Consider the following 144179-nt stretch of genomic DNA (forward strand, 5'->3'; position numbering starts at 1 on the left):
TAAATTAAACACCACATTACATGCAGTACAACATGAGAATCACTTCCATTCCCTGAAATGACAGTGTTTACAAATAACTTTGCTAGAAACATCATCATGTCTTCTTCTTTTTTTTTTTTTTTTTTGTATTTTTTTTTTATTGGAGCTCAACTTGCCAGCATATAGAATAATCATGTCTTCTTAAACTTTTTATCACTGGTACCTTGACACACTGGATTTCTCCAGCTCCTTTCTTATGATTCAATCAGTACATGAAAGGAAGGGTTAGCCACAGTGGTGGGAGTAGGGTTTTCATGTGGGAATTTCTTCCCAGCATTTCTCAAAAACAATTATTTATTTTCAAACCCAAATTCTCAGAAAAGGTAGATGAGAAATTTGGAAAACTGGAAAAGGTATTATAACTCTCCTGCAAGAACTAAAGTATAGTAAGCAACACAGAGAGGCTACTGGTTTAGAGGAATCCACTCTAGTTGAGGGCAAAACAAGAGCAGGAAACATGACACTCAGAGTCAAAGGTTAAATTTATGTTTCAGCAATGAGGACAAGAAGCACTGGGTGAGAAAGAGTCATAACTAGATCAGTCTTGCTGGTAGCTGTTTCCATGTGTGAGTTCATGGCCCTGTCTGCTGCTAACAGTGAATCATCCTCGCAAATAAAATAAACATTCATAAGTGTATATGCCTAGGAAACTTTATACAAATCCTATGAGTGATTTTCCAAGAAATAACACATTTTGGAAGCAAATAAGTCCTTAGATCGGTGGTTTTGACATGTGATTCTGCACAGTACTGTTAAAGTTAAAGGGAGATCTGAATGTTTATTTATACAGATACCACCCAGTAATGTTCATGGGAATTTTCCAGATTTGAGTATTTTCTGCAGTCTGGAGTACTTGGTAAATACCAATACACCTAATATTTGTAATTATTAAAATTTAAATACCTATAATAATGAGTAAAGAGGAGAAAGAATGGCGAGAATCTTTTTACATGGCTTAATTTTTTGCATTCCTGAAAATCTCTAGGAATTCCAATTTCTCCTTCCCTCATGTTGAAGACCAAGGAAACCATATAAGGAGTGTATGTTTGTGCATGTGTGTATTGTCCAGTTACAGCTAATGACTGCAGATGGAGAGATGGCTACATAAGAGAAGGATGGAATGAAAGAGATGAAGCAACAACACATCTTGGGCAGATTGTTTGCTTTGTGGGTATTATATGCCAGAAATAAACTACAGTATCACTCCATCAAGCATTGCAACAGACATTTTCATAATGACGATCACATTCCCATTCCTCACCCCCTCTCTCCCTCTCCTTTTCCCTCTCCTAGTAGTTACTTTGAAAACCACATTATAAAATTATGGATTCTAATGAAAATAATTAGAAGCTTGAAATATGGTGGTATTGCCTGAGCCTCTTTTTGCCCACCAGCTCCAATCTGAGACTTGTTCTAGTTGCTTCTTCTTGATTTCAGTCCAGCTCTCATAAGCAGGAAAAAGCATGGTGATCATAGCACTGGGAAAAAGAAGCTACTCAACAGAGATGGTGTACAATGTTGTGTAACCATCCCCAGAGACCACAGATCATATACTTGGTGATCTTTATGAAACTATTTTAGAAAGACACTTTGATGCCATAATACAATTGCTTCAATAAATATTTATTGTGGGCATTCATTTACTCATTTTTAAACAAATATTTAGAGAGAATCTACTATTTGCCAAAGTTTCTGACTCCATGGATCTAATGTTCATGAGGGAGAAAAAAGACAATACATAAATAGACAAATGCTATGAAAATAAGGAGAAGAGGGCAGGGATTTGGGATAAAGAAGAAGAGTGTTGAAGGATGGTGACTTGGGAATGATAAAGAGCCTATATTATGTACCTGGTACTGGGCTATATGCTTGAATTCATAGACAAAACATAAGATACCTGCTTTCAAGGAGGCTACCAACTATGGGGAACAGAAACACACAATTATAAGTCAATCTTTTTTTTTCTAAAGTGGAGAAGAATAATATATGCAAGAAGCCCATGGTATAAGATATGCCCATGTCTTCCTCAATGTAAGTTTTGGTAAGTTTTTGCATGTGTTCTCAAAGGTTTATATCATTTTCCATGACCAAGGAGCTTTTAGAAACACTGACTCCAAAATGTCTAAGATTCCTTCCACTTGCACATATGAGACCACAAGCCTCCAGCAAATCCCTGTAAGTATATGTAAGTGTCCACTGGCTTGTTATATCTTGACCCTTCTTATTTCTGAGAAACTGCCACATATCTGGTCTCCTCTCTTGTCTAGTGTGGACTAACTTCCTATTAGACCATCTTGGAGGATGATAGCTTCTCTCTGGATGTTACTATAAGAGCATCCTTGGCTTCACACTGCCTCCTAGCTTCTGTTTCCAAAAATTCCACCCAAGATTTAATATCTCACCCTTTGCTTATCTGGGAGAAAAGACAAGGCAAAAAAAGATTTTTCCATGAACTCCAATGTGAACATAATTCAAATTTCACTTTAAGCAAAAAGGAAAATGTAGTGAGCTTACTTTGTTTTTATTATATTTTAATCAAAATGTAAATAACATACAATAAAATACATAGATTTCAAATGGTTCAGTTTGACGTATTTGGGCAATAGATTTCAAATGGTTCAGTTTGACGTATATGGGCAATTGTATTCAATAATAAAATCTTTCCATCACCCTGGAAATTTGCCTTGTTCCTCTTTCCAATCAATCCCTCTCCCTGCCGATCGACCACTATTCTGACTTCTATCCCCAAAGACAAGTGTGCCCATTCAGGAATTTCATATGAATGGAACTCATATAGTAAGTATTCTTTAGCATCTGGCTTCTGTCACTTAACATGATGTTTTTGAGACTTGTACAGGTGGCTGTGTATTTCAGCAATTTGTTCTATTTAATACCTGAATTGTATTCCATTGTATGAATATACCACAATTTGTTAATACAATTTCTTTACCCACTGTAAGCTTGATTCTAATGTCTCCTCTGCACTCCTGTTTCTGAATCTCTTATGCTTGACACATGAAATGGGCACTTATCATTGGATGGGTACTCTGACCCCCATAATCCAGATCTTCTGCATTCCCATGCTCCACAGGCCAGAGCCTAACACACGTGTCTCTACCAGACCTTTCTGGAGATATTTTGTTATCTGAGCTGTTGGTGCTTTTTATCAGTGTTTATCTCAGACCAGCTGAAAGAGGAGGCTGGGAGTGTGGAGCTCTTAAGATATACTCCCAAGGCTGCTGACACCTCAGAACAAACAAAAGAGAAGGGCCTAGTGTCTGTTGAGCTGCTAAGTAGGTTCCCGGGACCATAATCACCAGTTTTTTGGTATGCAAATAGGGGATCTTATAGGGTAAGTGACATGCCTAAAGTCACACACCCATTAGGTGGCAGAGCTAGAAGTCAAAGCCAGGTCTGTCTCACTTCAAAGTCCCTGCTGCTTCTACTACCTCTGCATCAAAGAGCATAACCAGAAAACACTGGATTAGAAACCACTTAATGTGGTTCTACTTTTGGTTCTAAGCCAAAACTAATCAACTGACGTTAACAAGTCATCCACCCCTCAATTTACTCATTTGTACAATGAGTGATGCCTTAGTTGAGCTTTGCAGTGCCCTCCAGCTCTAGATTCCATGACTGTTTGTGGAATAACTCCACACTGCAGAATTTATAAGTGACTAGAAATGATTAGTAAGGAAATGGTAAATGCAAAAGCAGCACCTTTCCCCGTCATTAAAAGCGTGCCAGGATCAGGTTCCAAGTTACAACATTTCAACTTTACTCTTCTTTTAAGAAGCCTCCATATTAGCAACATTGGTTCTTTACTGAACCCAGATCATGGCATACATGGTCCTACAGCCTGGCCTCTGCTCATACCATCCTCCAGCTTCAGACTCCCTCTCTGTGTCTTCCCACCTATATAAACCCTACCTATGTTAAAAGAATGCCTCTAGTTTATGTCCACCATGAAATATTTACTTATTACCCCAGTCTACAGATAGTTCTCTCTCTGAATTCCTGCAGCATTTTCCCTACCATGCTTGGTATCTGACAGCAAACACTGTATTTGTCTCCACCTGCCATTTGTAACTTTAAGATCTTACTTCTTGATCACATCTTCTATCTGCAAGTCCACTATAGACTCCTGGAAGGTAGAACCTGAGTGTTAGCCCTCAGACTTCCCCATAATACTTAGGCCAGAACAAGAACAGGATACGGAGAAAAGCTCAAGTAATGTTTTATTAATAAACTTTGAACAGATCAAATATAGTTGGAAGCTTAGGAGATTTTCCTAAGTCCTTTTTTGAGAGGGCTAACCCTTAGTTTCTACCTTCACAATTTCACAGCATGGCAGAGAAAAGGGACTCCCAGTTTCTGAAACCTTGAATCAGGGTAATTCTGAACTCTGGAGGAAAGACTGTAATGAACAATCACAACAACCAGAACCTGAAAGGTCAGGACAACTAAGTATTCATACCCCTCAGGGGAACAGAAGACAACAGAGATCAGCCAAAATGTGAGCCAAGAGCTAGGGAATCTAATGAAAGATGAAGAAGAGAGATGAAGAATCTCAGTCAGAGCCTTTAGGGCCAGCTACAGGCAGGAGGACTGTGACTTGTTTTGCTAACACTCTTGCTGCAATTTTCCAAGAGATCAAGACTCACCACCTCCTTGCAGGGATCTCCACAGGGACGTTATCACCCCCACGTGGGCAAAAATTAGTACTTGGAGCTGAAAAAAGAATCTTAGATTTTTTTTATTTTTATTTTTTATTTTTTTTAATGGGGGTTGAGAAGCAAAGGGAAAGAAAGAGAGAGAATCTTAAACAGGCTCCACGCCCAGTACAGAACCCAGTGCAGGACTAGATCTCATAACCCAGAGATCATGAAGTGAGTCAAAATCAAGAGTCAGACACTTAACCAACTGAGCTACCCAGGCACCCCAAAAATCTTAAATATTTTATCCATTTGTGGCTCTCCAAAGCTCATCCCTATCTGACAAAATCTTATTCTGTAGTATTTAATTTCATAGGAGCTGGACAGGATTGAAGATAAAAGATATAAAGGGTCTTTAAGAGAATACTAATGGAGGATAGTCAGAAGAAAGGCAGGATAGGGGCCCTATCCTAAGAGGAAACTACCCTTAAATGGAAAAAGATCCCATCTTGTTATTCCACACCACCCTGAAAGGAGTCGAGTAAACAACTACCTGATGGGTAGATGAGCATGTGAACAAAAACTTTATTGGGTGACAGGTGCATGGAGGGTTAATCAGATTAAAACAGCTCACCAACAATCTCATAAAATCCCTAGACTTAGAAACTCCAACAGCAACCCCTCAGGTGCTCTCCCTCTTTGGGAGCTTTGTACTATCGTCCAGTAAACTTTGCTTTGCTACCCACCACTCTTCATCTGCCTACCTCTTCCTCTCCAAGAACCCCATGCACTGAAGGAAAAGAAATCCTGAACCAGTACCTGGGCAATAATGAATACAAGATTGAGAAATGCTGCTCTTGACTGACAGAGCTTCTATTTCCCTTCTCGGAGTATTTTTACTCTCTTGGAAAAATGGAGGCCCCACAGTATGGTATGAAATGTAGAGATGAAAGCAGCATGAGTACATCTGAGTAGCACAGAGGTGGGTGAATTAGACACTAACCCTATAAATACTGTCTCATTTCTAAGGACACTGCTTGCCTCCCAAACTCTCTTTCCAAGGCCTCTGAGCCACCAGACATCCACAAGAACCGAAATACCAAACCTGCTAACACAAAGCTCCCCTCGTCTTCCGGACTCAGATTAATAGCCATGTTTCAGAACATGGTTGCTGACTTCCTGTGGGGCCTGTAGAAACAAATCCAGGCCAACAGCTTTTGGAGTCACTTGCCCCAAGACTTCATTGCAGTTTCAACATCTCCAGGAGTGGAATTTTAAACCAATCTTGGATTATCTGATCAGCAGCAATGAGGTCATCCGTGAGGTAGGTTCTGTTCCCCATGAGAAGATGAGGTGAACTATACAATAAGATCTCCAGCCCTTCCTCCTAAGGGAATATGGCCTTGCCTTGAAACAATCCTTTTCTTTTATTAAGAACTTCCTTGTCTATCCCCCTACTTTCTTTAAAAACCTTCCATTTTGTACAGCTCCTCAGAATTCTCCTCTACTTGCTAGTGCAATGGCACTCAATTCATGAATCCCTTAGTAAAGCAAATCAGATTTTCAAATGTACTTGGTTGAATTTTGTCTTTTAACACCATGAAGGGCCTAATTGGGTGACTAGAAGTTCAGAAGAGTCAAGTCCCCACGGTCAACAAGAAGCAAGAGATGACAAGGAACAAGGTTCAGGAGCATCTCTTCCTTTTCTCCTCCCTGAACTCCTGGCTGTGGTATCTCCTTGGAGTGGAGTCCCACATGCTGAGTGAACATGTCTGCTAACTGATTTTGGTCCCTTCATGCTTATGTGCAATCTCCCTGCAGTAAAGCATTTTGCCATGTTGTTTGCATCTAGCCTTGCCTCCTTCCCTCTGATGTCCTGCACCTCCCTATCTTCCAAACAGAATGTCAAGATCTAAATTCGTGCTCCCAGGTCTGCTTTCTAGAAGACCCATGCTGAGATAGTAGTTTTCTTAGTCATTTCAGGCTACTATAACAAACTATCATAAATGAGGTGGCTTATGACAACAGAGCTTTATTTCTCACACTTCTGAACGTCGGAAGTCTGAGATGAAGGTATGGGCAGATTCATTGTCTGGTGGGAGCTCACTTCTTAGCTCATAGATGGCTGTCTTCTCCATGGCAGAAAGGGAGAGGGGACTCTCTGGGGTCTCTGTTCTAAGGGCACTAATCTCATTCAAGAGAGATGACCTCATGACCTAATCACCTCCAAAAGACACCTCCCCAACCTCCTACTACCACCATTCCAGGGGTTAGGTCTCAACATATGAATCTAAGGGGGACACAAACATTCAGACCATAGCAGTAGTAGAAGAAGGAACTCATAATTATGTCTCATGGGCAAGGTGCAGAAATAAATGCTATGGTTCCACCCACATTTCCTACCTAGCTCTGACCAGATGGATAGACAATAGAATAATAGCTCGCCCTCTCTTTCTTCTCCATTACCCAGTTATTTTAAATATTACCAGTGAATAACTATACAGTTAGTCTATAGGTCAAATCATTTCCTGTTGAGGAGGGAGGGAGTGTTCCTGGTTTGGGCAAGAAATACCTGCACTATGTTAGGAGGCACATGTAAGCATTAAAAGGGATGTATTGATTTAAGCCCTATCTCTGGCTATACAGCATTCCTTGCTCCTGCCCATATCGGGGTTTGCCCATTTCAGTATATCTGTGAACCACCCCAAATCATGTCAGTATTTTTTTTTTAAGATTTTATTTATTTATTCATGAGAAACTCACAGAGAGAGGCAGAGACACAGTCGGAGGGAGAAGCAGGCTCCCAGGACCACAAGATCACAAACTGAGCCAAAGGCAGACCCAACCACTGAGCCACCCAGGTGCCTCCAGTATGTTTCTTTTCAATATTAAAACCCAGAGTTTATTTCATTCATTAGTCACAGCTAAGAGCCCTGACTGTTGAATTCCTGAATCCCGGGATTCCCTTCCAACACTACCATCCATTTAAGTGGTACAAAGGCATCTCCCCTTCCACTACAGATGGCATCTCTTTGGAGTCATAACCCCTACTGCAGGAATTTCACTCAATTCTTGAGGTATTTACTAAGTGCTCCTCCTCTACTAGGCATTACATAGGAAACAGAAGGAGTTCAAAATATTTACCATCTCTGAGAACACAAGATACACAGCAAACTATTCACTTGCTCCAAAGAGCAGCAACAAGGAAAGCACAAGTGGAAAAAGACACCTGAAAACAAAAAAAAAAAAAGCAGAGCTGCCCATCTATTCCCCATTTACATCACTGAGGCTGAGATTTGAAAACAACAGTCTGTTTGAGGAAAATGCTTCAGGGATATGATCCCCAGTGACATCGAAAGAGCTTAATGTCCCCTGAGAGCCCAGCACCAGGACTTGTACTTGGGCAAAGAGTTTGGTTCTGAAAAATACATAAGAGCAGCTCTCAGGCTCTCCCCTGCTACCCTGTCAACAGTCAGTTAAGCTAATGGGTCTAGATTCCAGTAACTTCCGGAGATCTTACCATCCTTCAGAGGTGGGCCTTTTTAGACATTACTGCTGCTCTTCACCAGATAGACAAGTGCCTCAGGGACTCAAAACAATTAGTGTGGGACTGGGGGGCAGTGGGAGAGACAGCAGAGGAAGGTGAAATTAGAGATTGTCACTCAAAACTACACATGTCGCCTTTTGCCATTTTAGTCAAGCCCAAACCCAGGGCTCGGTGAACACAGGATCCTCTAAAGCAGGTCTGTGTCTTGTCCTGAGATTTAGATATAGATGTATGTCAGTTCATCTCATTGTAGCTTTGGGTGGGAGTCTCCCCTCTGTAGGTAAGTTTCCTCTCTCGGATTTGTAAGCCAAGCTTCTCAGGGGCAAGGAGACCTGCTCAGATCTACTCTCGGTATCCACTGCCCTTTGGTTTTCCAGAATCCCAGAGGAGGAGGATTCCTGGGTTTTGGCTTCCTCATGGAAGGAAAAGCCATTTGGGGTTGTGGCTATCCCTAACTTTTCAGAGATTAGTGAAGAAACAGGAAGAGTGAGAGGAGGCAATACGAGGAGAGCAGAAAGATGGGAAGGAACCCAACACTCTGGCTCTGGGGCCACTGTTCTTTTCAATTGGCCACAGAGAAACCAGACTGGGTCCAGTCTCCCTTCCCTGGCTCTGGGCTACACCTTGGGTGATCGTTCTAGCTTCCTGGTCAATTTTAGTTTTAAAGATAACTTCTACTTTGGTACTAAAGACCCACTTCCAGGTATTCAAAAGCCTAGCCCAATTTCAAACTTCAATTTCACATGCTTCAAAGCATGGGTCCTACCCCCGGAGCTCAGGTAGCCTGAGTATGCGTAGTGGGAAGGAAGAATGGAGTGGGTACTAGGATTAAAGTCTTCAAGTCTGCTGCCATGGAAGACTGGCAGTGGGTGAGTTTAATGTGGCAGGCATGCTCTGTCATGACACTATTTGGGGTTCTCCAGAGGCCTCCTTTCCCAGACAACTGCTTCAGGGCAATGAATTTTCTCCCTGATTTTTTTATGATCCCCCTTTCATGAAAGAGCCATTCCATGACCTCACTGCTACAGCTTCCTCTCCTCTGTCAGGTACTTTTTTGGCTGGAGTTCCAACAGCAACCGACAGCACTTACTTGACCTGTGGGAAACTCACCTATTCATGCCATGTCGTGGTGAGGGTGCAGAATTGCCCCCACCCCTGCCACAAGGGCCTAATCCAGTGAGCCTCTCACCTTTAGAAGTGGGACACAAACACAAGTCTTCAGGTTCTTAAGAAGCCCCTTAAACTTTCTCCGTTCTTCACCTAACATCTAGCCATCAGTGAAGCAAATGTCTGGCTTCCCTTCCTGCACACATTGTCCAAGAGCAGCTCTTCTGGCGGCCTCCCCCTAACGAGAGTGTGCAGGAGCACCCACATGGCGGTGTATTTCAGTAAGCACTCCTAACCCCCACCTCATGTCTCCTTCCCAAAAGCTTCACTCAATGACTCTTCCCATTTGTGTCTTCTTAGATTTCAAGATGAAAGTGAATGCTGAGGAAGGGTATAGGGCCATTCTGTTCATTTTTAAGTAATTCCTTTCAGGGATATCTAGCATCTTTAGAATATGGAGTACATCTCGTCTGTTATCCTTGGTTTAAGACATTTAACTATATTTAACTACATTTAACATAACCATCACTCTCAGAGTCATGCTCAAATTTAAAATGTGTTCATGGGATCCCTGGGTGGCGCGGCGGTTTGGCGCCTGCCTTTGGCCCAGGGCGCGATCCTGGAGACCCGGGATCGAATCCCACATCGGGCTCCCGGTGCTTGGAGCCTGCTTCTCCCTCTGCCTGTGTCTCTGCCTCTCTCTCTCTCTCTCTGTGTGACTATCATGAATAAATAAATTTAAAAAAAAAAAATTTAAAATGTGTTCATGGAGAAGTGTCTATGGTGATGGCTGTCTTTCCTTTCTAAGGCATTTCCTGAGTGTCTGCACTGCTGACATAGTTCCTTATTAAGTAGTCTCTTAAAAGTTTGTTTTGCCAAAAACAAACTCCACCTCCTTGCAATGGCCATAGCCAAATGGTACCATACTGGTTTTTCTTTGGGGGCATGAAGACTTTGTGTTTCTTTCTCCAGATCAGCAGATATATGCATCAAGGAAATCGAACCACCATCTCTGGGTTCCTCCTTCTGGGACTCTCCAGCCAGGCTGAGCACCAAAAGCTTCTCTTTGTGCTTTTCCTAGGTATGTACCTGGTCACTGTGGTCGGGAATGGGCTCATCATTCTGGCCATTGGCTTGGATTCTTACCTTCACACTCCCATGTATCTTTTCCTTGCCAATCTGTCCTTTGCTGATATTTCCTCCATATCCACCTCAGTCCCCAAGATGCTGATGAATATTCAGACCAAAACTCAATCTATCTCCTATGAAAGTTGCATCACACAGATGTACTTTTCTATTGTGTTTGTTGTTATTGACAATTTCCTCTTGGGAGTCATGGCCTATGACCGCTTTGTGGCTATCTGCCACCCTCTGAACTATGTGACCCTCATGCAACCCAGAATCTGCGTTTTGCTCACAGTCATTCCGTGGGTCCTCAGTAACTGTGGTCGCCCTAACACACACCCTTCTGCTCATTCCATTGCTCTTCTGTGACAGCAACATTCTCCCACACTTCTTCTGTGACTTGGCTCCTCTGCTCAAACTGTCCTGCTCAGACACAAGTATCAATGAACTCATGTTGTTTATCGTGGGCTCATCAGTTGTCACCTTCCCCTTTGCCTTAATTCTCTTCTCCTACATCTGCATTGTCAAGGCTATCCTGAGAATCTCATCCATGGAGGGAAAACGGAAAGCCTTCACCACCTGTGGCTCTCATTTGACTGTTGTATTACTCTTCTATGGGACCATTATAGGGGTTTACTTCTTCCCCTCATCCACTCACCCTGATGACAGAGATAAGATTGGTGCAGTGCTCTTCACTGTGGTGACACCCATGATAAACCCCTTCATCTATAGCCTGAGGAACAAGGACATGAAAGTTGCCCTAAGAAAGCTCATTAATAGAAAACATTCCTGTCTTTGATGCCCTGGACATCTGAATTCTTTTTATCCTCATAACCATTTGAATGATTCTGCCCAGAGTTTGTGACACTGATGTGACAGTTCAGCTTTAGATCTGCCTCCTATTCTAACCCTTGAGGGGTTGGGGCTTTTCCACATAGCTCTGGTCTTGGAAACAAAGCCCTAACCCCCTTGGTAAGTCACAAGCATAATGCATATCTTGATTCGAATCTATGTTACTACAAATGGGTGAAAATTGTTTATACCTCAGACAATATCAACTGAAGGTAGTACATACAGTCTCTGTTTTACAGCTTTGAAAACAGTTGCTACTAATTCCTTTATTCAATATAGATTTTTCTAGGTCAATTTTTCTCAAAGTTTGTTTTGCCAAAACCACTATCCAGTAAGATGTTCATAGAAAGGTCCCACATCCAAATAATTTGGGGGCAACCCTGAGCTCAGTGAAGCAAAATGTCTTCTCAGAGACATTTGGTACTTCTCAGAGCCTTTGGTATAGTATACAGTTCCAGGAGGATAGTATGGCATGCAGCAATTCTAAAAACTAAACTTAATCATATATAATGTGATTCATCACAAAGTAGTTCATAGGACCAGTATGCAAAGCACATTTGGGAAAATGCATTCAATGAAAAATCAGAGAGCATACATATAGAAGGCATCAGGTCTAGTCCTGACTCTTCCCTGAGTAGTTATGAGATGTAAGGCATGTCAACTCACTTTTTTCAGCCTATTTTCTCATCTATAAAATAAGGCCATTGGTTCCAGTTGTTTCCCACTGAGGGTATATATTAGAATTACCTAGAGGAAATTTCCTAAAGGAATGCACATTCTCAGACCTTGCAGGTGCCTTCTCTGCTCAACCAGCTGCAGTGGTCTTGGGTTCAGTTTGGCAATTAAACTCACAATATATACCAATTGTCAAGCTTTGAGAAAACTGTAAGTAAGGGTACAGGACAGCCACATAACATACACAATGACATCACAGTAGAGGTCTCATGATTCCCAGGCACAGCTTCTAAATATCTTGGTCTTTCCATACTTGGAATGTTCATGGTCATGAGAGAGAGAGTACTCAGTGGGTGTGGACCACCTAGGTTCAGGAAAACTTCAGCTCTGGGGTTCCTTAGGCATTATGCCTTCTTTCTTGACAGTCCCCTTAAGGGTATATGACTACCCCTGTTCTGGTGCAGCTGCATCTCAGCAAACATAAGTTTCTCATCAAATACGGACTCTTCCACAACCAATTTTAACAAACAGATAAAAGTGGTCAAGCGCTTCAAAACCATTACAGCACAGCTGACCTGCCTCTTGGATCCAGCATACATGTAGACAGTTTTGGAACTTATTGCAAGAGGGATTAGACCAACAGTCAAACCTCAGACTTCTTTGAGGCTGAGAAAGGCTACAAACAAAGTTTTACTGTTTGCTTTCCAAAGTTCACCCTGCACCTACTAACCCAGACTCCAGCGAAGGAATCGGGCTCTTATATTCTGGAAACTTCCCTCAGGTGACCTAAAGCATTATTGAACCACATGAACTCTGAGTTCCACTCTTGCTCTGGGATTTCTGCGAATCTGGATGCCAACTGGTTGATGGAGATGTCTGCTGCAGATATCTCTACCTCAAATATACTCTAGAGCTTCCCAGAAGAGCGTGGTCTTTTTCTCTGTCCGATTCTTTTAAAAAATATTTTCAGCTTTGGAGCAAACTATTACTAGTTATTTAATCTAATTCCTCTAACAATTGCATTGTAGTATGAGGAGATTTGGTTCTAAATCCTGGTTTTTCAGGAAGTTGTGATTCAACTGCGTGATCCAAGGAAAATCATTTAATTTACTTAAGCTGTTTGTGGCTAAATGGACATGTATGTCAGACAACTACCATAGTTCTTAGTATATCATGGACACTCGGGGGGAAAAAAAAGTATTCCTCTTTTGTAACTGTCCCCTGGCTCCCAATCTCAATCCACTTGCCCTACCAAACTATGTTTATTTATCCCCAATCTAATAAGACTTCTCTTCTTCTCTAAACTTATAAAAATCTAACCTCTTTAAGAGGAAATATATAATCAGCCACCCACCTTTCTCTCTGGTATCTCAAACTTTTATGCTTAATTTGAGTCTTCATTATAAATTTAAAATCCACTTGCTTTTATATGAGTTACCAAACTAGCCTCTTAGTCCTTCCTCAAATACCTCAGAATCCACCCAGTTCCACCCACAGCTCCCACATGAACCCTGCCTTCACTACTACACAGAAAGCAGTAGAGAGTCTTATATTTGTAATCAAGAGACTTGGAGTCTGTAGCTAACTTACTGTGTGACAAGCCATGTTACCAACCTCAGTTTCTTTCTCTGTAATATAACAATTGGTCTAATATGAACAAAGAAGATACTACAATAGCATTATCATGAAAACCCATTTATGTAGAATAGCATATGCAGAAAGAGATGCCTAGGAAAAGAGTCAACAGAATATTGACAGTGGTTGTTTCAGATCGTGTTTTCCAATAATGGTCACAAGAATATTTCCATCCTTGAAGAACTTTGCCACATCCTCATCAAAAAATGGGAGTCTGTGTCTCTCTCCTTAAACCTGGAGGACTTTGGGGCTGTTTCGACTAATAGAGCACCCTACAAGTTGTCCTGCATGATTTCTAAAATTCTTAGAAAAGCCAGTACAGCCTCCATTTTCCAGCTTCTCAGGACAGCACCTCTGGAGTTCTGAGTTTCCCTGTAAAAAAGTCCCACTACTCTGAAGCCACCATGCTGGAGAGACCATGTGGAAAGGTCTCAGCGAGTCAGAGAGAGATGCCCAAGGAGCTCCAGCTGTTTCAGCCTTTGAGTCTCTGGGTGACTCCCATCAGTCTCCATCATGGGAGTGAGAGAACATTTAGCTGATCCAGTGTCCACATGGGCTGTCAGCACCAGAGACCCCAAGTGAAAACTGCCTAGCTGAGTCCTGTCAACTCCTAGAACTGTGAGAGGTAACAGTAAAATGACTGTCCTTGTTTTAAGTCCCTACATTTTGGGGTGGTTTGTTATACAACAGTATGTAACAAAAATAGTGGGTTTTGTCTCAAAAAATGCAGGGATTTACATAACACTGTTATTGCTTTAACATTTTACACTGACTGTCACTCTAGGAAGAAAAATAATTTTTTTTATTTTAAGAAAGATAAACTATCTTGCCTCTTACACCATCATGCTTAACATGGTTCCAGAATCTTCTCAGTTACAGAAACATCAATTGGGCAGATCTGTAATTTTCTCTCTTCCGGTTTCATCCAGCCCAGTATGTGATAGAATAACAACCAGCAGGGTTAGAACCAGGTAATATGGTTTGAATTGGTCATCATCCTTGTGGGCCAGCCCTCCATTTCCTCTAGCTCCTAGGCTCCAAACCTTATCCAATCTAAGACACAGCTCCATTCTCAGTGAGTAACAGGGAAGCTAATTTGGTAGGGATGGATTTGGATGCAAGTTGGAATTTTGCTTGAGGAAGTGAATTAGGATTAAGTTTAAGACACAAAAGACAAATGATTAAGAAAATAAAGAACCGCAAATTTTTATGAAAGCCTTGACAAGTTTTCACAGAAAAGAGGCATACATCTGGACCTAGATGCCCGAATTCCCCTAAAAGATTCTTGTATTTGTCATCCCAACAAACATCTATGATAAACCTTCTATTTGCCAGGCTCTGGCCCTGGGACTAAAAGGATGGGTAATTCACAGTCTGTGCCCTCGGTGCGTTCACAAACCAGAGAGAGAAACTGACACAAAAATAATTTTAAGTGATTTGTAAGACTGGATAAACAAAGACAATATTTAGCCAATAATTAATGTCATTAGATTTTAGAATACATAAAGATTTTGCGCAAAGCACAGTCAACTGAACTTTATACTATTCTTGTGCTTTTGTGTTAGCCGTACCTGAAAAAAGCCAATTTGTGGCCTTATGAATAAATTAACAGAAATCCCTGCCACCTAAATGGAGGTAACACAAATGCAAGAGAAATGTTTAGAAAAACAAACTGAAAAAAAATCCACACATGGTGGTAGGCATGACTTGTAAAACCTGATTCAGGGAGGAGGCTGGTGGGATGGCGTAACTGGGTGACGGGCACTAAGGAAGGCATTGATGGGATGAGCACTGAGTGTTATACTATATGTTGGCTAATTTAATTTAAATAAAACATTTTTAAAATAAAAATTAAAAAATAAAATAAAGATGCCTGGGCTTTTAAGAGACCTTTACCATAATTCATAAAGATGGAAATGTGGATAACTATCGACAATACGAAATAGAAAAATTAATTGCTCTAATAAACATAAGCACATACAAAAAAGCCTAATGCATAAAGAGTCAGCAGATATGCATTAATTTATTTACTAAACAAGTAAGTTCTGAGTACCTAGTGAGAGTCAAAAGCAAAACAGGACAGTATCATTGCTTTCCTGGCTTTTCCTTCACAGAGGAGGCGACAGACAGGGAATGTATGAATAAATAAATGATGGCCATACTATGATGTAGCAAGAAGGCCTGTGATAAAAAGTGAAGGAGGGTCAGAGGGTAGACAGTGACCCTGCATGGACTAGCTAGCTATTTGAGATGGAAAGGAGAGGAGTTGGGGGAGGCCTTTCTTAGGAATCTGAGTAGAGAACTGAAGAAAATAAGAGAGTGAGCCATGAGAAGATCTGGGTAAACACAGTCCAGGAAAAGGGAAGAGTAGGCGAGAAAGATCCTGCTGCAGGAACAGGGTGGCACCCTCACAGAACAGTGAGCCAGGTGGACTAGGGGGATGAGGGAGGTAAACAGTCATGGTGGTAGCTCGGGACCCAACTTGGCTGAACCGTTTCAGGCCATGGAGAAGATTTTGGGGTTTTTTTGTTTTTGTTTTTTAATTTAAATTCAATTTGCCAACATACAGTAGTATAACACTCAGTGCTCGTCCCATCAAGTGCCCTCCTTAGTGCCCATCACCCAGTCACCCCATCTCCCACCCAACTCCCCTTCTGCAACCATTTGTTTTGTTTCCCAGAGTTAGGAGTCTCCCATGGTTTGTCTTCCTCTCTGATTTTTCCCAACTCAGTTTCCCCTCCTTTCCTTATGGCCCCTTGCACTATTTCTTATATTCCATATATGAGTGGGACCATATGATGATTGTCTTTCTCTGCTTGAGTTATTTCACTCAGCATAATACCCTCCAGTTCCATCCACGTGGATGTAAATGATAGGTATTCATCCTTTCTGATGGTTGAGAAGACTTTGAATTTTATTTAAATATTCTCTGTATTTGATCCATGGAACTGGGTGAAATTACCTAGGGGCGACTACAGAGAGACAGAGAAAGACCTATGACCAAGCCCTGCATGACTCTAACATTTAGAAATATGGATCCAGCACAGAAGTCAGAGAAGCAGGAGCTGGGGAGGCAGGAAACTAGAATAAAGTCAAGTCAGGAAGACTGAGGAAGAAAGTGAAAATTCTTCCAAGAAAAAAGAGGGATCATCTGTTTCAAATATCACAGAAGCCAAACCATCAGCTATTTGATCTTCCTTTGTGATCTGCTCATCACCCCGGGGCAGCAGTCATCCCCAGCAACCTGTCTACCAGTCCCGCAACCTCAGAATCCAATCCACATGGACTCCTAACTCTGGGAAATGAACAAGGGGTAGTGGAAGGGGGAGGTGGGCAGGGGGATGGGTTGACCGGGTGACGGGCACTGAGGAGGGCACTTGACGGGATGAGCACTGGGTGTTATTGTTATACTATATGTTGGCAAATCAAACTCCAATAAAAAAAAAAAAAAGAAGAACAATCCACATGGAAACCACCGCCCGCACAACACTTTCCCAGAAGATGAAAACATCTCAAATTTCTTCTTTGTTCCCATTTTCCTTCCATTGCTTATGCCTTTCTCTCTTTATTCTCCTTTTAATAGAGGAATTTAGATGACTCAGAAGTACAATCTCCTTTTAAAACTGGCATATGGCTTTAGGCAATACCATCTGTGATCTTTTTAACCAACCAAGAATGCTCAGAACATCTTCTACTTTTTTTTTTATAATAAAAGCAATACTATATTGTAACCAAGTACAGTTGATCTTAAAAATACAAGAATCGCCTAACATTCCAAAAGCAATCAATGTAATCTACCTATTAATAAGCACAAAATAGGAGATCCTGGGTGGCTCAGTGGTTGAGCGTCTATCTTTGGCTCAGGTCATAATCCCAGGGTCCTCGCAGGGAGCCTGCTTCTCCCTCTGCCTGTGTCTCTGCCTATCTCTCTGTGTCTCTCATGAATAAGTAAATAAAAATCTTTTTTAAAAAAAGCACAAAATTAAACTATATGATCATCCTAGTGAATAAGAAAAATCTTCTGACAAAATTCAAAATCCATTAATAATTAAAAAAAAAAACTCTCACAAACTAGGAATCAAAGGGAACTCCCTTAAGCTGACAAAAAGTATCTATGAAAACCCTACATAGTGATTGGTGAAAGTTTCTCCTATAATCAACAATAGGAGAGGAACGTGCCATCTCATAATTTCTATTCAGCACTGTATTGGAAAGGAAATAAGTCAGGCAGAGAAAGACAAACACTGTATGATCTCACTTGTATGTGGAATCTAAGAAAACCAAACACAGAAGCAGAGATTGGATTTGATAGATGACAGATAGGTGATAGATGATAGATAAAAATAATTAAATACATATTAAATGGTAAAAAAATAACAATTGGTCAGTGTTTGGAAAGAAATATTGAATTCTTAAGCCATTACTGAAGATTGACAAGAAAGACATGAAGGCAAGGTCGGTGACTGCTTAGAGGCACCATACTGAGGAACTACGAACTACGTATTGGAAGCAACAGAAATCCAGATGCTTCTGAAATGATTTTCTCCAACCTGAGAATTGGAGCCTGGGAGGGACAGAAGGGGAAATTCCCAAAGAATATCATCTGGGAGCACACTCTTTGGAGTGAGACTTGAGATAAGGTACTCTCTGGTCAGCTGCTCCTTGCTGCAGAACTTGGGCAGGTTGTATCACCTGTTTGGCTTCTGTATCCTCCTTTTTGCTAAATGAGATCAATCAGAATGACTTTCCATTCAAGTTGTTAGGACTAAAGTAAATCATTCACATAAAGCTTTTAGCATAGTGCCCAGCATTAATTTGTGTATTTAAGTGTATGTTCCTTTAAGAGCCAAGTTAAAAAAAAAAATTAGTGAACTCCACTTCTGGAGGTGTCTGGACCCAAGGCTGATCTCAGCCCAGAAGAGAGGTTCCAGAGAGCTCTGAAATGAAGAGGCCCGCAGATGCCCACTGGGCTGTGAACCCTGGGACAATCACCATAATCACACTAATTAATGTTTACAGAACTTCACCCAGCACCTTCCTGTTGCCCACATGCACCGAGTTGCCATGAGAATAAATGTGATACACATAAAACCAGGCTCAGAGTAAATGCTCAATAAGTTTTATTTCACAGTTGAGAAAACAGACTGACAGGCCCTCACTAATCTGAAGTCATACAGCTGTGAAGTGACAGCCTGGACACTTTGGTGCCAAACCCTGAGATGTCCTACAACACGAACGCCTCTATCCCTTGCCACAGAAGCTGAGGTGTCAGAGGAACATTTGCATGGCAGTTAATGTTGGAAAAACAGCCCCCAAGAGGCACTCTGTGGGGTTGTTTTACCCATTCTGCAGCTTCTAAGTGATTTGTGCAAAAACACATATAAAGACTGGCGTGTAAACTCAAATCTCTTGGCTCCCAGGGCAATTTTTCCTCTATATCTTCTCCTAAACATGCCCAGCCAACTCTTTTCTAAAAGTTTTGTCCTGTAGGTCCTTAAAATGAAAATTCCTAAAGCTCAAGAAGCTGCCATTTATTTAACGTACACACGTCATTTGCTCATATACGACAACAGGCCCACGCACACACACACATACAGACACCTGCTCTCACATCATGCAATACTAGCACATCAGGGCTGCAAAATAAATATGTTGACTGCCTGATACCTTTACAGATTGGACCTGTATCTTTTCTTTTTATGATAAAAGAAAAAATAAATGTGCAATAACAATAAATTCCAGATTGAGTGACTGAAGATTGTAGAAGCAGACCGTATATGGCAAGTAAGAGCTCAGGCTCCACTGGGCTGGAAGCCCCATTCAACCACTTGCTTCCTGTCCTGGGGAAAATTACTCAGCCTCACTGAATCTCTGGTGCCTCCTCTCCCTACAAAACAGAGCTAAGCCTCCCCATGTCGTGGTGAGAGGTCAGAAAATTCCTGCAGCACACATCACAATTCCTAGAAGGTGGTAACTGTCTGAAAAATGTTAGTTACTATATATAATTTTTTATTATTAGTCAAAATCCACAGAAACATTAAGAAGGAAACAATGAAAGAATAAATGATGGGATTTGGAAAAATCCCTTTGGATCAAAACAGAGGTTGCCTTTGTAGACAGCTTTTGGATTTGCCAAATATTTTTACTTCACTCATTAAGTAAATGCTGTGTACAGCATTCAACAGATATTAGCAAATAAGACAGACATGGTCCATGCATTGGATCCTCAAGAATCTAGTCCTATAAAGTAGGTAAACACACTTGGCAGATAAAAACAAACAAACAAACTGAGAACTAAGGAGGTTGGACACAAAGGTTGACTCTGGAACCTGAGAGTCATGTATTTATTCAACACATATTTACTGGGTGCCTTTTACGTGCTTACTAAGTGCTGTCCTAGGTGCTGTGCTAGGTGCTTGGCTAGGCACTGCACACCACAGAAATGAATCTCACAGATAAAAATGCTTCGCCTCATGTAGTCTACTTTTTAATTGTTGAGACTGAGACAACATCGAATATGCAGCATATAGTATATCAGATGGTGGCAAGTATTTCATAGAATAAGAAGTCATGAAGTGGAGAGGGGAAGTTCGGGTGCAATTTTAAGTAGAGTTGCCTGGGAAAGTTTCCCCAAGTAGGTGCTACTTAAGGATAGGATGGAGAAACGAAGGAACGACATATTTGGCAAGAGTCCATCTAGGTCCTTCCAGAAGCCTTTGGCCTGTTCAGAGCTTTCCTAAACGCCTCCTTCACTTCCTTATTCCTCAGACTATAGATGAAGGGGTTCAGCAGAGGGGTCACCACTGTGTAGAGCACTGACACCACTCGGTCTCCCTCGGAGGGCTGGTCCTCGTTACCTCGCAGGTACATGAAGATGAGGGTGCCGAAGAAGAGGGACACAGCCGTGAGGTGAGAGGCGCAGGTAGAGAAGGTCTTGGCCCGGCCCCCCGCAGAGGGGATCCTCATGATGGCCACAACAATAAACAGGTAGGACACCAAGATCGCCACCACACAAATAGGCATGACAAAGATGGCAAACACAACAATGACCACCTCCTGGGTGTAGCTGTCCCCACAGGTCAGCTTTAACAGAGGGGGAAGGTCACAGAAAATAAAGTCAATCTCGTTGTCCCCGCAGAAGGAGAGGGAGAAGGCTGTGACTGTTCGAACAAGGCGCTGGAGAAACCAGCCCCATAAGCCCCAGCCACGAAGCCCCAGCGCGCCTTCTCGGTCATGATGGTGACATACAGCAGGGGCCGGCACACGGCCACGTAGCGGTCATAGGCCATGAGAGCCAGCAGGTAGCAGTCGATGGAAGCAAAGAAGGTGAAGAGGAAGAACTGAGCGGCGCAGCAGGTGTAGGACAGCGCTGCCCCCCGCTGCAGCAGCACCGCCAGCATCTGCGGCACGATGGTGGACGAGTAGCAGATGTCCACGAAGGACAGGTGGCCGAGGAGGAAGTACATCGGGGTGTGCAGCCGGCCATCCACTCGGATCAGAAGGACCATCCCCGCGTTCCCCAACAAGGTGATGACATAAAAACCCAAAAACAGCAGGAAGAGAGGAAGCCCCCACTCAGGATGCTCGCTGAATGCAGTGAGGAAGAACTCGGTCACGATGGTGTGGTTCCTCCTGGCCATGTGCCTGCGGAGGACTGACAGGAGAGGCAGGTGAGGGGGCTGGAGGCAAGTGCAAGTCATCACAAGTAAGAAAGCTTTAACCAGGGTATCTGAGGGGAGGCACCAGACTCGAACAAAGTTTGGGGTCTAACTGGAAATGGACAAAGCAGAGCTCACTATAAGGTAAGATAAAAAGTCGGGCACCTGGGTGGCTCAGTAGGTGAGGCATCCAACTCTTGGTTTTGGCTCAGGTCATGATTTCAGCTGCAAGAGCTCGGGCCCCACGTCCTCTGGGCTTGGTTCTGGTAGGTGGGGGGAGTGGAGTCTGCTTAAGATTCTCTCTCTCCCTCTGCTCCTCCCCCACTTCTCTTCCTCTCTAAAAAACAATAAAATAAAAAGTGATGAATGCTTCGATTACACTAAGAATGGACAGCAAGCGATTCCCTGACTTACAAGTCAGCTCTTGTATTTGCAACCCTGTCCCCAATTAGCTGTTTGATCTTAAACAAGGCACTTAACCTCTCTGAACCCCAATTTCCTCTTCTGCCAGAGGGGGATCATAATATCTGCCCTACTTACCAGATGAGGTTAATGCATAGATTAAAACAGATGCAAAAGTGCATTGTAAAGCTAAAAGCACTGCATACATATATGGTAGCTATTTAAAATTTTAAATGAATGTTTTAAGGAAGGAAAATTTATATTCTACGAACAAAGGAGCATGAACCAAAAAAAAAGTTTAAAAAGCCCATTAGCAATCAGCAATGGGCTCCGCTTGTAGGAATATTTCTATTCTCAGTCTAAAAGCAGGCATGTTTAACAAATAGCTATTATCCTAATTAGGGGTGGCTGGCTTATTAAGGGTTTTTCGCTTGTTGTTTTTTGTAAGTACTAGCAATAACCTTGGAAGCAAAACAACCACCATAAGCTCCTTTCAGCACCTAACAAAACACAGTAAGCACTATCTGGTTGCTCTCACCATCCTGGAAAACAGCAGTAGTGTGATAATAGCATCCAAATTTGAAAGCAGAAATATTTCTGCACTCTGGTGTCTTAGGCTTGTTAGAGGAGTCTCAGCTAATGGATGTGAGGTCCTTAGGGTTCTAGAACAGGGATGTAAAGGAGGACTTTGATTCTATTTGATTACCTGATGCACCAGCGGCCAGGCCAATATGGAGCAGAGCCATTAGCAAAAATAGCAAAGGAAAGAAGTTAGATCTGGAAGCTGAAGGCTGGGCACGGACCATCATCACCTGAATCTCTCTTTGTTAATGCCTTCCTCCTTCATGTAGCATTACCTCTGCCGGCAACCTACCGATCCAGAGGAAACCTGTGTTCTAGATCACCCACACAAGATGTGTGACCCTAAGCAAGTCACTTTTCCTTTCTGAACTTCATTTACCTTGTCTGTGTTCCCTTTCAATAAACAATGATACAGCATGAGTCCATAATCATAGCAACCAAGGTGAGGTGAGGTGGCTTCCAGACCTATCTGTCCTCACTTCATGGAGTCTCTCTCTTTCCTCTCACCTTTGGCAAAATAATAAATCCCTGACACTAGAGCTTCCTGGGACTTTGTCAGACTCAGATGACATAACAGGTCTAGAGGGGCTAGCCTTTCTTGCTGAGCTTCTGATCCAGGAGTAAACCTTGCTGGCGGTGCTTCCTATATTCACTGCCCCAGCATCATGCCTGAATTGGTCCCTGAGGGGAGTCTCCAGGGAAAGGCAATTTATCCTCATGTGACTTCTAGCGAGGTGTCTAAGATCTTTGAGGATGTCTCTCTAATTTCCAACTCCAAAACCCACATCCCACGTCCTACTGTCACTCAGCAGCATCCAATGGGGCTGGTTCCTGGTCTTGCCACATTTCTGCTTTGTGCCAAAAGGAATGTGCTTTTTTGAAGGTTTCCTATATCTCAGTTGGGAATTTTGTCAAGGGATTTGCCCACTGCCACTCTAGCCAGCTCTGACCTGATCCCAAAAGGAGACTGTTTTGTAAGTGTAAGCTTTTACTTTCCATCACCAAGAATTGGTGACTCTGAAAGTTCACTGTTTGGCAGAAACAGAATCATGCAAATGGGGAGTCACGAGAAAAATTGTTGGGGAGGCAGATGTGTGAGTGGTAAACAAACTTCTACCAGGCAAACAGCAAATTCTTTATGGTGATTGAGCTCTCCTCCATAGTACTGGTTCTCAAACTGGTCCTCCTGGTGCATAAGAATTGCCCAGGGAATTTATTTAAAACATGAATACTATCATCCCACCTCCAGAAATTCTGATAGAGTGCCTCTGCTGCCATGGGGAGCAGACTTCTACATTGTTAACAGGCATCCCAGGTGGTTCCAGGGAGGAAAATACTTTTACTGTTCTCACAGGTTTGAAAATCCCTGCAGACTGTATCGCCCATGTGGAAATTCATATAGCATAGCAGCATATTAAATGATCCATGAGGTCCTATAATTAAGAAACTTTGCCAATGCAGGGCACCTGGGGGGCTAGTCAGTTAAGCATCTGACTCTTGGTTTCAGCTCAGGTCATGTTCTTGTGGGTTGCGAGATTGGCCCCACCTTGTGCTCTGTGCTCAGTGCTCAGCAGGGAGTCTGCTTGGGGGTTCTCTCCTTCTGCTCCCCCCATGCACACATGTGCCCTCTCTCTCTGGAGTGAATAAATAAATCTTTATTTTAAAAAGGAGAAGAAACCTTGCCAACATTCTTAACCCACTGTTTCCCAAAAATATTTGACCACAGAACCTTGTTTTCACTGAGAGCAGATTAGCAACTTTGCAGAATTTGAGTTCCCAGGGATGGATGCGCCTTATGCATTACAGCTCTGAAAAAGTTCAGCAGTTGACCAAATGCCAAACAGCAAAGCCATAATCATTCCAAGAAAAGGCATCTCCTGATGACTCATCATCTCGAAATCTGGCTCCATTAAGTCTCTGCAGACTGGCTGCCCCAAGAGCAATGGCTCCTACTGTGAAAGACTTTGGGAGGGGGTCAGGCAGGCAGTAGCATCCTTCCAGACAGATTCCTCGGGAGCTTTTTAAAAAAGACTTATCTTTCAGTTCTGAAGAGGGTCCAATGGCTGATCTCCTGCAGCCACTTCTTCCCCAGGAGAAATAGGCTGCTGAGACCATCAGAACCCTACTTTCAGGAAGCTATGGTACAATTTTAAACTACCATCAGATAATTAGTAAGACTTTAGTCATCATGAGGCCAGCCTCAGGAAGCAGAATGGACCTCAAAGACTGTAGACCCAAATGTCACACTTGTGAATATTGGGGTCTATATAATACAGTAGGGGAAGTTTAGAGGTATGTTGCTGAGAACTACAGATATGACCAACTTGTCTCCTGATTTACAAATTCAGGGCTTGGTGGTAGCTGAACCAAAATGTGAAAGGGAAATCCAGTAGAATAATAATAGCCCAATAAAAGACCATGTAAGTGGCTTACTATAAGCCAGCTGACTCTTCTATGATGATAAATGATGATGATGATAGATAGATAGATAGATAGATAGATAGATAGATAGATAGATAATTAGGTAAAAAGAAAGATAGATGAATTAGCTGATTGAATCCATGCAACAACTCCATGAGTTAGGTACGGTTACAATCCTCATTTTAAGGGGATAAGAACCTGTAGGCAGACAGTTGAAGCAGATCATCAATACTGCCAAAGTGAGGGGCAGAGCCAGAGTTTGAATCCAAGCAGTCTGGCTCCAGAATGCCTACTCTTAACCTCTATACTCTATTGCAAACCCTCATGAGGATGTCTCTGAACCCCATATTTGGGGTCTTTATATTCTTTCTAGCCTTTTAGAAAAGAAGGACTGGCCCTAGAATGGGACCTATATTGCAGAGTAAGCAGATTATCATAGAAAATTCTGAGAGTACTTGGCCAGGCAGTATCACAGCCCCAGAGAAAGGATGGACTCAGCATTGCCCTCAACCCCATATGACCTCACCCTTCTAAGGGCAGATGATTGGATGAGGAGAAAACTTGACCTGAGCTCATCGCAGGAATAATCCTTTCTTCCTCCAAAAGGCTCTTTTCTTGAACTACTTTAAGTGGGTATCTGTTTCTTGTGGCTAAGGAGTCACATCTCACAATCTGCAGGAGGCGTTAAGAAGACAAGTTTGGGTGTAAGGAGGACATGTCTTCAGTATTTACCCTGGGATCCATCTCTGTTATCTTCCACCACCCATGGTGGATCTCATGCCAGTAATTCAAGGTTAAGGACTCCTGTGGGCCCATAAATTTACTTTGGAAGCACTTATCCTGATGTGACAGTTCATCATTGTTTTCCCCACCCTCGCTTTACATATTGTGGAACTGCCAGATTTTTAGAGGATCCCATAAGATCTAGAACTACAGGGGACATTAGAAGTTAAATGGCCTGAGCTTTCCAATTTATAGGCAAACAGGCTGCAGTCCCCAAATGGGAAGATAGTCAGTGGTTGGATTAGTTCATTTGATTTCCAACCATAACTTTTCAAGGCCGAACTGGATAATTGGCACCTTACCCAGTGCCTCCTTACTTCTCCCAAATACAGAAAAAGCCCCAAATAAAGATGACCAGATAATCAAGTGAGTTTTTCATGATTCAGTTCTAATTCTTAAAAATGCATTATCTGCCCTTCCTAAACCCTGGTACAAGTCTCTGCCACTGCTTCCTTGATAGTTGTCTCAAAGTTTTCTTGGAGCTTCTATATCTGAACTTCCCAAAATGGTGGAGTTAGAACTTTAGGGATCTAGTCAAGCTCCTCATAAATGTGGAGAATGAGATCCTAAAAGTCATTCTGGGCTTCTCGATGAAGTCTTTCTTCTCAGTGGTAAGCCACAGAAGCCCAGCACCTAACATGGCTGAAACACACAAATGAATTCACTTCAAGACTCTTAAAATCTTGGGAAGTGAAGAGGAGGGTGCAGCTAAACATTAGGAACAACTGGGACTGGTAACTCTCATGAAAACAAAAATTTCTCTAGTGTCCATAATGGTCTCTGACTATCAGCTTTAGTTTTTCCCAACCCAACTTCTTCCACAAAGTAGAAAAAAAATGGCCAATGGTTATGTCCACCCTTCACATGCCCCAGCTTTTCCACCACAGAAAAGATGAAAATCACTTTTTCTGGTGCCAAGTTAAAAAAAAAAATTCTAAGGAAGGCCTCAGACGTCATATGGCCAAGGGACAAGGTACCAGGATTGGCCTAATGTTGGTCAGGTGCCTACCTCAGGGCCAGTCAGTGGAATCCAGAAAGATGGGCTCTACAGAGAAGCAGAAGTGCTCATGTGAACTCAGGGTCAGATTCCCAGATAAGAGGGGATGCTAGTCTGCTTCTAAGCACCAACTTGGGGAAGCAAGAGGCATTAGAGCTGGAAGCAGATGTGTCGCTGTTGTTTAAACAGTTCATGTTTATATCCTCCCGACAGATCTAACTACCATCAACAGAGCATTGGAAAGACAATTGCTGTTTGATGATGTCTTTAAGCTTGACATCCTGACCACCTAAGGCCCATGCAAAGTGTGCAGAGTTCATCTCTGGCCACTCCACCTTCCTTGGTTTGAGGCCCAGTCCCACACTTCTCCATTACTTAGGTTCGGGTGCTCACTCATCCTAACCTTTGCTCAGGGAGGGCTCCCTATCAAACAAAGTGGGTGGTGATGCATTATGTGGGTCCTCTCCTCAAATACTTTATACTTTAATAGGGTTAAAGGCCAGATATATAGAATGTCAGACCACAGAGGGGCTCTTAGAATTCTCATATTCCAGCCTCTCCCCAATTTTTCAGGTGGAGAAATTGAGGTACAGAATTGGGAATTCCCTTATGGAAGGACACAGAGCTAGTTAGTGACAGTCACCACCCAGCATTCTTTCTATCAGGCTCTGGTCCCCAGAAAAGAAAGCCACACAAGCTGATTTTAAGCAAAGGAATGGAAAGCAAAGAAAGGGGATCAAGAGGGAATCATGCCCCTTCTTGATTTCTTGCAAATTATGCCTTATTGCTCATGTCTACTGCAATCAATGTATGGTAATATCTACTAATTGAGGCTGCCCCTAGAAGAGCTATGGTTTTTCTTTCTCCACCTCCTGGACCAAGCAGTGTGGTCCCCAGGACCTCTCTTTCAGGTCTGAAGCAAAAAAGGCTGGGAGAGTCTCCTGAAGCCACCAGAGAGCCCATGATACCAATAAGTCCCTTCTTTGAGAGCTCCTGGAGGACCCGGCTTCCTTCCTTCATGAAGGAAACCATGTTCTGGCAGGCACTTGAGGAGGGTTAGGGGAGGCATCCAGCTGAGTTCCAGGCAGGAGACCAGGAGAGTGTAGGTAGAGTATTATACTCACCATCCCCTTATTGAGCTGGATATCCAACATCTCTCCAGAAGACCTTTTTTTATTACCCTTTTAGGTATTACAGCCACATTCAGAACCTTCCCACAGATGGTATTTTCTGGTCTGAATAGCATAGTATGCTCTATGAAGATTTTTGAATGATTTAATCAACTATATATTTTTTATTAAAACAGGACTTTTAAAGTTAAAATATCTCAACAAAAAGAATCACAGTTTGTTTTATTTGAATGACTTCAACACAAGATGTAGCAAGATGTAAGAAAATACCAACACTTATTTACAACCAGGTAACCTTCATGTTATCAACTACTCTTTTTTTTTAATTTTTATTTATTTATGATAGTCACACAGAGAGAGAGAGAGGCAGAAACATAGGCAGAGGGAGAAGCAGGCTCCATGCACCGGGAGCCTGACATGGGATTCGATCCCGGGTCTCCAGGATTGTGCCCTGAGCCAAAGGCAGGCACTAAACCGCTGCGCCACCCAGGGATCCCCAACTACTCTTTTAAAATATCTAATGTAGGGGTGCCCGGGTGGCTCAGTTAGTGAACCATCTGACTCTTGATCTCAGCTCAGGTCTTGAGCTCAGGGTCAGGGGTTCAAGCCCCTCATTGGGCTCCACACTGGGAGGGGAGCCTGCTTTTAAAAAATAAGTAAACAAAATAAAAATACCTAGTTTAACTCTGTCTGTACTTCTTTTTTTTTTTTTAAAGAATTTGTTTATTTATTTATAGAGACACAGAGAGAGAATGAGAGGCAGAGACACAGGCAGAGGGAGAAGCAGGCCCCACGCAGAGAGCCCGACGCGGGACTCGATCCGGGGTCTCCAAGATCACGCCCCAGGCTGCAGGCGGCGCCAAACCGCTGCGCCACCGGGGCTGCCCTCTGTCTGTACTTCTATACATATGTGGATACCTCAAGATATTTTTTTTAATTTAAATTCAATTAGGCAACATATAGTACATCATTAGTTTCAGAGGTAGAGGTCAGTGATTCATTAGTTGCATATAACACCCAGTGCTCATCACATCACGTGTCATTCTTAATGCCCATCACCCAGTTACATTTTTCTTGACCGTCCCTGAGCTCTCCATATAGAGTAAAAAGTGTATGACATCCCCTATACAACACTGGGGCTTTATGGCCACTAGTTCCTACAGACAGTTCAGTTGGCCCCTTCCTCTTAAACAGCAGCCTTCAACTACCTGCTTAGAATTCCCCCTGCTTAGAAGGAGTTGTCTCCTTAGGCCTGGCAGCTCATTCTCTTAGCATTTACTTTCAATTCATGGTGTGCTCCATGCCTTCCAGAAGATTCCAAGAGAGCAGATAGCTATTTGGCATACTGCTCTTATTCATACAGATCCCATGTTGTCTCTTCAATCAGGAGGAAACTTCGCATAACTGATCTGAGCTTTCTAAGCCCTTCCTTAACCTTTGCCACCACCTATAACACAGTTGACATGGAAGCTATCTATCAACCATCCCTCTTGTGGAGCTGTAGATTTTCAACCTGGGCTTTCATAACCAGACAAACCACCATTAAATGGATCAAGTATTTCTTATGACAATTATAATATATATTTTAAATCATCCTGTCCTCTAGAAATACACATAACATCTTTGAAGATTTTAATGTGTTTTATTTTACTGCAGGTGATCTTAAATTGAGTATCCTTTGTACAAGTTCACCCTGGATCTTCAACTTTTCATTTAGCTGCTTCTTCCAATTTAAAATCCTGCTACTGGTATTCTCTGCTTTTCAAAAGTTCACGTTGCCCCCCTTTGCTTTTACAAAAGACCTGTTTTTGGCTAACTGAAAGAAATCCAAAGAGCATTTTCCCTTTTACAAAAAATGACAAAAGGCTAAAATAATGTTCAGCAGACACCCCGAAGAGCCAGAGCAGCCCCACTAAGCTTCCTCCCCAGGAACTATACTCAGCTGCTCAGCATCAAGCCACCATAACTCTGAACTGTGTCTGTGAGCATCTGTGCTTTATCTCAACTTATTCTGCATATCTATTAGCAAGATATGTCCTAAGGTATCAGAAAAGCCTAGGAGAGGTTATTTTGGTGATCTGGAAATGCTCAAAAAATTTTCCATATAAACTAGTGGTAATTGCTTCTTTGCTTTATGCCAATTTTGGCTTAAGAAAGGTTTCATAACAAAAAAAAAAAAAGAAAGAAAGAAAAGAAAGGTTTCATAGGAGGCCCTACTTTCAGATACCACGGCAGAGCTATACTGGAATCCCAGGTATGACACTGCATTTTTGGCTGGCTGAGTTTGGAATCATCCCTCGTTTGCAAGATACCGTCACCTCCCTTTTCTCTTCCATGATGGTTTACATCATTCATATGCCTGGGATCTTGTCTTTTGATATCCAAGGGACAGGGAGAAAAGGAGTTTGACTTCCAGGAATAAGGGTCAATATAATAACAGAAAATGAGATGTGAGTGGCCTGTTCCTCTTAGTGCCTTGATTGAGCACCTGTGAGTTAGAGAAGTGAAGATCAAGACCAACAGACTCTGAAAGCCTTCAGACACAGGTTGAGCTATTACAGACACAGGCATCCGATGCAGGATAACCCTCCAGCCCACCTGTGTGTGGAATGCAGCAGTGCTTTGCCTCCCTGAGATCAAAAACTGTAAGGACGTAAAGTCTATATTGATGATATACACACTGCAGATACTCTCGTGGGCAGTGGGAATGGTATCAATTCACAAAATGGATTCTCAGCAAATAATATGACATGTGGGGGCTGGAACAGGTGGGGAAGAAGGAAGAACAGGATATACTTCCAGTGGTAATCAGAGTTGACAGGCATGTCATCCTAGGCAATTTTTTGGTGATTCCTGTCAGGCACTCCTATAAACTACTGCAAGAGTCTGAAGAATACTTTGAGCAGGGTCAGCTTTATTAACTGGACCATCGAACTACTACTTTAATCATTAAACATGAATGCAATCTAAATGTTGAATCCTAATTGATGACATAATTCTGAAGTGTATCGGAGTGAAGAGTACTGATACTGATATCAGCAACTCACTGAGAAATGCATTTTTAAAATAAGATGAATTGGAGGACGAATTAGTGGATGGGTAAATGAATATCTGTGATAAAGCAAATATAACAATATACTGGCAATAGCAGAATCTAAGTATTTGGGTATAAACAGCTCACTATGCATTATTTTCAACATTTCTATATGATAGAGATCTTTCATAGGAAAGTCTGCAACAACTGCCATCTTGTTTTATAGTCACAGACCTGTCATGTGCCACATCTGGATTACCCAGGATTTAACTGCACATCCATTTGTCATTTGGCCTGGAAGTAAGAGCTCTTCTCCCAATCTTCTTGCAGGTAGCCTCTTCCTTTTCTTCTCTTTTCTCTCTGGAACTAAAAGTTCTGGTTCCTTTTTATACCTTGTACCATGACACATCTATTTAAACATTGAGCGTGCCATGAATAATGAACGTCCAGAACACTGGCACTGCAGAAGACATGATTCTCAGGATTTTCCAAGTTGGAAATGATCAGTACAACTCAGCTCTTTTGAGAACTTTCCTCAGGGCCTCCTTCACTTCCTTATTCCTCATGCTATAAATGAGGGGGTTCAACATGGGGATCACTGTTGTGTAGAACACAGACACCACCCGATCCTCCTGTGAAGAGTGGCCAGAGTTATCTCTGAGGTACATGAAGATGAGGGTGCCGAAGAAGAGGGACACAGTCGTGAGGTGAGAGGCGCAGGTAGAGAAGGTCTTGGCCCGGCCTCCAGCTGAGGGGATCCTCATGATGGCCACAACAATAAACAGGTAGGACACCAAGATCGCCACCATGCAGGCAGGGATGACAAAGATGGCAAACACAACAATGACCACCTCCTGGGTATAGCTGTCCCCACAGGTCAGCTTTAACAGAGGAGGAAGGTCACAGAAAATAAAGTCAATCTCGTTGTCCCCGCAGAAGGAGAGGGAGAAGGCTGTGATTGTTCGAACAAAGGCACTGGAGAAACCAGCCCCATAAGCCCCAGCCACGAACCCCCAGCGCGCCTTCTCGGTCATGATGGTGACATACAGCAGGGGCCGGCACACGGCCACGTAGCGGTCATAGGCCATGAGGGCCAGCAGGTAGCAGTCAATGGAGCCAAAGAAGGTGAAGAGGAAGAACTGAGCAGCGCAGCAGGTGTAGGACAACGCTGCCCCCCGCTGCAGCAGCACCGCCAGCATCTGCGGCACAATGGTGGACGAGTAGCAGATGTCCACGAAGGACAGGTGGCCGAGGAGGAAGTACATCGGGGTGTGCAGCCGGCCATCCACTCGGATCAGAAGGACCATCCCCGCGTTCCCCAGCAGGCTGATGACATAAATGGATAGAAACAGGAGGAAGAGAGGAAGTCCCCACTCAGGACAGTCGGTAAATGCAATAAGGAGGAATTCGCTCACCAAGGTGACATTCTTCTCTGCCATGGAGCTGGAGGTGCCTGATGCAGCTAAGGACGAGAAGCCAGGTCAGAAGCTATAAATAGGACTGACCTGATTTCTAGCTTATGTTCATTTAGCCAGTGTTATGGGCGAAATGTGCCACCTGCTGTGTGGGACTTCAGAGATGACTGGTCTTGGCTCCTGCCTTCAAGGGGATTCTGAGAGACAGAGTCATCATATATGTCAAGAAAGCCATGCATGTGAACATTTCAGAAGAGGATTGCACCTTTATTGCTAGTCAGCTGTGAGCTCCTGTGAGTCAAATGACCATTTAAAAAATCTTTTTAAATATTTTATTTAAATTCAATTTGCCAACATATAGTATAATACCCAGTGCTCATCTCATCAAGTGTCCGCCTTAGTACCCATCACCCAGTGACCCGCTCCCTCATCCACCTCCCCTTCTGCAACCCTTTATTTGTTTCCCAGAGTTAGGAGTCTCTCATGGTTTGTCGTCCTCTCTAATTTTTCCCCATTCAGTTTCCCTCCTTTCCCTTATGGTTGGTCCCTTTCACTATTTCTTATATTCCACATATGAGTGAAACCATATGATGATTGTCCTTCTCCGATTGACTTATTTCACTCAGCATAATACTGTCCTTAACCAAAATTTCCCAGTCACTCCAATAGGGGCTGATACATCCTGTCTACCAGGAGAGTATCTATCTCAGGGCTTTGTTGCTTTTTCTCTAAAACCACAGTTCTTCTCTTAGTTCAAACCCTCGTCATCTCTTGCCTGGATCAAAACCACAGCAGTGCAACTAACAGCTCTCTCTGCCTTCAGACACACTCCTTGCCAAATCTTGCTCTTCATTGCAGCCAGAGTAATCTTTCTAAGACTGTAATTAGATCACGCCTTACTCCCCTGTTAAAATCCAGCTCTGGTAGCCCATCACAGGTAGTACAGGATGTTCTGCAGACCCCTCAGCATGTCAGGGAAAACCCTCCACAGGGTCCTCCCTCCCTACTTCCCTGGGCCCCTTGCTTACCTCTTACAGATCACACCTGGGGCCACACCCCATCCTCTCACACGACTCTTCAGCCACACTGGATCATTTGCAGCTTCTCTAATCCCCATGTTCTCTCTCATCCCTGTGCCTTCTACAGGCCACCTCTTCTGGCAAAACACCTTATATTTCCCATCCCCAGGGTCAGATCATACATCTCACAAAAAAAAAGTCTCTCTTGAGTCTGTCTTCATTGGGTCTAATATGCCTTTGTAGAATAAATGAAGTTGTCAAATAAGATACAAAGTACCTTGCAAAGGGAAAGGCTCTATACAAATGTTCAAGTGATTATTTTCATTTTCTGAAAATGTTTAAAAGCAAAAAAAAAAAAAATGTCATGAAAACCAATCAACATTCACAGAGATCTTAAGCCATGCTTAGGCTTCATCTTCCATTCTCAACCTAACAAGGAGCTTCCTTAACAGAAAGCCACTGACTTAATCAGAGCCTCTTAGTTTGCCAAAAATTTATTTTATAAGAACTGATATTGTCCTTAATAATAGAAACACAGAGATAGAAACTATTCTAAATGGGGGCACCTGGATGGCTCAGTTGTTAAGCGTCTGACTCATGATTTTGGCTCGGGTCATGATTTCAGTCAGGGTCATGGGATCAAACCCCACATGGGATGCCCCACTCAGCAAGGATTCTGCTTGAGATTCTCTCTCCCTCTCCTTCTGCCCCTCCTCTCTCTCTCTCTCTCTCTCTCTCAAATAAAAAAAATACATATTTTTTTAAATGAAAGAATTATTCTAAATTATTTCAGTATTAACTCATCTAATCCCCATGACCACTTTCCAAAGTAGGAACTTTTATTATCCTCGTCTTACAGATGAATCTGGAAACAGATCGAAGGAGATGATGTCACATGCCCAACACTACACAGCCAGTAAATAAAACTGTCATTAAGAAGAACGCTGCACACAGAAGCACTATGTGTATCATTACTGGGCTTTGCACACATTACATGTCTGCTCCTCTGGCCCAACTGGACATGCAGTGATAGCTGCACAGCAGTCAACTCCTTTCCAAAAGCTGATGGGGACTTTTTGTGCTAACGGACAGAAAGTCCTTGGCAGAGTTGCAATGCAGCAAGATAAAGAAGATATTTGATCATCTTTAAAGCATTAGATCTTGGCAGCTAGTTGAACTGATGTACTGGGGCGGGGGGAGGGGAGCGGGGGGGTAGAATTATAAATAAAAGAAATTGGATCTGGGGATCTAAACTGAGCATGAACCAAGAAAACTGGATCTGTTCTCTCCCTTGAATCTCACTCCACCTTTACCTGGCCAGCCCTCTTCTCTCTACGTCCTAAGAGGTCATTAGTCTTCCACGGCTCAGAGCATCCTACAGGTATAGGGGAAAGACTACCACTCTGGCAGCAGGAGGCCTGAGTGGTTCCTGCCCTCCCATACCTGCTCAACTATGATGATGAGCAGGTGACTTAATCTCTTAGGGCCTCAGTGTCCTTTCCCCCCACACACACTCCACTCACACACAAAACAGTGAATCAACCTAGGAACAATCATGTCGTAGCTATCCCAATGTCAGTGCCTCGTCTTCAACCACCTTGCAAGTTTTGATCTGTCAAGAACTCTCTTCTCTCTGCCCTCAACCTGTTTTCTTAATCTGGGAAATCTGGTTAAAAGGAATATCTCACCCTGGTTTTTGTTCAGTTGTAGGCTGGAATAGAAGAAGCTGGAGACCAGCCTCTTTTTGTGGGCTCTTGGCTCTAACACAATGCCCTTTAGGAGAAGACACTAATAGTTGGTATAAAAGCTCTAAAGTCTCCATTCGGTGGCTAAAGTGGTATCTAAGGAAAGGCAATTATTGCTCACGTGGATTTTTAATGAGGCTCCTGGTCCCAGTCCCAGCCCCCAAAGCCCTGTGACATGCCCACTGCACGAGGGATAAAAGTCCTGCATCCTGGTTCTGCACAGTGCCCTGAGGAGTGAGACGCCTCTAGTCTAACTTCTCCAGTCAGAACCATGTCAGAAATCCTGCCCATTGCTACCCTTGTCATAGTGGCCGTATCCTACAAGAAGGGTGTTTTTAAACAGAAGGTTTTCATTTGCATAACCCAGAAGCACAAGCCCAGGAAGACCTCAGAAGACAAGTTGTATCTTCTAAATTTGCCCTCCCTAGGGGTGGAATGTTTCATTAAGTGTCAGGCTCTCACTCTCCCTCTTACTCACTCTCTCTCTTAAAAGCAAATAAAACCATGGGGAAAAACAACAGCCTAGTATATTGCCCAGAGGAGAAACTGGCAAGTTCTTTCTGTTGGCATGGCCAGCAATCTGCATCTTTGACACTGTAATATTGTTTAAACCCCAAATTCATAAGCATTTTGCCAAGTCACTGAATTTCAATACATTTTAGTTCAGAAAAAGAAATAAGAGTAGTGGGAGGGAGCAAAATAATTGTTCTCTTTGACAGGAGAAGAGAAAAAAAATCACCACATAGTTCATTAACCCATTACTGTGCTAAGAATTCTTTAAAAAGAGCATGAGATACAAAATGAAACAGACCTCTCCAAAAGAGAAAACACATGCCTCTCCACAAGGAATGTGCAATCTAACAGATAATCATCCATCTGACAAGGTTACAAGCACTAAACTCTTAATTAAGGGGATGTACACAAGGTGTCATGGGGATTCAGTGTAAATCAAGATTACTTATAGGGGGAACAGATCAGGGAGGACTTCCGAGGAGGCGATAGTTTGGACAGAGGTAGGGGGGCAGGGATGATGGGCAAAACTCTTCAGGAAAGGAGCCAATGTGAGGAAATTTCCAGGGTCAGAACAGCCTGGGATAATGGGGTGGTACAAGACAGGTCCAGGACTCAGGTGAGGTGAGTAAGGCACTCATCTTGTATGCAAAAGTTAAGGTGGTACTGAAAACAGTAAACAAGGTATACAATAATGTAAGATAATTAAAAAGTCAAAATTAACGCAAAAATAAAATCTAGGGGGAGCAAAATATCAAGCTTTCAAATAAAGACAGCAGTATCATTGATTGTCCTTCTGCCTCCATGTCTAATGGCTTAACCCAGCAATGGGACTAGGAGGTGAGCTTGAAAAAGAAGGGCAAGACCAAGAGCTTCCAGGAACAGGTTTAACAAGTGCTTTTTAATCATCTGGATGTATTCCACTTCTTTTCTCTCTGCCCTCCACTTAGGAAAAGAACATGAAGGGAGGTCAATTTAATTAAGATCTAATCCTTGCAGAGAGGATCCTCATTTCAAAGCCTTCTCTTTATCTCTCCTCACTAGAGCCCATGGATTGAGAGATAATTTCTCATTTGTATCAATGAGGAAAAAAGGACAAGAGGAGTCCAAGGTCATTAGTTAAGTGGCGAGTGGACTAGAAATTTGGTCTGGCCCATGCATACTGGTTGCTAATGGTCTCTGCCCAGACCACAGCCTGAACTGCCCAAGAGGACATTGTTTTATGACATTTCCCTGCCCAACACACACACATGCACATATACACCAAAGCTCATTGGGTGAAAAGGTGAATCCTCTGGGCTACGCTGTATTAACAAATTACCTTAAAATCACAATGGCTTTGCACACCATCTGTTCATGTTTGCCCATAGAAAATCCAGGTTAGATAAGTTGTCCTCCATCTGATAGCTATGATGTTTGAAAGAGGTAGGCACCTGGGGGGGGCTCTGTCAGTTAAGCATCTAGGACTCTTGATTTCAGCTCAGCTCATGATCCCAGGGTCGTGACATCAAGCACTCAGTTGGGCTCTCTGCTCAGTGTGGAGTCTGCTTGAGATCCTCTCCCTCTGCCCCATCCCCACTTGTGCTGTCTCTCCCAATCTGAAAAAAAAAAAAAGAAAAAGAAAGAAAGAAAGAAAGAAAGAAAGAAAGAAAGAAAGAAAGAAAGAAAGAAAGAAAGAAAGAAAGAAAGAAAAAAAGAATGTTAATGCAGGGGATGAGCAGGGAAATGTCATCATACAGTATATCACTAAAAACCAGGCCCCTGGAAGTGGTCTGCCTCACTCCCCTCCACATCCCCAGGGACCAGAATCCAGTCATCCAGTCACATGGCTTCTGCAGGGGATGCTAGAATATGTGCAGAAACACATAGATATTTGTGCAAACAAATGTATGGGTTAAAATCTCTGCCACGTCCTATGTTTTTTGTGCAGAACAAACTCTAGAACTAGCCTCCCCCCACCATGTTTCCAAGGACACTCAAGGGCTCACTATTGCCCTCTGTTTTCCTGCATCCACTAAAGCATTGTTGACATGCATGCTCACTTCAATGACTGTTCACCCTTCCCAGAGCCACATCACACCAAGCATAGAGCTTGGCCTTTTTCCGTATTCCTTCATTCTCTAAAGCAAAATTAACATGATGTTTATTTGGGCAACTGATTGACTTTTAATAAAGATGTTGTAGAAAATGTAAGAGGTTCCTGGTACTAGACAGAAGGGGGAGGGGGATTCCTCAGCTATTCCCATCACAGGGAATTTATCACTGGCTGCTCCTCACCGTTGCCTTAAGGCTACCTGTTCCCAAAAAGACCCAAAGATTTCTCTGCTCAGATAATCTATTATTTATATTTCTCTTCTCCTGTTCCCCAGTCTTCCAAATTCCTACGCAACCCAATCCACTGGAAGAAGACTCAAAATTGTTGAGCCCCACATCAGGGTCCCTGCGCAATGGGAAGCCTGCTTCTCCCTCTCCCACTTGAGCTCTCTGTCACTCTCTCATTCTCTCAAATAAATAATTGAAATCTTTTTTAAAAATTCCAGTTAGTTAACATATAGTGTGATATCAGTTTCAGGTGTACAGTGTAGTGATTCATCACTTACATACAACACCCAGTGCTTATAACAAGTCCCCTCCTTAATGCCCATCACCCACTTAACCCATCCCCCACCCACCACCTCTCCAATAATCCTCAGTGTGTTCTCTATAGTTAAGTGTCTTTTTTGTGGTTTGACTCTCCTTTCCCCCCTATGTTCATATGTTTTTGTTTTGTTTTTTAAATTCCACAAGAGTGAAATTATATGGTAGTTGTCTTTCTCTGATTTTTTTCACTTTACATAATACTCTCTAGCCTCATCCACATCATTGTAAATGGCAAGATTTCATTATGTTGATGGCTGAATAATATTCCGAGATTATATATATATATATATATATATATATATATATATATCCCATGTCTTCTTTATCCATTTATCAGACAATGGACATTTGGGCTCTTTCCATAGTTTAGCTATTGTTGATAAAGCCACTATAAACATTCAAGGTGCATGTGTCCCTTTGAATCAGTATTTTTGTATCTTTTGGGTAAATACCTAGTAGGACAATTGCTGGATTGTAGGAGAGCTCTATTTTTAACTTTCTGAGGAACTTCCACCCTGTTTTCCAGAGTGGCTGCACCAGTTTGCATTCCCACCAGCAGTGCAAGAGGGTTTCCCTCTCTCTGCATCCTCACCAACATCTGCTGTTTCCTGAGGTGTTAATTTTAGCCATTCTGACAGGTATAAGGTGGAATTTTATTGTAGTTTTGATTTGTTAATACCTTCAATTTCAATCATACATTAGAGATTCTTAAATTTCTTAATCAAAATGCTCTTTAGGTGTTTTTCTCAACAGAGAGAATTTCTCTTTTTAGGAAAAGAAAATTAGATCAAACCCCAGCTAACATTTAAATTTTTTTCTTTTAGCACACCAAAAAAAGGATTCGGGGCTCAAAGATGTCTGGAAAACTAGGTTATATGAAGCTAAACAATTGTCTTTACTAAAGGATTTCTCAGAGACCTCAGTTTAATAATACACTTTGCAAATCTCTGAAATGAAGTATATATTATGCAGCACTTCTCAAAAGTATTTGACCATGGAATATTTATTTGGCTACTGTGGTGTGACAAACAACCACAAATTCCGCCATACATGACAACAAGCATTTATTCTCACACTCTTTAGTCTATGGATCAGCCAGGATTTGGCTTTCTCAATTTGGCGTTCCTAGCTTGGCCAAGCTGGAGCTTGGCTCTCAATTTGTTTCACGTGTCTCTCATCATCTATGGGACAGCAAGCTACCCAGGACATGTTCTTCTTCCAACAACAGCAGAAGTGCAAGTGGGAAAAGCCATATTACCAGAGCACATTTCAAGTCTTTGCTTGCATCAGGGATGCTAATGTCCATCAACCAAGGAAAGTCACTCTTTCGAGCTCAGCATCCTAGAGCAGGGGAGTAAATTCTACTCACAGTGGAAGATGAATAAAGCAAATATTTTCTCAACAATAATCCAGTCTTCCCTATTGTCCATAAACATTCATGTTCTACCCATCAATCAAATGCCACATACACTTACCACCTCCCTGCAAGCTTCAAAAAATTACATGATTTGGATCAAAGTTTAGATTGTGTGATCTCTACCAGGTCCAGATGCAGCTCATCTTGGTCCAGAAAACTATGAACTAAAAAAACAAGTTTTCTACCTGCTCTACAAACACTCAACCTACATTGGTGAGCCAGACAGGATCACCACAGTAAACACACTCATTAGAAAAGGAAAGAATGGGAGGCACGTGGTAGTTACTGGTCCATAGCAATTCTGAAATCCTACTATGCAGAGATCACCATGTTCCCCTCACCCTGAGGTAAGAAATATGCCTCATGAGAATGTGAATCTCCTGCCTGGTGGTGGGTGGGGGAGTGGGAATTTCTCATGGATGTTAGAGCTTTTTCATATCCCAAAGTGCCTTAATCCTAAATGCAGATAGCCTTTCCTCCTTTTAAAAAAAAAAGATTTTTTATTTATTTATAAAAGTAAGAGTGAGAGCAAGAGGGAGAGAGCATGAATGGTGGGGAGGGGCAAAGGGAAAGGGAGAAGTGGAATCCATGATGAGCAGGGGCTCAATCCCAGGACCCTGAGATCACAACCTGAGCCAAAGGTAGCCACCTCACTGACTGAGACACCCAGGAGCTCACCTTTCCTTTTTCAGTTAGGATTCTCTAACCCATTAGAGTTTACAAGAAAAAAGACATTATAAATTTTGGTCAGGAATATAAATCCTAGTATCCAATGGCCTGGACTGGAATCCTGGTTCCATTATTTTCTAGCTGTTTAGTCTTGGAAAATATTCATAATCTCTCTGTATTTCCTGTATATTGGGAATTTTAGTACCAACATCATAAAGTTCTGGGGAAAAAATCAACAAAAAAGCAATGGATGAGAGAATATAAAGCTACTCTTCAGTAAGATACCTTGTACTTCACCATCAGCAGGCTCATTCCCAGACCACTTCCCAAATTCCACCTTTCTTATGATTTCCTATCTAAATCTCTATACATTCACTGATGTTGTAGAGTTCACACCAATTCATTAAGACAGCAGTAAACCTTTCTACACATTTTAATTAATATAGAACCAATTAATTATACTTGAATACTTCTGATAACCACAAAAATAGCTACTGGGTGTCCACTATGTGCTGCGCATCATACTAAGCACTTTACATGTAACTTATCACTTAAAAATTTTAAATGTATTTTTTAAGTTTTTATTTAAATTCCAGTTAGTTAACACAGTGTACTGTTAGTTTCAGCCATACAATATAGTGATTCAACACTTCCATACAACAGCTAGTGCTCCTCCCAACAAGTGTACTCCTTCATCCCCCCAAAATAAAATTTTAAATCACTTAAACAAAACATAGCATTCTCACTCCCACAAGGAAATATTCTCACAAGTGATAAGGCCCTCTTTCTTTGGATGATAGTTCTCACAAATCCATTATGCAATTCCATCCCATCATCTCCCGGACCCATTTTTGTCTTCTCTACATCAATATTAATGTTACTGCTGATATCAACCCTCCCTGTTGTTGTTATTACATAATTTAATTTAAAATACTTAGCAACATTTCTGCCCATTAAATATGGGATTTCTTTGTTGATATTCTGTCCCCATTTTCCATCACTTCCCCTGGAGGTAAGCTTCATGGGAAACTCCTTACTGGAAGATTCTCTACCTCTGAAGGCCTGGTTCCATGCTTTGTATGCTGTTAACACTTGCAAACAATAATGAAAGCCCAGATGGTTACTTAAACAGAAGACGCTTTTCATGAGCATTTTGCAGAGCTCTGATGATAATGAGTACAACTTGGCTTTATTAAGAACTTTCCTGGGATTCCTGGGTAGCTCGGTGGTTGAGCATCTGCCTTTGGCTCAGGGTGTGATCCAGCTCCGGGGATCGAATCCCACATCGGGCTCCCCGTGGAGATCCTGCTTCTCTCTCTGCCTGTGTCTCTGCTTCTCTCTCTGTGTCTCTCATGAATAAATAAATAAAAATTATTTTTTAAAAAAAGAACTTTCTTCAGGGCTTCCCTCACTTCCTCATTCCTCAAGCTATAAAATCAAAAGTTCAGCCTGGAGCTCACTACTCTGTAGAATGTGGTCACAGCCTTTTCCCCTTCCAGGAACTTGTCTAAATCATTGCATACATCAAGAAAAGCTCGAGTCACAAAGGTCGCCCCAACTGTGGTTATATATAAGGCAAAGGTAGAGCAGGATTTGGATGACAACCTAATTTGCAAATGTTTAGATATCCTGATTGATGAAAAGGTAAATGAACAGGATCAAGCTAGTCTGGTCAGAACTGTAGAGAGTAAATCACATATAGTAGCAGAAATCACATAAGGAGAAATCAAATATAGCAGCTCCCTGCCCCCAGGTCAGTGCCAGCAACAGTGGGAGGTCACAGAAAATGAAACCAATTGATGAGGGCGACAGAAGGAGAGGGATATGTGATATGCATAGATAGGATTACATTTGTCAAATGCTCTAAAATATGCAGCCAGACTTTGGCAGCTTCTGCCAGACATCTTGGGAGTCATGCCGGTGGCATAAAGCAAGGGTGACAATGGCTACAAAATAATCATAGACGCATCTGAAAATCCAACCAGTATTTCCAAAGATGAGACCCTAATTTCAGTCAAGTAATATTTGAGATTTTAAGCACTGGCTTTCCACCCCTGCCATCAATTCCCACTACCCAATGCCCTCAGTTCCTTATAGCCTTGTTTTACCTCTATGATTCAGGAAGCACCCATTACTTGTCATTCACTTTTCCTTCAAGAGCAGACCTGATATTTCCTGGACTAAAGGAAACAATTAAATATCTAAATAGATTTTTAAATGCATTTTTAAAAAATAGTCTTGACACTAAATCTTTTAATTGCAAAAGAAACGGTTTTGAAAAATAAGATTTTCCTTGATATTCCCTAAAAAGGATCTTTTAATTTAATCAGCAATCCTGGAAGACAGGAAGCAGACAGTTTATATCCTGAGTACTCATTTCTTACTGAAAAGGGGAAAGAAAAGATGTTATCAGCAGGTGGGAGAGGAGAAAATCAGAGTATCCTGATTAGATTACAGACATATGGCTAGATTATGTATAGATAGATTATAGATGTTAAGAAGGGGTTAATGCCCCAACACCCTCCAACCCAACATGATTCCCAAAGGAGGTCAGTAGGTGATGTAAACCCCCGTTTCATTTTGTAGAAGTCTGGAAGAGAGGATACCTGTGCTTTACTTTCTCAGGTGGTGGTAAGCCTACTAGGGAGACTCTGTATCCAACATGGCAGCAGAGCCACATACCAACAATGGTTGATGAATGTGTTTAGACAGAGGGACGAAGAACATTTTCACAGAATACTGATACCTCACTATAAAAAACTGATGAAAAAGATTAGAACACCAAAGGAGCATTACAGTCGTACAAAAAGAATGCAGGGTATAAGTTTTAAGAGAGAAGCCATGATGAGGACAGCAGCCCATATGATCATATGACAAGAGGAACCAGAAACAATTGGCTCCCTCTGAGGAGGATAGTGAGAACAGAGGAATTAATTGTACTAAAAGTCCTACTCCCAATGCCAAGATGATACATTAATCTTCTGGGAATTTAGATTACTACCAAGAGAAAGAAGGGAATAAAGGAGGAGAGAGAATTTTGAACTGGTTTTGAATCCTAAATAAGCCATGTTTAAAACTGAGTTTCCTTGGGGTGCCTGGCCAGTTCAGTCTATAGAGCATCTGATTCTTGATCTTGGGGTCATGAGTTCAAAGCCCCACATTGGATGTAGAGATTACTTTTTTAAAAAGGAATAGAAGGGGTGCCTGGGTGACTCAGTCAATTGAGCATCTGCCTTTGCCTCAAGTCATGATCTCAGGGCCCTGAGATCAAGCCCCACGTTGGGCTCCTTGCTCTGTGGGGAGTCTGCTTCTCCCTCTCCCTCTGCCCCTCCCCCTTGCTTGTTCTCTCTCTCTCTCTCTCTCTCTCTCTCAGGTAAATAAAGAAAATCTATAAATAAATAAATAGGGATAAAAAAACTTTTAAAAAGGACAGTAAACTATAACAAATTTTTTAAAGAAGTCTAAAAATATTTTTAAAGTAAAACAGAATTACTCTGGGTTGGGAAAGATTCTTTTTCTTTCTTTATTTCTTTTGCCTTCAGTGGGAAAAAGATTGAGTTCAGTTTAAATAAAATTTTAAGATGTTATTTTTGTTGCCCACCTATACTGCGACTATAAATTTTTTAACTATTATACCTATTGGAATATAGAGCAAAATGTCAGCAAGAGAAACAAGAATCATGAAAAAAATTACAAGGCACAAAAAAATACTTATCTGTTTAATTAAAGCTCAAGGAGAACATACAAAGAGAATGATAAAACTTAAGAAATAATTGAAGGAAGTTCCCTTGAGCTAAAAACAAAAAACAAAACAAAACAAAAAAACTTAAGCCTTCAGACCCAAAGAGCTCACCAAGATCCTGATACCAATATTGAAAATAGGCATACTTCTAGACTCAAGAATAGAACAAGTAGAGGGGCCTGGTTGGGTCAGTTGGTAGAGCATTTAACTCTTAACCTTGAGGCTATGAGTTCAATCCCCACATTGCAAGTAGTGTTTACTTAATAAAAAAAAAAGAATATTTTAAAGAATACAATGAATATACCATACATTTCTGTAAAAGAAAAAAATAAAACAAAACAAAGTGATCTATAAAGGAACAAGAAATAGACTACCATCAAATTTTTATCTACTATATCAAATGCTAGAAGTCAAATGAAAGAAAATGTCTATAAAGATTACGGAAACTGATTTTGATCTAGAATTTAATTCCCAACTATTCTCTCATCACAATGTAGGGCACAAAGAAATTACCAAAGGTCTAGCCAAAAAGAACACCAACTATTTTGACATATCAAAAGAGCCTGTTCAGTTACACTGGAGACAAAATGGAACTCATACTGAAATTTCAAACTTTTTAGAAATAACAGATTAGTATATATTAAAATCTGTGAACAATCAAAAGAGAGAAAGGCTAGACTTGTAAATGCATTCATTAGAAGATACGGAAAATGAAACAAACTAGGTGTGTTGCAAGTAAATACTAACACACATATAGACACACACACACTCATGAACAAAAGAAGCCAGAAGGAAGTAAAACAGGGAAAGAGAAGAGAAAAAGTAAAAGTTACAATATATAAGACAAATTGTTTAGTGCACTTGATAAATAAAACCAGGAGCTGGCTCTTTGAAATGATCAGTACAATAGAATACATATTGTCAGTCCACTCAAAAGAGACAAACAACAAAACAAGTGAACGCCATTAGGACTGAAGAATGAAAAAAATACAGTCCATAGAGGTCATTTTAAATTATGAGAAAGAATAGATCATATATATCAGATCCATAAAAAATTAAATATGACCCAGAGCCATGTGTATCAATAAGGACAAAAATGAAATCAGAGATGGATTCATAAAGGTTTCAAAAATATCATTATACTTCTATCTTTTTAAAGATTTTTTTATTTATTTATTCATGAGAATACACAGAGAGGAGAGAGAGAGGCAGAGATACATGCAGAGAGAGAAGCAGGCTCCATGCAGGGAACCCGACGCAAGGTTTGCCAACTATTAACATTTTACTATGTTTATCTAATATTTTAAAGTTAAAAGTGGGGCAGCCCGGGTGGCTCAGCGGTTTAGTGCCCCCTGTAGCCCAGGATGCAATCCTGGAGTCCCGGGATCGAGTCCCACGTCGGGTTTCCTGCATGGAGCCTGCTTCTCCCTCTGCCTGTATCTCTGCCTCTGTGTGTGTGTGTCTCTTATGAATAAATAAATAAGATAGTTTTTTTAAAATTCTTTATATTTTTCTGGATGATTAAGATATTACATAATAAAAATTAAAGTAGGATACCCTATATAATTTTTTAACATTACATTTGGAAATCTAAATGCCATCCTTTATTTCTCTGGAAAAAACAAATTATTAAATTAGTACAGAAGAAATAGAGAGCTAAGTACATCACCAAAGTCGAAAAGCAATTAACCCCACTTGCATCAAAGGCATCAGAATAAGATAGATTTTATGGTGATATTCTTGGAACCTGCAAAAAATAGTTCCTGACATATTTAAACACCAAGTATATAACAGATATAACAACACTAGTAGTAAAACCAGAAGCACTGAGGGGGGCATTTGATGGGATGAGCACAGGGTGTTATGCTATATGTTAGCAAATTGAACTCCAATTTTAAAAAATACCAAAAAAAGAATACACACACACACACACACACACACAAATAAAAGTGAACATTAATCTCACTTACTTAACTCAATTACAAAATTTTGGAATAAAAAGTTAGCAAAGTGAGTCAGTCTATTGGTGTAAAAAAATAAACCTTTAAGGATCCTTCTTCTGAAGAAGCAAGGATAGTCCAACATTAGAAAGTCTCTTAATGTTAAAAAAAAAAAAAAGTCTCTTGGGATCCCTGGGTGGCGCAGTGGTTTAGCGCCTGCCTTTAGCCCAGGGCGTGATCCTGGAGACCGGGAATCGAATCCCACGTCGGGCTCCCGGTGCATGGAGCCTGCTTCTCCCTCTGCCTGTCTCTCTCACTGTGTGCCTATCATAAATAAGTAAAAAAAATTTTTTTAAAGTCTCTTAATGTGATTTATTTTTAGCATATGCTAAAAGAAAATTTCAAATGGCCATAGTGATATATGCCCCCCCAAAAAAAGTGCTTGATAAAATTTAACACTTATTCTTTACTTCAAAATATAGACAACAAAAAAGAACAAGTTTTAAAATCAGGAATAGACTTATTTATGTTGATAAGGGAGGTTGTATTCCAGAAATCAGCAGTGGACACCATACTTAATGGTGACACACTAAAAGCATTTCCATTGGGATGCCTGGGTGGCTCAGCAGTTGAGTGTCTGCCTTAGGCTCAGGGCCTGATTACAGGATCAAGTCCCACAGCAGGCTCCCTGAAGGGAGTCTGCTTCTCCCTCTGCCTATGTCTCTGCCTTTCTCTCTGTGTCTCTCATGAATAAATAAATAAAATCTTTTAAATAAATAAATTAATTAAGTAAAAGCATTTCCACTGACATCATGTCTGGAGCAAAACAGCTGCCCTTCACAGTATTTATTTAACATGTCTTTAGAAGTTATAACCAATGCAACAGATTTTTTATATAAAATAAACTGTTAAAAATTCAAGTGGAAGTGGAAAATTGTTATAATTTATGTATTATATATATTGATATGGAGAAAACTGGAAAACAAACTGAAAATCATCATAAGTTCATAAGAGATTTCTGTGTGACATCTACATGCACGAAAAACATTTTTAAAAATTAATAGCTATAATTGCCATGCTGGTAGCAGCAGCCATATGTGACTATTAAGCTCTGGATATGAAGCTAGTCAGAATTAAGATGTATTCTCACATAAACACTGGATTTTAAGGATTTAATATGGAAAAATAAAGTAAAATATCTTATTAACAATGTTTATAAGTTATACATTGAAATGATAGTATTTTAGATACATTGTGTCAAATAAAATATGCTATGAAAAATTAATTTCACCTATTAATATTTAATGTGACTGTAAAAAAATCTTAACTGTATTTGTAATTCATACTATATTTCTATTGAACAGTGTTGGATTAGACAATGCAACAAAAGAGAGATTTTAATTCATACCATAACACAAAGAACAATCACTATTTAAGAAGCAACTTAATAAGTATCATTCTATATAAAGAAAATTATAAAATCCATAATTATAAAATCCATAAAGGACATAATTTTATAAAATTACAGAAAGACACAGGGCGCCTGGGTGGTGCAGTTGGTTTAGTGCCCAACTCTTGGTTTCAGCTCAGGTAGTGATCTCAGGGTCGTGAGATGAGTCCCACATCAGATCTGTGTTCAGCAGAGTCCACATGGGATTTTTTCTCCCTACCCCTCTTGCCCTTCCAGCTCCTGCTCTCTCTCTCTCTCTCTCTCTCTCATTCTCTTTCTCTCTGTCTCTCTCATTCTCTCTCTCTCTCTTTCAAATAAATACATGAGGGGCACCTTTGTGGCTAAGTGGTTGAGTTCTGCCTTTGGCTCAGGTCGTGATCCCAGGATCCTGGGATTGAGTCCTGCATTGGGCTCCCCACAGGCAGCCTGCTTCTCCCTCTGCCCATGTCTCTGCCTCTCTCTTTGTGAATAAATAAATAAAATCTTTAAAAAAAATAAGTAGGTGGATCTTTAAAAGAAAAAAAAACAGAAGATATGTATAAGTGGGAAGAGATTGCAATTTTGTTAGAAGGGAAGGCTCATTAATAATGTAAGAATGTCAGTTCTCATAGAATTAGATCTATTATTTCAATGCAAGTTCAATCCAATAAGCTTTTTGTTTATGCTGTTTGATTGCTCGTGAGGATTGTATCGATGACTCCTACAAAGGGCCACTCTTTCGCATGCCTTTTGCAGTGTGATTGAAGCTTTGAGAAAGAGTGTGGCCCTTGACTGGGGTCATAGAGAGTGAGTCAATTTCCCCACCCTTTGAATATTTGCCTGCCTGTTTTATGACTGTATTCAGCAGAATGCAGCCGAAGAGACGGCATTCTAAGTTCTGAGGCTCAGCCTTCACAGACCTTACACACGTCTGCTCTGATTCTGAGTCCCTGCCACTGCTGTGTGCACAAGCTTGAGCTAGCCTGTTGGAGGATGAGGCACCACTGGGAGGAGAGCCCAGTGGTCCCAGCCAAGGACTGCCTCCAGCCAGCTAAAACCCCAAATATGTGGGAGAACTAGCCAAGCTATGACCCAATCCAAAGTTGACCACAGATATATGAGCCTCCCCAGCTAAAATCAGAAACACTATCTAACTAACCCATAGACTCGTGAGCAATAACAAAAGCTTTTTCTTAAGCCAATGAGTTATTATGACAATGGGTAACTGACACATTGTTAAAGCATTGACAAGTTGATCTTAAAGTTTATCTAGAACTTTGGATGCATCACCAAAGACTGAAATATCTTGCTCTAACAGACAGCAAAATACATTCCAAACCTTCAAAAATTAAAGACACTACACTACTAAAATATATCTGGGAGTGGGGGGAGTAAATACTGAAAACAAACTCAAGAACATGTGGAATAAGATATGAAAATGAAGTGTCAGATTAATGGATAAAGAAACTAATAAATAGTATCCAATTAGCTTATCACATCAAAAAACAATTTATGAATCAAAATTATCCACAAAAATACAAGAGACTACTTTTATAAACTTTGGGTAGAGAAGGACAGCAGGGAAGCTGGCATCCTTTATCATGAAACTTAAACATTGCACCTTGCCCGGTGTTGGACAAGCTTTGGGGGGCACCTGGCAGGAGCTGATACGGCAGCAGTCTGAGCAGGGTGCCACAGCAACTAGGTGAACCAGAAAGAAAGAGACCAAATACCTAAAATCATAAATCACGGGAATAAATAAATAAATAAATAAATAAATAAATAAAACACTAACAAAAATATTTGAGAATCCCAGGCTCTGTACTCAATGCATTTAACCAGATATCATATATTAGGGTAAAGGAAGTTAGTAACTATTATTATTGTTGCTGTTATTATTATTATTATTATTATTATTATTACTATTACTATTATTATTTGGTTAGCTCAAGGAGGCTTTTTGGTGACACACCATTTCTGCCTCTTTCTTGCAAGTTGAAAGGCTTAAGAGAAGCAATTTTTAAATAAGAGGTCTGGGGAGTATGTTGTAATTTTCTTGCACTGAATAAACAGCAGAATTCCCATGTTCAACCCTGGAGCCCCGGGAGGTGCATAATCTTGTACAGGTTGGATCTTCCGATGGAATTTCCCTAAAGATGTGTGCACTGAGGTACCTGAGGGGAGGGGTTTCCCTAAAGCATTACTCACTGGGGTGCGTGAGGTCAAGGAACATATTTACTCTCTCTCTGCCACTGCTGACAATACCTGGCCCCCTCAGTCAACAAATACTCATCCACTGTCTACTAGGTGCCAGGCAGGGTCCTGGAAGTGTTGGGAACATCACCAGGGAGGCTCACATGTGCCCCCCCCCCCAAAGCCTGTTGGGGGAAAAAAAACCAGACATTATTAAGTGGTTTGTGTATTTCAAAAGCAAGCCCAAGGGTGCCACAGGAGCAAGCCACCAGTAAACTTAGTCTCTCTGGGGGATCAGGGAAAGCTCCATAATGTGGCAAAACTTAATTTGAGAGCCCAGAACATGGGAGATACCATTGGTAAAACAGTCCCTTCACAAAAGCAATCACGAAGTCATGAAGCCACGGGTGGTAAGAGCAAATGATCAGGAGAGTTTTAAATGAAACCCTTGGAAGAAACAAAGGTGGTCTTCTCTCATTCCATACACAGCCTGTGTTACGTGCTAGGAGCTATGATAAACGGGTCCAGCCTGGAGGAATGCATTCTCTTAGCCATCATTTGTTCCACAAATATTTACTGGGTGTTACTAAATGCCAGGAGCTGCTTTAGCCACTGAGGACACAGCAGAGAACCCTGCCCTTATGAACTTACATAGTTGTGAGGGGACAAAATAAAATACAAAAGGAAAACCCATAGTATCGTTAGAGGATTGCTGTCCCCCTAGGACCCATGGTTCCTGGTCATGCCACTCCAAAGAATGAAGAAGGAGACCAGACCAAGACCAGCAAAGCAAAGTTTATTGAGCAAGAGTGTAAAGCTCCGGGAGAGGGAGGGGACCTGAGAGGGTTGCTGTTTTGGCATTCAAATCTAGGGGCTTAAACTGTGGAAGGAGCCTTGGTGTCCAACGAAAGATGAATGGATAAAGAAGATGTGGTTTATGTATACAATGGAATATTACTCAGCCATTAGAAACGACAAATACCCACCATTTGCTTCAACATGGATGGAACTGGAGGGTATTATGCTGAGTGAAGTAAGTCAGTCGGAGAAGGACAAACATTATATGTTCTCATTCATTTGGGGAATATAAATAATAGTGAAAGGGAATATAAGGGAAGGGAGAAGAAATGTGTGGGAAATATCAGAAAGGGAGACAGAACGTAAAGACTGCTAACTCTGGGAAACGAACTAGGGGTGGTAGAAGGGGAGAAGGGTGGGGGGTGGGAGTGAATGGGTGACGGGCACTGGGGGTTATTCTGTATGTTAGTAAATTGAACACCAATAAAAAATAAATTAAAAAAAAAACAAAAAAAAACAAATCTAGGGGCTTTTTTTAAGATTTTATTTATTTATTTGTTTGTTTGTTTGTTTGTTTGTTTATGAGAGACACACAGAGGGAGGCAGACACAGGCAGAGGGAGAAGCAGGCTCCCTGCTGGAAGCCCGATACAGGACTCGATCCCAGGACCCCAGGATCACGACCTGAGCCGAAGGCAGATGCTCAACCTCCGTGCCACCCAGGTGTCCCTCTAGGGGCTTTTATAAGCTCTTTAGGGGGACAATCTTAAGCATCCTGAGTGTGGGCCCCCTGTGATTGGCTGCTAAGGTGTGCCAATAATGGCTTCGGTCATATACCTGTTTACCTATCGGGTTATTGTTCAAGTGTTGTTAGTCTTTTGGGCTGACATCTAGAGACTAGCTGCTTCCACTTGTGATAGCGACCAATGTTTTATGGTTACTTGTTTTGTTTCAGGATGTTTTGCAAAAGTCACTTTTGCAGAGACTGCTAGACAGGATGCTATTGTGGTCTTGTCTAAGCTGTAAAACAGGATGCTAGTGTAATTTTGTCTTAGCTGTCCAGGCTTTTTTGCTTTTTTGTTGGGGACCCTGGCCCTGACTACCTAAGTGTCCAATGAATTCCTAACAGTATGTCAGATGGGGTAAGTGCTATACAGAAAAATACAGCAGAAAAGCATGTCAGTGGGGTGCCTGGGTGGCTCTGTGCTGTTGAGCATGGAGCCTGCTTAAGATTCTCTCTCCCTAAAATAAATAAATAAATAAATAAGTAAATAAATTAATTAATTAATTAATTAAAAAAATTTCTCTCTCCCTCTCTTTCTGCCCCTCCCCCACCCCACCCCATCCCACCTCCCCTGCTCACATGTTCTCTTCTCTCTCAAAAAAAATAAATAAAAAAACAGGCCACCTGTATGGCTCAGTGGCTGAGTGTCTACCTTCTGCTCAGGTCGTGATCCTGGGGTTCTGGGATGGAGTCGCACATCAGGCTCCCCAGGGGGAGCCTGCTTCTCTCTCTGCCTATATCTCTGCCTTTCTCTGTGTGTCTCTCATAAATAAATAGGTAAAATCTGTTTTAAAAATTTTTAATTAAAAAATAAAAAAAGAAAGAGAAGGATGCTAGGGAGATTGTTTGCAATTTCAAATAGGGTGCTTGGAGGCTGCATGAGGTGATATTTGAGCAAAGATTCGAAGGAGTCAAGGAAGCAAATTATAATGGTATCTGGAGAAAACATTACAGCAGGGGGAATAGCAAATGCAAAGACCCTGAGGTGAGATCACTGCTGGTGTGTTCAAGGATCCACAAGGAGTTCAGAGGTTCAAAGTCTATCAGAAGAAACAGTAAGTATTACATAGCCGACAAGTAGATGAGAAAATGCTCTGCATCACTTGCCATCAGGGAAATACAAATCAAAACCACAATGAGATACCACCTCACACCAGAGAGAATGGGGAAAATTAACAAGGCAGGAAACAACGAATGTTGGAGAGGATGTGGAGAAAGGGGAACCCTCCTGCACTGTTGGTGGGAATAGGAACTGGTGCAGCCACTCTGAAAACTGTGTGGAGGTTCCTCAAAGAGTTAAAAATAGACCTGCCCTACGATGCAGCAATTGCACTGCTGGGGATTTACCCCAAAGATACAGATGCAATGAAACGCCGGGACACCTGCACCCCGATGTTTCTAGCAGCAATGTCCACAATAGCCAAACTGTGGAAGGAGCCTCGGTGTCCATCGAAAGATGAGTGGATAAAGAAGCTGTGGTCTATGTATACAATGGAATATTGCTCAGCCATTAGAAATGACGAATACCCACCATTTGCTTCGATGTGGATGGACCTGGAGGGTATTATGCTGAGTGAAATAAGTCAATTGGAAAAGGACAAACATTATATGGTCTCACTTATATGGGGAATATAAAAAATAGTGAAAGGGATCATAGGGGAAAGGAGGGGAACTGAGTGGGAAGTATCAGAGGAATACAAAGCATGAGAGTCTCCTAACTCTGAGAAACCAACAAGGGGTAGTGGAAGGGGAGGTGGGAGGGGGTATGGGGTGACTGGGTGACGGGCACTGAGGGGGGCACTTGACAGTATGAGCATCGGGTGCTATGCTATATGTTGGCAAATCAAACTTCAATAAATAAATAAATACACACACACACACACACACACATATATATATATGAAGGAAATATTTTAAAATTACCATGACAACGGATGATGCCATGTCGTTTTGCTAATGAATGAAGGGAGAACATGGTAGACTTCTGGTGCTGGGCAACAGAGAGAATGTTGGCTATTGCTAGAAGAACCTGGGCAGCAAGGTCAGTGTTACACTGAACCACTTTGCACATGACAGGTGGGAAGAAACTGATTTGGCAGCATGGGGATGGGTGCCGACAAGGCCAACCCTATCATTCTCACCTGAAACCCACCTCACCTTCCCCGAACAGTATTTTTCCACCTCTGTACATTGTTCTTTTTTGGCTCATGACCCGCTCTTCTGCAATTGTAATCTCAGTCTGAGGGTGTAGAAAACACTGCCGTGTGCCGCAGCAGGACCCCTGGGTCTTCCTCCCCGTCCCCTGCCCCTTCCCTGACTGGCTGTGTGATCCTGGGAAAGCCTCTCTATCTCTCTGCTTCCACTTCCTCAGTTGTTTTATTATCCCCCTTCCCCACCCCCAGTTGAGGACAAGAATCTGGACAAACTGTAATATCATGATTATCTCCTCTTTCTCTTTCCCACTCCACCAGTTCTTACATGTGGTTACAGGTAGGGTGGGACACGTCCTCTGTCTGTGGGCTCTGGCCTCCCACAACACTCGGCAAGTGTGCTCTGGCCCCGCACCGTTGTGGCCAATCAATGGCTGACCCGCGTCCCCAAGGAGAGGTCATTGCTGATCTTGGGGTTCCTTGCACCTTCTCTCCCATCTGCATTGGTAAAAGCATTTGCCCTGTTGGGCTATCTCTAACAATGGTTAAGGGAACCCCAGTTCTAGTTCTGACTTGTCCTGTGAGGAGTCACCAGTCTTCCAGAATCCAGTTTCCTCTGTCTGAATAATGAGGATCATAGGCCCTGCCCCCCTCACTAGATGTGACCTGGGAGAAAGTCATTTTGTAGGTACAGGGCTCACTCCACACTCTGCCCAGAGGTAATGGGAACCTATTCACCCAGGGAAAGACAGGGCCCATTGTAGCCACCAGTCTGTCCCCCTGGGGTCGGCTACTTCATCAACTTTCTCCCTTTAATCTTCAACACAAGAGAAACCTTAGGGGAAAGAAGTAGGACAGGCACAGTGCCTGGAGAAGCAATTGGCACAGTCTGCAGGTTGGCATGACCTTTGCCAGCTCTCAGTGGTTGAGAAATGGTGGCAATTATTCTTAGCATCTGATGCACAAGCATTTTATGAGTCTCAAAATGTCCAGGCAAAAAAAAAAAAAAAAAAAAGAAAAAGAAAGAAAAGAAAGGAAAAAAGAAAAGGAACAAGGTCAGGGAAATACTCCTGTGATAAAGGGGGTACCAGGGAGGGTCAGGTGAGAACCACCTGCAAATTCAGTCAGGGTCTCATTTTTCACTGTGGAAGGTACTCTAGATTCCCCAGGCTGAAACTCATACAAACACACACAGACACACTGTTTGTTAGCCTTAAAAATAGAACTGCCAGTTATTTCACCAGCAAACAATGGGCTTATTTGGGAATAGCAGAAATGTGCTATTGGGACAAACAAGCTGCAGCAAAAGGACAGGCAAGTCCAACAAGAGAGAGGAACATGCTTTTAGGGAGAAGGAGAAGGAGGGAGCTGGGAGGGATAATTTTAAACAAAACCTCATTGGAGAGAGGCAAGAGTTCAGGGTGATGCTCCTCTCCTTGGCTAGGTAGCAGGGGTAGCTGATTTCCTGTAGGAAACTCAATGTACACCTTTCCCTGTTGGGGCCTGTACTTGATTGTGTTTTCCTGCGGCAGTTGCTCAGCCAGGGGGTCTGTGACTGATCATTCCTCCTGCAGCTGACACTGAGTAGGAGCCTCCGCCTCCCCTTCTAGCATTCTGAGTCCACTTTCATGAGGTTTCCTTTTATTATAACTTCCCACAATACATACACCTATTTCCTGCCTTCAAGAATTACATAAGCTACCACGAGAGGTAGATCATATATGTAATCAATCATTTCCAAACCAGGATAGAAATCCAAGGGAGATAATATCTAAGGAAGTGGCATTTGAGCTAAAACCTGACACACAATTGCAAATTCCCTATTCACCTTGCCTTGCCTTATTTTTCTCTGTAGGAATTATCTAAAATAACATTTAATTCAGTTATTATATTTCTGGTCTATTGTCCTCACCCCTACGTATACTCTGACCACGGCTTCTCCTTCGCTTTTTTCCCACTGTATTCCTTCTAGTAGAGAAAAAAGCAAAGAGATAAAAACTGATGAGCTCTTATATTTGCCAAGTACCTTAGACCTTTCAGAATAACGTCCCCTTCATTTTATCCTCAGAAGAGCTCTATGAAGAACTGAGGTCCTTTGACTCTCCCCATTCTATTTAAGCAGTAACATAGGCAGAGGGTAGGGGAAGGGGATGGAGGGTTGCTCAAGGTCATTCACCTAACACCCGCCAACCGTACAGAGGTATCTTAGAATCTCTCCTGGCATTTAGGAGGCACTTGAACTACAGAAATTATGATTTCATTTTTCTTATACCATATTTTTCAAAAAAAAGTATTAAACTACTTTTTTAATGCTATCAGCTGGCTCTGTGAATATTTTTCTGACTCCTTTGACTTTCTTGCTTCCTTACAGTGCCAGAAAATAATTACCCTTCACTTTAGCACCCTTGTTTCACTGGGACCCGGGAAGGTGTTTTTCCCTCTACCAGAGGGTGGCATAGATAGTTTGGCTAATGCAAGGCTCCTGCCTGTCCCTTGCTGCTTAATAGCATGTGTTCACGAATCATATCATTAGTACAGTTGCAGGTTACAGAGTCTGAGTTCTACAACCCTGACAACCCATTATTACAATGATACTCCTTCTATGTATCATTATGAAAAACCCATTTAAACAAAATGCAATATTTCTAAAGGATGAAAAATTATTTTCTCCAAGATGTTGGGACATTTTTACTGATTATGACTTCTCATTACTGGTAACAGATGACACTAATGGCATGTGAGTGTGTTACACAGTTGCAAAGGGAGGTTAGAATAACTGTCAGGAGCTTTCCTGAAGGGCTTCTTCATTTTTTTGTTTCCCCAGGATTGAAATCAAAGCATTCCCTGTAAGAGCCCAAAGTCCACAAGGTTTTTCACGAATGCCCCCCAGCTGCTGCCTACAATACGATTTGTTGCAGGCTGAGTGGAAGATGGTGGGATCTGTAAAGATTCCTCAATTCCTCCAAGCTATCATCAATCTAACAATAAATCTTTTGATCTGGACTCTGGAATATCAGCTATGTGGGTTCTGTATATTTTCCTGGGGGACATCTGGGCAAGAATGTGCTTCTATTTTGTTGCTCTCTACCAAAGGCTGTGAGAAGCAACATATATTCTAGTATCCTGATATTTGGTCAACAAGGCCCCTGACATCCCCATTTCTGTGGGCCTGTAGTCTGAGTCCCAGGTGATGATAGGTGATAGTCCTTCCTTTGCCAGCATATACCAGGAAATGTCAATTACTCATCCTACAACAGGGAGGGAAGTCCCCACAGTGTCACACGTGATACCACATGTTTTCTCAGAGTCTGGTTTTACACATGTTACTCCTGATATCCCTTGATTTTTGTACTAGTTAAGATATTTAGAATCAAGTATCAGAAACCGACTCAAATGAACTGAAGATTTTTTAAAAAGGATTTATTGGGAGGGCTGAAGGGATCCTTACAGAACACGCAGGCAAGCACAAAGCCCTTAGAGAGCACATCTCCTGACAAGCTACCAGGAACAGGAGCTACCAAGCAGTGTAGCTCCTTGGTACCAGGATCTACCAAGCAGTGTGTCTTTCTCTCTTTTTTTTTTTTAATTCTTTTACGTTTTATTGAAGTATAGTTGACACACAAAGATACATTAGTTCAGTTGTATACATAGTGATTTGACAAGTCACAACCTTCTTAAAATTACAGTAGGAGCACATGTTGTAGTAGTAAAAACAAAACAAGAAAAACAATAACAAAAAGAGCATTGATGATTTGGTTGGGCATAAAAAGAAAGGTAAAAATCACCTTTTCCACCCCACTCAGAGTCATCATGCAGAGACAACCACAGGAACTAGGGTAACATCTGCTCTGAGGTCTGGCTTCTTCCTCTACCTAATTGCTGCATATTTTTGAGCCTTAGTTTACCTAACTGTAAAATGGGAAGAAGAATAAGAGTTGCTTTGTAGGGCTTTTGCAACAACTAAATGGGCAGCGTTTCTTCACCTCTCATCTCTATTTCTCTACACATCAACTTCCTCTTTCTCTTCCCCTGAAGAATTGCTTCCTTTGTAATTCAGTCCTCATGATAGCATTCGGCCAAGCACTGCTCCCAGTCACACATACCGCAGGTCCAACTCCCTAGAACAATTTGTCTTTCATGGTTGCAATTTCTAATTCCTGCAGAAGGGTCTTCCAATCGCCCACCTTGAGTCAGGTGGCCTCTCCTGTTCCAGTGAACTGTGGTCATGAAGGTTGGGCTACCTTGGTTATTGAGCACCCATTTCTGTCCTTTTGGCCATGGTGTCTCCAACGCTGGGAATGAGAGTAAAAGCATTCAATGGCTCTATTATGAGCCTTGGCAGTCTCCAAAGGCATGTGATACAGCGAGAACCTGGATTCTTAATGCAACTGTGTAATACTCATGACTCTGGACTGCTACCTCCAGACATAATCTACTCATTTCACTTAAAATGGTTACTAAGAAACCTATCTAAAGCACAGCAGACCTAGGAAGCCATGTTTCTATCATATGACCCAAACTGTGAATGTGAATGTCCAAGGGACAACCTACCCAATAGTGTGTGGACCAGTTGATCCATATTCTTTCCCTAGAGAATTCCAACCAAGAAATACAGATAGTGTGATCAGTTTCATTGTAAAACCTTGACCCAATTCATCATGTATATTTGAGGACTAGTGGCCATGTTGAGTCCTTTACAAACAGCGGAAGTTTATAAAAAGAAGGACACAGGTCAGGGTGAAGTAGAGAGAAATCAGACCACGCAACCCTGAGACACAAGAACATAGTTTTGGTTGCCAGTGCTTCTGGAGTCTATTTCCTATGAGGTCTGGCCACAGCGTGGCCTCATGTCCATGAAATTGCCTATTTTGTCTTTACAGTAAAATCTCCCACTTCTACTGAGCTAGCTTGGGTAGAGTTCCATTTGCCACAACCAACAATCCTACGAGAGCCCAGGAGCCCAGGTTGGGTGAGGAGTGAGCCCTGAAGGGTAGGAGATCATCTCCTTGGCCAGTTAGCCATAGAACTCCAAAGAGAATCAGGTCATACCCATACCTACTCACATCTGCCTCTTCTGTTTTCATAAAATAAAGTTCTCAGAGTTCTTTAAACACCACCAACCTGTTTTCCAAACCTTATTGGGACTTGCTGGTGAGAGGTTACTGGGCACTGAAACACCAATGCAGTTTTTCCTGGGCAAGATGTGCTATGCTCACCTGGTTGACAGGTGATGGTCAGTAGAACTTTCAAGTCTGACATAGGGCATGAAGCAGTTGCTCCTGCAACCATTTTATAATCTCCTTCCTTCTTTCCCTCCATCCCTCAATCCCTCCTTCCCCTTCTTTCTCTTCCTCTCTCTCTCCCTTCCTTCCTCTCAACCATTATCTTTGTTACTAGAGGAAAAGAATGCAGTGATGGGTGAAAGAGACACAGCCCCCACCCTGGAGGGGTTTATAATCCAGCCGGGAAAATAGACAGTGATTAAATATTAAAATACCACCCCAAAATGTAAAATCACACTTGTGTCAAGAACTACAAAGGAGATATATAAGCAGCTGTGAGAAAGGACCAGAAATTCATATGATTCCCATCAGAAGAGTCCTGGGAGGCCTCCTGCAAAAGTGAGCCGAGTTCTGAATGTCAATAGGAATAGGTAAGAAGTGTGTAGAAGAAGCACAGGGGATGACCTGGGCAGGTCCTGGACTGGAATTAGCCAAGGTCATATATTTGAGAGACTAGAAGGAGCCAGTGTGACCAAGGCTCAGCTAAGGGGAGCATGGTGCATAATAAGCAAAGGGGTTGGGGAAGGCCAAAGTATGTAGGGTCTTGCAAGCCATGTTCAGGGTTTGGTCTTCATCCTCAGAGCAACTGAAACCATATGTTTCAAAGAATCAGGTTGACTCACAGGTTATTGGAGGCAGTGCCTCTATCCCGTAGGGAGTTCAACCTTTCCTGTTCTCCCTCATCCACAGCCTTCCCCTAATCCTCACGATAGTCTCATAGGCTATTCTGTACCTGGAACCATCAGGCATTGACTTTACAACTACAGAGGGCTCTGTTATGCAGGTCATTAACTAAAAATTACCAAATGTACATTATATATACATAATATATATATATATACACTTTATATATACAGATACAGATATATGTACTTGATAGATACTACATACAGATTATGTGTATATATCTTTATATCTGTCTAAAAAACATATAGATAGGAAAATAGCTGGAATACTATTTGAGAGAAGGGTTTTAGCTTCTAACAAGTATCATCTAGGGTGAAATTTTCTTAGGTCATGGTTGATATTCTGGACTCAGCCCGCTCATACAGCCACTCTGCACTGAGCAAAATGACTAGAAAGAAGAACTCACCACAAAAGTAAGAATCAGAAACAGTATTCTCTGACACAGAGTTACAGAATTTGGATTACAATTCACTGTCAGAAAGCCAATTCAGAAGCACAAGTATAAAGCTCCTGATGGCTCTGGAAAAAAAGCATAAAGGATTCAAGAGACTTCAAGACTGCAGAATTTAGATCTAATCAGGCCAAAATTAAAAAGCAATTAAATGAGATGCAATCCAAACAGGAGGTCCTAATGATGATGGGTAATGAGGTGGAAGAAAGAGTGAGTGACATAGAAGACAAGTTGATGGCAAGGAAGGAAGCTGAGGAAAAAAGAGAAAAACAATTAAAAGACCAAGAGGAAAGGTTAAGGGAAATTAATGACAGCCTCAGAAGGAAAAAAATCTATGTATAATTGGGGTTCCAGAGAGCGCTGAGAGGAACAGAGGGCCAGAAAGCATATTTGAACAAATTATAGCTGATAACTTCCCTAATCTGGGGGGGGGGGCAGGAACAGGCACTCAGATCCAGGATATAGAGAGGTTCCCCCACTAAAATCAATAAAAACCATTCAACATCTCGACATTTAATAGTGAAACTTGCAAATTCCAAAGATAAAGAGAAAACCCTTAAGACAGTGAGAAACAAGAGATCCCTAACTTATATGAGGAGAAATATTAGATTAATAGCAGACCTCTCCACAGAGACCCCACAGACCAGAAAGGGCTTACAGGATATAGTCAGGGACTCAATGAGAAGAACGTGCAGCCAAGAATACTTCATCCAGCAAGGCTCTCATTCAGAAAAGGAGAGATAAAGAGCTTCCAAGATAGGCAGAAACTGAAAGAATATGTGACCACCAAACCAGCTCTGCAAGAAGTATTAAGGGAGATCCTGTAAAAGAAAGACAAAGCCCAAAGAAATAATCCACAAAAACAGGGACTGAATAGGTATTACGATGGCACTAAATTCATATCTTTCAATAGTAACACTGAACGTGAATGGGCTAAATGACCCCATCAAAAGATGCAGGGTTTCAGACTGGATAAAAAAGCAAGAATGAACAAGGGGTGATAGAAAGGGAGGTGGGCAGGAGGTGGGGGTGACTGGGTGACAGGCACTGAGTGGGGCACTTGATGGGATGAGCACTGGGTGTTATGCTATATGTTGGCAAATTGAACTCCAATAATAAATAAATAAACATAAATAATAAATAAATAAATAAATAAATAAATAAGCAAGACCCATCTATTTGTTGTTTACAAGAGACTCATTTGAGACCTAAGGACACTTCCAGCCTGAAAATGAAAGGTTGGAGAACCATATACCATTCCAATGGTCCTCAAAAGAAAGCTGAGGTAGCAATCCTCATACCAGATAAATTAAAATTTATCCCAAAGACTGTAGTAAGAAATGAAGAGGGACACTATATCATACTTAAAGGATCTATCCAACAAGAGGACCTAACAATCATGAATATTTATGCCCCTAATGTGGGAGCTGCTAAGTATATCAATCAATTAATAACCAAAGTAAAGACATACTTAGATAATACACTAATAGTAGGAGAACTTCAACACAGCACTTTCTGGAAATGACAGATATTCCAGGCACAACATCACCAAAGAAACAAGAGCTTTAAATGATACACTGGATCAGATAGATTTCACAGATATTTACAGAACTTTGCATCCGAACGCAACTGAATACATATTCTTCTCAAGTGCACATGGAACTTTCTCCAGAATAGACCACATACTGGGTCACAAATCAGGTCTCAACTGATACCAAAACATTGGGATTGTCCCCTGCATATTTTCAGACCACAATGCTTTGAAACTTGAACTCAATCACAAGAAATTTGGAAGAAATTGAAACACGTGGAGGTTAAAGAGCATCCTGCTAAAAGATGAATGGGTCAACCAGAAAATTAGAGAAGAATTAAAAAGATTCATGGAAATTAATGAAAATGAAGATACAATCATTCAAAATCTTTGGGATACAGCAAAAGCAGTCCTAAGAGGGAAATACATCGCAATATAAGCATCCCTCAAAAAATTGGAAAAAACTCAAATACACAAGCTAACCTCGAACCTTAAGGAACTGGATAAAGAACAGCAAATAAAACTTACACCCAGCAGAAGAGAGTTAATAAAGATTTGAGCAGAACTTAATGAAATAGAGACGAAAAGAACTGTAGAACAGATTAAAAAAAAAAAAACAGGAGTTGGTTCTTTGAAAGAATTAATAATATAGATAAAACATTAGCCAGCCTTATAAAAAAGAAAAGACAAAGGACTCAAATTAATAGAATCATGAATGAAAGAGGAGAGATCACAACCAATACCAAGGGAATACAAACGATCTTAAAAACGTATTATGAGCAGTTATACACCAATAAATTGGGCAATTTAGAAGAAATGGATGCATTTCCGAAAAACCACAAATTACCAAAACTGAAACAAGAGGAAATAGAAAACCTGAACAGGCCAATAACCAGGGAGGAAATTGAAGCAGTCATCAAAAACCTCCCAAGACACAAAAGTCCAGGGCCAGATGGCTACCCTGGGGAATTCCATCAAACATTTATTGAAGAAACCATACCTATTCTACTAAAGCTGTTCCAAAAGATAGAAAGGGATGGAATACTTCCAAACTCATTTTATGAGGCCAGCATCACCTTAATTCCAAAACCAGACAAAGACAGCACCAAAAAGGAGAATTATAAACCAATATCCCTGATGAACAGGGATGCAAAAATTCTCAACAAGATACTAGCCTGTAGGATCCAACAATACATTAAGAAGATTATTCACCATGATCAAGTGGGATTTATCCCTGGGATGCAAGGTTAGTTCAACACTCATAAAACAATCAATGTGATTGATCATATCAACAAGAGAAAAAACAAGAACCATATGATCCTCTCAATAGATTCAGAGAAAGCATTTGACAAAATACAGCATCCACTCCTGATCAAAACTCTTTGATTTGTAGGGATAGACGGAACATTCCTCAGCATCTTAAAAGCCATCTATGAAAAGCCCACAGCAAATATCATTCTCAATGGGGAAATATTGAGTGCCTTTCCCCTAAGATCAGGAACATGACAGGGATGTCCACTCTCACCACTGCTACTCAACATAATACTAGAAGTCCTAGCCTCAGCAATCAGACAACAAAAAGAAATAAAAGGCATTCAAATTGGCAAAGAAGAAGTCAAACTCTCCCTCTTTGCAGATGACATGATACTGTACCTAGAAAACCCAAAAGACTCCACCCCAAGATTGCTAGAACTCATACAGCAATTTGGCAGTGTGGCAGGATACAAAATCAATGCCCAGAAATCTGGCATTTCTATACCCTGACAATGAGACTGAAGAAAGAGAAATTAAGGAGTCAATCCCATTTACAATTGCACCCAAAAGCATAAGATACCTAGGATACACCTAACCAAAGAGGTAAAGGGTCTATACCCTAAAAACTACAGAACACTTCTGAAAGAAATTGAGGAAGACACAAAGAGATGGAAAAATATTCCATGCTCATGGATTGGAAGAATTAATATTGTGAAAATGCCAGTGCTACCCAGGGCAATTTACACATTCAATGCAATCTCTATCAAAATACCATGTACTTTCTTCAGAGAGCTGGAACAAATCATCTTAAGATTTGTGTGGAATCACAAAAGACGCTGAAGAGCCAGCAGAATATTGAAAAAGAATACCATAGCCGGGGTCATCACAATGCCAGATTTCAGGTTATACTACAAAGCTGTGATCATCAAGACAGTGTGGTACTGGCACAAAAACAGACACATAGATCAATGGAACAGAATAGAAAACCCAGAAGTGGACCCTGAACTTTATGGTCAACTAATATTCGACAAAGCAGGAAAGACTATCCACTGGAAAAAGGACAGTCTCTTCAATAAATGGTGCTGGGAAAATTGGACATCCACATGCAGAAGAATGAAACTAGACCATTCTCTTACACCAGACACAAAGATAAACTCAAAATGGATGAAAGATCTAAATGTGAGACAAGATTCCATCAAAATCCTAGAGGAGAACACAGGCAACACCCTTTTTGAATTTCGCCACAGCAACTTCTAGCAAGATACATCCATGAAGGCAAGGGAAACAAAAGCAAAAATGAACAATTGGAACTTCATCAAGTATGGTTTCACTTATATGGGAAATATAAAAAATAGTGAAAAGGAATAAAGGGGAAAGGGGAGGCAATGAGTGGGAAATATCAGAGAAGGTGACAGAACATGACTCCTAACTCTGGGAAATGAACAAGGGGTAGTGGAAGGGGAGGTGGGCAGGGGATGGCGTGACTGCGGGACGGGCACTGAGGGGGCACTTGACAGGATGAGCCCTGGGTGTTATGCTATATGTTGGCAAATCGAACTCCAATTAAAAAAAATATACAAAAAAAATATAGATAGATACATACAGAATAAGGGAAAGACAGAAAGACAGACATACAAAGAGAGAGGCAGACAGAGGGACTATGGATTGACACAGTGGAAATCTCAGAATTTTCCCTGTCTCCAAAATATTTGCTATCACGACATTATTACATTTGTTAAGCTCTTTATTTACTATTTAAACTAAAGTACATATTTAAGCCACATGGCTAATAGTAACATACCTTTAATATAGCAGAGACACTAGACATATTTTTTGTTAGTATCACAAGATGTCACTCACCAAGAAGACCAATTTGAATCAAAGAAAAGACTAAATTACAGCTTTATACTTGAGCTAATTGCTAACAAAGTCATTCTGAAGAATGTTTTAACGATTGAATGTTAAGACTGCTCTGCCCAATGTCACAGCTGATCACAACGGATCTCCAGACCCTACCTCATGGGTCTCCATCTCCTCCCCTCTGTGCAGGACTCAAGGCCATGATCATGACTATTCTGTGAAGTTTCCAAAATAGTGAATACAGAATAGGATGATGGTAAATGGTTATTTTAAGAATAAAGTGGAGGAGCACCTGGGTGGCTCAGTGGTTGAGCGTCTGCTTTCGGCTCAGGTCTTTACTCCAGGATCCTGGGATCGAGTCCCACATCAGGCTCGCTGCAGGGAGCCTGCTTCCCCCTCTGCCTTTGTCTCTGCATCTCTCTCTGTGTGTTTCATGAATAAATAAATAAAATATTTTTTAAAAAAGAATAAATTGGAATCTTTTTCAATAATCACAATTCCTTATAAAGAAAACAGGCTAATGCACTCATCAGGCTAAAAACTAATCAAAGGCTTTTCTTAAACTATCTTCTTGATGAGGCTATTAATTTGCAGCCGTCTATAATGCCAATATCATTTTTTTTCCCTTGGCAGTAGGGGCAATGTTGTTTTGAAACAGTCAGTCTAAATGAACAGACATCCCTGTATATTTCCTCCAGAACTTCACTTTGCCAAACCTGAGCACGCCCTGAAGGGAATTCCTCTTTATGCAGCGGTGCCACTGGCATCAAAATGAAATTTAAGATCACTCGTTCTGTTTTTCCAGTAAAGAATTCCGGTTCTATTTACAGAAGCCAAATGTTAACCATTTTTGTGAATACTCAGAAGTTTTCTTTGCCTCAAGCTCTGTGTCTAGATCAGTCTGCTGAGGCTGCCATAACAAAATACCACAGACTGGATGGATTCATTTTCTCACTTTTCTAGAAGCTGGAAGCCCAAGATCAGAGCGTCTGTGTGGTCAGATTCTGATGAGTGCTCTCTTCCTGATTTGCAGATGGCCACCTTCTTGCTGTGTCCTCACATGGTACAGACAGCAAGCTCTCTGGGGTCTCTTGTTACAAGGACACTGAGCCTATCAGATTAGGGCCCCATCCTTATGATTTCAGTTAATCTTAATTACTTTCTTACTTCAAATACTACCACACTGGGATTTAGGGCTTTAACATACAAATGGGGAAGGAGTGGAAAAAATTCAGTGCATTGCAGCAGTCGATAACCATAGGCAGACCCTACCTGCATGGAAAAATTGAAATCATAATATAGTAAAATTTGAATAATCCCGAGGATTTGGAGGGACTTACCCTTAGCAAGGCTTGAAATTAAGAAGCGTAAATAGAGGGACCTCTTAAAAAACCTTTTTTCCCTTGAATAAACATCATCCTCACCTTCATTTATGTTCTTGATTGCACAATTATGCCTGTATACACATGTGTTTGTGTATAACATATAATACACATCATGTTATACACATCATATTATACACATACAATACACATCACATAATAACCTATTATCAAGTTAACAAAGTCTTGGTTCAAGAAACCTTTCTAAAAGGAAGAACCACTGGAGATTACAGATGAGTGTTATATATTGATAACATATCATATACTGAGAACAAAAGCCTCTCCCTCAAGAAACCATCACTAAATGAATGTCAAAGGCTTCTGCCTTTACTCCTAACTGACCACTTCTGACACCCAGTAGAACTGTAACAAATGTTTAATTCAGGGGCTGAGTGGCTCAGTCAGTTGATTTCTACTCAGGTCATGATCTCAGGGTTACGAGATCAAGCCCGGAATCAGGCTCCACACTCAGCGGGGAACCTAATGGAGATTCTCTCTCCCTCTGCCTCTCCCCCCACATTATACATGCACGTACACATGCTGTCTCTCTTAAATAAATAAATAAATCTTTTTAAAATTTAAATTCAATTAACCAACACATAGTACATCATTCATTTCAGATGTAGTGTTCAATAATTCAACAGTTGTGTATAACACCTAGTAATAAATCTTTTTTTTTTTAAAGGGTTAATCAATTGAATCTTAAGAGTCTTGAACTACTGATCAAATACCACCATCAGGAAAGAGACCAGGATGTCACAAGGGCACAGAGGCTGGTGGAAGTTCCTACAGAAGTGTGGAAAAAGCAAAGTTAACTCCATTCAATTAATAAATATGTTAATCAAGTACTTACTACATGCAGAGATTGTGTTAAAAGAGGATCAGTCCAGCCAAGAAGACAGGCACGTTTTGAAAAATACTATGGGCCAAAATGGTGGAATGAATGGAGACCCACTGGGAACAGAGAAAGAAGGAAGAGGTCCTGCTGAGCCTTGGTGGAGACTGCGGTGGTTCAAGGAGGGAAGGGCAAGGAGCCCATGCACTGGGAAGACTGAATGGAATTTCCCGAGTTGGAAGAAAGGAAGCGGCAGGGGTGGATAACAGGCTGAGAGAGAAAGTGCTGGGAAAGCTTCCCTAGAGCAAGTGACAGCTGGGCTAGACATGATTGATAAGGAGAGTGCACTGAATAGAAAGCCAAAGTAATGACATTCCCAAACCCAGACCAGCTTGGACAAGGCCCCAGAAGGTATGAGAGTGTGGTTGCTTTGGGACCCAGCAGATAGACCCCTGTGCCTTTTTGCCATTTCCCCACATCCTGAATCTGAAGACCCAGATGTGACTCTCCCAAAGTATCCAGCAGTTGCCCACTGCACCGCCCCACCCTGCCTCCACAATCGCTGGTCTTCCCTTCTGGAAATATCTTGAGATCCATGTAATGATGTTCCCCAGCTGTCACCACCACCTTTTATCGAAACCTCCCTGTCCTTGTTTGGGTCAATAAAGGCTTTCTGTTCCCCTTAGGGACTATGTAAAGGTATTACTCTTGCCTGTAAAGACATCACTGGCTCAGAGTTTTATTCTCTCTTGAAAACAAATGAATGTCAGCCAAGGTCCTTGTGGCTTTGCTCAAAGGACTAAGTGGTTCTGTGAGAATTCCAGGCACCAAGACATAGCAAATGGGACAAATATTTGGAGATAGTACAGCTGTCCTCCAACCATACTGATCATAAAAATAGTTTCTCAAGGCTTATAATTATTTTACATTTCTCTGCTACTTATATGTAGTTAAGAGACCCAGTAGTTCTCCCTTCTGTTTGTTCTGGGGTGCTTAACTACACATAAATAGCTGAGAAATGTAAAATAATTATAAGCACCTTGAGAAACTGTTTTTACAGTCAGTATGGTTGGAGAGTTATAAGAAAAATAGTTTCTAAATTCTGGGCAGAGAGAAGAGAAACTAAGGAGTCTGGGTTGGAACTAAAATTGATCCTGTAGCAAAGACGAATGTCGGGCATAGCTGACAGCAGGAAAGGGGAGAGGTGACATAGGGAAGAATTTCTAGGGCTTACTCCTCAAGACTAGGCATCCAATGATGCAAAAATAAAGGTAAAACTTGTCTGTTTCATGTCCTCAAATTATAACAAATGCTTAAAAAAATAATTCCTCTGTTATAATAAAAAAAAGATCTTGCCATAACAAACGCTGTTCTTTTCCCTCCTTATGTCCGAGTCAATACGGTGTTCTCACTGTATCCCTGCAAAGCAAGTGTTGTTATTATCCCCATTCCACAGCTGAGGAAACAGGCTTGGAATGATGAAGGCAAGGTTCAAACCCTGGTCTGTCTGACTCCCCAACCACACTATTGTTAAAAAAAAACAAAAAAAAACAAAAAAAAAAGGCCCAGCTTTAAGACACAATCTTGACTCCTTCATGGACAGCAGGGCCAGGGCCCAGGTGAGGCCAGTGAGGTGCCCAGAGCACAAAATTTAAGGAAGGCTCATTCTCATGTTCAGGCACTGACCCTGCACTTGCATGACCCTGAGAGTGAACACCTACTTTAGAGTGGTTGCTGTGTCACACCATCTTCAAGGGACCTATAATGGTCAGTTTTAATTGTTAACTGGCTCGGCTATGGTGCCAGCAGCTTACTCAAACACCAGCCTAAATATTGCTGTGAAGGTATTTTTTTTTAAGTGTGATTAACATTTAAATCAGTAGACATTGAGTACAGCAGATGACCCTCCATAACGGGGGGAGGACCTTGTCTAATCAGTTGAAGGCCTGAAGAGAAAAAATAGTTTTCGCAAAAGAGAAGAAGCTCTGCCCCCAGACTTCCTTCAGACTGAGGACCCATCAGTTCGTCCCTGGGTCTCCAGCCTGCAGGCCTGCTTTGGAGACTCAGACACACTCCCCCACAATCATGTGAGCCAATTCCTTAAAAAAAAAAAAAAAGGCAGATAGATAGATGATAGATAGATAGATAGATAGATAGATAGATAGATAGATATGATAGATATGATAGATAAATCATGATGGATAGAGATTCTATTGTTTGTGTTTCTTTGGGGAACACTGACTAATACAAGACCTGAAAATCACCATCATCTAAGCAATTTAAAACAGGCACGTAACAGTTCACCTAATAGAAGAACTCAGTGTGGTGGGAAGTAAGCCTCATCACAGGTAAAAATGTGGATCCGAAGACAGACTGTCAATGTTCAATTCTAGCCTCACTACTGGCTATCTGTGTGGCTTTGAGCAACTTCCTTAACATCCCTGGGCTGCCACCTCCTCATCCATAAATGGGAAATAATATCAGTCTTTACCTCAAAGAGCTGCTGTGGAGATTCCGTGGGATGATGCATGTAGAATGCTCAGGATGACCCTTGGGCCAATAACTGGTCTCGAGAGAAGTCAATGTGCATCCGTTTGCTAGGGCTTCTGTAACCAAGTACCCCAAACTGAATGGCTTAAACAACAGGAGGTTATTGCCTCACAGCTCAGGAGGCTAGGAGTCCAAAAACAAGGCGTCAGTGGGTTGGTTCCTTCTGAGAGCTGTGAGGAAAGGGCTGTCCCAGGTCTCTGCCCCAGGGTCCTGGAGAGTCATCTTCTCTCTATCTCTCTTCCAATCACCTTCCCTCCTTTATGTGTGTCTTTGGGGCCAGATTTCCCCTTTTCACAAGGACATCAGCCATATTGGGCTAGAGCTCCCTCTAAGGACCTCATTTTAACTTGATTTCTTCTGTAAAGATCTGTCTTCAAATAAAGTCACACTCTGAGATCCTGGGAGTTTGGATTTCAGCAGATGAGTTTGGCAGCAGACAGAATTCAACAATTTACACCAGAATTATAATGCCATTGGATTCACCCAGACAACAAGTTCCTCGCTGCCTGTGGTAGATTGTGTTTCCCCTAAACCAGACCCTGAGACAGAGGTTTTTAGGCCAGTGGTTTATGTGGGAGGTGATTTAGGAACTATAGGTAGAGAAGTGGGGAGGAGAGACAGGGAAAAGGAGGAAGCCAGAGCAGGCCATGTCCATGAGCAGCTTCCTGACATTGTTCCCTGAGGCTCAGACCTGCTGGGACTTCTGGGAGGTAGCACGGAGCACACCTCAGAGCTGGCCTCCCCCAGGAACAAGAGGTCTGGGAATTTACCTATAAGAGTCCCGTCACTCCTTCACTGAGGACAGCTCCTAGGCCCTTAACCCCCTGGCCAGTGTTTACATGGGCCATGTGGCTGGGCCCATCAGGGCTGGGAGGGTAGGAGACGGTCCCTCACGTAGCCGAGGGTCACATCAGGATGTAGTCAGACTTCACACCACACGGAGGGTGTGTGGAAGGTCTCCCTTCTCTGCCAGAATGCTTTTTTCACAGGCTCCAGGAAGGAGGGTTAGGAGTTCCAGTGAGGAAATCCTCTCACCAGCCACAGGTGCCAGTTCTCCCTGGATGTGCATTTTCTGAGTATCACAATAATGGATAAAAAGGTGCATTTAAAAAAAAAAAAAAAAAAGGTGCATTGTAATCGTATTGGATTGGGAGGTAGTATCCATTCCCACTCCTTTTAGACTCTCTCAGTGTCATCACAGGACAACAACAAAAAAATCCATAGCATTGATTTTTATCACAAAGCCAAAACACTCTACCTTATTAGTGATTGATACAGCCTGCAGAAGACCTTCGGTGTTCAGGTCCCTGGGCTGAGTATGGAGACTTCAGATCTTACTTTCCCTTTGTGCACATGGGAGTTTTGTCCCAAGCTGCTTTCCATCCTCCATGCTCTCTGTCTTTCTGTCTCTCTCTCTATCTCTGCCTCTGTCTGTCTCTCTTCCTCTTTCTCCACTGCCTTGCCACTTCCAATAATTCTGGCTCTTTCGGTCCTTTTCAGACTTGCTTATGTAACTTCCTCATCCTCTATTATTACCAGCAATTAATATTTATTGCCATGAAATGATGAGAGGTTGTACATAACAGATTAATTCCAGAGACCCCCTTCTTTCCATCAAATCCTAATCCTTCCTTCATCCTATCTGCTCTTCTCAAATGCTGAGTCATATTCTAGTGATATAGTGGTACTATTAATAATCCTTCACATTTTTATAGCTCAGGAAGTCAACCAAGGTTAGAAAAGTTTTGAAATGGCCTTCTAGTGCAGAAGCTGTGCTACTAACTGTATGTAATCCCCCTTTTCTCTAGGACAGGAGTGGCGAATTGGTGGGCCTTAAGAGAAAGCCAACAGATGGGCTTTGTTTGCTACATGAAGGATTTCAAAAATGAAGGAATTTCCCATTTAAACCATCCAATTGCAAATTTCTTGAAAAAAAAAATGTTGCAACACAAGTAATGCTTGGTTAGAGCTGAGAGGAGGTTGCTCCTTTGACAGGACAGGGCCCCTGCCATTCACAAGTCCCCACTCCAATTCTCTTCAGTCCATAGCTCTCTGTTGCTTAGCTCTTGACAGCTGAATCTTCTACAACAATCCCCAAGAATCCCATAAGTGTATGGTTGAGCACCCCGAGGTAAAAAGATGCTCACCACCTGCAATCACAACCCACTTCTTCCCTGAACTGGTCACTCCAGAGCCTTTCCTCAAACTCTGGTAGCCAAAGCACCCACCCCTGACCCTAGCCCATCTCCTCAACACTAAACAAAGGAAGAGTTCTCCACTGAGTTTTCTCCAGAGTAGCCCTGGACTACTCCCCAGTTCCTGGTCTAACTTGGCTTCTAACTTGTTTGCCAACTAGATTTTTATTTTCTGGACACAATCTACTCTGTTTTTGTTCCCTTGAAAGTATAAAATCCAAAAATGAAGGTTTTCCCTCTTGATAGATTCAGCTTCAACACTTTATCTTTGAGAATTCCATCCATGCACTAATTAAAGAAGTGTTTACTAAAACACTTACCAGGTGCCAGGCACTGTGCCAGGCGCTGGTATCACATTGGCAAGCAGCGAAAGTTCAGTGCCTGCCTTCCTAAAGCTCACACTCCAGTGGGGAGACAGCATTACTCTGAAATCTCCCAAAGACACATAAACTTACACTGTGAGGTAGGCAAAAGAAATTCCAGATGATTCCAAGAACAGAGTCATAAAAATAAAATGAAATTTTAACAAATCTAGGGAAAAACATGGGTGAATAATGTGATTATCTTAAAGAGGCTTTTCTAATCACAACAGGAAACCTCAAGGCTACAAAGGAAAAATGGATAGATCCAACTACATCAAATTTTAACATTTTTGGAAGCTAAAAGCACCATAAACATACTCAAAAGACAGACTTGGGAAAATAATCGCAACACCAATGACAAACAAAGGACTGATTTCCCCAATATGCAAATTACTCTTACAAATCAATTGAGAAAGCACATAAAAAATTTACAAAAGAAATACCAATGAGTCAAACAAATGAGACAATTCTGAGCCTCATGAATAATGAAAGAAATACAAATTAAAATAATGAGATATTTTCTAAGTAAATATTGGCCATGATATTTTAGGAGTGATACTCCCTGGAGCTGTCAACGTGAAGGGAAGCTGGCATGCTTGTTCACTGCGCGTTGAAATGGCCCTTCTACAGGAAACTCAGTCATTGGCTCACTTTAAGTGTTCTGATTCTGTTATTTTAATTGTTCCTATTCTTTATTCTTTCATCCAACCTATCCCCTGTCACATCATGGCTTCCTGACCTAGCTTACATCTGCACCTTCTGGGACCCTCATACCAACCCTGTGGATTCTACTCAGTCTGTAATTTGGGGGACTCAGAACCCTGTGCTCCTGGCCTACAGGGTTTTCACACAGCCCATCCCCGTTGTCTTAGCTCTCCTAGGAAATTTGACAATGGCCTGGTTAACTCCACAGTGTCCCTGCCAAGGTTCCTGATAAAGAGAAAATCTGAACTGTCCAGGAGTGTCTTCCTACTCCAGCTCCCTCACCTATAGTAGATGATGATTCAAACTGAAAAAAACACATAAAGACCTGAAGATCCTGGTGAAACTGAGTAACATCAGAACCAGGATAGTGGAGGTGATGCTAGAGGCAGTTCCACACAATGTAAAGAAATGGAAACTAGGGGCACCTGGGTGGCTCAGTGGTTGAGTGTCTGCCTTTAGTTCGGGTCATGATGGGTCCCGGCATCAAGTGCCTTATCAGGCTTCCCACAGGGAGCCTGCTTCTCTGGCTATGTCTCTGCCTTTCTGTGTGTCTATCATGAATAAATAAATAAAATCTTTTAAAAAGAAAGAAAGGAATAAAGGAAAACTAAACGTTAATTCACTGACCTCATCATCTAGAAGCATCTGTTCCCAGCAGAGACTGGTTGTGTCTGCATGGTTTTCATGAGATAATAATACCCCTAGATCTCTGTTCCCCCAGCATGTGTGATTCACACCCCTTATGCAATGCTTGCACTCTAATGTCTGTGCAGCCCCACAAACCATAAACAGGAGAGATATACCTTATGCCATTTGTATTGTGAAAGCAATACTCATGCTGAAAACAGTTTTCCAAATTGTCTTTCACTCTCCTGCAGGTTTGGACCTTCTTTCCTTCCTTAAGGAACATCTCCTCCCCCAGATAAACTGTGAAAGTGAATAATGCAACACCACCCTCTCTGTGGCAACTTTAAAACACAGATGCTGTTTAACCAGGGTTCAATTAACCATTCCTGGCTTAATTTGCCAGGAGGAGCCAACAATATATAAGAAAGCAGAAGGGTGGATCTGAAGATGAATTGAAAACCCTTTTCTGTCAATCCTATGAATTTTTATACCATATCTTCTCTCATTATATTAAGGATTTCAGCAAATGATAGTTGAGTGCCTCTTTTTAGTAAATGGTGCTGGGGAAACTGGATATTCACATGCAAAAGAATGAAGTTAGACCCTTATCTTACACCATATACAAAAAATTAACTCAAGATGAATCAAAGATGCAAGCATAAGAGCTAAAACTACAAACTAAGAGAAGAAAACTTAGGGGGTCTTCATGACGTTGGATTTGGCAATGATTTCTTAGATGTGACACCAAGAAGATAGGTGACAAAGAAAAAAAAACAGGCAAATGGGACTTCATCACATTGAAAACTTTCAGATATGAAAGGACACAATCAAGAGTGAAGACGCAATCCTTAGGATGGGCAAAAATATTTGCAAATCATATATCTGATAAGAGATTAGTGTCCAGAATATATAAAGAACATGTGCAATTCAACAACAATTTTAAAATGAGCAAAGGACTCGAATGAACATTTCTCCAAAGAAAATACACAAGTGGCCTAAAAGATATTCAACATCATTAATCATAAGAGTCAGCCCTGGTGGCGCAGCGGTTTAGTGCCGCCTGCAGGCCAGGGTGTGATCCTGGAGACCCAGGATCAAGTCCCACATCGGGCTCCCTGCATGGGGCCTGCTTCTCCCTCTTCCTGTGTCTCTGCCTCTCTCTCCCTCTCTCTCGCTCTGTGTCTCAAATAAATAAATAAATAAATAAATAAAAATAAATTTTAAAAAATCATTAGAGTCATCCAAATCAAAACCACGATGAAATACCACTTCATACCCATTAGGATGGACATAAAAACATAAAAACAGAAGTGACAATAACAAGTGTTGGCATAGATGTGGAAAAAATGAAACCCTTCTGCATTATTGGTGAGGATGTAGACAGTGCAGCCACTGTGAAAAGCAAGAAGTGATTTCTCAAAAACTAAACATATATTTGCCATATGATCCCGCAATTTCACTCCTAGATGTATACCCAAAAGAGTTGAAACAGGGGCTTAAACGAATGTTCATACATCAATATTCATAACAGCATTGTTCACAACAGCCAAGATATGGAAACAATTTAAATGTCTATCCATAGATAAATGGATAGAGAAAATGTGGTATCTACATACAATAGAATATTATTCAGCCTTAAAAAAAAAAAAAACAAAAACGAAGTCCTGCCATCTGCAACAACATGGGTAAAACTAGAAGATATTATGCTGAGTGAAATAAGCCAGTTGTGGAAGGACAAATACTGCATAATTCCATGTATATGATGAGTATCTAACACTGTCAAACTCATAGCAGCAGAGATTACAATAGCAATTTCCAGAGGGGCTGGGGAGTAGGAGAAATGGGGAGCTATTTTTGGTGGATATATTTGAAATTATATTCATACTGGAAAGGAAACAATCACCTCTCAGCTTTCTGTCCAGTATCTCTGACACAGGGAATTATGTTATAAAAATCCATGTCTCCAGTGTTTTGCATAGCACTCAGTACATTTTAACATACCATTTTACATACTATATTATTTACTTACTTCTCATGTTTGAAATTTATTGTCTATCTCCTCAATTAGTATGTAAGCTCCACAAAAGGGAAGACTTTTTGCCTATCTCCTTCATGGATAGAGCTTCCAAACCACTAGAGCAGTGCCCAGCATACAATAGTCTCCCAATAAATAATTTATTGAATTAATGAAAAATATTTTAGATTATGTCTATAGTAAAAATATAAAGCAACAAGTGGGGGCACCTGGATAACTCAGTCAGTTAAGCGACTGGCTCCTGATTTCAACTCAGGTCATGATCTCAAGGTCGTGGGATTGACCATACTGAGCAGAGTCTGCTTAAAGTTCTCTTTTCCTCTCCCTCTGCCCTTCCCTCTTCTCTGTCTCTCTCTCTCTCTCTCTCAAATAAATAAATAAATAGATAAATAAATAAATAAACAAACAAACAAAAACAAAATCTTTTTAAAAAAACAGATTTAAACAGGTTATTTTTATAATACCCTTTTTGGGAGTTTTAAAATCCAAAAAACCAAATTTCCTAAAAGATTCAAATTAGGGGGATGCCTGAATGGCTCAGTGGTTGAGCACCTGCCTTTGGCCCAGGGCATAATCCTGGAGTCCCAGGATCGAGTCCCACATCGGGCTCCCTGCATGGAGCCTGCTTCTCCCTCTGCCTGTGTCTCTGCCTCTCTCTGTGTGTCTCTCATGAATAAATAAATAAAATCTTTTTAAAAAGTGAAAAAAAAAAGATTCAAATTAGGAAGAGTTCAAATATTCACCCCATTAGAAGGGGGAAAATGCACTTTTGTTATTGCTGTTGATGTCTTTTTTTTTTTTGTCTTTGTACTATTATGCTTTAAATAAGGATAAAGTTATGTTGAGAAAAAGAAAAATACACAATGTTCTTTTCCACAATTTCCAGTGTAGTTCATGGTTTTTGAAGAAGAGATGAGTGCAAACAGCTGAGACCGTCTTTCCCAACAGGATTAAACAGATGAATTGTACAGTGTCCATGAACCATCTTGGTCTCCACAAACCACCTGGCAGATGCACCACAGGGAAGCAGGCAGGCTACTTTCCTTTCAACTTCTATCAGCTTTCCCCAATTTCTCGGGTGATTTATCCTCCTCATCCTGTATCTAAGTAAGGTTCAGGAGAAAATATTCTTTGAGGTTTGAATTCAGCATCAGGAAAAATGAGATTCAGAGCCTAGAGCTGTCTTACCTTCTTTGAACTCTATTACCAATAAAACCTTTTAGCCAAAATGCTTCATCCTTTTTTTGCCCTCTACCCCTCTTGTTGCTAAAAAGAATGAGAGACCCATGGGGAGTGGCGATGTTGGGGCTCAAGCCACTCTGTTCTTGTGGTCACTTGCATATGGCTGTGTTGAAAGTATTTTTCCTTTCTTGAAGGTTAAACTAATAGGATGTGAGCATGGGGACAGAGAAAAAATCTGAAAAGTATTTTATCTGTCCTACTGATCTTCATGCCAAAAAAAAAATCTTTTTTTGCGGTTGTTGGTGATCTTATCTGAAGTGATGACATCCACACCCATACACAAAAGTAAACATATAAATGTACACTCAAACCAAAGGGTCAAGATTATGTGCTGTGTTGGTTATACTCCACAATTCTACCCTATACTCACACCCTTATGTGCTAACCTAGTTTATTTGGCTTTAGATCTACATTTCAAATTAATGGATGTGAAAAATGGAAATCATGATTAAAATATTGGTATTGTCTCTCCCCTAGGTTTTATGGAGAAATAATTGACATATAATGCTGGGTAAGTTTAACATGTGCAATGTGATGATTTCACGCACATATGTGCTGTGAAATGTTTACCACAATGAAGTTAACACATTCTTCACTTCACATAACCACCATTTTGTCATTGCTGTTGTTGTTGTTGTTGTTTTGGTACAAACATTTAAGATTTACTCTCATGGCAATTTTCATGCATATGATACAGTACTGTTAACTATAGTCACCATGTTGTTCATCAAACCCAGAGCTTATTCATCTTATGTTGGTAAGTTTGTACACTTTGACCAATATCTCCCTGTTTCCCCAATCCTCAGGCTCTGGTAACCATCAATCTACTCTCTGTTTCCATGAATTTGACTTTTTAGATTTCCCAAAAAAGTGAGGTCATACAGTATTTGTCTTTCCCTGTATGACTTCTTTCACTTAACCTAATACCCTCTAGGTCCATCCATCTCACTTTGTTACAAAAAGTGAGATTTTTCCCTTTTTATGACTGAATAATATTCCCATGTGTGTATGCCACATTTTCTTTATCCATAGACACTTAGGTTGCTTCCATGTTTTGGATATCATGAATAATTTTGCAAGAAACATAGGAATGTAGATATCTCTTAAATATCCCAAATTCATTTTATTTGGATAAAATACTCAGAAGTGGGATTGCTCGTTCACATGATAGTCCTATTTGTAATCTTTTGGGAACCTCCCTACTGTTTTCCATTGTGGTTACACCTATTTATATTCCCACCAACGGTGCACAAGAGTTCTCTTTTCTCCACATTCTTACCAATGTTTGTTAGTTCTTGCCTTTTTGAGAGTAGCCATTCTAACAAATGTGAAGCAGTGACTCATGATGGTTTTTATTTGCATTTCCCTATGATTAGCAATGCTGAGTATCACTATGTATCCGTTTTCATGTACCTGTTATCCGTTTGTATGTTTTCTTTGGGAAAATACCTATTCAGGTCCTCTACGCATTTTTAATTTGTTTGTTTTATTGCTATTGAGTTGTATGAGTTCTTTATATATTTTAGATACTAATCCCTTATCAGACACATAGTTTGCCCATATTTTCTCCCACTCATAGGTTGCCTTTTCATTTTACTGATCATTTCTTTTGTTGTGCAGAAGCTTTTTAGTCTGATGTAGGCTCACTTGTTGATTTTTGTTTGTTGCCTTTGCTGCTGGTGCCAAAAGGCCTTGGCTGTCATCATGCACCCTCAGGGCTACAGGGCTTTCCATAGACATATGCACAATAGTGAAGGCTGCTGACAAGAGTCAGGTTCTAAGCATGTCAGTGCACAGGTGGAAAGGCTAGCCTTGAGTGCACACAAGGCAGTGAAGTTCAGCTGTGGGAGTCTAAGCTGGAATTTTGCACTCACACAGCCACAGAGACCTGGGCTGGCCGCTGGTACAGAGGGGACAGTGGTAAAGAAGTGGGAGGGACTCAGGTGGCTGGCATCTGCACACACAGAAATCCATGGGGTGAAAACCAGTGAAATCTGGATGGGGTCCACAACTATGCTGGCTGTTGGTTTCTTCAGTGGTGAAAGCTTCTGTGTTCCTTTGCAGAGCAGGTCACTGGGAACCATGGTCATTTTCACTGTGTAACTGATACTGGCAGCTCCTGCTCTTCCTCCTTGTTCGTAGCCATGTCTTGGTGGAGAAAACTAAGTGAGTCCTCTGTACATTGCCCTGAAAGGTGAGAACCCTGGTCATTCACTGCAATCTCCCATTTCTTGGTGAAGGAAACTATTTCTAGGTGGGGAGTTCCCTCTCGGCACTAAGCAGTGCCAGCATGGGGAATGGAATTAATGCAGGCAAAAAGAAACTGTTTTTCCTTCCCTATTTGTAGGATTATTCTCCTTTTTTTTTTTTTTTTTTTTTTTGTTCCACTGTGTTGTTGAAATTTCTCAAGTGGATTGATGAGCTCTCCCAGGGCTGTTTTATTCATATATAGTTGCATAATTATGGGTCTTTGTGGGGTCTCCTACACTGGCATCTTAATGACACCATTTTTTGAGATACTAAGTGATGAGATGAATATAGCACTTTGTCTCTATATCACTATAGTTAAACAGATCCATTCAAAGTCTGAAGGTCTGCTTTCTTCATCTATTCTGTATCATTTTTCATAGATTAAGACCAAAGTATTACAGCTGAAAACTTATTCCAAAAACTAGTGCCTAAGGATACAAAATCAATGCCCCCCCCCAAAAAAAATCAATGTCCAGAAGTGAGTGGCATTTCTATACACTAACAATGAGACTGAAGAAAGAGAAATTAAGGAATCAATCCCATTTACAATTGTACCAAAAAGCATAAGATACCTAGGAATAAACCTAACCAGAGAGGTAAAGGATCTATACCCTAAAAACTACAAAACACTTCTGAAAGAAATTGAGAAAGACACAAAGAGATTGAAAAATATTCCATGCTCATGGACTGGAAGAATTAATATTGTGAAAATATTACTGCTACCCAGGGCAATCTACACATTCAATGCAATCTCTATCAAAATACCATGTACTTTCTTCAGAGAGCTGGAACAAATCATCTTAAGATTTGTGTGGAATCACAAAAGACCCCGAATAGTCAGGGGAATATTGCAAAAGAAAACCAGAGCCAGGGGCATCACAATGCTGGATTTCAAGTTATATTGCAAAGCTGTGATCATCAAGACAGTGTGGTGCTGGCACAAAAACAGACACATAGATCAATGGAACACAACAGAGAACCCAGAAGTGGGCCCTCAACTCTATGATCAACTAATATTTGACAAAGCAAGAAAGATCATCCAAAGAAAAAGGACAGTCTCTTCAATAAATGGTGTTGGGAAAATTGACAGCCACGTGCAGAATGAAACTGGACCATTCTCTTACACCATACACAAAGATAAACTCAAAATAGATGAAAGATCTAAATGTGAGAAAAAAATCCTAGAGGAGAACACAGGCAACACCCTTTTTGAATTTGGCCACAGCAACTTCTTGCAAGATACATCTATGAAGGAAAGGGAAACAAAAACAAAAATGAACTATTGAGACTTCATCAAGATAAAAAGCTTCTGCACAGCAAAAGAACAGTCAACAAAACTAAAAGACAACCTACAGAATGGGAGAAGATATTTGCAAATGACCTATCAGATAAAGGGCTAGTATCCAAGATCTATAAAGAACTTATTAAACTCAACAGCAAAGAAACAAACAATCCAATCATGAAATGGGCAAAAGACATGAAGAGAAATCTCACCGAGGAAGACATAGACAATAAGCACATGAGAAAATGTTCTGCATCATTTGTCATCAGGGAAATACAAATCAAAACCACAATGAGATACCACCTCACACCAGTGAGAATGGGGAAAATTAATAAGACAGGAAACAACAAATGTTAGAGAGGATGTGGAGAAGGGGAACCCTCTTGCACTGTTGGTGGGAATGGGAACTGGGGCAGCCACTCTGGAAAACTGTGTGAAGGTTCCTCAAAGAGTTAAAAATAGACCTGCCCTATGACCCAGCAATTGCACTGTTGGAGATTTACCCCAAAGATACAGATACAGTGAAAAGCTGAGACACCTGCACCCCAATGTTTATAGCAGCAATGTCCACAATAGCCAAACTGTGGAAGAAGCCTCAGTGTCCATTGAAAGATGAATGGATAAAGAAGATGTGATATGTATATATATATATATATATATATATATATATATATATATATATAAATGGAATATTGCTCAGCCATTAGAAATGACAAATACCCACCATTTGTTTCAACATGGATAGAACTGGAGGGTATATGCTAAGTGAAGTAAGTCATTTGGAGAAGGACAATCATTATATGGTTTCACTCATATGGGAAATATAAAAAAAAATAGTGAAAGGGATTATAGGGGAAAGGAGAGAAAATAAGTTGGAAAAATCAGAGAGGGTGACAAAATATGAGACATTCTTAACTCTGGGAAACAAACAAGGGGTAGTGGAAGGGGAGGTGGGCGGGGGTATGGGGTGACTGGGTGACGGGCACTGAGGGGGGCACTTGACGGGATGAGCACTGGGTGTTATACTATATGTTAGTAAATCGAACCCCAATTAAAAAATATACAAAAAGAATAGACATCACCTAAAAAGAAAAAAACAACAACAAAAACTAGTGCCTAAAAAAAAGAAATGCACACCTAGAAGTTGAAGGGGATAAAAAAGAAAAAGATGCCTATATTACCAACTGGATTTTCTTAGTCAGGGTTCTCTAGAGATCCCAACCAATAGGATATATATATATATATATATACACACACACATGTGGATATATATCATATATGGATATATATATATCATATATGGATATATATGGAGATTTTTCTTAAGCCACTTCATGGTGGTTTGTGGTGGTGAAACTATCACCACAATCTATATTGTATATTTTGAAATGTGTTAAAAGAGTTGATCTTATGTTAATTATTCTTATCACAAAATAATAATAAATAAGGAAGGTGATAGGCAACTTTTGGAGGTAGTCTGTTGACTACATAGGAAACTTATCATAAATAATTGGCTCACTCAGATCCTTATATGAAGGCTAAAACAATCCAAGAGACCCAGGAAAGCAGTGGTGTAATTCAGTCTGAAACCTGAGAACCAGCAAAGCCAAAGGTGTGAATCCCAGTCCAAGTACAGAAGAAAACTGATATCCAAGTTCAGACAATGAGGCAGAGAAGGGGGAATGAATTCTTCTGTCCTCTACCTATTGTTCTATTCAAGCCTTCAATGGATTGGATGATGCCCACCCATTTGGGGAGGGCAACCTGCTTTACAAAGTCCACAGATTCAAATGCAAGTATCTTCTGGAAGCATCCTCACAGATACACCAGAAATAATGTTTAGCCAAATATCCGGGCACCCTGTGACCAGTCAAAATTGACACATAAAATCAACCATCAGAAGATTCTATTTCCTAAAAGATTATGTGTAGAGTCCATTTCCAGAATGAAACCTTTCAAGAACAAGAAAAGGATGTTCATTCTGGCCACTTTTTTAAAAAATATTTTATTTATTTATTCATGAGAGACAGACAGAGAGAGGCAGAGACATAGGCAGAGGGAGAAGCGGGCTTCACGCAGGAAGCCCGATGTGAGACTCAATCCCGGGACTCCGGGATCACACCCTGAGCCAAAGGCAGACGCTCAGCCACTAAGCCACCCAGGCATCCCAATTCTGGCCACTTTTATTCAGCTTAGTACTGGAAGTCCTAGTCCAGACACGAAAAAGAAATAAAAGGCATCCAAAGTGGTCAAGCAGAAGTAACATGGTAACTATCTGTGCATGACATGATACTGTATAGAGAAAACTAAAGATTCCACACATACACATACACACACAAAAACAAATTAGAACCAATAAAGAAGTTCAGTAAAGTTGCAGAATACAAAATTAATATACAGATATCTGTTGTGTTTCTATACACTAATAACGAAGGAGCAGAAAGAGAAATTAAGAAAACAATCCCATTTATAATTGCAACAAATATAATAAAATACCTAGGAATAAATTTGGCCAAAACGAAAGACCTAGGCTCTGAAAATTATAAGACATTGCTGAAAGAGACTGAAGACAATACAAACAAATGGAAAGATATGCCGTGTTTGTGGATTGGAAGAATTAATATTATTAAAAAGTCCACACTACCCAAAGCAATTTACAGATTTAATGCAACCCCTATCAAAATACCAATAACATTTCTCACAGAAATAGAACAAATAATACTAAAATTTGAACCTCAAAAGACCCCAAATAGCCAAAGCAATCTTGAGAAAGAACACAGCTGAAGGTATCAAAAACCTAGATTTCAAGATAAATTACAAAGTTGCGGTAATCAAAACTGTATCGTGGTAGCACAGAAATAGATACATAATTAATTGGAAAGATAAAAAACCCAGAAGTAAACCTACACTTTATGGTTAGTCTATAATAAAGGAGGCAAGAATATACAATGGAGAAAATATATCTCTTAAACAAATAGTGTTGGGCAAACTGGCCAGCCTCGTGAAAAGAATGAAACTGGACCACTTTCTTAGACCATAAACAAAATGAGTTAAATGGATTAAAAACCTAAATGTGAGACCTGAAACCAAACGTGAGACTAGAAAAAAACATAGGCAGTAAATTACTTGACATCAGCCATGGAAAAAATTTTTTAGATATGTTTCCTCAAGCAAGGGAAACAAAAACAAAAAAAAACCTATTGGAAATACACCAAAATAAACAGCTTTTGCACAGCCAAGGAAACCATCAGCAAAACAAAAAGGCAACTACTAAATGGGGGAAGATATTTGCAAATGATATATCCAATAAGAGATTAATATCCAAAATATATGAAGAATTTATGCACTCAAAAAAAAAAAGAATTTATGCACTCAACACACATACACAAACAATCTGATTAAAATGGGCAGAGGACCTGAAAGACATTTTTCCAAATAAGACATACAGATGGTCAACAAACACATGAAAATATGCTCCACATCACTCATCATTATGGAAATGCAAATCAAAGACACAGATATCACCTCACACCTCACACCTATCCTAGTCAGAATAGCTAGATCAAAAAGAGAAGAAATAACAAGTGTTGACAGGGATATGGAGAAAAGGGAACCCTCATTCACTGTTGGCAGAAATGTAAATTGGTGCAGCCACTGTGAAAACAGTATGGAGGTTTCTTGAAAAATTAAAAATAGAAATACCATATGATCTAATAATTCCACTACTGGGTATTTACCCAGAGAAAATGAACACAGTAATTTGGAAAGATATTTGCACCCCTATGTTTATTGCAGAATTATTTACAATAGCCAAGATATGAAAGGAATCCAAGCATCCATCAGTAGATGAATGAATAAAAAAGTGGTATATATACACCATAGAATTTTAGTCATTCAACCATAAAAAAAATGAAATTTTGCCATTTGTGACAACGTGAGAGGACTTAGAGGGCATTATGCTAAATGAAATAAGTCGGGGAAAGACAAATGCCACATGACTTCACTTATATGTGGAATCTAAAAAACAAAACAAAAAAACAGATTCAAATACAGAGAACAAATTGGTGGTTATCAGAAGGGTAGGGGGGTGATATAGATAAAGGTGATTAAGAGGTACAAACTTCCAGTTATAAATTAAAGAAGTCACAGAGATGAAAAGTACACCATGGAGAATATAGTCAATAATATTGTAATAATGTCGTACTGTGATAGGAAGTGGCTATACTTATCACAGTGAGCACTGAGTAATGTATAGAATTGTCATATCACTGTGTCATTACACCTGAAAATAATATAACATTGTATGTCACCTATATTTCAATAATAAAAATAAAAAATAAAAAGAATGATATCTATGAGATAAGTAAAAACTCTTGGCACAGAACCCTGTATCCATTAGGTAATTTAATAAATGTTTTCACTCATTTATTCATATATGCAAGCAGAAATTGACCATAAATGGCCATTTCTTCCAGTGCCTTCTCACATTAATCAGAGAATTATCCACTAAAACACACTAAAACATCATTTTATTTGTACCCACTTGGTGCAGCCCTGAGGCAACTGTATTTACATCAGATACTGTACATGAACCAAAAGTCATTCATTTATGGACTATTTGTTGCCACTCACCAAGCAGAAGGTGGGAAGAATGTTGGCAGCTCCCACCACTACCAAAATAGCACACTCACTATCTTTTTCTCTATTTATGTATTTTTAAGTTGAAGGCTATTCCTGACTTTAAGCATGTAAGAAGCCCTGCAAGGGGCTATTTGATTTCTTCAACCTACTGGCACAATCTGGCATACAGCAGGAGTTAATGAAAATGTGTTGCCCAATTGAGAGGGAGAAGTTGATAGCCATTATGATGTATACCTAAGGGAGGTCACATGCAGGGAAAGAAAGGTATACCAATGAAAAAGCAGATGCCTCCAAAAATATATTTCCCCAATTTCACCATTTTGCTAAGAATCAGTCCTATACCAACATCATGGCCATACACTTGCAAGCTTTCTCTGACCTGATACGTATTTTAGAATGAAGCACACAGTCTTGTGTGGAAACCAACCCATGTCCTGGATGTACCATCTGTTGCTTCTTCTTTTTTTAAGATTTATTTATTTATTTATTCATGAGAGACAGAGAGAGAGAGGCAGAGACACAGGCAGAGGGAGAAGCAGTCTCCATGCAGGGAGCCTGACATGGGACTCGATCCCTGGTCCCCAGGATCAGGCCCTGGGCTGAAGGCAGCGCTAAACCGCTGAACCACCCGGGCTGCCCCCATCTGTTGCTTCTTAGATGAAATGAGCATGCATCCCTCCCTCTCAACCACCACAGGCCACAAGCCACCATTCCCACCCATCACACTGCAGCCAACGGGATCTTTTTCAAATTCAGATCTGATTATTTCATGCCTCCCTCTTGGAGTAAAGTCCACAAGTCCTTAAGTGAGCCCACAAGGCTCTCTGTGACCCAGTTGTTCCTGAATTCTCAGGCTGCCTCTAACACTCCACCCCTCTCCTTATGTTGCAGCCACTCTGGCTTCCCTCAGCTCCCTAACCCATGACTATGACATACTTACTCTTTAAGCTTCAGTATAAATGTTAGTTCCTCAGGGAAGTCTTTTCTTACCACACCAAACTAGGTCAGAATCCTACTATACAGTGTAACAATATCCTGTGCTGTTTTTTCTCACTTTCCAAAGTCATATGAAAAAAATCAATTAACTGCAATGGTTTGTATCTGTCTATGCCCCAAATTCTAATCCCCATGAAGGAGAAGCCATGTCTATCTTATTTATTTCCATATCCTGAACCTAGTATTATGTCCGATACATAGTAGATAGTCAGTAAACATTTGCTGGATTGATGAATAAGATTGTGTCATCTCCATGGAGACATCTTCCAAGTAATATTTCTAGCAGATGTGGAGATCATTAAAAGGTGGCAGTCAGGAATCCCTGGATGGCTCAGCGGGTTAGTGCCTGCCTTCAGCCCAGGGCGTGGTCCTGGAGTCCCGGTATTGAGTCCCACATCAGGCTCCCCGCATGGAGCCTGCTTCTCTCTCTGCCTGTGTCTCTGCCTCTCTCATAAATAAATAAATAAAATCTTAAAAAAAAAAAAGGTGGCAGTCAGATTCGTGGTCATCTGTCTTCTGACAATAAAGTAAATGTCCTACAGGAGATGGAAGTAGATAATGATTTTCATTATTGGAGAATAGAAAACAGCTGGAGATGGTCCTTGAAAAAATTCTTCAGAAATAAACTAGAACTTCTGCCCTTTGGTGATCAAGAAATATTTCAAAATTATATAGGGAATTCAGTTCAGCTCTTCATCAGAACAAATTATTTCCAGTAATTAATGCAAATCATTGCATCTTTCTTTTATTCTACAGGGTCTTGGTCCTTCATGCTCTCTTGGGAAATAAGCTACCATATTCTAGGTGAACGTATTCTAGGTGAACACTTCCCAGGTTACATCTCCTTTCTCTCCCCTCCATTTATCCTTTCCTCTTTTTAGCTACTTGTATTTTCTTTGACAAACACCTAAATTGGATATGATTGAATGTTGAGAAAAGGTTTCTTTGGTCAAGGCTAATTCCCACCCCACTACCTACAACCAAAGAATGTAATTGCCCTCACTATGTAAACAAGAAGTTATTGTTTTGAACTTCTTCAAGTGCAAAAGTTAGCGTAGTAGCTTGAATTTTTTGAATTCAAGTAGCTGAGAATACACTTAGCAATATTCAGGACAAGTAAGAAAGTCAATTTTACATTTTATAGCATGTTATTATTTATAAAGCCCTTTGGCATTCCATCTCTCTTGATCCTGGCTTTAATCATAGAAAGGCAGAAATTCTTACTGATGTGAAAACTGGGGCAGAGAATTTCTGACTGAAGGTCATAGAACTAATAAAGAAATTGCTGGAATCCAAAGCTATATTTCTTTTTGCTTCAATATGCCTTTGTAATTATGAAATCTGGTTTATGTGTTAAGGAGAGAAGCCAAACCTGACAGGTGACTTGCTGGAACTTTGAACTGATGGAGCTCAAGTCTTAGTCTGCTTGGGAAACCTTCATCCCATTGAAAGCTTTCTTCAGAGCCTCCTTCACTTCCTTGTTTCTCAAGCTATAGATCATTGGGTTCAACATAGGGATGACCACAGTGTAAAATACTGACACAATCTTGTCCTCCCCAAGGGACTTTCCCATGTTACCTTTCAGGTATATGAATATGAGTGTCCCAAAGAAAAGAGCTACTGCGGTCATGTGAGAAGCACAGGTGGAGAAAGTCTTGGCTTTGCCACCTGCTGTACGAATCTTCAGAATAGCCTGAATGATGAAAAAGTAGGATATAAGAATCACTGAAATACTGGTTGTAATGACCAAGAAAGCTAAGAGGTAAATGACCCGTTCCCGTAACTTGGTGTCACTACAGGCAAGCTTCAGCAGGGGTGGGAGGTCACAAAAGAAGAAGTCCACGTGGTTGGACTTACAGAAAGAGATAGAGAAGGTACACCCAGTGCGGATCACAGCATTGACCATGGCACCAGCATATGCCCCAGTCACCAGCCCCAGGCAAGTCTGTGGTGTCATGGCAGTGGCATAGAGGAGGGGGTTACACACCGCCACATAGCGGTCATAGGCCATCACAGCCAAAAGGAAACATTCAGTGCTAGCACAGAGGGTAAAGAAGAAGAACTGAGTGGCACAGCACTCATAGGTGATGGCCATCTTATCGGTACCCAAGGTTTCAAGAAACTGAGGGACAATGACAGAGGAATAGCAAATATCCAAGAAGGAAAGATGGCAGAGGAAGAAGTACATGGGGGTTTGGAGACGAGGGTCTCTCTGAATCAACACGATCATGCCCAGGTTGCCCACCAAGGTAATGAAATAAAGGACCAGAAACACAAGGAAGAGACCCATCTGCAGCTCTGCCGGCAGCTGGAACCCCAGCAGAATGAATTCCGTCACCATGGTGCCATTCTTCTCCATGAATCCTAGGTCATCCACTGAAATCAAAAAATAAAATCTCATTAAAGATAAACTAAGGTGATTGATTTGATCATTTCAGCAACGATAATCATCTTTTAGATGTGTCGAGCACTTCACATTTTTTACAAACTTTATATCAATTGATCCTTTGGAAATCCTTCAGAGCATATATTGTTAATTCCATTTTTGAGAGAAACATAGGAGGGTCAAAGAGGTGAAGTGACTAGTTTGTGATTTCGTAGCAGAGAGGCAAAGCTGGAGCTAGGACTCTGTTTCTTAGACATTTCCAAACTTCTAACAGGTGCCAAATTGGAAACCTTCATCAGCCTCACTATGGAGCCAGAAAACACTCCGTTGGAGAAACCCTAGTGGTATAGTTTTAAATACATGGGCTTTGAAATCAGATCTAGGTTCAAATCCCTTGAGACCTTGGACTAGTTAATTCATCTTTCTGGACCTCAGGCTCCTTGTTGGAGTAATAGGGATTTCAACTCCAAAGTCGCAGTACTGTTGTGAAGAACATAAGAGATATACTGTTCCCAGCACATGATCTGACTCACACACTTAGAATTTTTTTTCTAAATTCGGCAATAACAGAGTAACATGCTCCTAGGTTCATGTACATTTTGGAATCTTTTAATCTCCAAGTCTACTCCCCCCTGGAGTCTCAATATCAACTCTATCTTTCTTTATGGTTGTTTCTGATATGCATGTGAACACAATGGAGCTGGATGCAACACAGTGAGCCATGAAGAACAAGCTCTGTTAGATCCTCTACAACCTGTTGCCTGCCAAGTCACTTCTTCCTCTCTGCTCCTGCCAAGCAGCATGGCCTGGTTTCCAAATTCTCCTCTTATTCCAAAAGACCTGTCCCATTTTTTTCAATGCCAGATCATTATCAATCAATGAGATACATGAATTGAGCCACTCCAGAATTAGCCTGCACAGCTCATTAAAGGACAAAAGCAGCACACTGAGTTCAGAATTCTAATTCAGATAGAGTCCTTGCCAAGTATTTGGACAGTCTTGTCTCTGGACCTTTGGATGCTGATGATTTGGGATAATGGGAATACTGAAGGTGGACTTCAAAGGTGGTTATTTTTGTCCTCCTTCCATCTTTGAAATAAGAACTGAATTTAAGAAAGATCTCATAGGATTTCAGATAAATAAGAAAATGAAGCTTTGATCAATGTTTGACTAAAGCTGATCTATGGATGAAATAAAGGTCAGCATCTGGTGTTTTTCCCCTACTGAATTCCTGACAATGTGAATATTTAGAAGGTTTTTTTCCCCCCTAACAGCCTAATCTAATCTTGACCTTCAGCCAAAACAATGATTTGCTCTGTTCTAAAAGGAATTCACACAAATCATCCTGACCAAAGGGGAAAACAAAGAGAGGGAGGGAGGGAGAGAGAGAGAGAGAGAGAGAGAGGCTATATTCATTTATTTATTCAATAAGAAGCTACTGAGAACTTACCATGTGCCACACATTCTTCTGGTTGCTCAGTACAATGTAGACAAGAATCTTTGCTCTTGTAGAACAGCCATTCTAGCAGAAAGCCAGTCACATGCAATACATTTTTTCAAACAAGTATGTTTTTCTATCATGATATATAATGACAAGTGCTTTGAAAACACACACACACACACACGCACACACACACATGCACACACACCAAGGTGTGGAGAAATGAGAAAGCCAAAGTAAAGAAGGGTTATTAAAAAGGACCGGTAGAAGGTTCATTGAAAAGGTGACATTTTAGCAGAAATGCTGGGGATCAAGTAACTATTTACACTTATTTGCACGCTTCTATCCACAAACAGAGGTAGAATACTAAGACACAAATCATCACCATGGGACCACCCTACTCCCAGTATGAAATATATGGAGTTTTTCAGGTCCTTATGAGACATTTTCAAGGCAGCTTTGTTCAGAACTGTCAGCTTCCTAATATAGAGAGAAGCCCCTGAGGTATGACAGTCTCAATGATCAGCCTACAATCACTGTGTAGAGAAACAGTATGGAGAGTCTTCAAAAAATTAAAAATAGAATTACCATATGATCCACTAATTCCACTATTGGGTATTTACCCAAAGAAAAAGAAAACACTGATTCAAAAAAAGAGAGATGCGCTTCTATGTTTCTGGCAGCATTGTTGACAATAGCCAAGATATGGAAGCAATCCAAGTGTCCATCCATAGATGAATGGATAAAGAAGACTATATACCATACCGTGTCTTTATACACACACACACACACACACACACACACCATGGAATACTATTCAGCCATTTAAAAAATAAGATTTTGCCATTTTTAGCAATGTAGATGGACCTAGAGAGTATAATGCTAAGTAAAATAAGTCAGACAGAGAAAGACAAATACCATAAGATTTCACAAATACCGTGTGATTTTACTCCTAAATTCCAAATTTTGAACTTGATATAAAACAAATGATTCTATCTCTCTCTAAAATAAATGAATCTTTAAAAAAAAATAAATACAAAGAAGGGACCCTAGGTGGCTCAGTTGGTTAAGCGTCTGATTCTTGCTTTCAGTTCAGGTCATGACCTCAGAGTCATGAGACAGAGCCCCATGTTGGGTTCCAGGCTCATTGGGGAGTCTGCTTGAATTCTTTCTCTCTTGAAATTCTCTCTCTTTCTCTTCCTTTGCCTCTCCTCTCCATCTACCCTGCACACACACTCTCTCTCTAATAAATAAATCTTTAAAAAAATAAATAAAACATGAAAAAAAAAAAAACAAAGAAAAAAGAGACACAAAACAAAACAAAAAAAACCCAGACTTTTAAATACAGAGAACAAACTGGTGGTTACCAGAGGGAGGTAGGTGGAGGATGGGTAAACTAGAATAACTATACTTAACATGATAAGTCATGGATAGAAATGTTGAATCACTATATTGTACATCTGAAACTAACACAACACTGTACATTAATTTCAATTCAATGAAAAACAAAAAAAATGTTTTGAATATAAGGCTGGGCTCCCAACCATACAGCATTGTGGCTAAGAAAATGAACACAGACAGTGCTTATTTCAAACTTGGACTCATGTCGTTTTTATTTGTGAGAACTTGGGTGAGGTTCTTGACCTCTAGAGACTCAGTCTCCATATCTCTGCAAGAACAGCAGTGCTGGGGCAGTCGGGTGGCTCAGTGGTTGAGCGTCTGCCTTTGGCTCAGGTCATGATCCTGGGGTCCTGGGATCAAGTCCTACATCAGGCTCCCTGCAGGGAGCCTGCTTCTCCCTCTTCTTGTTTCTGTCTTTCTTTCTCTCTGTATCTCTCATGAATAAATAAATAAAATCTTTTAAAAAGAAAAAACAAAGAACAGCAGTGCTGTGCTGTAAGAAGTAAAAGATATACTTCGCGGATGCACTGTTTCCATGCACTGTTCCTAGTATGCAGGAAAGGGTCAATGCACTTAATTGTTACAAAAATGACTTTTCAGCCACGAGGTTGTTCTGCCGTTCAAAAATGTCATTGATCTCCATTTTATCACTGAGGCATGGGGTGGTTAGATCAACTTTCCCAAGGGCACACAGTTAAGAAATGGCACCAGGACTTCTGGCTCCAAATTTGTTTTATTTCCACTAACTTACCCCAGGGCTCATCGCTTTGGCCCAGGAGCTGAGATGCAGCGGTCAGGTTTCACAGCCCGAGCTGGGGAGGCATGGGTCAGGAGACCCACTTCATTCTAGACACTTTTAGGTCTCCTCTGGGGGACAGAAGCTATTTTCCTTGGAGGGAGAAGTGTCACACTAGGGGAGAGGCAGCTGAATAGGACAAACCCGGGAGAGTAGAGATAGTAGGAAGAGTGGAAACTGCATCTCCAGCATGAATTCAAGCCTGGTTTCTGCCCAGATGGACTGTGTAAACTGAAGTCACTATCTCCTGTCTCTGGGTCTGTGTCCTCACATGAAGAGGCTACACAGAAGCACCTCTATGCTGTAGCCTGTTCTGTAACATGAGGGTCTCATTTCTCCTCTTAAAAGTCCACTGAGAGCTGGAAAGAACACATCTTGATCATGTTAATGAAGAATGGCAGGGAGATAGCCCTCCCTGTGTGCTAGATACTGTTCTAGGTGCTTTACATCAACTGCCCCATTTACTTCTCACAACACCTCACCCCAAAATATATTGTCATTGTCTCTATTTTTGGCCCGAAAGACAAAGGCCTGCAAAGAGGAATTGATGTGGTTGAAATAAAACCATGAAACTAGGATTTGAACCACATCTGTTGGTCTCCCAGCCATGACCCCAGCCCCTATTCATTGACTCATGAGTATGGTCGTAATGAATTATCAGGTAAGGAGCAACATTTTTATGCCTGTAATTTTTTAGCAGCTTTACATAAATGACCCACTACATTTGGGCAAGGAGGGAAGGAACATGAGTTAAATAAAGATTTTGGGGAAACTGTTCTAATTTTGAGTTGGAAACACTGCATACATCTCCCCTTTTGCTGTATCACCTGTTTCTGTCATGTCTTATCTGCAGGGATGGGAGGGTAGAAAGATGCACAGGGCTCCCATCAGAATCAGACTCTGATGAAGAGTGTGCAGCCACCAAGGAGCCATCATCTCTAGCACAGCTCAAAGTAGCAGCAAGACAAAGGCCATGTGAACTAGCCTTGCTCCTGGCTCCTCCGCATCATCTACCACCTATCTGCACTTTGCCCAGATCTCATCCCTCATTTTTAATTTATTGTATCTTAGTACATGCCGTGCATTTTTATAAGCCACTTCAAGTCTCTTTTGGAAAGAAATATTTATGAATAAATAAATGCAAAATAAAATTGCCTCTTTGCCAGATGCCAGCACAATCTGAATAAGTAGCCCTATCATCATTAGACCAATAAGAGTGCCTCCAGAAGACTTTGCCAAATGGGTTCTGGAAAGACAGGGCACAAACGGTGATTCAACCCAAGTCAGACTGATCTATGGGTGATGAAGAAAGGCAGATGCTCAAGGGAGAAAATAGAAAGCTTAGGAAGGACTCCGGGTCTGTGCTACTGCAGCCGGCTCCTGAAATCCTCATAAATCCAGGTTCCTAAAATGGCCGAGGCCTCCATTTTGAGATGGTGAACTGCATGGAGGTTGCCTTAACTCAAAACACACCTCCATGTGATTTTTCTGAGTGTCAGGTAGTCCCATTTTGCCAAGGGCAGAGGACGATTTTAAAGAAAACCAAAGTTGCCGAGGTCTGTTGGTCTGCGGAGGAGCCAGAAAGTTTGGCTGCTCCAAAAACAGGCCTGCCTTGCCTCTGATATGCTGTCTAAATTCCTGAACCCATTCAAAATGATCAATAATTCTAGCTAGAACAGTCAGTTGGTTTCCTAATGATGGAGTCAGGGAAAACACATAGCACTCCACAAAATCTTCAGGCAGAGAGAAGACCCACAGGGGGCCTGCCTCAATGTGGCCTCCGAGGAAACTATTTCATCCCAGACAACCTAGATAGACTAAATTGCTGAGGAAATATGAATAGATCATTGAAGCAGCCGTTTCCTGTTTTTGAAGCTGGTAAAATAGTGGAAATTGCTCACTCGTAAGGATGCACAGGAAGAAAGTGCATCCTTAATGTCATCACGAACCCACCACGCTCCATGTTGAGCAACATCAGCATTTCACATTCTCAGCGATCTGTTATCTAATAGTTGATCCAACACAGAAATAGTTTATTTGCACACAGGCCTCCCTGGGCAGACCTCTGTAAGTCTAGGTTGTCTTTCCTCCCACCCCTTGTCACCTGTGCTCAAGACCCACAGCCCACCATAAACACACCTAAAATGTGTAATTCTTACAATCTCCAAAGCTAAAGGAGAAAGACCTCAGGATCGCCTGCTTTCTGAGATGAAGGATTCTCCCTCAAATTTCCACTGAACCTCAAAAAACTAACAGGGGTACCAGAAGAAAGAAAGCCCCATGGACTTTGGTGTTTATCTGTCATAGAGCAGAGGAAACACTGTCCTAGGAGCCGAGGGGCTGCCATGAATCAAACAATAAAAATACATGCAGAGATGATTTTAAAAGTAAAAAGTTAAAAAAAATAAAATAAAAGTAAAAAGTTTGCACTTGGAAGGGATTGTTCTAAGTGTCCAGACACCATCTTTGCAATAACGCATGCTGTGGAAAATATACTGCCATGGATCTGAGGAGTATTTATATAGCTCAGCAAAACTAATCCACTTAGATCTTCCAAGGCAGGTTTAAAGTCATTTAAAAATGGTGAGATACAAAGGTGGTATGATGAGCTTAAAGTTATGTAGCCACTGCTCTCAGCTGGAAGTACGCAACAAAGATTCATAAAAGATCTGCTTTTATACTCTGTGCCAGACAGGGTTCTGGATGCCGGGGATGTCGTGATGAATATATAGAACTAAAGAGACATGGATGACAGTTATTCCCCCTCTGCCACTATAATAGAACTGGGATCATCTGCCTGTGATGACCTGAAGAGGAAAAAGGAACAAAGAAATGAAGTACAAGATGCTTTGACTGCTACTCAAAGTGTTAGGGGGGACTTGGGTCCTCGGAAAGTTTCAATGGTGAAACACATAGCGGCTTCTTCCACCTACACTCTGCCTGTGTTCTGGTAACAAAGCGGCTCAACCTAGAGATCAAAATAGAGTCCTCAAAAACTTGTTTGGAAAAAAAAAAAAAGAACTTCAGTTGGTCATTTTCTAGTTTGATTTAAACTCATAAAGACATAGGAAAAGATTTTCCAGCAAGCCTCCCTGCAAATAGCAGAAAGGCAGAGCCAGCATGCTGTCACCAAGGGAGGCTACTTTTCTGTTCTGGCACAGTGGGGTCAGACCCCAGCCAGCTGCCTACAGCCTCTGGGCCTCAGCTCGTTCTTCTAGAAGATGGACATGCAGCTCCCTAAGTCACAGGAGTGTTGCAGGATGAAATGAGATGGCATATCGTGTGTTCAGTAAGCATTGATTCTGGGCACCTGGGGCACCTGGAAGACGCAATTGAGCATCTACCTTCGGCTCAGGTCATGATCCCAGAGTCCTGGGATCGAGTCCCACATCGGGCTCCCTGCAAGGAGCCTGCTTCTCCTTCTGCCTATGTCTCTGCCTCTCTCTGTGTGTCTCTCACGAATAAATAAATAAAATTGTAAATAAATAAATAAACATTGATTCTGTTGCACACCAGGGAAGGTGTGAGCTTCCCCTTCCCCAAATTACAAATGACTCTTAGGACCCCCCATTATCAGCACACCCATTATCACATCTGATCCTCACACAACCCACTTTCAGATGAGGGAAGTGGGACTCAGAAGGAGCAACAGACTTGCCCAAAAGTCACACCGCTAGAAAGAAAAGACAGAACTGGGACCCAGAACACTTCCCACCACACTGCCCAGCCCTTCCCCACGGTGGTGATATAGATGGGAGGTATGGGGGAAAGATCTGAAAAATGGAAATGGTTCTTCTTCACTTTGTGGTCCAACAACCAACTTCTAAAACAGCATATGAAGTCTATCCAAATGCTGACTCCAAATCCCTCCACTTCTCCTTCACCAGGGCCTGCTCTGACCCATCTGCTACCTGGGCTGAGTGCACAGTAGCATCTTGGAATGTAAAGGAGGCTCTAAAGGTCATGGTTTTGCCCTTCTGCCTTCAGATAGGGTACGCAAAGATGACAAGGGAGAGGCACCGAGATGAGGTGGGTCTTGCCTAGAAGCAAACTGCCAGTGGAAGAGGCTAGGAGTGATTAGAGCCCAGATTCACTCTCAGCCTCACAAGACACTCTCCTGCCAAGATAGCTCCTCCTTTTCTGAGCTGTAGTATTGCTTTTCTGATGCCCACAACTACTTGAGATCTCCACTTCTGAGAGAGAGGTGAGGACAGATGGATCACCTTCATTTAAAAGAGGATTGGGAGAAGAAAGGATGTGGTGATGGGGACACCTAGACAGAGCCAGCCTTTAAAGCATGAGTATCAGGTCTCTTTTGCTCTGGATGGGGCTCCTTCAACCCCTGACCTCCTCAGAGCCTCTCCCAAAGTCAGTGCCCAGCTGACCACTCCTAAATGAGAGACTTCAGTTCTCTTGCCTTAGGGGCAGCTCAGCCCAGTACCTAGCACAAGTAGCTTCATGGATCCTAGCTGTAAGAATCTAGATTTATCTCTCACCCACAACAGAAACCCTCTCTGCAGCATCGCTGATGACTGGTCTTTGAGCTACTAGTGACCCTTCCTGACAAATCATAGTGATGAAGACCTTAGATCTCCCACCAAGGAAGGCACCTGGGAGGCTCAGTGGTTTAGAATCTGCCTTTGGTCAGAGCGTGATCCCGGGGTCCTGGGATGGAGTCCCACATCAGGCTCCCCGTGGGGAACCTGCTTTTCCCTCTGCCTATATCTCTGTCTCTCTTTCTGTGTCTCTCATGAATAAACAAATAAGTAAATCTTTAAAATAAATTAATAAATAAATCTCCCACCAAGGGGATCACTCTGTTTTAGAGCCCACTTACAGCTAACAGCTCTTGCTGTAATGCCAGTACTATCACATTCCACATGCGTGCCAGAGAGTTCCAAGCTTCTCAAAGATTCAATAAGGTAGCTGTTTGCTCTTGATACTTACTTTGTTGTCTTCATTTTCCATGGGGTCTCACCTACCTTGTATATTCTTATTCTGAAAACAATCCTCTGAAGCAGGTGTGAGAGGCATCATCATAAGTCCCATGTTATAGATGAAGAAACTAAAACCCCAAAGGCTAAGTGTCATGGGTCACTGCAAGGGGGAAGCGACTAGTAACTCCGAGCACACTGGGCTCCCCAGTGAGTACTAGCTTTGGCTCTATTCTCTTAAGAAGAAAAAGAGATACACTTGTTTTACGTGAGAGGAAACCAAGATTCATATTGTCAAGTTCACTTTGCATCTGGACTGCAGTTCCTTTTCTCTGGGATCTGCCATTGTTCACACTCACCTCCAGTGGGACCAATCCAGAAAACGGGGCCAGGGGTGAGGTGAGGGGCAGAGCAGAATGTGGTGTCTAAGTGGGGCTTTGGGGGGCCAGAGGAATAAGCATGTTCAGCACCTGTCACTTTCAAGCCCCAGCATCCACAAGTACACCTATTAATAGGTGCCTGCATCTCTGCCCTGTCCTGGGCATTCCAGGAAGGCAATTAGACCGGGGCAGGGGCGCTTTTCACTGATGGGGCTTCTCTAATCAGGCCCTGAGCTGCTAATTAGGCTTCTCTGATCTCCAGAGATGAGAAACCTTCAGAAAAGAGTTCCTGCAAAGTTAGCTGTCTCAATTCCTCCCCATTCACACTTTGTCCTGTCTGACAGCTCCTGCCATAATTAAATCTCATTTAGGGGTTGGGGGAACAGAGAGATCCCACTGCATTCCATTCTCTGAGGGGTTGTCCTCAGCATGACTCCTTCAGGCCAATCTCATTGTGAGGGCTCAGCGATGAAATAAGTGATTACGTGGAGTCCCATCAGCCTGCGGACCCCTTTACTCAACTAAGATTAGTGGTCAATACATACAGGCCTTTGGGCCATGCCCAGCACACCACACCAGTTTTATCTAAGGTAACTCATGGTGGGCTCCCGAAAATGACCCCCTGAGGTAGACATCACCTCTCCTAGTGAGGATGCAGAGGCTCAGAGAGGTGCGATGACCACCCGTGATCACACAGGTGGGATCAGAACCAGGGGAGGGCTGACTCCACGCACCTCGTTCTTAACCACTATCCTGTACTCCCTGGTATCAGCTGGCTGATTATAAATACAACTGTTCAGGACAGAAACTTTGGCCAAGGTCAAAAAAAGTATAAATGAAGAAATGTAATCCTTATCACCAAACTACTCTAATAGGCACTGTTAACAGTTAGAGGGAAAGATCCTAGAACATAGTTATTTAGCTCATAAGCTCTGGCAGTAGCCTGGGTAGTTTCAAATCCTCCTCTGTGCTGGGGATTTAAGTGAGTTGAGTCCTGAGATGGACCCAGAGATTACAGGTGATACACAGAAGACACACAGGACAGAGTCTGGTACTAGGAATATCCTTCCAGAAATTTTTTCTAGAGAAATTTACACATATTTTACACTATTTCTATATATACTGTTCCACTGAGAGGAGTTAAGGAGAGAAAATGTAACTGTACTAAAGCTACTCAGGTGGGAGGGATCTGTGGTGTGGACACCAACCCCGTGGGAAGTGGTGGGGCCTTTCAATGGGCTGCTCATGATGTTGGCACCATTGAACATGAAGCCCCGAGACTCTATACCCTAAATGTCTGAACAATCACAGGAAGAAAAAAACTAACTCCCAAACTTGCCACAGGGGTAGCGAGATGGTCCATGTCTGATGTACCACATGCACTTGAACAATCTCAAAGGTAGCCATGATAACCTGAAGGCAAAAGATGTCCCCAAATTTTATTGTATGTGGAAATCCTCAAAACCCTTGGGTAGAGGAGAGACCCATGAGGAATGGAAGTATATTATATATATATATATATCATTTGAATAGCATTAATCTTGACCAAAAGGGAATTGAGACACTTTGATACAATTTAGTAGCATTAATTTAATAAAGCTGTGTGGTATTTCTTGTTGCTGTACATAGGACACACGCACTTGCAACGCTAAGCCTGTACCACCCAGGAGACATAACACCTCCCTTCTAGTCACTCCGTTCCTCCCTCAGGCCTTTCGGTTCCCCTTGCATTGTTGTATCGATCACTGCTCACGTAGAGAAGTCTGTTGATAATCATTTATGCAGGTCCTGTCACTTAGAAACCTTGCTGAACTCCAATAGTTGTCGGTTCATTATTTTGGACTTCCAATATAAATAAAAGTTTCTGTGCATATTTAAAAAAATATATACGGTATTTGTTATCTTCACGTGGGGAAAATTTTAAAAATTTAAACATTCCTCCAACACTGGTGTCCACTCAGCATTATACCCTGAGTGCTTTCCACCCTGGTGGTCGCATGAGGTCACATTTGATTCATACTCCCCCCAACTCGATATTTCCCAGAACCTCTCCCGTTCCACAGAGACACCCTCGTGCTGAACCATCGTGTTGCAGTCCAAGCCTGGCCACAGTACATGTGGTACCACAGTGTGTCAGCTTCTGCCCCGAAGTGCTACATCTTGAAATATTCCACCTTCCAGCCTCATGCACCAACAGAACTGGATGAGTACATCTCCCGCATCAGCTACTTGTACACCCACCACCAACAATGTGGCCCCGCCCACCAGGAAGACCCACACACACACCCTCATTCCTTTAGGGCTAATTCTGCACAAGACCACCCCAACCCAGGCCCCCAAGGATACTTTACATTCCTAAACCTCCATGGGGATTGCCATGTTCATCTGTGGCCCTTCTCAGCTTCACCCCATGCACCGCATCCAAGCAAACATGTACTGGGAGATGTTCGTGTTTGAGCCCCAGCTCCTCACATCCAAAATATCCTATTACACCTAAATGATTTGGTCGCTTTGATATTTTCAAATTTTTATTATAAAATAACAGTAATGACTACAGACCTGAGTAGATATTAAGGAATATTTCTGTGAGGTAACTTCCTAGAAGCAGAATGATGGGAAGAAAGGCATTTTCATTTGTGAGGGTCTTTATACAAATTAATAAAACTGATTGTAAGATGCTTTCCAGAACTCCACAGTGTCTGAGGAGCCTGTTGCCCAGCACCTCGCTGGGTATGACCTTGATCTTGGTCTTCTTTATCTATTTGGTGATTATGAAAGCAAAAGGGTAGCTCTGGGCTACATAAAGTGTAATTTTTTTTTAATTTATTGTGATGTTAAACATTTTTCAAATGTTTAGATATTTATTTCTTCTTTTGCAAATTTAGCATTCGTATACGTTGCTCATTCTTCCAATGAAGCGTTTGACTTTTCTGACTGAATAATAGAAACATTAAGGATGTCTCCTTTTATTTGACAAATATTTGAGCACCTAATGTGTACCCAGAAGTGTTCTAGGTACTGGTCATATAGCTGTGAACAAAATAGATTAAATTCTTCTGCCTTCCTGGGGCTTACATTCTAATAGGCAGAGACAGAAAATAGGGTTATCAACAAACACAAGATGATGTGATAGGCTGGGATAGTGGCAGAGAAGGGGGACTCGAAGTCAGAAATGGTCTCTGACATGGCATTGACACTAGGACCAGCATGAAAAGAACACACAAGAGCATCTTTTTGTTTGAAGAGCATTTCAGACAGAGGGAACAGCAAGTGCAAAGAGCCTGGGGCAGAGATAAGTTGGGATTTCAAGTATTAGACAGAGGGCAGTAGGCGATGAAGAAGGGAGGTACACAGAGGGTAGATTACATAAGATCTCACAGGCCAGGGATGCCTGGGTGACTCAGCAGTTGAGTTTCTTGCCTTCCACTCAAGGCATGATCCCTGGGTCCTGGAATCAAGTCCCACATTGGCTCCCTATGGGGAGCCTGCTTCTCCCTCTGCCTATGACTCTGCCTCTTTCTGTGTCTCTCATGAATAAATAAACAAATCTTTAAAAAAAAAAAAAAAGATCTCACAGGCCAGAATAGGAAATTAGGGTTTTTTTTTAAGTGCAATGAGACATCAGTGAATGATTTTAATATAGGGAAATTATAGAATTGATGTAGGTTTTAAACAGTTGCTCCAAATTCTGAGAAATATGGATTAGAGACAGGCCAAAAAAAAATGCTATATACACAATGGAACATTACTTGGCCATAATAAGGAAGGAAATCCTGCTATTTGTGACAACACGGATGGAGGTTGAGGGCATTATCCTAAGTAAGATAAGTCAGGTGGAGAAAGACAAATACTGTGTGACACCCTTACATGTGGAATCTTAAGAGGCCTTGCTTGTATAGCATAGAGAATGTAATCTGTCATGGTGCAACAACACTGTATGGTGACAGCTGGTATTTATGATTGCGGGTGAGCATAGCGTGAAGTATAGACTCATCCCATCACTGTGTCGTACCCCTGAAACTAATGTCACATTGTGTGTCAACTATATTTTGAAAAATAAATAAATAATCCTGGGACCTCTGGGTGGCTCAGAAGTTGAGCATCTGCCTTTGGCTTAGAGCATGATCCCAGTTCAGGGATCGAGTCCCACATCAGGCTCCCTGTAAGGAGCCTTCCTCTCCCTCTGCCTATGTCTCTGCCTCTCTCTGCGCTCTCATGAATAAATAAAATCTGAAAATAAAAGTAAATAAATAAGTGTTACTTTCTAGTCTATTCCATTGCTTTATATAATGAAATTTTGTGCCAGTACTATCTTGTCTTGATTACGATAGCTCTGTAGTAGAGTCCGAAACCAGGGAGTGTGTTGCAGCCAGCTTCTGTTCTTTCTCAGGATTGCTTTGGCTATTCAGAGCCTTTGGCGGTTCCAGGTGAATTTTAGGATTGTCTATTTTGTTTCTATGAAAAAAATACCACTGGAGGGGCACCTGGGTGGGTCCGTCAGTTAAGCATCTACCTTTGGCTCAGGTCATGATCTCAGGGTCCTGGGATCCAGCCCGACATCCGGCTGCCTGCTCAGTGGGGAGTCTGCTTCTCCCTCTCCCTCTGTCCCTCCCCCTGCTTGTTCTCTCTCTCTCCCTCTCTCTCTCTATCTCTCTCCCTCCCTCTCAGATAAAATAAAATCTTTTTTTAAAATACCACTGAAATTGTGATAGGGATTGCACTGAAGCATCTTTCTTATTGCCCGCCTTGAGCTGTCTCTACTTCACATGGTAAAGAGAAAAGTCTATCAGGAACAGAGAGCATCCCTGAGTATCCCAGTTTCCAGATCAGCACGGCCACCTGCAGCTCCTGTGAGTGTTGGCAGCTAAGAGCTCACAGCTATAGCCTTCTCTGGAGCAGTGCCCTCAGCCAAGGGATCCACCTCCCCAAAGGGGGTCACACTTCCACTCTGTGGGGCAGCCCATGGTCCGTGAGCAGTCAGGATGGACTCCAAAAGACCAAATCCCTTGCCTTGAGGCAGAACTGAGTCAGGGTGTAATTCACACTCCAGAGTGGCCCTAAGGATCAGGCTAGACTCCAACTAAAACTCTATCTCTGCTCTGCTAGTTTCTGCTTCCTTCACTCCTTTACAGATCTCTTCTATGATTGCTCCCTCAGTGACGCACTGGCCCCCAAACTCTTATCTCACATCTTTCTTTTTTTTAAGGAAACAAACCTAAGAGACATCTCTTCCAAGTCAAAGCAAAAGTCCTAGGCTTGATATGAACAAGAACAACAACAAAAATAATTGTATAATACATCAAAGCACTCCAGATCTTTCCAACCTGTCGCCAGGAGAAGAAGGTGATAAATACTGTGGAATCACCCACCTCTCCAAGTTCCTCAGGGCATGTTTAGTGGAATGTTATCATTACTGGCATATTCTCCCTCCTTTTTCTCTATCTTGTCCCAATGGCCACTCTGTTGTCTACAGGAAACACAATATGAGGCACATCCTCTTACCACGCAGATATTTCAATAGGTATTTAATTACAGGAAATGATAATAAATATTGTCCAAAAATGCACTGGAAGATGGAATTCCCTGCACTGCCAGAAGTCCTGGTCTGTGGCTGCCTTCCTTCTCTGTAATATATTCTTGCTCCATCTGTCATCTGCAATGACAAGAACCACCCTGGCTCAGCTGAACGCTTGCTAATTATCAAGGGCTTTTATCCCTGCCATGTTACTTGGAGTGAATGGAGCACATGGCCTCTCTCAGACCCTGCTGATAGAGTTCCGATCCTATATTAATGAGTGGACAAATGTATACAGGGCATGGGAGTGATTTTCCTGAAGCAGAACACACATTAATGGGAGGAACAAGATGGATTCTACAGTCGAGCTAGGCAATAAGACTAACCACCAAGTAATAGCCATTAACAATGTAACACAACTAGAATCAAATGCCAAAGCCTTCAGTTCTAACACACGGAGAATGGGAGTCAGTGACCAGGGAGAGCTGGAATAGCCAGAGAATGTTTCCCACAGAAACTCCAGAAATGGATGTTTAAGGAAGGCGAACAAACAAGCTACTCATGGTATAGATTCAAATGAAGCATGTTTAGACTTCATTAGCCTCATTGAGGCATTAGCCTCATGCCTCCCTGAATCAGTAATCCACCCTTCCTAATGAAATCCTGAGTGGACAGTGCAGCTCACTTCCAGCCCCTGAGATGAGACTTGACATAAGGTCTAAGGGTGGGCACAGTGTAAAGAGGACTTCACCAGGAGTCCTCAGAATTCCAGTCCTGGCACCACCACTAACTGACTGGGACAGCAGGACACTGAGGGAAGAGCAAAGAGAAACCAGTTTCATTCCCTACAGCATCTGCAAATGAGCTTTGAGACTAACATGAGCGCGGAGTCTCAATGAAATCCCACAAGATTTGTTTTTAATGTGTGGGGAGATGAGATAATGAGCTCAAGTGTGTTCTCCCTGACAAGGCTAGCTGTTCCTGGGAGCCCCGAGGCTGTCCCAGGTGCTGACACATGATTCAGGACAACCTTTGTGTGCACTGCGTCCTTCCCCCAAAACCATCCCCAAAGCATTTTAAATATCTCGCTGGTTTGCTTAGTAAGAAGAAACCTAGAATCTGTCAGCTACATTCATCTATCTGAGCAATCTCAGCTGCCTACTACAGAATGCTTAAGTGAACTAGATTAGTTCAATTCCAAATCAAAGATGATTCCAACTGGAGTATCCCACCAGGTAATTAAGGTGTAATTATGACCTTGGTAATGTTGAAGATACTATCTCTGAAGTAAGTAAGCTTGCACACAAGCTAAGGAAGGTAAAACTGGACAGAGAATCTGGCCATTGTCATGGGAACCTGTCATCTGATGGGACTATGTTCAGACTGGGATTTCAGCTCTTGTATGAAATACAAAAGATTGGGTTTTTTTTGGTTTTTGGTTTTTGGTGGTTTTTGTTGTTGTTGTTTTAGAAACCTATAGCTATAATCTCTTTGGGTTTATGTATCACTAGATAAATTTTAGAAAATATATTCCACATATGAGTAAAATCATATGGTATTTGTCTTTCTCTGACTGACTTATTTCACTTAGCATAATACACTCTAGCTCCATCCATGTCATTGCAAATGGCAAGATTTCATACTTTTTTATGGCTGAGTAGTATTCCATTGCATATGTGTACCGCATCTTCTTTATCATAGAGGAAGAAAAGAAAGAGGGGAAACCAAGAAACAGACTCTCAACTATGGAGAACAGACTAGGGGTAACCAGAGGGGAGGTGGATGCGGGAATGGGTTAAATAGGTGATGGAGATTTAGGAGAGCACTTATGGTGAGGAGCATCAGGCATTTTGTGAAAGTGTGAAATGACTGTTGTCCATCTGAAAATAATATTACATTGTATGCTAACCAACTGGAACTTAAATAAAAACTTTTTTAGAAAGACAATATAAACAGTTTCATGGGGCGGGGGCGGGATACTAGACCGCAAAGCTTAGATCCAAGACTTCACTATAAATTACTGTACTACCTGTGATTATGTTGATGGTGGGATTAATCATACATACTAGAGCTTTGGTTTTGGAATAAGACAGACCTGGATTAGAATCTGGGCTTTCTCAGGGTGCCTGGTGAGCTTAATCATAGAATGTGTGACTCAGATTTTGGTGTTGTGAGTTTAAGCCCATGTTGGGTGTAGATTACTTTAAAAAACAAAAAGAATCTGGGTTCTTCCACTGACTAGTCATGTGACCTTGGACAAGTTACTTAACTCTTCAAGTTTTAGTTTCCTTCGGAACAAAATAATACCTCTATCACAGATCATTGTGAGAATTATATGACATAATGTATGCAGGATGTTTAACATTCTGATTGGCATGGAGAAGATGCTCAAAAATGGCTACCAAGATTAGGAAAAGAAGGGTACTACAGTGGTACAGCACCCCAATTTGGTGCTCAGGGAGACCAGGGTTAAGATCTAAACCTCTGGGGCACCTCCAGTGGTTGAGGGTCTGCCTTCAGCTCAGGTCATGATCCTGGGGTCCTGGGATCAAGTCCCACATTGGGTTCACCGCTGGGAGTCTGCTTCTCCCCCTGCCTATGTCTCCGCCTCTCTCTGTGCCTCTCATGAATAAATAAAATCTTTTTTAAAAATCTAAACATCTTCTTTTTCTAGCTGTGAAACCACCAGCAAAATACTTAATGTTTGGAAACTTCAGTTTCCTCTACTGTAAAATAAAGATAAATATTCTCTTCTAATGAGATCAGGTTGGAATGAAATAAAGCCTTTACAGTGCTTAGCATGCTATCTGACTCAGGGCAAGAGCTCAGTAAATATTGACAATAATATTTTTAGACCAATCCTTGTAAGGTGAGGAAAGTTAACTTGTGTAGCACCTTCATTGTCCCCAAAGGATGCAACCTTTGCAAGAAAGAGAAAGAATAATTCTGGAGAAGATTCCAAGTGAAACTAAGCAAAGATTTAGTAGCCATCTCTTCTCTGAAGTCTTCCTCCTAGGTAAGACCATCTCTCTTTCCTCATTCCCTCCAGAGATCTCATATTTGTCTACCCTACATATTTTAATCAAAGCATATTATAAGTATATATATATATATATATATATATATATATATATAACAAGTTATAATGTCAATAAGTGTCCCTAAGCCTTCCTCAAATGTCTGCTGGCCAAAAACCTTGGTTTTCTCTCTTAGAAGCCATTCTGGGTTCAAGAAGTCAGTAGCCACCCTCTACGCTGGCCCAATCCAAGATGCTTGGATTCTCCTTCCCACATAAGATCATACAAAACTGGGTGGAACCAGCTGGTCCTGAAATTCTTCTTCCTGGAAAGTATACTGGAAATTGCCTCTCTGGAAAAAAAGTAGACTCTACATTAGGGGAAAATCCATTCTAACTTTTCAAAAACTCATTATTATAGTCCCATTTTGTTACTAAGCAAATTGGGATTGGTTAAGCAGTTTCTTCAAGAACATACTAAAGGAGAGATTGGGTCCAACTAAGCCTATCTTAACCCAAAAGGAAAGAAGAAGAAGAAAAGACATGGACCACCAAAAAACTCCAAAATCAAACTTAATCTTCTTTCTCTATGGGAGTTGAGTATTTATCCAATAGTCTTAGAAGTACCATGATTTTAAAAGTTGATACTTGAATCTGCAGAAAAAGTAATTTCCTTCCCCTAAGAGGACAGCATAATATGAAGCAAAGACCACAGAATTTGAAGTTAGAAGGTCTCAGATTCATATGTTGCTTCCTAGATGTCTGGTAAGTTAGGCAACCTCCTTAACATCTCTGAACCTCACTTTACTTATCCATACAATAGTCATGGCTATACCCAACTTTTGGAGCTGCTGGAAAGATTAGAGTCAAAGTATGAGATGGGCTTAGCATGCATGTGGCACAAAGCCGGCATGGCTGCATCTTTACTCCAGTGATCTGGGCCACCTACTTCCTGGTCATGCGCATTGAACAGTCTTGTCTCAGAGGAAACTCCAGGATCTTCCCATGAGATAGACAAAATGGTCTATGACAGCTTCAGAATTAGAGGGTGAGAAAGATGTTGAAATCGGGCAAGCTTTTTCATGATCTGAAAACAGGAAGGATCTGATTACCCAAAGAAATGCAGGAAGATTCCTTTAATTTCAGTAATCATAGAGATGCGATTAAATGTAGAAAGGCAGCAAAACAAATTCATCGCAAAAAGCACAGAATTTGCCATCAAACCATTATCGTTCAGAACCCAGCTCTTTCATTTATTAAACTGGGTCACCTTAAACAAATTCATCTCCCAGTAGTTCAAATTCCTTACCAGTTTTAAAAAAAAACATTAAAAAATAAATAGAAAAAAAATAGATAACAGCCCTCAAAGGGCTGTTTCTAGGATACTGTAAGATAATTTTTGCCAAGCCTCAACATCTTTGGTGGAATGGATAAGTAAATGTGCTGTAAGCATACCAAGGAAGACCATAGCAAAACCAGAAAGAACAAATTAGATTTACCTACATGACATGGACAAATCACAAAAATGTAGTGCATGTGGGGGGAAAAAGGATTTGTATCACAAGACCAGGTATGTAAATTTTAAACCACATCAAAATCACTGTATTTTTTAAAGGCACACATATTTTTAAATCAACATGAAAGGATAAACACGGGAGGATATATATTTTGCATACACTAGATTGGTTACCTATGAGAAGCAAGGGAAGGATTGGGTATGGAGAGAGAAGGAAGGAAAATTAATAAAGTAAAAAAGAGCCTTGCCTTGATCAGTAATGATGACTTATCTGGAACTGGCAAGTATGATGAACTCAATTTCAGACCTAAGATCCATAAGTAACAAATCACTTAAAATAGTGCCTACATATTTTATTTACTCAGTAATTTTTAGCTAAAGAGTATGTATGTTCTAGCATAGATATTAGGAAAGTCCTTTCAAAAGCCTCATTTAACCCATATACCTAGACTACAAATCATGGTTTGTGAGAGACAAAAGAATTTTAATGATCATACAACCTAGCCCTACCATTTTGTCGAACAGAAAATAAAGCCCAAGGAGGGGAAGTGAATTTTAAAGGAGACTCAGCTACTTGGTGTCTGCCCTAGAGGTGACAACCATGGAACTTGACTCATCCCCAGTCCTAGCTGCTGGAGTCAGGTTGGGGAAACAACTTCCAGAAACCATGTTTTATATGATACATTAGTGTTTCTCCTTTATTAGTGACCTCTTATTTGAGCTGGAGGAAGCTCCCAAGATTCAAATGGTAAAGATTAAAGGTTCCTGGCTGGCTCAGTCAGAAGAGCATGAGACTCTTGATCTCAAGGTCATGAGTTCAAGCCCCACACTGGGTGTAGAGATTACTTAAAATAAAAATAAATAAGTAAACTTTAAAGACATAATAAGTAAAATGGTAAAAATTAAAGTGGAAAGAAAGATTTTAGCTATTTTTCATTATTATTACTGAGCTATAACTGATTTATAATATTATGTAAGTTTAAGCTTACAATGTCAGTTTGAAACATTTATACATTGCAATATATATATAGTGTTAACTAGCACCTCTATCACCTCCCAGAGTTATTGAGTCCTCTTTGTGGTGAGGATAATTAAGAACTAGTCTTTTAGCAACAACAGTGTTGTTGACTATGATACAATATTTATAATACAATATTGTTGACTATAATCACTATGCTGCCCATTTGATCTCCAGAACTCTTATCTGCCAGTTACAAGTTTTTACTCTTAAACTGCATCTTTTTAATGCCATCTAAAAGGCTTTTGACCACATACTAATTATATAATTTTATTTTTTTAATAATAAATTTATTTTTTATTGGTGTTCAATTTGCCAACATACAGAATAACACCCAGTGCTCATCCCGTCAAGTGCCCCCACTCAGTGCCCGCCAACCAGTCACCCCCATCCCTCACCCTCCTCCCCTTCCACCACCCCTAGTTCGTTTCCCAGAGTTAGGAGTCTTCCACGTTCTGTCTCCCTTTCTGATATTTCCTACCCATTTCTTCTCCCTTCCCCTCTATTCCCTTTCACTATTATTTATATTCCCCAAATGAATGAGACCATATAATGTTTGTCCTTCTCCGATAATTTTAAAAACCACATCAGTGGGTAATATGAGGGACCTGTCAACATAAAGAGCAGATTCATCATCTTCCAACTTCTGAAAGCCTTTCATGAGAGGAAGAATTAAATTTGCTGTGAGGGTCTGGAAGGAGTAGAACTGAAACCCATGTGTGGAAGATAAAGAGAGAGAGAGAGATTACAGATCCAAAACAAGAATTAGCAGCTAGAACTGTCCACAGATGGAGGCTGATACGCTATCCAGATCATCAGGCAGACGGTATGCAGTAGAGGACACTTCAGCATCCCATGGGGACTAGAACACATGCTGATCAGTTTCTTTCCAAATCTGAGTCTGTATACCTCTCGTCTTCACAGAAATTTCCAAATACAAACCAGAATTAATTGGAATCAGAAACACCAGCTCAGGGCTCGGTTCCGAAAAATGTGGAAGAACATTGATGCCCAAGGAGAATCAGCCAGGTACAGAATTTCTCAAAAGCAAGCTCTATAAATTGGCCCAGGAATATAAAGCTAATTTCCACCATAGGGAGAAAGAATCTGTCCTTCACTTCTGGGATTTTGTTGTTCCTGTTGTTACTTCTCATCTTCAGATCAATTGTACAAATTGAATTCATGGCCAAGAATAATCTCACCACAGTAGCAGAGTTCATTCTCATGGGCTTTACGGACTACCACATGTGGGAGATTACCCTCTTCCTGATGTTTCTCATTTTTTATATTGTCACCCTTCTGGGGAACGTGGGAATGATCATTCTGATCCAAGTGGATGTCCAACTCCACACCCCCATGTACTTCTTCCTGAGCCATCTCGCCCTGCTGGATGCCTGCTATGCCTCAGTGATCACCCCTCAGATCCTGGGCACACTGGCCACAGGCAAGACAGTCATCTCCTTTGGCCAGTGTGCTACACAGTTCTTTTTCTTCACCATCTGTGCAGGCACAGAGTGTTTCCTGCTGTCAGTGATGGCCTATGACCGCTGTGTCGCTATTAGCAACCCACTGCTCTACACTGTGGTCATGAATCCCAGAATCTGCTGGGGTTTGGTGGTTGGAGCTTACGTCTGTGGGGTGTCAGGAGCCATCTTGCGTACCACATGCACCTTCACCCTCTCCTTCTGTGACTACAATCAAATCAACTTCTTCTTCTGTGATGTCCCACCCCTGTTGAAGCTAGCCTGCAGTGACACAACAAGCACGGAGATTGTCATTGTCTTCTTTGGCAACTTTGTGATCTTGGCCAATGCCTTGGTCATTCTGATATCCTATCTGCTCATCATCAAGGCCATTCTGAAGGTGAAGTCTCCAGGTGGCAAGGTCAAGACTTTCTCCACATGTGCCTCCCACCTCACTGCTGTGGCCCTTTTCTTTGGGACTCTCATCTTCATGTATCTGCGGAGTAGCTCCAACACGTCCCTGGAGGAAGACAAGGTCGTGTCTGTCTTCTACACTGTGTTCATTCCCATGCTAAACCCTCTGATCTATAGCCTAAGAAACAAAGATGTGAAAGCAGCCTTCAGAAAGGTCACTGGTAGATTCCAGGTGTCCCAGAGTGTGTAGATATGAGTGACAGGACCTCTCCTCTTGGTCCATTTTCTTCCCATATCAATAGATCCTAATAGGTCCCAACATTATATGCAAATTAGATCCACAAATAGAGAGAAGGTAGATTGGTATCAGCAGGCACACAAGAAAAACTGCAAATATGGTAAAATTCATTTCCAGCAGTCCCATGATGCTTTTTTCTCCTCTCCTTCTCCCACCTCCAGTCCATTCCTTACCACACAACAATCTTATGATACTCTTTGATATCGTAACTTACAGAATTTCAGAGGCCCCGGGGGTCTTGAGTTTATCTCATCCCACCCTGCATCTTTGAAGCCATGCTTAGGCTTCCATTTTTCCTTCTCATTTTTTGCTTCCATTAATATTTGTATTTTTCTGTGTCAAAGATTCCATGTAGGGATTCTAGTGATCAATGCTAAAGAGTCTTTTTTTTCTTTTAATACACGAATAACTGATAACCTCAGTAAGCAAGGAGTGCTGTATAAGACAAAACCAAGTCTCCAAATGGCCAAGGGAAGGGAGTGTTTGAGAACAGGCCTTCCTCTTCACCATTCTAGTCTTGAGACACCCTCTAGGGCAGCTTTCCTTCTTACTCATGCCACAACGATGAAATTTGCAAACTGCCTTACCACTTGATGGCTCCCTGGCTCTGTTATTCCTTCTCATACCTCCAAGATGAACTAAGCCACCTTACCTCTGGCTCCTCAGCTGAAAACTCCCTGGTTCCTGATGGACAAAATGCATTGCATTTTTCCCTTGTCACATTGCCTGCTTTGTGAACAATCCCTAACTATCAAGTATCCCATTCCCAGGAACAGCAAAGTCAGAAAACAAAGACCTCCCAGCAGAAAGTCTGAGGAGAGGAGAAAGTAACTAACTCCTGCATGACACAGCAAACACTTCAGGGCAGAGTCTTCTTTGCTCATTGCAGAACACACTCCAAGTTCAGATCTGGAACAGATAAGCTCTTGAGAATTGCTTTTGAACAGATTTTTATGGCACATGCCTGGACTCATTTGAGCCTCATGCAAACTCTGTAAGGCAAATAAGGAAGACAGGGTTGAATAGAAGATTTCCATTTTGCAGTTAAGAAAATGCTTTTTCATAATCCTTTTGCTCAGAGTACCTTTGTTCAGAGCAGGCAGTGGTAGGGCATGGCTTTCAGACTCAAGTTTATATCCAAATATTAATTCTACCACTAATTTGCTGTGAAATCTATGGTAAATGGCTTCATTCCTCAGATTCTAATTTTTGTCAGGTCTAAAATAAATACAACAACTCCTAATTCAAGAGCATATTATAAAAAAATAAATAAATAAGATGAGGGGCACATGGCTATTTTGGTCAGAAGAACATGCAACTCTTGACCTGAGGGTTGTAAGTTCCAGCCAACGTTGGGCTTGAAATAAGTAAATGAGGCAATGAATAAGAAATCTCCTAGCACAAGGGTGTCTGATGGCTCAGTAAGTTAAGTGCCCAACTCTTGATTTCAGCTCAGGTCATGGTCTAAGTGCCATGAGCTTGAGCCCTGGGTGGGGCTTTATGCTTATCAGGGAGTCTGCTGGAGATTGCCCCACTCCCTCTCCCTCTGCCCTTCATCACTTTCCCAACCCTACTCTCTCACTCTAAATAAATAAAACTTTAAAAAAATAAACTTTTTTTTAAAAAATAAAACTTTTTTTAATCTCCTAGCACAAATCCATTGCTCAATATGGATTGACATATTGACTCATTGCCCTAGCTCCTAATAATGAAATAATAATAATGATGAAAGCTCCTATTATATGCCAGATACCATTCTAAGAAGTTTTATATGCATTTAAACAACACTATGATGCTTTAGCAACCCTATGATAGGTGCAATTACTATCCTCACTTAGACATGAGTAAACTAGGATACAGAGAAGTTAAAATAAGTTCCCCAAGGTCACAGATTGTTCTCTTCCTTCCCCTCTCCCTCACTTTCACCTTAGACCTTGCTACAATTCCATTGCCATTAATAAAAATGAAACAGATCTTGAACAAGTGATAGTGAAAGTCAGTGAACTGCAGAAGATGAATAACTCAAACCTTTTCATCCAAGAAATAAAACAAACATGGGTGTCTAGCTGAGGTGGGGGTACATTTATCTGCATCCCACATGGTCAAGAATAACCAAGAGATGTCTTTGTATTGAATATATTGTCATGTGCCTTCTCTTGGACCTTGATGTTAATGAGAAGTTGGTCTTCCATGACCCCCCATATGGGAACCATTGTATTATAATGGCCCACCACCCCACCTACAGTTGATTGGTTCAGAAATGAGCACCTGGGGCACCTGGGTGGCTCAGTGGTTGAATGTCTGCTTTTGGCTTAGGTTGTGATCCTGGGGTCTTGGGATTGAGTCCCACATCAGGCTCCCTGTAGAGAGCCTGCTTCTGTCTCAGCCTATGTCTCTGCCTCTTTGTGTGTCTTTCATGAATAAATAAATAAAATCTTTTTTAAAAAGGGGAAAAAATGAGCACCTGACCCAGTGTAGGTTTAATAAAAATTTTTCCCTGGGCATTATGAAACTGAACATGTGAAAGAGATTCAGAACAAGAGTCCAGGCTGACCAAGGTGGAGAAGTCAAGATAGATTTTTTAAATGAAGCAGTTATTCAAAGAGAATGGCAATAATAGACCAAAAAAAGAGTCCTGACAAGTTCCATTCCCTGCTTCCCAGTGCACTGAGGGGCAGCCATAGTAGTTTTCTTGCTTCCTTAAGACATACTGTGTTTGATGTTTAGGCTCCAAGACTAAAATCCCCTTTGGGAACTAATTCAAGCTTAGTCATTAGGTTCAAAAAATTCCATACTTGTAGAACTCTAATGAAGAGGAGTTCTTCAGCATGTTATAGCAGATCTGTATTCATGCACACTGATTATATTCACCCCTTAAAGAAAGAAAAGACTGGGTCTCAGTATCCTGTGTACTTCTATCATATTCTCATTATAGAAGAAACTTCCTCACCTAGAGCTCTTTGTTTAGGTAACCACTGTTCTAGCATTTGCCCTTGCCCTTCAAGTGATAGACTAGAATAAGCCTCTGACCCCACTTTCATCAACACATGAACAGAATAGAGAGCCATGACGTGCTCTAGAGTTATATAATGGTTATTAAGCAAAACCAATAAAGTTATCTCCCTCTTAAGGGTCTAAACGGAAAAATAAGGGGAAAGATTAAGTTATTTGAGAAACGAAACTCACAAATTATAATTAGAAGTGGAAAAAATGGCTGTGTCATGTTAATGGCAGACCAGAGAGAAAATGAGCAAAGTCAGATGCTGAGGAGGCAGCAATATAACCCAGTCCCTTGTGCTGCATTAGATCTTCCAGGTCTTGAATTATGTTCCAGACTGAGTTCTAGGGCTCTCCATAGATCTCTGAGAAATCCCTGCCTCCCTTCTGAAGCATAAGAATCTTAGCCATAGACCCACATTCTGTTAGACAATCTGAGTGGGTCTCTGTCTAAAATATCTAGCAACTCATTGCCCTAGTTCCTAATAATGAAATAATAATAATGATGATAGCTCCTATTATATGCCAGACCTTATTCTAAGAAGTTTTATATGCATTTAAACAATACTATGATGCTTTAGCAACCCTATAATAGGTGCAATTACTATCCCTACTTAGACATGAGTAAACTAGGATACAGAGAAGTTAAAATAACTTTCCCAAGGTCACAGAAGCCACAAAAACCATAGATTTGAGCTCAGGAAATCTAGTTCCAGAAATTCCATTCTTATCTATTGTATTATATCACCTTTGAATGCCATTTTATACACAACTGTCCCTTCTTTGATACAGAATCATTTAAGGCAAAATAGCCTTGCTCATTAGGCTCTTTCTCCAGGAATCAGAAAAAAATGGTTTTCCTCCTTCAGAACTGGAAGTCATGTGAAAAAAAAACATTCAAAGTTGGATGGAGAGGTCTGCAAAAGATGAAATATGAAAGAACACTTTAACAAAGAGAGGATCTTACTTTTCGCAAATGCCTATGCACCTGCAGGTTCTTGGCTAAGCCACTAAAACAAAAACTGGAAGAAATTCCACATAAAGGGTGTTCCATGAAGATTCATTCAGAATCCACACGAAGCTGGGGTGAAGAGACCCTATTCTCTGAGACTGCTAAGATGCCACCAGGGCATTTAGGTCAGCGTCAGCCATATAATGCTTGTCCCAGACAAGGCAGCTCTGTTGACACTTGAGAGAATGAGAGCAACACTGATTCTCGGATCTACCTACCAAGCACTAAATCCAAGTTCACTTGACAGAATGAAAGCAACACTGATTCTCAGATCTACCAACCAGGCAGTAAGTCCAAGTTCTTTACATTCAACTTCTCTTAATAAAAGGAAGGAGGTCAGGAGAGACTCATGCCTTCTTCCCAACATCTTCTGCAGGCCTACAAAATAGAAACTGCACAAATCATTCTTCCTCCATAATCAACCTACAAGACCTACTCCTTTACTTTATTCGGGTCCCTCCTGAAGTGTGGCCTCATTTTGGAGAAACCTTTCCTGACCATCATATCTGAAATAATAACTCCCCTATTGCCTATTACTTTCTATTCCCCTCTACTCTGCTATTTATTCTTCAAGACACTTAACAATACTTGATATCTGTTTGTTTTTATCACTGCCCCTAGTAGAATGTTCTTTATTGTTGCCCCCATAAAAGCAAAGACTGTCTGCCCTTTTTCGTGCACCTTCTGGCTCATAGTAGGTGTTAAATAAATATCTAATGAAAAGCATTAAGAACATAGACATGAATAGGACTTTCATTTCTGGCAATACAGTGGACTGGGGTTTTTCTAACCAACCTCACTCCTAAAGAACATGAAAAGAATAAATAAAAAGGTGAAAAGACACAAAAAAATCAAAGGCTGAACATCCATGGGAAAATAAGAACTCTAAGAAGTAAGCAAAGTATTGAAACTATGTTTGCCTTCAAAAGCATCACTCATGAGGCTATCTTAGTTGTCTATTGCTGTTAATTGGTACCTTAGGGGCTCCTGGCTGGCTCAGTCAGTACAGCATGCAATCCTTAATCTCAGGGCCATGAGTGCAAGCCCCACATTGGATGTGGAGCCTACTTTAAAAAATAATGAATAAATAAACAAACAAACAAATAGCTAGCTTGAAACAGCAAACTATTGCACCGTTTCTGTGGGTGAGGAATCCAGGCACAGGTTAGTTGGATTAGTTGGTAGCTGGCTTACGGTCTCACAAAACTAATTAAGATGTTGGCCAGGGCTCTCATTATGTTGATAAGACTTGAGTCCACCCCTCTGTTGGCTGAGTATGCCCATTCCTTGGTACATGGTCCTCTCCATAGAGAAACTCACACATGACTCTCATGGGAGCAGGTGCCCAAGGCAGACACCATAGTCCTTTTGAAACCTAATCTCAGAGGTAACATCCCATCACATCCCTAAATGTGTCAGTACTCATTAAAGAGGTTCTGTTGATCAAAAATATGATTAAGAAGATGAAAATCAGGGTGCTTGGCTGGTTCAGTCAGTAGAGCATGCAACTCTTGGTTTCTTGGTTGTGAGTTCAAGCCCCTCCCCCCCCCCGTTGGACATGAAGTATACTCTAAAAATATAAATAAATAAAAAGAGAGAGAAACTTCAGCTTATTAAAAAAAAAAAGAAGATGAAAAATCAGGACACAAAATGTGAGAAAATATTTTTAAGATTTGCAATCACATCTACTATCGTGTGTGTGTGTGTGTGTGTGTGTGTGTGTAAAAGTGATTAAGAGGGGAAGGGTTGGGCAGCCCTGGTAGCTCAGCAGTTAAGCGCCACCTTCAGCCCAGAGCCTGATCCTGGAGACCTGGGATCGAGTCCCACATCGGACTCCCTGCATGGAGCCTGCTTCTCGGACTACCTGTGTCTCAAGAATAACCAAGAGTTGTCTTTGTATTGAATATATTGTCGTGTGCCTTCTATTGGACCTTGATGTTATGAGAAGTTGGTCATAAGGAAACGAACTAGGGGTGGTGGAAGGGGAGAAGGGCGGGGGGTGGGAGTGAATGGGTGACGGGCACGGGGGGGTTATTCTGTATGTTAGTAAATTGAACACCAATAAAAAATAAATTAAAAAAAAAAGAAGTTGATCATAAGGGATGGACTGAGACATAAGCCCCCCCCCGTCTCTCTCTCTCTCATGAAATAAATAAATAAATAAATAAATAAATAAATAAATAAATAAATAAATGGGTTAAAAGAAAAAGAAAAGGTAGTACAAATGCTCAAACAGGCAATTCACAAGGAGACTGTCGCAATAACCAATATATCTATGAAGAGATGCTTATTCTCTTTAGTAATCAGGAAAATCAAATTAAAAACTCAATATGCTCACTATATAAGCAAAAATTTTTAAGTATGACACCTCTCTATTGACAAATATGTAAAAAATTAGTATAAACTAGTTTAATTTAGTAGGAGTATTATCAAATTAAATTTTGTAAAATATTTTGGAATTAACCTTTAAAAGTCAAAGATACACATAACCACTAACCCAGATATTTCAGTGACCTAGGTATACACAATGAAGAAATTCTTGCCCATGCCCACCAGGATATAGGTTCATACATGTTCATAAAGCATTGTAATAGCGTAAAACCCAAAACACTTACCTTTAGTTTTTTATTCTTCCAATCCAGAGTGTGTATGTGATGGCTGGAGCCTGATAGCCATTATGGACCATAAAGTAAACTTGAAACTGGAAGCCACACTCAGAAAGCAGCAGAGCAGAAAGACAGAGAAGCCTAAGCCCCTGATGACATTTTTAAGCCACCATACCAGCCATAAGCTGCCTTCTCTCCAGGCTTCTTCCATATAGGATAGAAATAAGCATTTATCTTATTAAAGAAAACAACTAGAAAATAAATACATGTATATATGTGTGCATGTCTATATACACACAGTCCAAAAATATGCTTAACTAAGCCATATTGTTAGTATACATGAATGGATGAAATGGCCCTCCCCTTCTCCTTGGCAACAACAAAATAGGATTCAAGGCACCCTGCTTTGTTGTTGTTACCGATTTTCCACCAGTACAGTGGTCTTCTTCCATTTCAAAGTTACATACACTGTAAGACTGCACACTATCCCCACAGAATACTCTGGAAGGCAGATGCTTACACTTGATGCTTAAGACCTTGCCACAAGATAAAATGGAAGTAGTGTGTGGCCCACTGAGGGCTAAGGAACTTGTATTTATGGTCCAGTCAGGCTTCCCAGGAATGGTGAATCTTGAACTGGGTCTGGAAGGAGACAAAAGTGGACAAACCAGACTTATAGGAAAGCCAGCCTGATGGAATGTGCTACCATAGTCCCAGTCTCCTCCCCACTGTAGCCACCTTCTCCCATCACTTCTCACCACCCCGCACAACCTCCAGCTGGCAGCTGAGAAGCTACATGAGCTCTGGAGAGCCATGCAACCCTTCTGGGCCTGTTCCTTCATCTGTGATGTGTCAATGTAAGTCTGGATTCTCTCTCAGTTTTTTTTCCCCAGCCCTGGAAGAAATGACATGAAGGTGACAATGTTCACTCCCTGAGGAACATGGGAAATGGTGTTATTCAGGTTTTCTACTTATCGCCCTGAGCCTTTTAATCCCCAGACTCATTGTTTTCTTCCCTAGATGGAGAGACAGGGGCCGCAGTGTTAGCTCTTACTGAAGGGGGCTGCCTCCTCCCAGAAGCCCTCGCCCTTCATTTGGTGATCTTCAGGTAAGTCTGGGCTCACACAGTCCCCACTGTAAGGTAAACCATGACAGTGAATCATGTGGAAAAGCATCTGTCTTCTGTTTATCATTATCACCTTCACACACAAGCATCCTCCTAGGTGATGTCTATAAATAGATGTTAAAACCACCAAAGGATTCAATTAGATCAGAAAATTCAGTGATTCGGAAACAAGATGATTTTAATTGGGTTGTTTGAGCAAGAAGGCAAAACAGTTAGCCACCTGGAGGACCTGTAGGTTGCAGACTCTGGATTCCATCCAGTGACACTGGGTAAACTGGGTAAACAGTCTGGCCCTACTACCCACTGGAAGCATATTTGAAGGGGGGGGGGGGTTCAACATACATGTACAGCCAACCTGGGGACAATGAGATAATTGCATTTTCTATAATTTTCAGATCACCACAGCAGCAATCTCCTGGGATCTGCAAAGAAAACAGAAAATGTCAATAATGCTTCACAGAATTCTTTCACAACAACAAAAGGAACAGCTCTTTTCCTGGGCGGTAATGTAAACCTTATAACTATGCTGGGAGAGCAAATATATTCCAGACACTTAAATGCGCTTTCCAAGTTTTTTAACATAATTTAAATTTTTTTCTGTGCAGTCTTTAGGACGAGTTACCTTCCTGAAGCTTCAATTCTGTCTTCTATAAAACAAGCATAGGAATGTATATACCTTGCCAAGGGTTGCAATAACACATATGCCAAGTGCAGGGAATGAATAATAGTCGGCATTCGGATATTATTACTCCCCTGACAACCACACTGTTGAATAACCAAGTATTTACAGCATGAACCAAGGATGGGCCTGGACCCCTCTGAGGAGGCTGTCTCAGCTGGTGAGGTCAGAAAGAAAGATACTTGTAATGAGCAGCTTTCGAGAAGATGATGTGGAAATGGATATCACAGGAGGGAAGTGCAGTGAGGGGGAAGGTGATAAGTCAGGAGCCCCTGGCCTCTGAGTTTCCCAACAACCTTCTCATCCCTGTGGCCCCACCCTGGCTTGTAAGTTCTGGTTTGTTCTTTAATGACTCCATGGCCTCTCCTGAGGCTCCAAATAAGACACTAAGTGTAGAGCCCCCACCAGGATAAATTGGGGAGGGAATGTTTTCTGACACACTGGGTAAAGTTGCTTCTTCTCTGGGCTTCAATTTTCCCATCTGCCAAAAGAAGAGAACATAGTAGACCAGGTACGGTCAAGTCTCTTTTTAACATTGGAACCCCCTTTCCAAACAAAATAAAATGAAGCACCTGGCTGTTTACAAGAGTTCAAGGAATTGCTGCGTTGCTTGAAGCTGAGTTGGTAGCTCTGCAAAAGCTGGGACGTCTGAGGAGCAGAGCTGGAAAATCACAGAACCACATCACCACATCATTCTTTCCAGTTCCGGGTTCTGTGTGTCTGTCAGGTCCGGGGTCTCTGAAGGCTTGTGGGTGCCTTCAACAGGTGTGGAGAGGAGGATGTGAGCTGCCATTTCAATGTCTCAGGTTCACTGAGCCCATCCTGAGAGCCATGTGTGCAGTGACCCCCAAACACTGGAGAGAAAGAGAACCCGGTCACCCAGATGCTCACCTGACATAATGCCACGTTCAGATGGACACAGAAACAGTACAACAGCTAAAAGTTGTTCGAAGTTTCAAGGAACATTCTCATCATTTTCCCTTTAAGACAACCAATGGCTTGAATAGATGCTAGTTGTAGTGATCACTGTGCAGGAGAGAGCTGCCTGGTGAATGTGACCCTCTAGGTGAAAAAGATCAGTTAGGGCAGGATGCGTGTCTGTTGCCAGGCTGTGTGAGCTGCTACACCAGTGTTATGGGGCATGTCAAAGGGATGGACTGAAAGGTTATGGACCATTCTGGGAACAAAGGTGCTGTGATTGGCCAATCATGACAGTCCACATCCTACTAAGCAGTGGGATATAGCTATAAGTCTGCAAAGCATAAGATTGTTCAGAAATCTGAATTCATTGGCTATTTAGTTCAAATTATTGAAACATTCATTTTTTTCTGAAGCATTCAGAGTAATATATTAAGACCCTCAGAGAAACTCATATTTGTAATCTTAGGATCCAGAGATAGGAGCAGCAAGAAAAGAGTCCTCGGAGAATGTCTAGTTAAGCATGGCACACTTAAAGCAGGAGTTCCTTAGCTCTAAATTTGCACATCTGTGGAAAGAAGGAAAAAAGAAAGCCTTTGTGGCTAAATAAAGATGGAAAATACTTCCATGAAAGAAGGAGCTCCTAAGTCATAGACCAAAATAATAGATTTGGGTGCAAATGCAGGATGTCTGTGATAAAAAGTTCCAAGCTGAGTTAAGGAAAGGTCTCAAAGAGATGTCACAATACCAGCCCCATTCACAGCCCAGCTGAAGGTGTGAAAGCTGTTGTGTACCTTTGGATACAACAGACAGTTAATATGGGGACTGGCTATATCCTTTCAACTTTTTGACTTTTGGACTGTCACCCCTCCCTGCCCCCCCCACCAAAAAAAAGGACAACTGGGTAAATAAAACTCTCTTTTTAAAGTATTTCTGCCAGGAAATCCTGAAATAATGTTCCTCATAGTACTAACAGCAATGAAACGCTAAGGGGTGATAAGCCATGACTATGTTCAGGTCAGCTAAAGGAAGCAAGGAATATAGAAATGATAGGAAACTCCTTTGAGAAAGGGACAGAAATAAGCAGATGGTTGGAGCACAGAAAAAAATATCACAGTAATAACAATGTTCTGGAGGGAAGATGCTTAAACTAGTCTTAGAATCCCAAGAATTCCCTTTAGTTCAGCAATCTAGGACTTCCTTTCATCTTCAGTGTCCACTAGACCCAGGTTAGAAAGCACAGGCCAAAAAAGATGTAAGCAATGGAAAGAACGAGGGTCGTCCATACTCAGGCTACTGCCAAGCAATAGATCTGCTATATATCAATTTCCACACCTTGTTGAAGGTGTTAATTATTAGAAACTTGGTGGACCTCGTATTTTGTGTCTGAAACCCTGGGACCACTTTTTGCCTTATGAGCCATGGAATCCCAAAGGATCAAAATTGACAGATTACCCCAAAATGTTCTGTGGAAGTTCTATGGCCAGTGAGAACTCCATAGTTCACAAACAAGTCTTCTTTAACCCTAACCAATCAGCCTCTCAGTGAAGTCTTAGAATCCCTGACAGAGTAGCCTCCATCCTGATCCCCAAAAGGCTTTATCCCAGAGAGTTGAGCCCAGAGCAATAAGTAGCTGACAAAATAATTCATTCTACTGACAGAAAGTGAAGAATCAGTCTTATTTCTATAGAAAATTGGTTCTACCAAACACTATAAACCCCATACCTCTAGCCTATGAAAGCTAAAAATTAAAGGAAAAGGTGAAGGACCATTGTAGGGTGGGAAAACAAGCAATGTCCTGGAGTTAGGACATCATGGTTTAAATCCTGGCTTCACCACTTGCAACTTATTCTTTGACAAGCCACTTTAACTTTCTGAACCTTAGCTAATAACACATTTCAAAAGTGAAACCCATAATGATTATTCTAGGACTATTGGGATGACCGCTAAGTTAATGTGGAAAGGAAATATCTGACACAGAATAAGGTCTCCATAAATGTAAAGGTTTCCACAGAGTCGCTTTCTTTCTCAGACCCTAGGGAAAGAAATCCGAGACAGATGATGACCTGGTTCACAGGAGAACAGAAGCAGATGATGAAAACACTCAAAAGGAATTGCTGAAGTAACTAGAAACGTTTGACTTGGAGATGAGATTAGATAAAAGTGATCATTAACACTGTCTTGGGAGAGAGGGATTCTACTCAACATAACATCAGTATGTAGAATATGTCAACATGTAGGAGATATGGAAGAAGCCATGTGGCTTCCCCAACAGGGAGACCTTTCCAAAGATAGAGTGCCCCCAAAGTCCCCATCACAGAAAGCATTAGCCCAAGGCCCTGTATCTGACAACTCTGGAGGCACCACTCACTACAGGCCAATGAGCTGCCCCACATGGAGTAGTGCAGAGCACAGCCTAAGAGGCCATCTGAGGTAGCCCTGGTGTACCCGAGGGCTATGCAACAATTTGTCAGGGGTATTCTAGAATAGAGAGATGCTACAATGGTCCCTTCCAGTCTTGACAGTCTAAGATTCTCTGGTCTTAAAGATGACAAGCAAGCAAGCACACTTGAAGAAATACTGACCCACTGATTTCAGGAGGGACAGAGAGATAGGTAAAAGCCCTCCATTGTAACTGCTAGTTGTAGATTCTCGAGATGGCAAACATTTTCTTCTCTCTCTCTAAACAGAGAATATCTGAGATTGTCATCTAATATCTGACACTGAAGAAAGCAAAGGCCTTCAGTTCTGGAATCTCTGATGCCATCTGCCTCTTCCAACCATCTAGCTATATCAAGTCTATGGCCCAAAAAAAAAAAAAATAATAATCTCACTGCTGTGATGGAGTTCATCCTTGTGGGCTTCACAGATCACCCTGAACTGATGATTCCCCTCTTCCTGATGTTTCTCATTTTCTATATCATCACCCTTCTGGAGAATGTGGGAATTATCATTCTGATCCAAGTGGATGTCCAACTCCACACCCCCCCATGTACTTCTTCCTGAGCCATCTCGCCCTGCTGGATGCCTGCTATGCCTCAGTGATCACCCCTCAGATCCTGGACAGACACACTGGCCACAGGCAAGATAGTCATCTCCTTTGGTCAATGTGCTATGCGGTCTTTTCTTCACCATCTTTGCAGGCACAGAGTGTTTCCTGCTGGCAGTGATGGTCTATGACCACTTTGTTGCCATCAGCAACTCATTGCATATAACCTGGCCATGACTCCAGGCACCTGCAGGGGATCCTTGGCTGCAGCCTATGTCTATGGGGTATCAGGGGACATCCTGCATACCACATGCACCTTCACCCTCTCCTTCTGTGACCACAATCAGTTCAACTTCTTCTGTGACTTCCCATCCCTGCTGAAGCTTGCCTGGAACAGCATGACATAAAATGTGATTGTCATCCTCTTTTTGCCAAGTTCATGTTCCTTGCCAATGTCATGATCATCATGGCGTCCTATATGCTCATAATCAGAGCCATCCTGAGGGTGAGGTCTGCTGGTGGGAGAGCCAAGATCATCTCCACATATGCCTCCCACCTCACCACTGTTGTCCTCTTCTTCGGGACACTTGCCTTCATGTACCAGAGAAGTAACTCAGACCAATTCCCAGAGGAGAAGATTGTGTCTGTCTTTTACCCCATGGTCATCCCCCTGTTGAACCCCTTGATCTACAGCCTGAGGAACAAAGATGTAAAAGCTACATTCAGGAAAGTCATTGATAAAATCTAGTTCCCAAAGAATGCCCATGAGAGTCATTCATCCTAACCTGTTTTCTTCCCATATTTTCTTGCTCTGATAAGTTTCAACACCATGTGGTGCTTGCCCTCATAATCATGGCTTTCAAAATGTGGAAGGAGCCAAGACGTCCTCCAACAGAGGAATGAATAAAGAAGATGTGGTCTATATGTACAATGGAAAAGATGAATACTTGCCATGTACGTGAACGTGGATAGAACTGGAGGGTATTACGCAGTTAAATAAGCCAATCAGAGAAAGACAATTATCATATTGTTTCACTCATATGCAGAATACAAGAATAGTGCAGAGGACCATAACAGAAGAAGGGAAAACTGAAAGGAAAAAATCAGAGAGAGAAAGAAAAACCATAAGAGACTCTTAACTCTGGAAAACAAATTGAGGGTTGCTGAAGGGGTGATGGGTAGGAGGATGCAGTAAATGAGTAACAGGCATTAAGAAGGGCACGTGATGGGATGAGCACGGGGTGTTATATGCAACTGATGAATTATTAAAAATTACATCTGAAACTAATGTTGTACTATATATTAGAAAATTGAATTTAAATTTTTAAAAAAAGAGTCGTAGCTTTCAGTAGCATATAAGAAGTGGTGAGAAGAACTACCAGCTTGTTTTTAGTTTAGTAGTTTAGTTTAGTTTAGTTTAGTTTAGTTTAGTTTAGTTAGTTAGTTTAGTGAAAACCACAAGGTTGGTGAAGTTTGCTTAGAGGACTCCCTCTACCCCCCTTATGTTGCCTTCTCCCTCTTTACCTCACCTCCAAATTCCTAGGGTTCTGGGGCTACTCTCTGATAGCACAGAGCTACAAATTAACATAATCTAAGTGAACTGACTGCTATATCCGAGTCCCCAACCCCAAATCAACCACACTTAAATTCCCCAATTGCTCCTTCTTTATCCTGTCATCTCTGTGCTCACTGATATCAACTTATATTCTCTGTGGAAGATGATAACTTGGAATCATACTAATGCGAAGGCAGTCAGGATTTTTTTTCTTTTATGGTATGAATAACATGCCAACTCATTATGAGGAAGTTAATGAAAAAATCATGAACCCAGTGAAATTTCCCATTAGTAGAGATTAGATTAGTAGAAAGAGGGATGCTTCCTTTGACTACTCCCCTACTTATGTCTTCCCAAATGGTTTCCAGTATCTCCAGGACTCTACTACCTACTGTCCAAATGACAATTCTCTACCTTCTGAATTTCCAATCCTTTTGTAACTCATGGCAGTCACTGCTCTCAATAAACTCATTCCTGGGGGCTGCAAAATCAACAATGGTAGACCTATAGCAAACAGTCATAAATAGAATTGCCTTCTCAAGTAATGCCTTACCATTTTGGAACATCAGTTTTCTCTAATTAAAAAAAGATTGATGCTTCCTATTTGGAAGAATTGTTGAAAGGAAGATTAAGAAAGATAATGAAAATCAATGTGCAGGTTCAGTTTAGTCAGAAAAGACCAGATTTCAAAAAATATGAACAGACATTTCTCCAAAGAAGACCTACACATGGCCAACAAGCACATGAAAAAATGTTCCACATCACTTGTCATCAGGGAAATACAAATCAAAACCTCAATGAGATACCACCTCACACCAGTGAGAATGGGGAAAATTAATAAGACAGGAAACAACAAATGTTGGAGAGGATGTGGAAAAAGGAGAACCGTCTTGCAGTGTTGGTAGGAATGTGAACTGGTGCAGCCACTCTGGAAAACTGTGTGGAGGTTCCTCAAAAAGTTAAAAATATGGCTACCATACAACCCAGCAATTGCACTACTGAGTATTTACCCCAGATACTGATGTGAAACGATGGGATACCTGCATCCCAATGGTTCATAGCAGCAGTGTCCACAATAGCCAAACTGTGGAAGGAGCCATGATGTCCTTCAACAGGTGAATGGATAAAGAAAATGTGATACACACACACACACACACACACAATGGAATATTATTCAGCCATCAGAAAAGACAAATATCCACCATTTGCTTCCACATGGATGGAACTGGAGGGTATTATGTTGAGTGAAATAAGTCAATTGGAGAAGGACAATCATAATTTGATTTCACTCATACGTGGAATACAAGAAATAGTGAAGGGGATTATAAGGGAAAGGAAAGGAACTGAGTGGGAAAAATTAGAGAGGGAGACAAACCACAAGAGACTCCTAACTCTGGAAACAAAGGGTTGCAGAAGGGGAGATGGGTGGGGGGTTGGGGTGACTGAGTGACGGGCACTAAGTAGGGCACATAATAAGATGAGCACTGGGTGTTATACTATGTTAGCAAATTTAATCTTAATTTTAAAAATAAAAATAAAAAATAAAAGAAGAGGCCAGGTTTACTATGGCAACACTCAGCTCCCAAACTGTTCACAATACTTTCTCCATGCAAATTGGCAGGGGCCTGTGCTGCATGTAGTCACTCAGATACCCACAAAGAGGCTCTGCCATTTTGTAGCTGCACTTTTGACAAGGCAAACTGCAGAGCCACCACAGCAGGGGATAAGAGGCTACAGAATCATGATGGACTTTTGCTGCTGCAGTCCACTGGTTAGAAGGAAAGCCACACAGTCCTGCCTTGTTTGAAGGGGGCCACTAAAGGTAAAAGAGCAAAAGGAATATTTGCTAAGCAATATGTACTCCTGCCAGAGGGATTATATGCAGTTGTGATAATCAGAATTCTATAAAATAATGAATAATCAGAAAAATTTTTAGTATTTCTGATTATTTTCTACAAAGCACTTCTCCAGTATTTAGGGAAATGGTCCATTCCTTCATCTGCCACCTGGCCAAGCATCATTGGAACACATGTGGAGCACTTTTCAACCAAAGATCAGAGTCCTCTAGGAATATTACTAGTGAAATGAGAAGTAGTCTAAAATACTCTACTAAATGAAATATATATATATTATATATATATTATATATGTATATTTATAATATTATATTATATATTTTATATATATATAAAATAGTGTCTACAGAGTAAAACTAAAAGATATGAAACTCATATTTTGGGTTTTTTTTAAAAGATTTTATTTATTTATTTATTTGAAAAAGAGAGAAAGAGAACACAAGCAGGGGGAGTGGCAGAGGGAGAAGCAGACTCCCCACTGATCAGGGAGCCCGACATGTGGCTGGATTCCAGGACCCTTAGATCCTGGCAGATGCTTAACTGACTGAGCCACCCAGGCATCCCTGAAACTTGCATTTTGTAGAAGGCATGACTCCAGTCACATGAACTAGAGGAGTAGAAGACAGAAAAGGAAGCCCATTTGTAAAGAGGAGGAATGATGAGAGAGGGAGAGACCTAATCCCAGTTGACTAGTGCATTTATCAAGCATAACACACCCAAAATAGGAGTCTGGATTCCTCACCCCTAAAACTACCCCTCCCAAATCTTCTCCAGTACCACCTGGAGAACTCAGTTGGCCAGGCATCTTTATTTTCTTATTCCTCTCATTCTGTCACCTCCAACCCAACAGTAAATTCTAACAGTTCTAACTTAAAAAGAAACCCCATCTAGTTTATGCAAGTGGCAGTGACCAGTGTGTCAGAGTAAGTATTCTTCTCCCTCTGCCTGTGTCTCTGTCTTTCTCTCTGTGTCTCTCATGAATAAATAAATAAAATACTTTTTAATTATTATTCTTTTAAAAAAATACCTTACTCTCTGGAAACCTGGGTTCAATCAGTTGAGTGTCCAACTCTTGATTTCAGCTCAGGTCATGAGCTCAGAGTTGTGAGATTGAACCCCATGTCAGGCTTTGTGCTGACTGAGGAGCCTGCTTCGTATTCTCTCTCTCTCTCTCCCTCTCCCTCTGCCCCTCTCCCCACCTCCCTCTCTCAAAAAAAATCTTTTAATTAAAAATAAATAAAAGAAAATTAACCTCAAATGAGGTAACTTATGTAAAATATTTTTTAAATAAAAAATAAAAACATCTTACTTTTTAGGCATTAGGGCTGATAATTAAAAAAAAAAAAAAAGCTTAACATTTGAACTGTGTGATGCCAAATTATATAGCCAGTTGAATTACTGTCCAGAACTGAGTTTCTTATCCACTTAGGCTTAAAGCTGTGGCAGTAATCAAAAAGAATGTGAAAGAAGAGATACTGGCAAACCCAGCAGCCCACAGGAATGACCTCGAAAGGGAAGATCTGAGTGCTTCTGAGTCCCTCACAACTCAACCCCACTGAGCCTCCCTTGCTAGCTCAGGTGCCATCACTTTCTCTGCCTGATGGAGCTTCCTGCCTGCATGAAAACCTGGTCACAGCCTTGCTGCTACCTTACCCTGGAAGGTGAAGCTCATTCCATTCCTGCTCCAGTGCTACCAACCCTCATTTTCTCCAGACCTATTAGTGGAGTTTTATTAGAGTTGTAGATACAAATATGCTAAGAGAGGACAACTTCAAATTCAAACCAAGAGATTTCTTATACATGAAATAATTTAAAAGGCTCTATAAAGTTATAACAGAAAATACTTTAAGTTTCTAAATGAAAGACTAAAGAACTTCACTTTAAATTAAGCTAAATTGGGGGCACCTGGGTGGCTCAGTTAAGCATCTACCTTTGTCTCAAGTAGTGATCTTAGGGTCCCAGAACTGAGCCCTGGGTCAGATTCCCTGCTCAGCTGGAAGTCTGCTTTTCCCTCTTCCTCTGTCCTTTCCCCACTGCTTATACACACACTATGTCTCTCACTCTGTCTTTCAAATTATTAAATAAAATCTTTTTTAAAAAATTTTTATTGGAGTTCGATTTGCCAACATACAGCATATCACCCAGTGCTCATCCTGTCAAGTGCCCCCCTCAGTCCTGTCACCAAGTCACCCCATTTCAGTGCCCACCTCCTTTCTACTACCCCTTGTTCGTTTCCCAGAGTTAGGAGTCTCTCATGTGCTGTCACCCTCTCTGATATTTCTCACTCATTTTCTCTCCTTTATTCCCTTTATTCCCTTTCACTATTTTTTATATTCCCCAAATGAATGAGACCATATACTGTTTGTCCTTTTCCGATTGGCTTATTTCACTCAGCATAATACCATCCAGTTCCATCCACGTTGAAGCAAATGGTGGGTATTTGTCGTTTCTAATGGCTGAGTAATATTCCATTGTATATATAGACCACATTTTCTCTATCCATTCATCTTTCAATGGACACTGAGGCTTCTTCCACAGTTTGGCTATCGTGGACATTGTTGCTATAAACATTGGGGTGCAAGTGTTCTGGCTTTCACTGCATTTGTATCTTTGGGGTAAATCCCCAGCAGTGCAATTGCTGAGTCATAGGGCAGTTCTATTGTTAACTCTTTGAGGAACCTCCACACAGTTTTCCAGAGAGTTGGAACAAATCATCTTGAGATTTGTGTGGAATCAGGAAAAACCTTGAATAGCCAGGGGAATATTAAAAAGGTAAACCAGGGATCCCTGGGTGGCGCAGCGGTTTAGCACCTGCCTTTGGCCCAGGGCGCGATCCTGGAGACCCAGGATCGAATCCCACATCGGGCTCCCGGTGCATGGAGCCTGCTTCTCCTTCTGCCTATGTCTCTGCCTCTCTCTCTCTCTCTCTCTCTCTCTCTCTCTCTCTCTCTCTCTGTGATTATCATAAATAAATAAAAATTTTTTTAAAAAAAAGGTAAACCAGAGCTGGGAGCATCACAATGCTGGATTTCAGGTTGTACTACAAGGCTGTGGTCATCAAGACAGTGTGGTGCTGGCACAAAAACAGACACATAGATCAATGGAACAGAATAGAGAATCCAGAAGTGGACCCTCAACTCTATGGTCAACTAATATTCAACAAAGCAGGAAAGACTATCCAATGGGAAAAAAATAGTCTTTTCAATAAATGGTGCTGGGAAAATTGGACAGTCACATGCAGAAGGATGAAACTAAACCATTATCTTACACCATACACAAAGATAAACTCAAAATAGATGAAAGATCTAAATGTGAGACAAGAATCCATCAAAATCCTAGAGGAGAACACAGGCAACACCCTTTTGGAACTTGGCCACAACAACTTCTTGCAAGATACATCCATGAAGGAAAGGGAAACAAAAGCAAAAATGAACTATTGGGGGATCCCTGGGTGGCGCAGCGGTTTGGCGCCTTCCTTTGGCCCAGGGCGCGATCCTGGAGACCCGGGATCGAATCCCACATCGGGCTCCCAGTGCATGGAGCCTGCTTCTCCCTCTGCCTGTGTCTCTGCCTCTCTCTCTCTCTCTGTGAGACTATCATAAATAAATAAAAAAATTTAAAAAAAAATGAACTATTGGGACTTCATCAAGATAAAAATCTTCTGCACAGCAAAAGAAACAGTCAACAAAACTAAAAGACAACCTACAGAATGGGAGAAGATATTTGCAAATGACATATCAGATAAAGGGCTAGTATCCAAGATCTATAAAGAACTTATTAAATTCAACAACAAAGAAACAAACAATCCAGTCATGAAATGGGCAAAAGACATGAATATAAATTTCGCCAAAGAGGACATAGACATGGCCAACAAGCACATAAGAAAATGTTCCGCATCACTTGCCATCAGGGAAATACAAATCAAAACCACAATGAGATACTACGTCACACCAATGAGAATGGTGGAAATCAACAAGACAGGAAACAACAAATGTTGGAGAGGATGTGGAGAAAGGGGAACCCTTTTGCACTCTTGGTGGAAATGTGAAATGGTAAAATTTTTTTAAATAAATTAAGCTAATTTCATTAGTCAAGGCCTTCATAGCAAGAACCTTTTTTGAATCAGCAGAAAAGAATAGCAAATAATTATGGTTCTTTTTGTAATTTACCTTACAAAACACAACAACATGGCACCCTCAAAGTCCAGCACACAATAAAAAAGTTACTACATATGAAAAAGGCAAAAAAAAAAAAAAAAAGGCAGTAACTAGGACTCAAAATCAAAAGAAAAATTGACACAGAAGCACAATGATCCAGATGTTGGAATTAAAGGACTTTACAATAACTGCTGGAAATATGTTAAAGAATTTAAAAGAAAAGGATTAAATGGGTGAATAGATGGGGAATTAAGGCAAAGAAATAAAAAAGATCTAACAGAATACAAGTTATAGGACTATATAGCACAGTACCTGAAATGGAGTAATTTGGATACAGAAAAATAAAAAATCAGTAATCATGAATACGAGTCAACAGAAATGATTCAAGTTGAAGCAGAAATGGGAAAAAATATATTCAAAAAACAAAAACAGTTGGGAAAAAAGAAAATGGTCCAACATACATGTAAGTGGAGTAACACAAAAAGGCACAGAGAAAAAGGAAAAAGGAAATTTTGGAATGGAATGTTAGCTTCCAAGTGAAAAGAAAAAAAACACCAAATAATAACCCAGAATTCTATATTCAGTGAAAGTAGCATTCAACAGTGAACAGCTGTCCAACTAAATAGACATTTTCAGATAAATTAAAGCTGAGAGAAAAAGTTGCCAGCAGGCCCAAACTACATAAATATGGTATAAAATATAAGTATAAACATAAATAACAAATATAAATATAAAAAAGTATATAAAAGAAATAGCACATAGGAAGAAAAAAACACCATAAAGAGTGAATATATGTGAACATAAAGGACTGCTTTTTCCAAATTTTTTAGAAACTATTGACTGTTTAGAATAATAGCAATCTATAGTACAGTTCATAACACAAAGACAAAATAGGTGATAGTAATAATGCAAAGGTCAAAGGGAAGGAAAAAATATAATTACACTATTATAAGGACTTTACATTGAAAGCTAAATGATATAAAATTAACTCAAGGTAGCTTGTAATAAATTAAGGATATATATTATCATTCTTAGATTCTTAAAGCAACAACTGTGTGATGGAATAAATAGTTACAAATTATCTTTCCATCGAGAGGTGGTTCGCTGCTCCTTGAATCAGGGCTAGCCTTGTGACCCACTTTGGCCAACAGAATAAGAGTGATGTTGCATGAATTCCAAACCACTGTGAATATGCGAGGTTTATTTTACATCAAACCTCAATAAGGATAGCTTTAAAAAAAACAAAAAATAAATCTAGAGTTGTTCCTTCCTTTCATATTTTCTGGAGAAGTATGTGTAGAATTGGTATTTCCTCCATATATACACATATACTATTACCACTATATACCATCAATATAAAGAACATATACATTCACTACCCTGAAAAGTTTCTTCATGCACTTGTGCTTCATGCCTCCCACCCTCCATCCCCATACAAATACTGATCTGCTTTGTGTCATCATAGTGTGTTTGCATTTTCTAGAACTTCACATACATGATTTAAAAGCATTTACCCTTTCTCATCTGGCTTGAGTCACCATAATTATTTTGAGATGCATCCATGTTGTTGCTTTGGTTATTAGTTCCTTTTTTATTGCTGAGTAGCATCCCAGTAAATGGATACACCAGAAATTGTTTATTCACCTGTGGATAGGCATTAAATTATTGCCAATGTCTGCCTAATACAAATAAAGCTGCTCTGGATATTTGTGCACAAGTCTTTGTGTAGACATATTTATTTCATTTCTCTTGAGCAAATACTTGGGAGTGGAAAGGCTGGGTTTTATGATAGGTGAATGTTTAAAGTTTTAAGCAACTGCCAAACCATTTTACAAAATGGTTTTCCATCTGACAGTCCCTCCTTAACGAATGACAGTTTCCGTTTCTCCATATTCTTTGACAGTTGTCATAGTAGTCAGTATAAAATTGTAGGACTTTGAAAAACCATTTGTCATTTTCTTATGCGGTTAAATATGCACCTACCCTTCGTCTCAGCAATTCCTTCTCCTTTAGTATGAATGAGAAATGAATGTGTATGTTCACCCAAAGCAACTTTGACATGAATGTTCACAGCAGCTTTATTCATGATAGCTCAACACTGAAACAACCCAAATCTGCATAGACAGAGAAAAGGATAAATAAATTGTGCTACATTCACATTGAGCAATTTAAAAAAGCATGAAGTCATGATACAACAACATGGACAAATATCAAAAAATATTATGTGGAATGAAAGAAGCCAGACCAAACAGTTTCACTTGTATAAAATTCAAATAGAAAAACTAACCTCTAATAGCTGAGTAATATTCCATTGTATACATAAACCACATCTTCTTTATCCATTCATCTTTCGTTGGACACCGAGGCTCCTTCCACAGTTTGGCTATACCCACCATTTGCTTCAACGTGGATGGAACTGGAGGGTATTATGCTGAGTGAAGTAAGCCAGTCAGAGAAGGACAAACATTATATGTTCTCATTCATTTGGGGAATATAAATAATAGTGAAAAGGAATATAAGGGAAGGGGGAAGAAATGTGTGGGAAAGATCAGAAAGGGAGACAGAACGTAAAGACTGCTAACTCTGGGAAACGAACTAGGGGTGGTAGAAGGGGAGGAGGGCGGGGGTGGGAGTGAATGGGTGACGGGCACTGGGGGTTATTCTGTATGTTAGTAAATTGAACACCAATAAAAAATAAATTAAAAAAAAAAAAGAAAAACTAACCTCTGGGAATAGAAATCAGAATAGTGATTGCCTCTGGAGGGTAGGGGAAGAATGATGGTGTAGACAGGGACAGGAGGGGGTTTTCTGGGGTATAAATGTTGACCTGTGTGATGTTATATGTATACATAAGCATACACATATATTGCCAAAGTTAATTGAGTTATGCAAATAAGATTAATGTATTTTGCTGTTTTAAATTGTACTCAATAAAGTGCTATTAGCATAAAATAAAAAAACCCCTCCATATTTGGTAATCAGTTCTTCTCAAGAGAGGAAAGGCTTTAATGTTACAAAAATAAGGAGATAGTGATCCAGAAAGAAAGGAAAGAAGAAGGAGGGAGAAAAGGGAGATAAAGAAATGAAAGAAAAGAACTTTTACAACTTCAAGGTTTTCCCAGGAAAGCCTCTACTTAACACCTGTTGCCCTGGCACCCTAGTCAATGTAAGCATTTGTCCCAGATCTCTCACATTTTTAGTTAATACTTTGGTAGACTTCCAACTCATGCTTCCTGCTTCTGCCACACTCAGACCTAGGAGTATGTGGAGTACATATATAGTGAATGAAGTGGTCACTTTGACATGTATTTAAATCTGAAAGACAAATCAGCCATATCTCATCTCTCTTTTCCTGATTCTTTCCAGACTGAAATCTCCTGTCCAAGAACATCATACATGGTGCCCCATGCTTTAGAAAAAAAAAATCACTTAGGCACAAGGATCTAAATTGGGCTTATTTCTCTGGTCTAGGGTGGTTGGTAAGAGAAACATTTCACACTGCATCCCCTGGCAGCCACTGCTGTACCAGCCAGGTGTACAGCGGCCCATGCCACAGCACGGGAAGCCAACAGGTTGTCCACCAGCAGGCACTTTGGTATAAATGTACAATGTGCAAAAAACAGAGATAAAGCTGAGTGAAGTAAGTCAATCGGAGAAGGACAAACATTATATGTTCTCATTCATTTGGGGAATATAAATAATAGTGAAAGGGAATATAAGGGAAGGGAGAAGAAATGTGTGGGAAATATCAGAAAGGGAGACAGAACATAAAGACTCCTAACTCTGGGAAACGAACTAGGGGTGGTAGAAGGGGAGGAGGGCGGGGGGTGGGAGTGAATGGGTGACGGGCACTGGGGGTTATTCTGTATGTTGGTAAGTTGAACACCAATAAAAAATAAATTTAAAAAAAGAGATAAAAAAAAAACAGAGATGAAGAAGCGCTGCTGTAAAGCATATGCAGAGTAGTCTGCAAGCTTTTGTTACCATGGTTTGGCCCATTTTTCCCATGTTAAAAAGCCACAGAGATATATTTTATTGTTTGGAATCATTTTTATATTTTACAATAAGCATTTGCCATAGCAACAAAGTAAAAAACAAAAACAAACAAACAAGAAAACCAGAATTGCATGTTACACAAGAAAGTTGATGACGAACACGTATTTTGCACAAGATGTTTGTCAGCGTTTATCACCCTCTGTGGAAGTCATGGTAATGTCTGTGGGGTCTTGCAAAGTAGAAGACACAAATCTGCTGACGAGGCATCAATATTTGCTTCCAAAGACTGTGCCAGACAATAAAAATTGAAAATCACAGGTGCATTTACATTTCACTCTGTGAAGTGAGACTTTTCATTCACATGGAAGGTCACTTAGCTCATTTATTGAATTCCAATTTTTGTGCATACACATACACACAAAAAGCAATACTTGTTAATATATTGGCTCTGATAGAAAAGAACAACTTTACACATAGTGAAATGTTGACAGTTTTATATCAGTGTCATTAAGTGCTTCAAACAGAAAATCATTTGTTATCCTTAATTATTTCTTCCAGCCAATTCATCAAAATAAAGCTGTTGAAAGTTTATTTTGTCAAAGATGAAATATCTGACATTATTATAACATTGTGGTAAATAAATTCAGCATAAAATATCAAACTGGAAGACCACAGTTCTGGTTTTGGTTATAATAAAAACACAAAATTTTTAAAGATTTTTTATTTGTTTATTTGAGAGACAGAGCATGATCAGGGGGAGGAGCAGAGGGAGAGGGAGGAGCAGACTCTCCACTGAGCAGGTAGCCTGACATGGGGCTCAATCCCAAGACCCCAGGATCCTGACCTGAACTAAAGGCAGATGCTTAACTGACTAAGCCAGTCAGGAGCCCTAAAAATACAAATTTTAGTGAAACACGGTATCATGATAAAAGTAATATTCTTATTGAATCATGGAATTTATGGGACAGAAATATACTTGGAATCAGTTGTGATACACATAATTTAGAACTGCATCCAAACAAGTTATGATAGTTTTTCCATCAAAATAGAAACTATATTTGTTAAGATTTACACATATTTTTATATAAATACAAATAAAGAAATGAAGTTACAAAATTTTTTGACCAAGATGGGATCAGATACCAAAAGCTAACAAAAACCCTTCTACATGGAAGTTCCTTTCCTTCCTGCTTCTTCTTATATGTAAGATTGTAGAAACACGTAAGCCTTTGAAAGACCACTTTTTAATCAGCCTAAAGGATCTACATAATATTGAACTCATTTGTTACAATGTTCTCAATTTTTTAATTGTATTCATTTAAATCAGTTAGAAATCTTGTGTCTTTAATCAAAGCATGTAATGAATAAAGGGCAAAAACTTTCAACTCCTAAAAGCCTCTAGAAAACTCCAAGGTTTTTTTTTAAAGATTATATTTTTAAGTAATCTCTACACCCAGTGTGGGGCTCGAATTCACAGCCTGGAGATCAAGAGTCATATGCTCCACTAACTGAGCCAGGCACCGACCGCACAAATTCCAAGTATTAGAATTAGAAGCAAAAAATAAAATAAAATAAAATAAATAAAATAAAATAAAATAAAATAAAATAAAATAAAATAAAATAAAAAGAATTAGAAGCAAATCTTGTAAATGGAAGGCACTGAAATTGATCCTTTCCCTAGAAATGAAAAAACTAAACAAAACAAACAAGCAAAAATAGTGCGTGAGACGTAATCTTAAAATTTTGATGGACCTCCAAATTTTAATTGCCTAAAATTGTATTCTGAACTGGAGTGAAGTAGCTGATGAAATCAATCGTTTTTCTGCATTTACATTTTTATTGAGATGTAATTGGCACACGTTATGCTATTAGCTGCAGGTGTACAATATAATGATTTGATATTTATATATATATATCGATCAGCATTTAAATTTGGTTGAGCATTCAAAAAAATCATAATTTTGCAATTTTGTCTTAGAAACGTGTCAAAGGAAGATAGTCCAACTGCAGGCCAAAGGAGGCATATGTGAAAATACAGGGGCTGAAATATTTATACAGTTGAATGTGAAAAATAATTGAATGAAGAATACCCTCCATTAAGCAAAAATCCCTTACAGCTTATTCAACCCTGTGTGAAGTGGCATTCCATCAAAATGATGGTGAACTGTAGCAATCCGGGTGACTCATACTAACATAACCCGAATGAAAGAGACCAGACACACATGACTACATACTACAGGAATCCAGATATAAAAAGGACAAAAGCAAGCAAACTAATCAAAGTCATTAGAATTGGAATGAGGCACAGAGGTTTCAGGAACAGGTGATATGTTTAATCTTGAGCTGGGGCTAGTAACTCAGGTGTGTTAAGACTGTGAAAATTTACATATGATATTAAGGTCTTCAAATGTATTGTTACACTTCAATGACTTTAGGGTTTTTTTAAGATTTTATTTATTAATTGGAGAGCGAGAGAGAGCATGAATGGAGAGAGAGGCAGACTTCCCACTGAGCTCTGAGCCTGATGTGGGGCTCAATCCCAGGACCCTGGGATCATGACCTGAGCCAAAGGTAGGTGCTTAACGGACTGCGCCACCCAGGCACCCCTTCAGACTTTTAAAAAATATCAGGGAGATTAATGATATTCTTCCTCAGAACTGTAATATTATAATATCATTACCACCCCTGAGAAAATGACCAATTACACCACCACATAATTTAATATGTGATCCACAGTCACAAGTTCTTTTTTTTTAATCTAGGAATAGATTTTATTACTTGTATAAGTTTAATCAGGATCCATTCTTTTTGGGAGAGTATTTATTTTTTTACTTTGTTTATTTTTTAATTTAAATTCAATTTGCGAACATATAGTATAACACCCAGGGCTCATCCCATCAAGTGCTCTCCTTAATGCCCATCATCCAGCTACCCCATCCCCCCACCCACCTCCCCTTCTGCAACCTTTTGTTTTGTTTCCCAGAGTTAGGAGTCTCTCATGGTTTGTCTTCCTCTTTGATTTTTCCCCACTCATTTCAGTCCTGTCCTTTATGATCCCTTTCACTATTTCTTATATTCCACATATGAGTAAGACCATATGATGATTGTCTTTCTCCAACTGACTTATTTCACTTAACATAATACCCTCCAGTTCCATCCATGTTGATGTAAATGGTAGGTGTCTATCCTTTCTGTGGCTCCTTGTGTATAGAGACCACATCTTCTTTTCCATTCATCTGTTAAAAGACATCCTTCCACAGTTTGGCTATTGTGGACATTGCTGCTATGAACATTGGGGTGCAGATGTCCCGGTGTTTCACTACATCTGTATCTTTGGGGTAAAAAATCCAGTAGTGCAATTTCTGAGTCATAGGGTAGCTCTATTTTAATTTCTTGAGGAACCTCCACACTGTTTTCCAGAGTGGACGGCCAGCTTGCGTTCCCACCAACAGTGCGAGAGGGTACCCCTTTCTCTGAATTCTGGCCAACATTTGTTGTTTTCTGTCTTGTTCATTTCAGCCATTCTGACTGATGTGAGGTGGTATCTCATTGTAGTTTTGATCTGTATTTCAATCAGGATCCATTCTAATTTCAAGCACTGCATTGGATTTTTTTAAAACATTTTTTTAATCCAAAACAGTCCCTTTTCCTTTTCAGACATGGATAGCTCTGTTATTAATATTCTATACTCTAAATTTGTGTGATTGACTACTAATATCTGAATATAATAACAATCCTATTATTAGGTTTCCAGAAGTGAACATAAAAATAAGGTTCCCTATTCTGCTAACTCTGAGTTCATGAAAAGGAGATTATCCTGAGGGGCCAGACCTCATGGAGACAGCCCACAGGAGAAAGCCAAAGCCACAGAGTTGTTCTCCCACTTGCCTTAAAGAAGGAAGCTGCCATGTTGTGAGAGAAGGGCCACACAGCGGACACCTAGGGTGGGCTCAAGACCAGCCCTGGCACAAAGCCAGCAAGGAAATGGGCACCACTGTCAAACACTTGCCACATGGTGAATTCCAGCCACAACCAGATGGGACTTTGGCCTCTGGAGAAGCCATCCTGGTGAGATTGATGGCCCACCCCATGGCTTGATTTCAGTCACAGGAAACTCTGCCCAGAGGCCACAGAAAACCCACTGTCTGTCTGCCTTCCGCTTCTGGGAAATTATGAGACAATAAATTTGTGCTAATTGCAAGTCGCTAACTTTGTGGCAATTAATGACTCATCTGTTGCAAACTCACACATGTCACTCAGCCTTGTATTTCTCATGAGTGACAGCCAGTCTTAAAGCAGCATCCAACAAGCTTTTCTGTAAAGACCAGATAGAAAATATTCTAGGTTTTGCAGGCAGACCGGTCTCCACTTCCAGGTCCCACATCTGCACCCCAGTGAGCACAGTACCCCCGGGCAACATGGAAACCAAAGACTGGGGCTGTGTCCCAATAAAACTTTAAGCAGCACGGCCCCCCTAGCAGCCTTGATTCTGAGGCGTTGACAATGTACAGGGCCCTGTCAACATGAGCTTCCCGACAGCGGAGCGGGCTGCGCGAGGAAGGGACCGTGGCCCCACTCAGGAGAGGAACGAGAGGCCCCCGGAGATCGCACGTCTGCCCGGCTCCCAGCTCCCGCTACCCGTCCCCGGTGTCCGAGTGGTGCCCGGCGCTCGGGGTGCCAGTCCCCCAGGCTGCAGGGCGCGACCGCAGAGCTCGCCTCGGAGCCAGAGGCTGCACCGTGGCCTCTCCTCAGCCTCTGCGCCTCCAGGGTCAGGAGTCACGACAGCCCCCGTGCTCCCCCGGTCATGCCCATGTGGAGGTAGACTCAGCCCTGAAAGAAGGGTCAGAGGCTATTCATCCCCAGGCACCAAGCTGTGCTCCCTGCAGGAGCCCGGAAACCACTGGGAGGCGCAGAGGGCCCGGCAGGCGGAACCGGAGGCCCTGAACCCGCATCACGGAGGGCAGCCCACCCCCGCCGACCCCCCATCACGGAGAGCATCTCACCTCCGCCGACCCCCCATCACAGAGGGCAGCCCACCCCCGCCGACCCCCCATCACGGAGGGCAGCCCACCCCCGCCGACCCCCCATCACGGAGAGCATCTCACCTCCGCCGACCCCCCATCACAGAGGGCAGCCCACCCCCGCCGACCCCCCATCACGGAGGGCAGCCCACCCCCGCCGACCCCCCATCACGGAGAGCATCTCACCTCCGCCGACCCCCCATCACAGAGGGCAGCCCACCCCCGCCGACCCCCCATCACGGAGGGCAGCCCACCCCCGCCGACCCCCCATCACGGAGAGCATCTCACCTCCGCCGACCCCCCATCACAGAGGGCAGCCCACCCCCGCCGACCCCCCATCACGGAGAGCATTTCACCTCCGCTGACCCCCCATCACAGAGGGCAGCCCACCCCTGCGGACCCCCCATCACAGAGGGCAGCCCACCCCCGCCGACCCCCCATCACGGAGGGCATCCCACCCCCGCTGACCCCCCATCACAGAGGGCAGCCCACGCCCGCGGACCCCCCATCACCGGGAGCATCCCCACCCCCGCTGATGTTAGGCACCAAGCTGGGAGCTTCGGCCAGGGTGCTGAGGAAGGCTTTGCTGGTGAAGCAGAGTTTCCCCGGAAGCCAATGAGCTCCTGTCCCCAAGGAGAAACCCCCGTCCCAGAGAGAGGACTGAATTGCCGGAGGTGGCTCAGAGCATTGACAGCAGAGTTGGGATAGTGCTGAGGCCACAAAGTGATGGAAGCTGACCCCTCAGGCCAGCCCGCCCTGGCTGTGTCCCTCTGCAAGCATGAGGTCAAGGGTACCCACCCCACTGACACTGCCACAGACACCACAGGCTGCTTCTTCACTGGCTGTCTTTCAGGGGTCCCAGGGCAACCCAGCAGGCCGCAGCCCCCCACCCCCCACCCCCGGGCCTCATGGTGGTAATTCTGGCTTCTGAAGAATGGGGTGTGAGCAGGCCCAGGGCCGGGGCAGGCAGATCGACAGCACCCTAAACACAAGCCCCCCATAGCAGGGTCCCCAGGAGAAAGGAAGGGCCACTGGGCAGGACACACCTCCAGCTCCCAGGTCCGGTGCTCTCTCTGCCAGGTCCTCAGCCAGCGAGTGAGGACAGTTAGTAGCCGGGAGGACATGTGACGCAAGGATCAGGGTGCTGCAGGGCCAGGCTGGGAAGGGGGTCACAGAGCCCTGCACGACTCTGAAGGAATAGGCACGTCAGGCAGAGGCCCGGAGCTTGGCCACACTCACTCCCCTTCCTTCCGGGGCCCCCTGAAGACCCAGCAGAGGTGCCTCGAGCCTCTTGGAGGAGGTCTGACCTCAGAGGACCCCCAGCCACGTGGCCTCAGGAGTGGCCTCCATGGCCCATCCAGCTGTCCTTGTGGTCCTGCTCTTGGCAGTGCCCGCGGGGGACACTGTCGGAGCCCCCGTCTACCTGCCAACGTCCAGGCCCTCCGACCGCTTCTGCACTGGAGGAGACGTGCTTATCGGAGCTGTGACGCCCCTACACACAGCGCTGGACCCACCACAAGTAAGGTTCCAGCAGCCTCCCGGAGCACCCACTGTGCTGGTGATGGGTCCGCTCCTTATCCTGGGGGGGTACAGCCACCCCTGACGGAGGGAGGGGGCAAGCCTTCCTGATCACTGCAGTTGGGGGCCCGACACCTGTCACCTGCCCTCCAGGGCCCCTTGGCAGGGCTGGCCCCTGGCTCTGAGCACCTGGGTGTCAGGCTGGCTTCTGGTCCTGACCCTCGCCCTGTCCCTGAGTCACCCGAGGCGAGCCCCCTTCTCTCTCTGCACAACGCTCATATCCCTTCAGTGTGAGGGCGAGAAGAGGGCCAAGGCTGGAGGCCTGGAAGTGGCTTCAGAGTCCTGGCGCTGGTGCTGTGAGAAGTCACACGGGGGACCTTCCTGCGCCCAAAGGGAAGAAAGGTGGCCCCAGGCCCCTGCCAGCCTGCCCTGCACACACCCTGAGCTGTCCCCAGGGCGGCACTGCCTGGGAGCCTGCGAGCTCTGTCCAGAAAGATGCTGGGGAGTCTGTAGCCAGGCCCGATATTCCCGCACCCCCTGTCTGCCTGTCTTCTTCCTGCCTAGGTGTTTGTCAGGGGCCCTCCAGCACGTCTATGCACCTGCTCAGGGCTCTCTGCTTGTGTCCTCAGCCACCTGTCTGCGCAAGTGTTTGTCCATCTGCGTGCATGTGCATGCAGCTGCCGGCCTCTGTGTGTCTGTCCCCCTGCCTCACACACACCTGAGCGCCTGTCTCAGCATCTGAACCTTCACCCCTGCCACTCCACCCTGTGTTGGCTGAGGGTGAGGTCGCCATGCTGTCCGTGTGCCTGTGAGTCTGTGTGCGTGTGTGTCTGTGAACGTGTCTGTGTGTGTGCCTCTGTGTCTGTGCCTGTGTGAGCCTATTTGTGTCCGTGTGTGTCTGTATATGTGCCTATGTGCACATGTGTGCCTCTGTGTGTGTGTCCGGATGCCTGTCACGTTGTGTGTCACTTTGTCCACCCCTGAGGAGCTGCCAGCCTTTTTCCATGTGTGTCTACTTGTGTGTGTCTCTTTTCTAGAACCCCCAGTCCCTAGTCCTTCAGCCAGCATACATGTGAATTCAGTCCCACTTCCCATCTTGCCCTCTCTCCTCGCAAGGAGACACTGGCTGTTTTGTGTGGCTCAGTAAATGCTACTGATGGATCCCGATGGATGAGCTCCACCTGTCCTTCACCCTCTCGAAGGCCCAACACCTGCCTTTTCCTGAATGTCCTGGGCCTTCTCTTTGCCGCGTCAGAGGCAGAGGAGGACCCAGCCTTCCTGTCCAACATCACCGTGGGGCTGCAGGTCAATGATTCCTGCATCTCGAGGTCTCAGGCCCTGGTGAGCACCCTGGCCCTGCTGTCCAGCCAGCTCCAGCCCAACCCCAACTTCCACTGTGGCCCCCAGTGACCACGCCTGGGGACGATTGGTGGGATGACCTCCCTGGACTCTGAGCCCATGGCTGAGCTGCTGTCCATGTACAGAGTCCCTCAGGAGAGGACACAGCTGCAGAGAGGGAATCATCAGCATCCTCCAGCTGCACGTTAAAGGATCATGCTGCTGCTGGGAAGGGACACCACAGGTCATGACCTGGAAAGGTCACTTCCCTCCCCCTGGGCCTGAGGTTCCCCTTCCTCAGGATGGGCGAGCAGGTGCTAGACTAGACTAAATAGGTGGCTCCCTAGCAGGTGCTAGGCTAGATTTGGTGTCCCCAAACTGGTAGCCACCAGTCGTGAGGCTTTCTCTGGTTTGCAAAGAAAGGCCATGGTGTTTGTATGTCAGTGTGAGGCCTCCAGGCCTCCTTTAACAATGATTCCTTTTTTTTTTTCAATTTTTATTGAGATATAACAGATGTCACTGTATAAGTTCAAAGTGAGCAATACGATGGTTTGACTTATGTGTACTGTAAAATGATTACCTTAAGAAGTTCAGTTAGTGCCATCATCTCATATAAATACAGGAAAAAGAGGAAACAAAAGAAAAAAAAAGTGTTTCCTTGAAATGGGAGCTCTGAGGATTTGCTGTCTCACTCTCCTGTGAGCCACACAGTGATGTCAGCTGCCACCACCACCACGCCCCCCATGCTGTAACGTGCATCCTCGGCATTTACTTGCCTTGGAACTGGAAGCGTCTACCTTTGGCTTCTTCTTAAAATCCCCCCTTCCCCACTTCTGGTGACCTCAAATCTGATCTCCTTTCCATGAGGTGGTTAGGGTTTTGGTTTTTGTTTGTTGTAGATTCCACATGTGAGTGAGATCATACAGTATGCGTCTTTCTATGTCTGGGTTATTTCATTCAGCATAATTCCCTCAAGGTTCATTCACATGTCCCAGCGGCAGTATTTCCTCCTTTTATGGTTGAATAATATTCCATTATGTATATACCAGCCACAGCTCCTTTCTCCATTCATCCGTCAATGGACACTTCGGTTGTTTCCATGTGTTGGCTATCGTAGGTTTGATTTCTCCAACAACTTTGGCAACCTTAGGCTAAATGCCCATAATTTTTGGTTGATGAGTTAAACAGCCTGGGACACATGTGCTCTAACAGCCTGTGATCGGAGGGCTGATGAGAGCACTCAAGATTTATAACCCAGGCCAGGATGATCTCATTCCTTCTCCCTACCCATCCCAGAAACTTGGAAAGTTGAACAAGTTACTGACCACACTGCTGGATCTCATGAAACATCGGCCTAGACTTGACTTCTGTTTGATCTTTAGTGCATCTCAAATCTGTTAGGCAGGGAAGCAATGTTTATGAGATCATTTTCCAATTGGAGAAAACTTATTTTTCCCTACCATGCAGGGAAATAAGTTATATAACTATTACTCGTGAGCTCTGAAAGACACCCCAAGAAATATTAAATATCTTCTCTCTCAGATTTTACTGAGGCCTCAAATGCCCCAACTGAGAAGTCATCCAATAGATGCAAACATTTAATTCTCAGTAGCTGTGGTTCAGTGATGTATAGCTATTGTCAGCCACTCACACCATAGTATAAATGAGCTTATCACATTCTTTCTTCTGCAGTATTGGTTGAAATTACTTAATAATAACTGTATCTGTCATTGCTTGAGCAATTACTCTTAGTGGAAACTGCTTTTTAGATACTTTGCACATATCAAATTCTTATGAAGATTAAATGGGTTAATACATGTAAGACACTCAGAAAAATGCCTGACTTACAGTGAGCTCTATATCACTATTTCCTATTACTAGTATAATTATCTTTATTTTTATTATCTCATTTAATCCTCACAACAGCTTTAGGCAATAGATATTATTATTCCCATTTCACAGATTAAGACATTGAGACTCAAAGAGGAAATGTCACTTTCCTCTTTGTGTGAATGTGCAATTCACACAACTAACAAGTAGGAGTTTGGGATTCGAAGCCAGACGACCAGACTCCAAGGGTAGAAAAAGGTACAGAATCAAGGAGGAGGGAACCTCACCTAAACAGAAATACTGCCCATTGTGGGGCTGGTTATTATTCCAAAATTTTACTGAGCACACTCCTCACATTGCAGAGCACTGTGTTCCAACTGTACATACGGTGTGCCATGACTGTCCTCAGAAATGCTCATTCTCTGGACAAGAAGACAAGCATGAACCAGAGAGCCATCACACCAGGCCACCCCCTGGCTCTCAAAGGGTCGGCCATGGGAGGCCTCAGGGCTGAACAGCCTAGGCTCAAAGTTCCAAATGGAAATGTTGGGTTAGGGTGACCTTGGTCTCTCTGTCAATAATCAGGACATGTAACTGATTGAGGATTGCTTTTTCTAGTTTCTTATTTATGTGGAAATTCTTACAAAGGCATAAAAATAAATCACTTTTGTAGTGAGAATGCAAGAGGCTGTAGAGATTATCTAGAGAGCAAACAGAGAACACACTACACTCTTCTTCACTGGAG

At 41.6% G+C, this 144179-nt stretch overlaps 5 protein-coding genes and 1 pseudogene across 13 annotated transcripts; 3 read left to right on the forward strand and 3 right to left on the reverse strand.

The window, feature by feature from the left end:
* Positions 1–10293: 10293 nt before the first annotated feature.
* LOC112663708 (olfactory receptor 1S1-like) lies at positions 10294–11272 on the forward strand. Its single transcript, XM_025452779.3, is given in 2 exon segments — positions 10294–10791; positions 10793–11272. Coding segments are annotated over 2 exon segments (978 nt in total).
* Positions 11273–18794: 7522 nt separating this feature from the next.
* LOC112663707 (olfactory receptor 9Q2-like) lies at positions 18795–69977 on the reverse strand. The gene is given in 6 exon segments (XM_035701884.2): positions 18795–20807; positions 20810–21289; positions 21459–21630; positions 36653–36929; positions 66393–66493; positions 68866–69977. Coding segments are annotated over 3 exon segments (981 nt in total). The 5' UTR covers positions 21484–21630; positions 36653–36929; positions 66393–66493; positions 68866–69977; the 3' UTR covers positions 18795–20331.
* On the reverse strand, positions 27802–32094 carry LOC112663706 (olfactory receptor 9Q1-like). Its single transcript, XM_025452777.3, has one exon. It carries the CDS (start codon positions 32079–32081, stop codon positions 31146–31148), a length of 936 nt encoding a protein of 311 aa, XP_025308562.3. The 5' UTR covers positions 32082–32094; the 3' UTR covers positions 27802–31145.
* On the reverse strand, positions 56531–87622 carry LOC112663391 (olfactory receptor 9I1-like). 9 transcript variants are annotated; one of them, XM_035701885.2, is made up of 4 exons: positions 87117–87622; positions 86838–86952; positions 86632–86749; positions 56531–57384 (listed from the first exon to the last, which is right to left on the reverse strand). In XM_035701885.2, exons 1-3 carry the CDS (start codon positions 87616–87618, stop codon positions 86677–86679), a joined length of 690 nt encoding a protein of 229 aa, XP_035557778.1. In that variant the 5' UTR covers positions 87619–87622; the 3' UTR covers positions 56531–57384; positions 86632–86676. The 9 variants fall into 9 exon arrangements, 5 of the variants coding, with proteins under 5 accessions (XP_035557778.1, XP_035557779.1, XP_025308070.1 ...); XM_025452284.2 differs by lacking the exon at positions 56531–57384 and adding an exon at positions 76675–78277; XM_049096606.1 differs by lacking the exon at positions 56531–57384 and adding an exon at positions 83408–83639.
* A 21222-nt stretch (positions 87623–108844) lies between these two features.
* LOC112663705 (olfactory receptor 9I1-like) lies at positions 108845–109789 on the forward strand. The gene has a single exon (XM_025452776.2). It carries the CDS (start codon positions 108845–108847, stop codon positions 109787–109789), a length of 945 nt encoding a protein of 314 aa, XP_025308561.1.
* Positions 109790–121717: 11928 nt separating this feature from the next.
* Positions 121718–123398, forward strand: LOC112663704 (olfactory receptor 9I1-like; annotated as a pseudogene).
* The last annotated feature ends 20781 nt before the right edge of the window (positions 123399–144179 follow it).

This window comes from Canis lupus, chromosome 18 (genome assembly GCF_003254725.2).
Source record: "Canis lupus dingo isolate Sandy chromosome 18, ASM325472v2, whole genome shotgun sequence".
Taxonomy (NCBI): Eukaryota; Metazoa; Chordata; class Mammalia; order Carnivora; family Canidae; genus Canis; species Canis lupus.

Bases quoted from the DNA above. Each gene is read 5' to 3' on its own strand.
- LOC112663706 (XM_025452777.3), bottom strand. From the start codon at position 32,081: ATGGCAGAGAAGAATGTCACCTTGGTGAGCGAATTCCTCCTTATTGCA.
- LOC112663391 (XM_035701885.2), bottom strand. From the start codon at position 87,618: ATGGAGAAGAATGGCACCATGGTGACGGAATTCATTCTGCTGGGGTTC. The intron at 86,953-87,116 runs GTAAGTCCAACC...TTCATCATTCAG, and splicing joins TACCTTCTCTATCTCTTTCT to GCTATTCTGAAGATTCGTAC. The intron at 86,750-86,837 runs GTAACATGGGAA...AATGATCTATAG, and splicing joins CATATTCATATACCTGAAAG to CTTGAGAAACAAGGAAGTGA.
- LOC112663705 (XM_025452776.2), top strand. From the start codon at position 108,845: ATGGCCAAGAATAATCTCACCACAGTAGCAGAGTTCATTCTCATGGGC.